Raw genomic sequence first — 127773 nt, forward strand, 5'->3', positions numbered from 1 at the left:
ATGTGCCCCTTTTAATCATTGACCACGTTGCCTCAGCAGTCAGGAGACGTGACTCCAGCACTTTCCCTGCTGCCATGGAGGAGCCACGGTCACCTTCGAGGCTTGGGTGCAGCCACCGTGACCAGGCTCAGTGGTGGTAGGCACAGCTCCCAAGAAATGCAGCAGAGATAGCCTTTGCGGTCTGGCTTGGGGCTGCTGATCCCATGTGCTCAGCCAGGATCCTCCCTGGCCATAGAGACAGCTGGCAGATCCCTGTGCTCCCCACAGCCATCCTCAGCCTCTGCTGAAGAAGTGGGGCCAGGGACACCAATATCCCGAATGCCATACACTGGGGGCAGGAGCCAAAGCATTCCTGTCTCCCAGAAGGCAATGCCAACTGCGTGGGCTGGAGCTGCTGGCCCTGCTGCCAGGTTGCTCACTCCCTCTCCAGGTGCTCCAGCTGGCTAGGGGCAGCTTCAGCTGGATTGTCCCCTCAGCAGCCAGCTAGGCACCTTGGACCTGAGGCACAACTGTGGGCAAAACCACTGGTGCGCACACTGCTCCTGCCAGCTCTCAGCTTTTCCTAGCTTTTCCCCTCATCTCCTTCTATGAGCCTTCCATTTCTGGGCTCCCATCTGCTGTTATCCAGCTGCTCTTGTGCGTCTTGGCTGCTGGCATCCACTCTCACAGCCTCCTAGTGCTGGCTGCTCATTGCCAGCACCAAGGTCACCTCACACTGGGGTCACCCCATGCTGGGGCAGAGTTGTCACAGGGTCAGACCAGGGCGATGATGCTCAAAGAGAGCACCAGTGCCACAGTTAAGTCACAGCGGGACACCAGTGACCCTGGGTGGGCAGTGTGGGACCGGCAGCAGTGCTGCTGCTCAAGAGAAGCTGCTGCTGGGTCCAGGTGGGCTCTGTCCCTGTGCAGCACAGGTAGGGATGGTGCAGGTCCTTCCTCTTCATCCTGGTGGGCAGTGTGCTCACCTCCCAGCTGTTACCACCCCCATCCCACCCTGGCAGATACAGCACTGTGCTCCAGTCCTGGTGCAGGGACCACTGGAAGATGGTTGTTTTCTTTCCTGGCATCCCGATGTTGACCCTGAGCCCAATTTGGGAGCATCCCAGTCATCCCGAGTGTGGCCAGGTCCCAGCAGCTCCTCAGCAGTGCCCATCCTGAAGGGCACAGGGAAAACAGCTGCCTTGATGATCTCCCTGCCAGCCCAGGCCTCTGCCCATGTGTCACTCCCACTGCCGACAGCGGTGACATGAGGTGCGGCAGTGGGGCAGGAGGGTGAGTGCCGGCTCCTGTTCCTGCATAAACACCCGGCAGGGAGGAGACCACAGGCAAAGGCAAACAGTTACTGATTTACTGCCACACCGCCGTATCACATTGTTGACTGTGGGCTTAAATTACCTGGAGACGGACCCCGGCAGAGCAGACACTAGCTCGTGACTCAGGCAGGGATCATGTCACGGCCCCATGTACCTTTGGCCCATGCAAGTTTGCAAGATGCCTAGAGCTGGGGATGCCTCTGCCAGCAGCAAGGGCACATCACCAGGAAAAGGGCAGGTTTCATCCTCCTGCTGGAGGCCATGCAGGAGATGGGCACTGGTAGAGTGGCAAACGCTGATATGAGCAGGGCAGCCATTCCAGGTGGGCAACCTGGGCCCATTCAAACCATCCCCAGCTTGACATTGCCAGGGGCAGTGAAGTGTCCTGACCCACCAGACATGTCATGGGAAGGTTATCTTGGACGTGGCGAAGGGACTGGTGTCATACAGCCCCAGTACCACCATGCCCCGGAGCACTGGGAGTGCATGTCAGTGACTCACTCCCTGACAGCCACTTGCACAAACGGTGCTGTCAGATGGTCCATCCGCATCCCCAGTGCTGTGGGAGGCTGTGGGGATGGCAGGGTCTGTGGGACAGGGCTGCGGTCGGGCAGGAGCTCCCATGGCTGTGGGAAGGCGCAGGGCAGCCCCAGGGCAGGAACATACACAGGGCACAGGCGGCCCTTCATTAGAGAAGCAAGAGCTGGAGGAGAACAGTGGCCGCAACAAGAGCAGGAGCTGGGTGAGCAGCAGTAGAGCTGAGCCACAACCCAGTCTGCATTGCTGGTTCCTCCTGGCCTCGGGCCATCAGCGACCCAGGCCAGGGGCTCCATTCAGGCTCATGACTGTGCAGTGCAGGGTGAGTCGGGGCAGGGACCGGTCCCTGGGGCACTCGTGGCTGCCTCCCTCCCTGCCAGCGGTGCCACTTCATCCCCGCGGCCGATCGCCACGCAGGGCCACGGCGACCCAGCGCCCCGGTGGGCTCAGTGTGGGGCTGTCCGGGGTCCGGCGGGCGGGGGCCGTGGCCAGGGGTGGCTGGCTGCTGTTCCTGCTGGGCGAGTTCTCAGCATGGCCGCCCAGTCTCCTCGAGGCTCCCCCTCCCTGGTCGGCAGCCAGCAGCAGCAGATACCTGATACTCGGGTTGTGCAAGCGCGAAGGGGGAGCCTGGCCCTGCCCGGCCCTTGGGAGCCACCCGGAAGGCCGAACCCGCTGGCCCCACCTGGAGAGGAGCTTAAAGGCCGGCCGGGCGGCCACAGCGCAGCCGGTTCCTGCACCATGCCCACGGCCCGCAGCGTCCTCATCTTGGCGGGGCTCCTGGCTCTCTGGGCAGAGCTGCCGGCAGCATCCGCCCAGAATGACACCAGTGAGTATGAGCGCATGGCCCAGCACGGCTCGTCACGGCACGCCCGGCGAGCGGCCAGCATCCCTCCCTCCCTCCCAGCCCCAGGGCAGCCGGCGTGGGGGCCGGGGCGAGCACCAGCCCGTGCCCGGCTCGGCTGGGCTCGGCAGCATCCCTGGACCCAGCCCTGGGGCCGGGGCAGCATCTCCCGGAAAGGGACGCAGCCCTCGCCCTGCCCGGCGCCGGCCGCCCAGCGCTGCCCACGCCCCCCCCTTTGCCTTGCAGCAAAAGCCGGCGTGTGCCCGAGCCCCGCGACGGACGCGGTGAACTGCACAGTGGGGTGCCAGTCCGATGGCGACTGCGAGAGCACCCTCAAGTGCTGCCCGGCAGCCTGCGGCAAGGCCTGCCAGAAGCCTGACGGTAACACTCCCTCCTGCTCCTGGCCGTGCTGCCCACAGTCGGTGCCAGTGCCACGAGCCAACAGCCCGTCCCAGCCGGCAGTCCTGGTGCTCCAGGGTGCACTGGTGGCCACAGACCTGGGTGCCCGATGTGTGTTCAGCTGCAGCACGGGCATTGGGGGCTGCATGGAAGCCCAGCAGGCTTGGGGTGTGCTCCTGCTGGGCACCCCCTTCCTTCCTCTTCACACCTTCCTCCTCTCAGCAGTGCAGGGACTGAGTGGACCCCCAAATGATGCTAGGGCTTGAGGTGGAGGGTTGGGTCTGCGCCGTTCCTCATTGCAGTCCTTGTTGCCTGCTCAGCCTTGTGGGCAGCTGCCAGTCCAGGATGTGAGCACTGTTCTGTTGCTCACCACAAAAGTCCTTCTGGACAGTGACCCAAGGAGATGGGTGCAAGAGTTGGAATCCACAGCTGCAGACAGATGGATGTCACCTGGAGGCTCCAATGCCTCCGTGGCTGTCTGCGGGACAATCCTGGCTTGGCTGCACCAAATTGGAGGGAGGGCCGCATGGTGCAGTGTCAGAGCTCAATGCCAGTGGCAGGCAGTGGGACAGCAGGGCAGGGTCCCCACTCTGCCAGGCAAAGGCTGACACATGATCCTGGCTGAGGCTTAGGCTGGGCCTCCATGCCATGAACAAACAGCCTGGGCCATCCATGGCAGTTGTGGAGGACAGCAGCGCCAAGGCCTCTATCCTGTCTGCATGTTGCAGCTGTGCATCCTGTGCCAGCCATGTGTCCCTGAGTGAGAACACTGGGCATAGGGACCATTGGGGACCACCCTGCTATGTGGCCTCCCTGATGTGTCCTCATCAGGTCCAGCTAGCAAGGAGTGCCAAAGGGCAGAGCTACGAGATGGGGGAAATGCTGGGTACCATGGTGGTCCCTCCTCCACGGCAGATAGAGGCCCACAGCTTTGGGACCTGCAGGGTGAGCCCTGCCTCCCATGCCAAGGCCAGCAGGTCTCAGCCATGTTCCTTTGCCTTTCAGAGAAGCCTGGCACCTGCCCACCTGTCAACCCAGGCATCCCCATGCTGGGCCTCTGCACCAACCAGTGCAAGACCGACGCCAACTGCTCCGGGATCCAGAAGTGTTGCAGGAATGGCTGCGGCAAGGTCTCCTGTGTGACACCCATCCACTGAGGTCAGTTGGGTGCATTCCAGCCCCAGGGATCCCACAGCACTGCCGCACAGCACCTGTGTACCCATCCTGCTCACAGTCTCTGCTCCTTTGCAGGTGCAGCCACTGCCTGCCAGCCCAGCCACAGGGAAGCTGCTGCCCGATGCCCATCCCACATGCCCTGGCCCTGGTCCTGCACCATCCCCCCGGATTGGAGCCTTCAGCCTCAGTTTTCTCCCTGGGGTTCTCTGCTCAGGGCGAGCCCCCTGCACTCTCACCAATAAAGCAGCTTCTCCCTGTCACGCTGTGAATGCCTCTCCATCCCACACCGTGTCTGTTTCTTTGTTCCGTGCTGTGGCCACCTCTCCATCACGAGCCATGGCTACCTCTCCATCCCATGCCAGGGATGCCTGGAAGGGCTTCACACAAGCAGCAACATCAACTGACTCTGTCATACCTCCAAGCTTGTGCCCTGCCTGGGGCTGTCCCGGGGATCCATGGCCCCAGCTGTCCCTGCGCACTGGCTCCTCCATCTTGGCTCTTCCACCATACTCAGAGCACAGCTGTCAAGGTGCAGCTGTGTCTGTGTCCCATCAGAACAGAGGTGCTCTCTGCTCCCTGCTCTGCAATGGCCAGGGGACAAACAGGCTGCAGTGCGTGCCTGTACATGAGCATCACCCAAACTCCTCCTTACCTCCACCCTCCCAGCCTGGCGGTGGCACCTTGCCCACAGCAGAAGCCTGAAGGAGCTTTCAGCAGTGCAACCCACATGCCCCGGTTCCATGCCCCTGCCACGTCCCTCCCCACCTGCTCAAAGCTGGGCTCCTGTTCCTGTCCTGCTTTCCCCTGACACTTCCTGCTCTCCACAGGTCTCCAGGGCCCATGTTCCTTCTGTACCTGCGTGCTCCTGCTCCCAGTCCCCGGGGATCAGAGCATGTCCTCCTGCCTGAGAGGGGCTGCCACCTCCAGAGCCCCTGCTCTTGGCAGGGGACAGAGCAAAGCCATCCCCTGGGACTGAGTGAGCCCCCTACCTTGCCCAGCACTGCCCAGTGTCTGGAGCTGGTTCCCCCCTCTCTCTCTGTGGTGGAGGTGCAGGCTATGCCAGCATCACAGCTCCACAGCAGCTCTCCCTGCTCCACGTGTGCCAGGAAGGATCCAGTGGACACTGAAGACTGGGAGAGAACACTGCTCCTGTGTCCCATCCATGCTCACAATGGTGTGGCTCTGGGAGTGCTGCTCAGCCCTTGGCCCAGCTGCTCACATGTCACCAGTGACCTGGAAAGGGTACTGCAGATGTGTCAGCCATGGGCCACGAGCCCAGCACTGCCCCAGGAGTCTCCCCCAAGCTGAATTGTTCGTGCTCAGCACTCCCACAGTCCCGAAACTGTGCTGCCATGAGAAGGAGCAGCTTGGCTTGGCCAGCCCCCACTCCAGCAGGGTTTAAATCCCAGCCCACTGCCCAGAACCACATCCATTGCAGAGCGATGCTGGGCCACTGCACCCTTCTCCTGGTGCTCCTGGCACTGCTGGCCCCAGCCCAGCAGCACAGCCCCAGGGACCAGAGCACTGCCCTCACCTTCACTGCATCCCCACACCAAGCCCTGCAGGGACGCTGGATCCCCACTGCCCGGCCTGCTGCCCCCAAAGTGGGTGAGTGCCCAACGGGGGCGAGCAGAGCCCCTTGGCCCCCCAGACTGTACTGCCTCTCTGACCATGGCTGCCCTGGTGCTGAGAAGTGCTGCCAGATCGGGAAGGTCTGGACCTGCCTCCTGCCCACCACAGGTACCGCTGCTCACTCCAAGGGATGCCAGCATGAGCATCAGGAAATGGGGGGGTGTGGGCTGGTGGCTGTCTTGGTGCCCCTGGAGCAAGCCCTGCTTCTTGGGACATAGCTGCATGGAGCATCTCCCTCTGCAGAGAGCCCGGGCTACTGCCCCCGTGCTGGCAGTGCCATCGGGCCAAGCTGTGGGACAAGATGTCACAACGACACCACATGCCACTCGGGAGAGAAGTGCTGTACCCGCGGCTGCTGCACCCGCTGCGTGCTTGCTGAGCCAGGTGAGGTGTGCTGAGATCCCCATGCCAGGCTGAGGATGCCCTGGGACAGCCCCAGGGGTCCACAGCCCCCATCACACTGCAGGGGAGTTGTGGGCAGTAGGGCCAGGCTGGCTGCATGCCGAACCCTGAGCCTTCCCTCCAGCCAAACCTGGGTTCTGCCCTCGGAAGCGTGCCCAGAGGAGAGCTGCTGCCTGCCCCAACAGCTGCACCGATGACCGGGACTGCCCTGGGGAGCACAAGTGCTGCTTCTCTGGCTGTGGGTTGGCCTGCACCCCTCCGGACACAGGTACAGCTCTGCCAGCCCTCTCTAATCCCCACGTCCAGCCCACCACTGCACTGGTGCTAACCCATCTTCCCCCTGGCAGAGCCCAGCGTGTGCCCAGCCGTGCTGCTGGACAAGCCACAGCGGCTGTGCCCGGCCAAGTGTGCAGCTGGTGGCATCCATCCAGGCCCCAGGGAGTGTGTGCCGCTGGCTGCAGCTCCCGGTGCACACGCCTGCCATGGGCACAGCCCCAGCCCTCAGGAGCCCCTTGTCAAGAGCTGGCCCTCAGGGTGCTGTGGGAAGGGATGCCCAGCTCCTCTGTGATAGGTGGGGGATGGCTCTGAGTGCGTGAAAGGCTGAACCCCCTCCTGATTCTCCCTCCTGCAGCCCTCTCTGACTACGTGCTGCTGCAACCAGGGCTGTCCTTCACCACTCCAGCTACCAGCTGGCATCCCATATTGAGCTGTGACTGATCTCACTGGTTGAGACTGGTATGGGTGTGAGGGTGGTGACTGAGGGCATCATGGTGCTCTGGGAAGGAAGATAGAGGTGCAGGACAGGGACAGGATGGAGACCGAGACTGTGCCAGGAGCAGGACTGGGGACAGAATCCCAGCACAGCCACACTCCTCACTGTCACCAGAGAGCCACCGAGCCACAGAGAAGCCCGGCCTGTGCCCCATGGTGATGCGGGGCTCCTTGGGGCCCTGCCTGGAGATGTGTGACACCGACAGTGACTGCACTGGGGATGACAAGTGCTGCACCACCGGCTGTGGGCACATCTGCAAACCACCCAAGGGTAAAACATCCCCTGGTAAACCATCCCTGTGAGGCCAAGACTCCTCTGCCTCCTCCCTACCTGTCACTGTGACCCTCCCAGGGGCAATGGGAAGCTGGGGACTGAGCTGCTGTCCAGTGGGGCATGAGCTCAGTGAGGAGCTCACCCCTGCTGGCAGGGCAACTCCCCCACCCTGGGGGGGTGCCCTAAGCCCCTCACCCCTTTCTCTCTCCACATGTGCCAGCGTGGCCAGGTCTCTGTCCCCCTGCAGCAGAGGGTGATCGGGCAGCCAAGTGCCTCTTCCTGTGCCTGCACGATAAGGATTGTCCCCTTGGCCAGAAGTGCTGCCTGCAGGGCTGCAGCTGGGTCTGCGTCCACCCACTGTAGGGTATGTCCCCTCCAGCCTGCTGCCTCCTGGGTCCAGCCTGGAGAGGACAGAGGGAAGCCCAGAGTGTGCACACCACAGGGCCCCCCGTCCCTCAGAGAAGGAGCACTGAGACATCCTCACTGACCACCTCGCTTGCCTCTTCCAGGTACAGCATAGCCACGGCCCCGAAGGGCTGCACCAGGAGCTGCCATTTCAGAGTCATCCCTCACCCCACTACCATTGCTCCTGCAGACTGAGCAGAGCTGCTGCTGCACCCCACACCTCTCCCTGTGCTGGACCCTGTGCACTGGCAGGATGGCATCAGCATTGACTCCGATGCTTCTGAGTCCCTGACACCCCCAGATGTGCCATTAAGGGCTGCATGCTCCCTGCACTACCGCATGGCCAAGATTCTTAGCGACCCTGCACGAGGCAAAACCCTGCATCCACAATGGCCCCAGCTGCTCCACAGCACTGAGACAGAATAAACCATGCCACAGCACCTCTGCTCTGGGTCACCATCCCTGTTTTGTGCTCTGATTCCCAGAAGTGCTGGCAGCCCAGGCTGCGTGCAGGCAGGGAGGTGCAGGCACACAGGTGCTGCCCCAGGGGAGGGAGAGGGTCCCAGTTCCATGCAGGTGACTTTCAGCCATCATTGTTCTATGGTAACCATCCTTCTGGGCCTGGAGGCTGCATGATGTTCACTCAGCAGTCATGGACTGGAAAACCAGTTCCCTCAGATTCCTTGTGTGTGGAAGGGCTCATTTGCATCCCAGAGTGTGAAAACCTGGTGGAAAAAGCAGTCACGGGTCAAAGAAGGGGGAAGGGAGCATCACCCATGTGCCAGGGGTCACGGCAGGACCTGCTTACTCATGGTGCTGGATCCCGAACAGTCCCATGCACGGAAGCGACACTTGGCTGAGGAGCAGCAGCATGGCAGTAGAGCTCTTAGAACCCCCTCCTGCTGCTTACACTGCCATGCCAGGACCAAGCCATGGGGTCTACCCACAGCCCCTACTCCAGAGAGTAGAGAGGTGACTGGGGCTGGAAGGAAACCCAGAGAGGGAGTGGCAGCCAACCCCAGCAAGGATGGGGCGGTGCAACATGGGGGACAGCAGTGCCTGACCCCATCTGGCCTTCCCAGCCCCACAGGTCACCCTGACCCCAAAGCAGGGTTTGGGCAGAGATAAGCGGGATGGCTGGCAGGGCACCAACGGGTTCTGGGAACTGCCCCTCCTCCTGCCCCTCCTGTCCATAGCACAACCAGCTGCCACAGCAGGCAGCTCAACTTCAGCAGCCCTGGCATTTCAGGCACCCCTGCCACAGACTTTAAACCAAGCCCCAGCTCAGCTCCAGACATGCACAACATCCCTGGCAGCACCATGAGCCCAGGAGTTTTCCTCCTCCTGGGCCTCTTCATCCTCAGGGCAGAGCCGAGCGTAACACCAGAGAAGGATGGTGAGTACCAGGAGTCAAGCCCAGCAGCTGCCAGGCACAGGCAGCCTGGGAGTAGCTCCTTCATCCCGGCCCCGTGTCCCTGCTGTGCCCCCTCTGTCCCTGCCCAGCATATGCTGACAGGCACCATGTCCCAGCTGGCTGCAGCACCTGCACCGCAGCCCTGCCTGCCTGGGGGACCCTGCCCCCACCCTAGGGTGCAGGGGCATGTGTGCACACCCTCATCCCCGTGGGCACCCCCTGCACCCCACGGGCACAGCAACTGTCAGCTCCCAGGGCTACCACCCCTGCACCCTGGGCACAGAGCCTTGTTGCCAGCCCCCCGAGGGACAATGCCTGGGGCTGTGGTGCCCAGCTGCAGCGGGGCTCTGCCCACACCGAGGCCACAGCCGGTGCCTCTTTGTTTGAACCAAGCAGCTGCTGTTTGCAGTCAAACTCCGTCAGCGTCTGTTTGCAGCCCAAACACCCAGCCCTGCCACAGTCCCAGCTGGCACCAGGAGCCGGGAACAAGCACCAGCTGGAGCTCACCTGTACCAGAGGCAGGGCTGTCCCAAGTTTCCCAACGTGGCCAAGAGGAGCAGAGGGTGCCAAAGATCAGAAGCAAGAGGAGGAGACAGCAGCAGTGAGGAGTGTGCTGCTTGCAGTGAGGATCCCCCCGGCAGCTGGACGCTCAGGAATAGATCCTGACCTCCAGCTGGTGCTGTTACCATGCTGGCTTCACTCTGACAGTGCCAGTGACACTCCTCGTGGCACTTGGGAGGGCACACACGGGCCTGTGCCACCGTGACATGTCATGCTACACTGCCACACTGTACTGTACTATGCAGGTCTTGATGTGTCCAGCAGCCCCAAACCATGATGCAGAGAAGTTTCCAGCCCCTGGGCTGCAGTCCCTGCTCCAGTTCTTTGGCCCCTGCTGAGAGACCCACATCCTGCTTCCCCAGGGATGGAGGATGAGGGGCTCTGGCGCTGTCCTGACATGGCCATCCTGACACAGGGGACTCCCAGAAACCGGGGAGGTGTCCACGGGACTTCATGCGCTGCTTGCGCCTGGAGCCCCCACTCTGTGCCAATGACTCCAGCTGCCCCGCTGGGCTCAAGTGCTGCCACTGGGAGTGCCGGCTGCGCTGCATCCCCCCGGCAGAAGGTACGGCACTGCAATCCAGCCGCTGACACCACCTCTGTCCCGGGACAGCTGGCGCCCTTCTCCCTGTCCTATTCTCTGTGCAATCCCCATTGTGCCCTGCTAGCAGCCTCCTTGACCGCCGCTGGGATACGTGGATGGGATGGGACACAGGAAGGGGTGCAGCCAGGGCGAGGCAAAGGGGTCTGGCAGGGGCAGGTTTCCCGGGGCTGTCCTAGGATACTGCAGTGCAGCATCACCTCTCGGCCCTGCAGAGAAGCCCGGTGCCTGCCCGGCAGCAGCCCCCGAGGGGCCCATTGCCCCCTGCTCCTTCCCCTGCCTGGAGGACAAGGACTGCCTGGGAGCGCAGAAGTGCTGCCCGCTGGGCTGCGGCTCTGCCTGCTTGGAGCCGGCACAGGGTAAGGACTCGGCGGGGACGGCTGGGAGCCCTGGCTCACCCCAGGGACCCTATTGTGCCATAGTTGTCTCCCTGACGCCCTGGCCCCTGGGGCAGCACTCGCAGCTTTCCCTGCACCGGCAGCTCCTGACAGCTGTCGGGAAAACCCATCGCTGGGACATGGCCGCAGGCACCAGGAATGTGCGGGTCATGGCAGGAACCAGGGACCTCCGGGGCAGGCAGGGCGGCCAGTGGGGGATGCTGAATCGTCACACCCCTTCTATCCTGTCAGACCAGCCCAAGCCCAGCGAGGGCCCCACGGTGCAGCCAGGACCATCCCGCGAGCGGTGCCGAGGCGATGGCGAGTGCCCTGACGCCCAGAAATGCAGCAACAGCAGCTGTAGCCACCAGCGCCTGTCGGGAGAGCCGGCCGGTGAGGCAGGATGGGACAGGATGGGCAGTGAGGGCGAGGACACGGCTCAGAGACCGGGATTGATGCTTGGGGTAGCAGCCACGATGGCACAGAGCTGTGGCACAATCGGGACCCATGCTTGCCAGGGTGGGCTCTGCTGGGTCTGGGGTGGGGACACACTGCACTGCACAGCCCACAGATGGGCACTGGAGTGGGGAGGGAAGGGGACAGCACAACCACCCTCTGGTGAGGCCACCATCATGCTCTGATCCTGCTCCACGGTGCAGAGGACACCAGCCCTGCCCCAGTCACTCAAAGGCCACTGCAGGACCAGTGGGGATGCCTCAAGGACCAGGACTGTCCCCCACACTACATATGCTGTCACCAGCTGTGCACCAGGCACTGTGTGACAAGCAGCCAAGGTAAGAGGGCTGGCAGCCACCTCAAAGGTTCGACAGCCCCACGTGCCCTGGTACCCACGGCTGTGTCTCCAAGCAGTGGCACTGCAGCCACCCCACCCCATGCCTGCAGGGAAGGACGGATTCTGCCCAGTCCGTGCCGGGCTGTTCCCCAGTTACAACTGCAGAGCCTGGTGCTGGCACGATGGCGAGTGTCCCCACGAAGAGAAGTGCTGTCTCCGTGGCTGCGACTATGTCTGCGTGCCCCCGTCCCGAGGTGCCACATACGGGCAGGGGTGTCCCCTAGCTCCAGGGACTGTGAGACTGGGTGGGGAAGACCAGCTGTTGCTGCTTGCGCTCCCAGCCCCGCTGCCTCCTGTCCCCAGAGAAAGCAGGCATCTGCCCGCTGGCTGAGGAGGCTCCGCTAGCCCCGTGTGGCACCACCTGCACCAAGGACTGGCAGTGCCCGGGGGCTGAGAAGTGCTGCAGCAGCAGCAGATGTGGCTACGTGTGCTCAGCCCCCGAACCAGGTGAGGAGATGGTCGCTAGAACAGTGATTCCCCCGGGAATGCTGTCAAAGCTTCTGGACGCAGGATGCAGGACAGCGCTGCCATAGGGCAGGCACTCACATCCCCGGGTGCAGCCGTCAGGGCACCCCGAGGCTGCAGAAAGGAGGTGCCTGCAATACAGGGGTGACCCCTCCTCCTGCTGTCTCTTCCTGCCCCTCTCAGACAAACCCGGTGAGTGCCCAAAGGTGAGGCCACAGCACACATCGGAGCCGTGCACGGAGACGGACTCCTGCACCCACGACCGGGACTGCTCCCGGCAGGAGAAGTGCTGCTTCTCCGGCTGCGCCATGCACTGCACCCGCCCTGCCCAAGGTGAGCGTGGCAGCCCGGCCACCAGCACAGGGAAGGATGTGAGAGCAGGGCTGGGATCTCCGCCTCACCCGGGTCCCCTCCTCTGGCAGAGCACCCCGGAGAGTGCCCCCGGGCAGAGCCGTGCTGGGACCCGCGGCGCCGGCGGGGGAGCCAGTGCCTGGATGACAGCGTCTGCCAGCGAGAGGAGAAGTGCTGTGACACCGGCTGTGGCTGGGAGTGCGTGGCCGTGCCCAGAGGTAGAGGGCACAGCCTGTTCGGGGGCAGCTGGCCCCAGTCCCCCACGGGCAGCCAGGTGACAGCAAGTTGGTGCCCCTGCAGACAGCGGGGACAAAGCTGATGGCTGGTGCGTGGAGGAGTGCCAGGCTGATTCACAGTGTCCCCGGGGACAGCGGTGCACCAGCATCGGCTGTGGCCACGTCTGCATGGACATCCCTGGAGGTGAGAACCAGCCAGGCCCTCTGGGAGTCATGTGTGGCTGCCCTGGAGTGCCCCGTGGTGAGGTGCCCCAGGCCAGACGTCCCCCAGCTGGGTGATTACTTTGCAGGCAGAGTGGGAGTGTGCCCCATCCCCAGGGAGGGGGGCACGTGCTTGGACCTGTGCAACTTCGACGAGGAATGTCCCTGGGGCCACAAGTGCTGCAGTAACGGCTGTGGCCACGTCTGCACGCCAGCCTCTCTGCAAGGTCAGCCCCTCACACCCGCCCAGCCCAGCAGGGACAGAGCCCAGGTCCCCTTGGCACACACCCCAGGGCCTCCTGGCCCTTCATCCCTAATGGGGACCCCTCACCATGATCACAACGGAACCCTGAGCTGGGTCTGCCAAGGCAGCTGGACCTGCGAGGGTCTCACATCCTCCACGGATATGATCTGCCCCCATCCTTCTTTCCATGCCTCCCCCTCTTTCTGTGCAAGTGATGAGCACACACAGCCTCAGCTCAGCCACCAGGTGACCACCCTCCCCTGCCCACAGAGCGTGACACTGTGGCTGTGCCCCAGCCCAGTGCTGAGCGGTGCTCAGAGGAGTGTGAGGCCGATTCACAGTGTCCCTGGGGACAGAGGTGCACCCGCACCTCCTGCGGCCGTGTCTGCGTGGACACTCCTGGAGGTGAGACACGGGAGACCCAGTGTTGCCCCAGGAGATGTGGGGTGTCTCAGCCAGGTGGTCCACGGCAGGGTGCTCTGCCCTGCAGGCAGAGATGGAGCGTGCCCCATACCTGGGGATGGTGGGACCTGCCTGGATCTGTGCAGCCTTGATGAGGAGTGTCCCTGGGGCCACAAGTGCTGCAGCAACGGCTGTGGCCACGTCTGCACGCGGGTGTCTGGAGGTAAGGAGGCCTATGGCCACCAAAAGGGGGCCAGCACATGGGCTAACACCAGGTCATGCAGGGTGCCAGCTGACCTGCATGAAGGGCACAGCCCTCAGCATGCTCCCAGCTCAGCATCACTGTGAGGCCAGTTCCCACTGCTGCCCCACTGCTCTGCTCCCAGCAGATGCACCTGCAGGGTGAGGGGATCTGCAGTGATGTGGAGTGGGATGGAGCTCTCATGGAGCTGGCCAGCATGGCTCCAATCATGGCCACTGGTCCCTCACTCCTGCAATCTCGTTGCTCCCTGAAAGCACATCCTCCTTTTCAGATGCAGTGTGATGGGAGAGCAGGTCCTCTGCAGCAGGAAGATGCCTTCATTAGGGGACATGGGACAGTCGTGAGCCCCAGCTGGCCTGTCCCCTCCCCACCACCTCCAGCAATAAAATGCGTGCTTGACTGCCCCCAGCTTCCCCATGCGGTCCTGGAGTGGCCTTGAAATCACCTGAGGCTTCCAGGGCCAGGAGATTCAGCTGGAGTTGGTGCCATAGGGCCAGCGAAGCAGTGCAGACACAGACCCGGGCCAGGGCAGGCTGGGGACAGGCACCTCCCCAGGCATCCATCGAGGCAGGAGCTGTTCCTCCTCCATTCAGCAGCTTCAGCTCCCAGTCAGGTCGTGTTGGCAGCTTGAAGGCAGGGTTGGGCTAGGACCCCAGCCGTGGCAATGGGAGTTGCAGGGTGGTGGCTGGGTGAGCCCTGCCGTGCCATGCTGCTGGAGACACCCACCACCCATCCCTATGAGGGAGGAGTGCCCAGAGGGACGGGCACTGTTTGCTCCTGCCAGCACAGGCAGGAAGGACCAGACCCAGACCTGCTCATCCAGAGACCCGTCCTTGTATTGTCACAGTCCAAGGGGAGGGACAGGCTCCTCAGGTCAGGCATCACGCATAGGAGGAGGCATCCATGCTGGCATGGGCACATGTCCCTGTCCTTAGGCCAGTGAGCATCCCAGGCAAACCACAGCCCCCAGCATGGCCACCCTGGCCTACAGCCCTCATTGCTGCCTGTCCCATGGTCTCCCTGTAGGGTCGGGGATGTGGCCACCAGCATCAGCAGCTTCTCCCAGGCAGGGGCTGTGCAGAAGCCCCCACTTCCCAGGCCAGCATTACCAGGCACCTGGAACTGCGAGCTGGGACATCAGGAGAGGGGCCAGGAGCAGCTGCCATGTGTGGCCCGCAGCACATTGCTAGTTACTGACGTGGGAACAGGCCTGGAAGCACTCGCCCTTGGTCTCAAAGTTGTTCCTGTTGCCGCCGCAGCCGCCGTAGATGAACTCCTCACACTGCTGGCTGGAGGCATTGAAGAAGAAGCGGCGGAACAGCGCCTTGCAGTTCCCACAGACTGAGGGCAGGTAGCAGAAGTCTGCATGATCCAAAGGGGACAGGCTGAGCCAAGGCAGGGGGGGACACCACCACACTTCAGCACTGTTAGGCTCTCAGACAGCTCTGCACAGTTCTAGTTCCTTTTTACTGCTATACCCTTTGTGCCAGCACACAGCTCTGCACCCACCTGCCTACAGCCCCACACACCAGTAGCTTCCCCATAGCAAATTCTGGTGACCCCCAGGGTCTGCAAGACCCATCAAGAGCTCAGGCACAGCCCAGGGACTTCCCTTCCCAGTTTGCTACCCCATGGCAGCCAACACTCCTCCTGGCACCCACCCCTGTGAATGCCACACTGCCACTCCAGAGCCCCACCACCACAGCACTGAGTCCTCACCCAACACTGGCTCCTGGCATGTGTAGCCACACTTGCTGGGACAGCACTTGGTGACTCCACGGCAGTCAGCATCGCTGGTGCAGTGTGAACAAGAGGCACCCATGCGGCAGGAGCCACAGTCCTTGTCCAGCAGGTCTTCCACCTCTGGGATGTGGTAGCAGTATCCAGGCTTTGCTGCAGGACACAGTGGCCGCTGGTGAGAGGCACAGATCAGGGGCCACAGCAGCCCCCCAGTGCCCCAGGGTCAGACCCCAGGCAGCATGTGGGGCAGTGGGAAGCACTGGGCAACAGAAGCATTCAGAGCCTCCCCATTCCCAGGCCATGACCTGGCCACACTCACCCATCCCCAACTCCTCTTGTCCAGTTGTGTGTGGGGCAGGGCTGGACCGCTTGGCAAGGGGGAGCAGGGCAGCAAGGAGGAGAAGACAGCCAGGTGGCAGCTCCATGGTGCCTTGGATGACTCGGTCTGGCTCTGGGTGTGGTGGGCTGGGATTTAAGGTGTGGAGGCGGGGCGGAGGGAGCAGGGCTGGTGCATAAACCCAGCTAATTCCTGCCATGCAGGTAATGAGCCACACCCAGGCAGGGCCTGGTCTCCCTGGTGGCATCCTGGCCACAGCCCTCGAGCTGGGGGGACCGGTAGGACGGGAGAGCTGTCCCAGCATTCGGGAAGCCCAGCTGGGTAGCAGCAGCATGCCCAGTCTGGGGTGGGGACAGCCCACAGCCTCCTGGGGACAAGCCTGTGTTGGATATAGACATGGGAAGGTTGGCACTGGCCTCTTCATTGCCGAGGATCATCACAGTGTCATGCCAGGGCATGGAAAGCCACCAGCTCTGGCACAGCCGTCAGCCAGGGAAGGGCTGGGGCATGGCACACTGCAGCACCGTTCTCCCTGTGCTCCCCGTGGTGCAAGTCCTGGGGAAAGGCTGTGCCAGAGTTGTCACGCTTCATTGCTTTCTCCCATGCTCCCTCATGTCTGACAGAGAACATCCCGGGCAGGAGGGCCCATGCACAGGGCTGAGCCTGTGGATCCCATATCGCTGCCTACCATGGTGGCTGTGGAAGGCAGGTCCCGCTGGATGGTGATGCTCCCATCCATTCCCATCCCGTACACACCTCTGTCCCTTTGCCGCCCCTTCCATCACCTTTTCTCGGTTTGGGGCCTTCACCCGCTCCCCTCCCGGGGAACACAGCGTCCTGTGCCCTCCTGGCAGTGGCTGTATCGTGCCTGGGTGGCCCCTGGGGCTGGTTTGTGGCTCGCAGGCGTCTCAGCTCCCAGGCAGAGGGCCGGACCCAGGGCAACGCTGAGCTGGGAGGCACCCGCCGGTACCCGTGGGCGGACGTGGGGTGAAACCTGCCAAAGGAGGGAGAAACAGATTAAGATATTCCCATTCAGCAAGAATAATTGTCTTCCTAATTACTGCCGTAATTACTGTCCCAAGGGGGAAGCGGAGGGCGAGGAAAGCTCCGTGAGGAGGGGCCAGGAAAGTCGGAGTCGGGGTGGGGTCCGGAGGGCGGTGCCACCCCCCGCCCACGACCCACCGCAGCTTTTCCTGCCTCCCCTCCGAAGTCACAGGATGAGGTCCTGGCATGGGACACAGCGACGTGGCCAGTCCTGAGGAGGAGTGGGAGCAAATCCGGAGGGACGTGCAGGAGGCGGTCGGGGGTGCAGAGTCAGGGTGGGCAATGGGAAAGGTACCCTTGCGCGGGGACTGCGCGTCAAAATCCACCGGGGCTGAATTTTTCCTTCTGTCTCCCCGGGGAATCGCAGTGGCCGGGTAATCACTGGATGGACTGATGGCGTCTTCCAGAGCAGCGCTGCTTGTCCCTGCACCGGCAAAAACACCATGACCGGGCTGGGACACCACCACAGTGGATGCAGGGACGGTCCTGGAGATGAGGTGGGGAGCTGCTCCCTGGTAGGTGTTGAGGTTTCACACGACAGAAAACCACTGCCAGAGGAGGATGTGTATCGTACCCCCTTGTGTGCCCTGACACCAGGGACCCGCAATGAGTGCAGCCGTGAGGGCAGAGCCACCAGCCAGACCTCCTCTATGGGAAAGCAGTGACCGGGGTACCCGGGGAACACCCAGGAATGCAGCACCTCCCAGGAATGCGGCACCCAACAGGGACAGGGACAGAGGCGGCGCTGTGCCACTGGGATGACGCTCCTGGCCAGGAGCGGTGCCGAGGGGCAGAGCGGCAGCACAGGGAGCGTGCACTGCACAGGCACACACACGTGTCCACACCTGGCTCCCACGTGCGCACACACACACGCACATGTGCGGAGTGAATGAACCCTCCTGCCTCTCCCAGGGACAGGCACTGCCGGAAGGGACTGGCAGGGAAAGCCCCTGCAGCTCCCGTGCTGTCCTTGCGACACTGCAGTGTCCAGTGCGGCCAATCCCATGGAAGGGGCAGAGGCAGCTTTGAGCACCGTGTGATGGGAATCTGAGCACCAACTCCACCTCCGGCAAGGACACGGGACCCGTTGCTCCAGCCCTGCAGTCCTGTTGTCCACGCAGAGCCCCCATCCCCCTGTCCCCAGCAGCAGGGCTCCATGGCCCTGGACTTTTCCTGCTCTCCACGTGCAGGGCCAGCTGGCCAGCGGCTGGCCAAGAGATGCAGGGCTGAGGGGCAGGTGGCAGCGTGGGGCTGTGGACCGTGTCTGGTCACAGGACGTCCCTCGGGAGCCAGCGATTGTTCCCAGAGGCAGAACAATGCCCGGAGAGCTGCCAGGGCACCACGGGCTGCTCCACAGCTCCCAGCCCAGGGAACCTCCTCCACTGTTTCACCAGGGCAGCCCCAAGCGGGATCCCCCAGCCCTTTGCTGCTGCCTGCCCCATTTCTGTCTCCCGCAGCGGGAAGTTGCACTGGCTGCTTGTGGCTAGTGGCACAGCGTGGCTCTCTTGGGGCTGCACAGAGCCCAGCACCAAGCAGCAGCACCTTCCTGCCTCCCTCAGGGCTTGTCCAGCAGCAGCTGCCCGCTGGAGGGAGGGGACGGGAGGGTTCACGCTCGGATGGAGTGTGTCAGGTGCTGGGGCATGGGCCAGGTCATGGGCACCAACCTTCTGCCCCAGCAGGATTTAAACCCCTGCCTGTGCCCAGAGAGGCAGCCCCCACGCTGCCCATCCATGCCATGCGGCTGCTGTCGCTGCTCCTGCTCCTGGGGCTCTGCTGCCTCTGGGCCCGGCTGGTGTCCCCAGGTGAGTCTGGGTGGGCATGGGTGGGCACAGGTGGATGTGAGAGCCAGTGGAACAGTGCTGCAGGAGGATGTGCAGCCATGGGCACAGAGACCACTGTGACCATGGCTGGGAGTGCAGCATCCCACCTGTGCCCTCCTCTCTACATCTCTGCATGCTGCAGAAATGGCCACCAAACCCCACACAGCTCCCTGGGAGAGCTGTCTGGGCTCTCTGGAGCCCTCACCCCCAGAGTCCTTCTGTGGGGCTGGCAGATGTGCCCAGTCACGCTACAGTGTGAGGGTCTGAGCATGGATTCCTGTCTTTTCCAGAATTCACCTAGCCCCCCACCTGGACCTGGACCAAGGACCCAGTCTTCACAGCCAGTCCACACCAGACAGCCAGACAACAGCTGGACAGCTGGACAGCCTGCTATGGAGGGCTCCATTAGCTGCTGGATAATCGCCCAGCCTCCCGATCTCACCTCAGCACCCTCAACTCTGTACTTATTATAGCGGTCTCTGTGCCCCCCACCCCTCAGTAAACCCAGTCTGTGGTGAACAATGTCTGGCTCCTGCTGCATCTGTCTCCTGGTGAGCCCTCACCAGCTGCTGAGAGACCTTCAGTCCCTGTGGGAGGGATGGGGTACCTGTCCTCATGGCTCCTGATCAAGATTTAGGAGGATACCTGGGGAGCCTCAGGGAGCTGGGGCCACAAACCCTGTGGGGAGGTTCCTCTGGTCCAGAGATGCTCTGTGGGTCCTGGGTGGGTGCGTGCCTGGGGCTGAAATCTTTGGGCAATTATACTCTTGTAGTGTAAACTCCCCATCCCTCACATGGCAGTCCAAATCAGGAGTACTGTGAGACGCTGGGGTCTTCTCACTCCTCATTGCCTCGCTGTTTTGTTACCAAGTGGTTGCCACGTGGTCATTTTCACACCCTCTGACGTCAGTTAAGGTGGGAGTTTCACTCAGTTCTGTGGTCCATGTTACAATATAGTTGTTCTAGCTCATACACCATGATCTATGGGCTGTCCACACCAGATACTAATTTTTAAGTAACATTTAAGCTACAGCTTCATCTATTCTAGTATTAATGTTCAGATTGTCAGCCCTGGGTTTCACTACTCTCTTTTACCTACACAATGTACCCAATATGATAAATATAATAAATATTTCAGATAAAGTTCAACTTGCACCTAACAGGTCCAGCTGCTGATATCAAACACCTACTCAGCTACTTTCAAATAACAGAAAATTTTCAACAGTCACGATCACCATAGCCATCATCACTGGTGTCATCATCATCATCATCATCATCATTGCCGTCATCTGCCTCCCTGTCACCGTGGTCAGATGGAGGATTCTTTCCCTTCTCTGGCTTCCCCCTGATCTCTGGCTTCTCCCCCAGCTCAGGTTCTCCCCAGCTGCCGGCTTTGCACCAGCCTTCTCCCCATCCCTGGCTTTTCCCCCAGAAAAGATCTCAGATCTCACAGATCTCTCCCCAGATGCCAGCTTCCCCCCAGTCTCCAGCTTTGCTACAACCTCTAGCTTTTCCCTAGTCACAGTCTTCCCTCACATTCTAGGGTTTCTTTCTCTTACCTGGGTTTCTTGCCAGGGGAATTACTACAAACATTCAGGAAATGTTTACACCCCAGTAGGAGTTTGTTAAAGGTATATTGTCCCTTCTCAAGAAAAAGCCATTTCTGTGTTCTCCTCTATAAGGGGGCTACAAAGGACACATCTTTCATACCCAGTGCTGCCATCCATGGGTGTGTGGCTGCAGAAATCCCATTCTGTGCTGCAGCAGAAGTTGGGTATTGTAGTATAATGTCAAATCAGGGAGCGCAGGTGCTGCACAGAGCACACAGTGCAGCCTCTTGATTTCAGGGTTAGGGCTGGCATTTGAGCTGAAGGATCATACCCTGCTGAACAGCAGACACCAGGCTTGGCTTTTCAGAACATCAAAACCCAAATGTTTTCATTATGATCTCTAACTGCAAAGCAAGTGGCTGACATACACTTCATGCCAATATGTGCTTCTTGCCCAGGGTCCTTGAATTTACCTGGGTGGTTTGGCATTTGGAACTTGCTCTGTTGACTTTGGTAACTTTAACTCTTTGCTGGACAACATTCTGTTGTGTTAAAATTGAATCTCGTGCTCCCATGTCTATTAAAAATTGAATTAATTTTTTATGAGGTCCAATAGCATCAGAATGTCTGGACCATTATTATGTCTGCATTAATAGGATTTCACTTGCCAGATTTCAGTCTGGCCTGGCTTACAGCCATAGTGCTCCTGCAAATCAGTCATCTAAATCAAATCAAATGGGGCCGGTTTGGAGTATAATTTCCCACTCGATTCCAAGGTCCACTGGTTTCTTCCGTTTCTATAATGAGTCTGGTTTCATATTCAGGGGGATTGGAAGGAAACAAAGAATCATCTTGTCCAGGTTCACTATGGTCAAGGCTACCCCAAATGTTTCCAATTTCATTCTTCAGGGGATAACAGCCAGTTTTCTAATCTATACAATGTCAGGGGACAGGGAGTCCACATAAATATAACTTCAATCTTTTCTTCTTTTATTTTTTTCCTTTTCTTCCTGTAGCTTTTCTTCCTGTTTATGCAGCTTCTCAATTTTAAAAGGCAATAATACAGCTTCTTTTCAACCTTCTATTTCTCTCTCAGATCTTGTTTCTCTCTGCTATGGTTTTTCCTATCCTAACAGGCAGCTTCTATGCAGGTGTCTAATATTTTAAAAAAACTCCTTTGCTCTTTTCATCTTTTATACAGTCCCTGGCCACCTTTAGCTTTTCTTCCACAGTTTTCCAATCATGCCAGTTTTCATCATGTGGAGCACAAATTTGAAAGAAAATCATTGAGCACATTGCTCTGCATCTTCCCCTTGGCATGTTAGTAGCCCACAACACTAAATCTCCTGTAATCTAAGGTCAATGGATATAAGTTAAAACAATTGTTGGCTGCCCAGTACTCACATAAATTGTCCAGATTGGATTGGGGCAGTTGTAGGTAAAGTAGCAGTGAGCATAGAAAGCAAAGCAACAGGAAGAGACACAGACAGTGGAAAATCTTTTTCACTGGGCACACAGGCTCTGGGCTAGAATTTACCTCAGGATATCATGTACCACCCCCACTCCGTGCTGCTTTTCCCAAGCTCAGTTATCCCATACACATCAATAGTCCATCTGCCCTGTCTATCAGTCCTGTAATCTATGTTGAAGGCAAATCAAAACAATCTCTTTGAAACCCCCTGTGTGGGCCACATTTCTGCAGGGGTTTTTTTCCCAGCATGTCAAGTAATAAATGGCCATTCCTCCTGGCATAATATCACTGTGAGCTTTAGAGATTATTTAGTAGTGCCAGCTATCTTCTCCCAGTTCTGCAGTACCTCAGATAAGGGCATCCCCTTCTTTATGCCAGGTACATTGCTCATTTTTCCCAAAACTCACTAAGCTCAAACTTGTAGAAGGAAGGACTTGAACCTCCTTTAGAGATCTGACACTCAGTACTCAGTCCTTCCTTACTCCAGAGCTCCCGGGTGAAACCACCCACTGCTGCAAATTTGGATATCTGGTGCTTGGAAGAAAACAGGCAAGTAACCAAGTGCCCCATTTGGGTTGCCAAGCTGTTAAAGAAATTTGTGACATTAAGCTCTCATGTTCACTAGATACATTTATTGGCACAGATCAATCATGAAATCTGGTAGCCTGAGGTGGGTGCCATAAAAGAGGAACCCAAAAATCTCTGAAAATCCCAGGGTAATAAAACCGTTACAAGCTAAAATCGCCACCCCCCATAATCTGCACCATTTTCATTGCTACTGGAGTGATCATATTCATTGTCATTGGAGTCACCATCTTCACTGCTATTGGAACTGTCACTGTTGATGTCATCATCACCATCTTCATTGCTATTGGAATTTTCATCATTGTTGCCATCATCACCATCTTCATTGCCATCGTCACCATCATCATCACCATAATTGTCATTGTCCTTGCCATCAGAAAGGTCATTTGTATCACCATCATCACTATCTTCATCGGAATTGTCACTGTTGACATCATCATCACCATCATCATCACCATCATCACTGTCATTGTCACCATCATCATGGTCATTGCCATCACAACGCTGATTTTTATTACCATTATCACCACCATAGTCATTGATGTTGCCATCATCACCAGTTTCACTGCTATTGGAGCTGTTGTTGTCATTGTCACCATCACCATCATCATTGTCAGGCACCATGCTGGGCTCTTTCCCAGGCTCAAGGCTCAGGGCGCTTCCCAGATGCCCTGGTGGTGGCCACCCAGCTGGAGCTACTCCATGGAACTCTAGGAGAGTAAAAAGCAGCAGCATCAGCCCCAGCATGCTGCCCTGCCATCCACTGATCCCACCCAGCAGCCCAGTTTACCACGATGCTGTGTTGTTTTCTCCCCTGCAGCTTTTCCTGGTGGGTTTTCAGGGCTCTGCCTGACCCCTGCTGCCCCTAAGACTGAGGCAACTCAGCCCAAGGCCATGCTGGTGCCTCCCATCTCATGGCAGTGTCATGGTGGGGCTGGTGCCTGAGGGGCCCTCCTGGGCACCTCTGCCCTGGAGAGCAGAGACACATGTCCCCAGCTGCACTGGGGAGTCAGGGAGAGATGGCACTGTGCCACAGCTCGCTGTGGCATTGCAGTGATCCTCACATCGCCCAGGCTCACCCCACCCCACTCCCACTGCTTCCCTGGCCCTCACCAGGCAGCAACCTGGCACCTGCAAGCACCTGCAGAACACCTGTGATTCTATGAAAATAAGGAAAAAATACTCTTAAATATTCTTCCCACCCACCAGTACTTGCCTGCAATGGGTGCTGCCTGCAGCTGCACCCACAGAGCGAGGAGCCCCAGCAGGAGGATGCTTTGTGCCATGCTGATGAAGTCTGTGTCCAGGACTGTGCCAACCGGCAATTTAAAGTGCCTCGCAGGCAGCCCGGGTCCAAGGAATGGGAGGAGGCAGTTCAGAGGTGACTTCAGGAACCTCCCACATTTGCCTCTAATTCTGTTTACCGAAGAGCCACTCCAGCTCCACCCACAACCAAGGCAGGAGCAGGATCCAAACTTGGCTGCACTCCAAGGAGGACAGCACAAGGACTGGAGGATGCAAGGGGAAACCAGGGCTGCACAGAGGCAGATTCTTCACTGCTGCTCTCAACAGGAATCCCTACGATGACCTTTATCAACAGCAGTGACCCCAGCGCCGAGCTCTGCCCCAGTGCTGAGCTGTGCTGCAGGCAGGAGCGTGTCCTGGCCCTGCCATCCCGGATGGAACAGGAACAGGGCAAGAGCACCTGGCAGCAGTGCTAGGAGCTCCCTCCTTCCACATGCAAAATGCCCTCCATTCAAGGCTACTGTTTCACACATAAGACTTTTTGCAGATCTTTGCAGGTCAAATATTCAAGGCTTCATTTGAACATCAATAGGATAGGAGAACTGAAGGACTTGTCTGCCCAGGACACATCGGCTCCAAGCACAAATGGGTTGGAATTTCTGGATAATAGACAAAGTTTGTAGAGCGAGTGAAATTAATTGGTTTGAGATTGACATTATTACCACAATTCTAAGCTGGCACTTGACAGGAGCACTGGAAAAATGAAGTCATGCTCAAAGAGCTTTCCATCAACACCACATCAAGATGATGCAGGGACAGTGCAAGGGAAGGAGCACAGCTCTGCACAAATCTCCACAAATCTTTGTGGGAAGAGGGCTGATGGCAAGAAAAATGCTTTAAGTACAGGTTTATCCTTCTCCTCCTGCTATGACTCAAGGTGGATGCAATTCCTTCACGAGCCACCCATGTCCACCAGAGATCTGGTACTCCACACCTTGCAGCTGCCGGGTGGAACCTGGCATTCTGGTGTTTATCACACCTTTCTGTGGCTGTTAATCACCCCTGAGCTGGACACCCCAGAGAGGCAGTGCTGGCCAGCCAGTGTCAGCAGTGCCCACTCCCTTCCACGCACCTGGCAAACCATCTGGAACAACCTGAGGGATCATAGGGCTCCTTCCAGCCTCAGGAGTGGCTCAATGGAGAGCACAGCACTGCGGCTGTCCCCCTGCTTGCCTAGTGGTTCCTCCTTTTGGGAACAACACCACAGTTTTTGGCACATTTCTGTTCTAGCAGACCATATTCCTGGATAATATTTAGGGAACTAATGGAGTAGAATTTCTGACAAGCAAATTGCTCTGATGAAATAAATGCCTGAGGATGCTGAGGGTCAGAGAGACTTGTCCAAAGTCTCCCCAAGAATCAAACAGAAATATGGACAATCGCAGCTGTGAACCAGGTGTTCATGTCTGGCAGACATGCACCTATCACAGAGATCCATGGAAAAATTACCATTAAAAATCATGGCCTGGAGGAGACCCAAATAAGGCATCACATCAGTTAGATTTAGGTGATCCCTGACAGACGTTGTTCCAACACGCTCTTGGGAAACATCATTCTCCCTGCAAAAGTGGCAACTCAGTAATTCAGAATTTGTTCCAAGATTTAAGTCTTCTTGTTAATTGGAAAGCTTTTCCAAAGATCTGATCTCAGCCTCACTTGATTTGAATAAACACAAGGAACAATTTGTCCATCAAGGTGGGTGCAGAGCGTAAGCTGGCTTCACACATTAACAGTATCACTTTCCCCATCTTTCCCTGGGGGTTCCTACAGCCACAGTTGTTCTTCCTCTCCTCTGGGAAATGTCCAGTTTTTGTTGCCAACAACTTGAAGTAAGTAACCAAAATAAGTGCACAAGCAACCCAGTGCTGGTGATAATGACGTTATGTCGATGTTGATGGTGACTTGGTTGGCCCCACATCCACCACTGCGTTTGTCTAACAGCCCAAAGCTTACCCCAGGCTGGTGCAGCCCCAGTCAAAGCAGCAGGGAGGGGACAAAGGCAGGAACTTCTTCCAGCATGTGAGCCCATGAGTCAGTGGCCTCTGCTCCCACAGCCATTCCAGGCTTCCATGAGAGCCCAGTGTGGTCACTGCTGAGCCAACAGCTACAGCCAGAGAGTCACACTGAGGGGACACAGCCACAGGCTGCAGTGACAGGTGCTGAGACACCAGCACAACATCCTCTGGAGACACCAACACAGCCCCCACAGCATTGGTCACAGAACCACAGAACGATTTAGGTTGGAAAAGACCTCTGAGATCATCAAATGCAACCTTTGACTGATCACCACCTTGTCAATTACATCACGGCTCCAAGTGCCACATGCTCTCATCCCTTGAACACAAATGAAACAAGATGGAGCATCTGGCAAAGCTGGAGGGAAGTAGGTGCTGCTTTCCCCCGCAGCATGGCTCAGGGCTGCCCCACTGGCACATACAACAGTGACAGCACTTGGAGACACAGCAAGACCCACCCTGCACTCTGGCAAATCCTCTTTGCTTGGTTTCTGGCACTGAATCATCGTGGAATGAGGAAGAATGTTACCAGCAAAATAGTAAATGGTTTAACAACGCAAATTGTTAACCAGCTGATTCAACAGAAAAGCTTCTCTTTGACCACACAGGGAGAGATTATCTAGAAAACAGAAAGGTTGTTTTGACTATTCTGCACACATTAGACAAGATGAGGAAATGCTGAGGTGTTTGCTCAGAGAAGCAATGAGACTCCAGGAAGAGAAATTATACAAGGAACACAGACATCATGGAAATTTATACACGGAACACAGAGATCATGGAAAGACTAGCATTCCCACTCCAGCTGCAGGTATTCGGGTCTCAGGGCCAGAGGCCATCCGAGACAGATCTTCGTCTGGGTGGGACAAGATGAGATTAAGCCTTAGGGACTCGGGATGCCCTGCTTCGCTCTCCGGGATTGCTCAGCCTCCCGTGAGGGCGGCGGGGACACCCGGGGGCTGCGGCCAGCGCTCCGGGGGCACTTCCAGGGCGGGCACGGTGTGAGCGCAGGGCTCCCCGAGCACACACCGGGTGTTACCCCAGGGCTCCCCGAGCACACACCGGGTGTCCCTCAGCCCTCCCCGCTCCCGCTGCAGGCCCGGCCCGGCCCCGCTCCCCGGTACGCGTCACATCCGTCGGGGCCCGATGATGCAGACGCGGGAGCCCCGCGCATCCGGTGCCTCGCACCGCAGCCGGGAGCGGGGCCATGGGCGCCGCCCGCGATGCGGAGCAGCAGCCGGGGCCGCCGGGGGAGGAGGGCCCGGGCGAGGCCGAGGAGCAGCTGGTGAGCACGGTGAGGAGGGAACCGGGCCGGGCCGGGCGGGCTGCGGGCGGCGGCGGGGCCGCGGCTGACGCGTGTGTGTCCCGCAGAGTCCCTGGAACATCATGATCAAGCACCGGCAGGTGCAGCGGCGCGGGCGGCGCTCCCAGATGACCACCAGGTACGGCGGAACCGGGATGGGTGGGCAGGGCACGTGGTGGATGGAAAGGGAGGGTAGAACAGCGGGACCGGGATGGGCAGCGGATCGGGTTAGACCGGGCCGGGGCAGGGGGTTCCGCGCCCCCCTCCTGACCCCTCCACCCGCAGCTTCACGGACCCGAGCGTGTCCATGGACCTGCTGCGCGCTGTGCTGCAGCCCAGCATCAACGAGGAGATCCAGGGCATCTTCAACAAGTACATGAAGGTGAGCGCTGGGGACAGGTGGGCAGCAGCAGGGACATGGGGACAGCTCGGCTGCCACCGAGGCCGTCGTGCCTCTCTGTGGGAGCTGAGCCCACACTGCACAGGCTGTCACCCTCTCCTGTCTTTTCCTCTTCAGTTTTTCCAGACAGCAGCAATCAACGTGCGTGATAACGTTGGGGAGGAGGTGGACCCAGAGCAGCTCATCCAGGAGACCTGTAGGAGCTGCCTGGAGCAGGTGGGTGCTGGTGAGGTGTTTCTTGGGTGCCCAGCCAAGCAAAACAGCCTGGCTAGAATGTGTCCCTCTTAACAGCTTTGCTATCACCCTGAGGGGACATCTTCTGCCCTTGTGTGACTGCTGTGTTGGGATTCATTCTCATGGGAAGAAGGGAGCAGTTAGGGCTGGGCAGCTCATGCTGCTTCTCACTGCTGCTGTAGGAGCATGGCACGCTGCTGGAGTCCCACAGAAACTGGCCCCCCGTCAGAGGGTCCTGGCAGGGTAGGGCAGGATTTTTTCCTTTCACATCTTGCTTATCTACCAGTGCACCAGAATTTATTGTGCCCAGATTGTGCTTTTGCATCTGGCTGTCTGTGGAAGCATTGCCTGGTAGCACTACAAAATCAAAGGTGTTGCAGGGTTTTTAGGTAGATATGTAGAAGTGGGGGTTGCTTGTGGGGCCCTCTCTGAGCCCAGAATCTATAGAACCCTCTTTGTCTTCCTGCAGGCCAAACTGTTGTTCTCCGATGGCAAAAAGGTGGTTCCCAGGTTGCCTCATGAGCAGGCAGTGCCAAAGGTAATTGTACTGATTGTACACAGAGGTTTAAATGACTTGTGAGAGCTGGGAGAAGAAAAGTTGGGATCACTTTGTTCTCTGGCTCTTCGTGGCTGCCAGTGCAGTACTGCAGGGGCAGAGTGGGGGATGTTTGGCTTGAAGGGAATACAGGGCAAGGAGAGCCCCAGGTGCAGGTGCTGCATGTTGCAGTTCAGTGCTGCTCATGGAGATAGGCTGGGTTCAGTTCACCTGGCCAGGCAGGGACAAGAGCCCTGCTCATCCCATTGCCCTTCCTCTTCCAGCGTGCCCGACAGATGGATGAGGAGCTGAGCCGTCGAGGGAGCCCCATTCCAAAAAAGGTAGGATGGTTTTCCCCCATATGAAATTTTATGTTTTGGGAAGCCTGTCCCTCATTCTTGCCCATTCCCACAGTGTGAGTGCATGGAGGTGCACAGGCAGCTTTTTTGAGGTGGTGGAGGTGCTCACTCTGGTGCTAGGCAGTGTTTTCGCCTGTGACAAAAGAAGCAGCTTCCCTGGGAGAGGGAGGGTTGCAGAGAGGGTTCCCTCAGCCAGTACAGCTGAATCACAGAAGGATTTCTTCCATGCAGAGGAAGGGGCGGCCTCCAGGACAGAGCCTGTCAAATGACCGCGGAGTCTCAGGCATGGCAGCGTGAGTACAAGCCCTGAGCTAGAGCCCCTGTTTTGGGAGCCCACGGGGAATGGGGCTGCCTGTGGGGGGAGCACAGCAACCCCACAGACTCCTCTCCTGCAGAGAGGTGATGGGAATTCTTCTGGGTGTGGACAGAAGCAGGGTTAGGTTGAGGTGTCCCTCTCAGGAGGCAAAGACATTCAAAGAAGGGGTTTTAAGCAGGCCTAAAGGGGTGAAAAGGTCCAGATCCAGAGTGAGTGGTGAGACAGGGGGGATGGTGGGATCTGGGCTGCCAGGAGAGGAGACTGTGCAGCAAAGCTGAGGGTCTGAAGTTGGGCGCTGCTGGGGAATGGAGGGTGTGAAAAAGGGTGGATCTGGAAGGGCTTGGGCTCAGTCCCTGCTGCTGGTGGTGACTAAGCTGATCCCACTGGGACTCATTCTTACTGTGTTTTCCTTCCCCTTAGGTGGAAGCTCAAAGTCTCTGAGTCTGTGAAAAGGGATGGACCAAAGGTATTAGCTGTCCGACACTGCTGGGCTCCCCCTCTCCTCCCCTTTGTTCCCACTAGCAGAGCCCTGCAGCTGCAGGAGCACAGGACAGTGTGGGCTGTGCTCTGCTCTGATGGGGCCCTGGGCAGGGGTGGAACAAGAAGAGGAAGCGAAGTGCCCGGAGGCCTTTGCTGGTCTCCCCAGGCACCGTAGTCTGTAGCCCTGCGGCGTGGTACTGCTGAGGGAGACCTGAGGAGACCAGGAGTAGTCAGGAGAATCCCACAAGTGTTTCCCACGAGGGAAACTCTTAGATCAGCCCAGACAGAATGTAACGCCCCTCCCCTGCGGAAGGCTGGAGGTCTGTGGCCAGCTCACTCCCTCCCAGTCTGGAGGCAGCTCCCAGGTTCCCTGTCAGAGAGCCGAGGCTTGTGGAGCATGGCCAGCAGCAACTTCATTTCTAATGTTGCCCCTTTTCCAATTGCTCTGTAGTGGGATCCATCCCGACTGACTGAAACCACAACCTTTGTGCTGGGATCTCGAGCAAACAAGTAAGGAACGGCCCTGTTGATGGAGGGTGGTGTCCCCAGGCAGGAGCCCGTGACACTCCTCCCGTCACTTCGCTTCTCTGCCTCAAAAGCAGTAGGAAGGGCTTGGGGAGGAGAGGGGTGTCCCTGTGCCACCACAGCTGCCCTCCTCACAACCCTAACATCCCTCATGTTCCTATTGCAGAGCTCTCGGGATGGGAGGAACAAGAGGGCGACTCTACATCAAGCATCCCCACCTCTTTAAGGTCAGGTGCCACAGCCGGATGGTTTCCAATGGGAATTGGGAGCGTGTGTTTCAGCTCCCTTGTTTACTTCCTCCCCCATGCTCCTGTTTGTTATCTTAGAGCACGTTCCCAAGTCTGGCTAGCACACAGAGCACAAGCCAATGGTATTGCGTGCCTGCCGAGGTGGCGGGTTTGCCAGAGCCAGGATTGAGGCTGGAGCAGTGCAGGCAGGGTGGGGCAGAGTCCCACAGGAGGGGGATTTTAGGGAAGGGTCTGTCACCCGTTCTCAGCTCGGTCCTTGCTGCTTTGTTGCAGTACGCGGCCGACCCGCAGGATAAGCACTGGCTGACAGAGCAGCAGCACATGAGAGCCATTGGGGGCAAGATGGTGAGTACGGCCGGGCAGGGCCCGCCACAGGGCCAGGCAGCGGTGGCAGGAGGACAGGCAGAGTGTGGGGACACAGCGCTGCCAAGGCCCATCCTGTGCCCACAGGACTGGGGCATGGGCCAGGAGGCACAGCTGGTTCCCACGGGGTCAGGAGTGGCTGGGGATGTGGCCCTGCCCTGGGTGCCCCTCGCAGGCACCCTGAGGTGACTCCTGCCTTGTGCCACAGGCCTACCTCCTCATTGAAGAGGACATTCGGGATCTGGCTGCCAGTGAGGATTACAGGTGAGGACCAAAGCAGACACTCTGAAGGTGCTGCTGTGCCTGGGGCTGCTTCCCTGGGGGCCCCCACCATGTTCCCCCCTCACTGCTGCATTGCAGGGGCATCCTGTGCTGGAGAGACTCTCTCCATGATGATTGGGGGGCTTGGTTATAGGTGGGATTTGGTACCCAGGGGGCCATGTTGGGCGACTAATGTTTGTACTTGGGGGTTCATGGTAGGTTTGGGCTCAGTGCTGATTGAGATCCCTGGTGGGTTTGGTGGCTCTAGGCTTGGTACTGATGGGTGCCAGGGGACATGGTGGGTTTGGGGTCAGCAGTGGGTGCTGGAGTCCCTCTATCTCATCCTCCTTCTTCCTCAGGGACTCTGTTGATCTGCGGCTGGAAGAGCTGAAGCCCTTCGTCCCCCCAGCCTGGATGACTGAGAAGATGCAGAAGCACATGGAGACGCTTCGCCGCGGGGGGGACGTGCCGCCCCCCGAGGAGCCCCCCGAACCCTGATGTCCCCCAATAAAGCCGCTTTATTCCCACCTCGCCGCCTCCTGGGGCCCGGGGGTGCCTGGCCGTTTAAGGGCGTGCGAGACCCGCAGTTCCGCCCTTCGCGGGGTTCTGACCAATCACAGCGCTGTGCGTCAGTGGCCGGCTGTCAATCAGCAGCCTCTGGCCGTTACCGTGGGAGCTGCATCCTCGGCGGGCGGTGATTGGCCGGCTCGAACGGGGCTGCGTGCTGATTGGTGGAGGGGCCGCACGCGGAAATATTCAAACGGGGCGCCGGACCAGGCGGGGCCGCGCGGGACGAGCGTACCGGAGAGCGTCCGGGATCGGGGCTGCCAGCGAGCCGCTCTTGCACTGGAGAAGGGGTCGGGACCGAGCTGCTCCTGAACCGGAGAGCGTCTGGAACGGGGGTTGAGATCGAGCCGCTGCCGCACGGGAGAGTTCCAAGCGCCGCCGTTCGGCACTGGGGAGCCTCGCTGGGGGAGCCCTGACCAGCGCTTGGCACCGGCAGAGCCGCAGCGGAGCCCGAGTCCTGCCCCGAGCGGGACTGCGGGAGGGAGGGAAGGAGCCAGCGCGGCCCGGTGCGGCGCCGCCTGGGAGTGGGAGCTGCGTCTAGCCGGTGACCTGCCGGCAGTGGCTGCCGGAGGCCGGTGTGCCTGTCCGTGACCCGGGAGCCGCTATGGCCTCGCAGAACGCCGACCCCGCCGCCGTGTCCAGCGCAGCTGCCCGCAAAGCGGCCGAGACCGGGGCCACGGCGGCCCGCGGCGCGGTGGGGAAGAGGTGAGTGGGGCTGGGGCCACGGCTGGGGCTCAGGGCGGGGGCTGCCCCGGTGAGCCGGCCGGTAACGTGCGCTTTCCTTGCAGGCTGCAGCAGGAACTGATGGCGCTGATGGTGAGTGGGGCCCCGGGGCTGAGTAGGGGGTTGGGGGTCCCAAAGGCACCTGGGGCTGAACTGGAGTTGGGGGGTGTCCTGGGCCGCCCTGACGCCCTTCTCCCGCAGATGTCCGGTGACAAAGGCATTTCTGCCTTCCCTGAGTCCGACAATCTCTTCAAGTGGATCGGGACCATTGACGGCGCCGCCGGGACGGTGAGAGGCGAGATCCCGGTCTGGGAATCTCTGACCGGGACCCTGACCCTGCCCCACTTTCCTCTCTTCAGCTGAGTGTGATTGCAGCCCTCCACTGCTCTGTAACTCTTTTTCCCCGAGGCTTTCCCGCACCTCTGGGGCTACGGCTCCCCCTGACTCCTGTCCCCCTCGACTCTCACCCCCAGGCCTACGAGGAGCTGCGGTACAAGCTGTCGCTGGAGTTCCCCAGCGGGTACCCCTACACAGCACCCACCGTGCGGTTCCTCACCCCCTGCTACCACCCCAATGTCGACACCCAGGGCAACATCTGCCTCGACATCCTCAAGGAAAAGTGGTCAGCACTGTATGATGTCCGCACCATCCTGCTCTCTATACAGAGCCTGCTGGCAGGTGGGTCTTGTGGACAAACTGCTGTGGAGCGCTGGCAGAAGGGGTGGTGGTGGTGGGGATCTCCACCAGATCAGGGCTCAAGGGTGTCCAGGTCACTCCCAACCAGCTGACTCAGCCACTGTTTCCAGAGCCGAACATCGAGAGCCCTCTGAACACACATGCCGCTGAGCTCTGGAAAAACCAAGTCGGTGAGTGCCTGAAGCAGAACCCTCCTGCCCCTAGTGGGACGGGCAGCAGCACAGCCCCCAGTGCCTGTCTGGCCCCACCCCTGCCCTGGCCACTGCCTCAGGACCCTTGGTATCATGTTCCCCCCTCTCTCCTCAGCCTACAAGAAGTATGTGCGGGAGACGTACAACAAGCAGACCAAGAGCCAGGAGACCTGACCATCACCACTGCTCCCCAACATACCCACTCCCTCCCGGCCGTCCCCCTGCATTCTGTATCATAGGCTGTTTTTAAATTAATGTCGCAGTCCGAGCCACGGTTAATGTATAAATAAATGCACATTTATAACTTCTGCAGGGGATTCTGTAGCAGCTCTGGCACACCCTCAGTGCCCAGAGGCTCCTCTGCAAGTGTGGGCAGGGAGGTTGGAAGGGACACTGACCCTTGTGGGGTAACAGGAGCTCTATCAATATTTGGGGGCCTGGAGTAGACCCATTCCCTCTGCAGGGTGGGAGCAGCCCCCACCATCGCCTGCAGAGGCAGAGGTTGAGGACTGTAGGGGTACATAGGGCCTCTGTTCGCTGCTCTGTGACCGGGGTGCCACCTCTGTTGCTATTTCCTGTCCCTGCTAGCTCACAGCACCCCACAGCAGTACCCGGCACAGGGGCCTCCCCATGCTGCTCTCTCTGTGGTGCCGCTTGTCTCTGCTGGCTGTGCCGTCTCTGTGGCTTCCACTGTCCATGGTGGAATGTTGGCTCCGCTCTCCATTTCTGCCAGCATGCCCCTCACCTGCTCGATCTCCTCCTCCAAGCACTGGGTGGTCGAGGGCTGTGTGGGACCCCCTCCTCGCCGGCTGGGCAGCCCCCAGCCCCCCAGCCCAGTGAGCAGTGGGGCGACATCACCCCCTTGCATGGAGAAGAGCTGACAGAGGTGCTGGGCTCTGTACAGGTCCTGCAGGAAGAGCTCCAGGGCAGAGAGGAAGAGCACCCACAGCCGCTCCAGCTCCTGCTGCTCCAGAGGGCTCGCCGGGGTCTGCCGCAGCCCCGCTAGCAGCACCCGCCGCAGCCCTGTGGGATAGGCATGTGAGCCCCTCCTTGGCCACAGTGTGGCTATAGAGGTTCCCCGTGGCTGCTGCCGAGTACAGCAGTTCCCTCCTTACCTATGCTGAGCCCACGGGCCTCTGCACTCCTCCTGCGGCGCTCCTCACGCAGCCGAGGGCTGTCACTGCTGCCCCCAAGCTGCAACACCAGCTGCCGGTGTCCAGCCGTGGCCTTGCAGAGGGCAACCTGGGCTGTGGCACACGTTCTCACTGCCCCCCGACCACGGCACACATCCCTTCTGTCTGGTGCCATTACACCCGATGTGAACAGGGCAGGGTGAGGATGCCCTCGGTGGTCGCTGGCTCTCCGGGAGGCTCGGCTTCTCTGTGCCACAGCCCTGTGCTGCGGGTGTGTGATCAGCTCTGAGCTGTGCTTTTTCAAGTGGTCCCACCCACCTTGGCTGGGGACTCTACCCCGCCTCATCCCCCTGCTGTGCTCCTCCCCTGCTGGGCCCCAGGGAGCTGTGATGCCCAGCAGGCTGGCACAGCCCCTTCAGAGAGAGACAAGTGTTGCTTTCCTCTGTAAGGAGGGGGCTGCTCCTGCCCTTCCACCTTATAGCTAGGTCCTCTGGGTGGGAGATGTGGGTCTCAGTGTAGAGCAGGCAGTGGTGGCTCCTTAGAATCCCTGTGGTCCCACAGCCCTGCCCTGGAGCAGGACCCTTGAGGCCAGGGCCATGCTCCCTCACTCTCTGGCATGTGAACGAGCTGCTCTGCACGGAAACTCTGAGCTCAGTACTGGCGCCTGCCCAAGAGTCCGTGGGAACCACAACTCTGGGTTGCCCCTGCAGCACTGCCCTGTGGTGTGAGCCTGCCCACGTTCCCTCCCTGGGGAACAGAGCAGGGACACACTGCCACAGCCCTTTCCCCATGCACCCCCAGTGAAATCCTGCACCAGCAGCTCAAGCCTTTCCTCTTTAATTGAGGCTCGAATCAAAGCCACAGGTGACAGATGGGAGGAAAAGCTCAGCCGCCGGTGGTGAGATGAGACCGGGACCCTGGCACAGAGCAAGGTCCCAGCCACTGCTGAGGGCCAGATGCTGTGGAGCTGCTGCTCCCTGGACAGCAAGGGAGCAGGGCTGGATGCAGCAGCCGGCCCGAGGAATGTCTGGTCCTTTACTGCACACCCTCCATCATCTTCAGGAACTCTGCAAGAAAGCAACAGTCTCAGCCCATGGCCCTGCCTGGGTGTACAACATGGGTGCTTGGCTGGGGCCATTGCTTACCATCAAAGTCAATGCGACCATCATTGTTCTTGTCTGAGTCCTTCATCATGTCCTCTATGTCCTCATCAGTGACAGGCTCTCCAGTGGCTCTCAGGATCTCACCCAGCTCCTCAATGTCAATGAACCCATCCGCATTCCTGCAGAAGGGTGAGGGAGGGATGGCATCTCGCTTGCCCCTGCAGACAAGATGGGCCACTTCGCCCCCCACTCACCGGTCAAAGATGCGGAAGCAGTTGGCCAACTCCTCCTCAGACTTGCCTTTGGCATCCTCTTTCATCTGGCGCACCATCATGACCAAGAACTCCTCGAAGTCGATGGTGCCGCTGCCTGTGGGGAGGAAGCCAAGCATGGGGTAGGCTGCCTGCCCAGGGTCCAGTACCCATCCCTGCCACCAGCCACCAAGGGCTGCTCACCATCCTCGTCCACCTCCTCAATTATGGCGTCCAACTCCTCTTTGGTGGGGTTCTGGCCCAGCATTCTCATCACTGTCCCCAGCTCCTTGGTGCTGATGTCTCCACCGCCATCAGCATCAAACATGTCGAAGGCAGCTTTGAACTCTGTGGAGAGACAGGTCAGCTCTCTGTGCAGTGGGGCAAAGCCAGGCCCTGCACCATGGCCATGTCTGGCCCCTGTCCCTCCCCTGTCCCACGCTCACCAGCAATCATCTCCTCACTGAGGAAGGCACGAGCTTCTGCTTGCTGGTCCGTCTGCAAGGCAAGGGAGAGGGGTCACTGCACCACCCATATCAGGCCAGAGACCCCTCACACAGCATGGCCCAACAATGCCTGGCTGTGGGAAGAGTCTCTGCACTGCTGCAGGATGATCCTGTGCTGGCATGAGCCACAGACACCAGCAACCCCTACAGTTCCAATGCCTTCTAGGCATCCATGCTCATGGTGGGCAGCAGGGAGCTGTCTGCCCGAGTTCCCCACTATCTGGGGGGCTCCATTGTGCAGGGGTCATGGTCCCTGTATACAGCCTTGGCATCCTGGGCATGTAGTGCTATTTTTGGGAACTCCTCAGCTCCCCTTGTAGGGATTGCTGGGGCTACAGCCGTGGCACCTGTCAACCCCGATCGAGTTTCTCCTGGAGGCGAAGGCCAGCCATGGAGCCAGCAGCATGACCCAGCACTCGACTTTCAGCCACCCCCTGCCACCGCTGCCTCTGTACAGCCCTGAGTTCCAAACAGGGCTGAGATGGTGTCCCTGGGCACCTGCACCCCCTCAGCAGCCACACGGTCACCCTCAGATCTGTCCTGAAGGGACCCTGCACCACCCCAACACTTCCCTGCCCTCACCACCATGGTCTGCCCAGCACTGGGGACCATATCCCTGCTGCCCTCGGCAGAGGCACCTCCACAGCCCAGATCTCCCTGGTGCCTCCTGCCCAGTCAGGTCTTGTCCTGGCACACAGCACATAGCACACAGAAGCGCTTACCATCTTGGGAATTTATGGTGCTTCCCACCCCCAGAGAATCACCAGCTCCTGCAGCAGGACCTCCCAGAAGCTTCCTGGTGCCCCTGGCACCCCAATTTGTAGTGTCTCCTCTGTGGGATGTGTCTCCAGCTACTGCCCCCTGGCCCCCTCAGCCTATCAGCACTCTGGCAGCACCCAGCCCCTCTCAGTGGCAACTGATGCCTTTACCTAATTTAGCCAAAGCTTTATTGGCCAAGGGCTGGGATTAACGTGGGGATGAGGCTGGAATGGAAATTCAAGCTCTTCAGGAGGGGGACTGAAGCTGTGGAAGGAGCTCTGCCCACCCCCAACAGCCCCATCCAAGGCAACTCAGCAATGAGTGGGTTAAAAATAGCCCTGGAGCCATCAGCATCACCCGGGTAAGGGGGACAGGGTCCTCCCTGTGCAAGGAGCATGGACTATCACCCACTGGCCCTTGAAAACACAGCCCTTCCTGGGCCAAGCTCCCAATACCAAGCTGGTTTTCCCCAGTGTAGCGTCCCCCCCTGCACCCCCATTTTCTGCTCTAGGGGTCCCAGGCAGGGTAGTGCTGCAGCCCCCTGCCCCAGATAAGGAACAGGTCCCTAGTGGGGCCTGGGGCACAAAGTCCCTGGAGAGATTTGGAGCATGAGCCCCATGATTTGGGGTCCTCAGCACTGTTGGCACCTGGTTCCGGATATGGCTCCATTTTTTCGTGCTTCTGCGGAGTGGGAATTATGCCCGGTGCCTCCTCGAAGGCTCAGTCCTCACACTCACAGCCCGTGCCAGCCACTGCTGCCAGGACCGGCTGGGTCTGGTGGCTCTGGGGACACACTGGCCAAGTGGCCCATGCCCTGTGGTGCTCAGAGCCTCAGGGTTGCAGTGGGGTCAGGGTGACAGATCCCTGTCCCACAAGGTCCCAGTGCAAGGGACATGAGGGGTTTCCTGGCTCCTGGTTTTGCCAGGTTTCACCAGGTGGGAACTGCGAACAAGTCCAGCCCCCAGTGCATCCCACCCTGCCCAGGGAAGCTCTGGGGTCCTATCTGAGCCCGGGTGGGGTGCACAGTGCTGGAACAGGGTGCAGTGAGCAAGCAATGGACAGAGTGATGGCAGCAGCTGGGCTGGTTCCTCGATATTTATAGACATTCCCAAGGAAGTGGTGAGGAGTGAGCAGGCAGGCACTAAAAAAGGTTGGGCAAGTGCTGGAGGTTCAGCCTGGCCATGGGGCGCGTGGCGAGGCCGACTGAGGCCAGGGTGGCAGGGTGCCAAGGTGACCCGAGGGACATCCCAGTGGGCTCGGGAGCCTGAGTCTGGGGTACCAGGACACAGGCGTGTTGGGGAACCTGGCTGTCAGGGCACTGCGGTGCCAGGGTATTGGGGTATTAACATCATGGGACACCCCACCGCCGAGCACCAGAGTGTGGAGCTCCTGTGGCCCCAGGGCAAATACCCGGGCTCGACCCGACCAGGACATCCAGGACAGGACGCAGAGGAGCCGAGACCGGGAAGGGCGGAGTCGGTTCCTAGGCAGGGGCTGCAGGCAGCGCCGGACTGAGCCCTGACCCTGATCCGAGAGTCCCGGGCGGTGCCGCAGGCGCTGATCCCGATCCCGGCCGTGCCGGGCGGTGCCGGCTCCGCCGCCCCGATCCGGGTTCCCGGCGGAGGCGGAGCCGCGCAGGGAGGATCCCGGGACGAGCCGTGGCGGAGCGGCCATCGCTTGGCACCACCCGGCCCGGGGCAGCGCGGACGGACCGGGGCGGGGGCAGCACCGGGAGGGTGTCCCGGGGCCGGGCTGTCCCCGCGCGGGGCCGTGCCGCGGTGGGCAGCCCCCGGCCCGGACCCCCGGCAGCGATGGCCGCCCGCATCCTGCACCGGCTGCGGCACGCGCTGGCGGGCGAGGGCGGCCGGGAGGAGCCGGCGGGCGGCGGCGGCGAGGCCGAGGACTGCCCAGAGAGCTCCGAGCTGGAGGACGACACCGAGGGGCTGTCGACGCGCCTCAGCGGCACCCTGAGCTTCACCAGCCACGAGGAGGAGGAGGAGGAGGAGGGGGACGGAGCTAGCGAAGAGCTGGAGGAGCCGCCGCAGGCGCCGGGGGCGGCAGCAGGCACGGAGGACGGAGGCAGGTGCTGGGGCGGTGAGCTGGGGGGGACTGGGGTGACTCCAGGGACACTGATGCGATGGTGGTGTCCGGCAGCCCGACAGATGTCAGGGCCCTGTCCCCACGGAGGGCACTGACACCCCTCTGCCGGCACAGAGTGGGTCTCTGCGGCTGAGCGTCCCGGCGGCAGCCTGCTGACCCGGCAGCTGCAGGAGCTGTGGCGGAGGTCGCGGGGCAGCCTGGCACCGCAGCGGCTGCTCTTCGAGGTCACCAGCGCCAGCGTGGTCAGCGAGCGCTCTTCCAAGTACGTGGTGAGTGAGCCCGGCGCGGCTGGGCGGGCACGGGATGGGTGCGAGTCCTGCTGCTCTCCCTGGGGCAGGGATCCCACGGGGCTGGCGCTTATTTTTTTCTCTTTCCCCGTGCTGCTTGGATGGTGCTGGCGGCTCAGATGAGCCTCAGGTAAGTATTGCTGATAAGAGCTGCGGAGCAGTCCAGTCCACTCCCTTCTATCTGGGCAAACTCCCCAGCCCCTTTGTGGCCGCACATCCCGCTGTGCCTACAGCAGTGCCTGACACCTGCCTCCCCTGCAGCTCTACACCATCTACCTGATCCGCTCTGGCCAGTTTGACAAGGCCCCTGCCACCATCGCTCGGCGCTACTCAGACTTTGAGCAGCTGAACCGCCGCCTGCGCTGCCGCTTCAGCTGCGACATGGCCAGCGTTGCCTTTCCCAGGAAGAGACTGCGCCGGAACTTCACTGCTGAGACCATTGCCAAGCGGAGCCGAGCCTTCGAACAGTTCCTGTCCCATCTGCACTCCATTGATGAGATCCGCCGCTCTCCTGAGTTCCTTGAGTTCTTCTTCCTGCCGGACCTGCAGGCCGCACAGCGCCTGACCTGCACGGGCATGTACCGCGAGGCTCTGGCCACCTGGGCCAATGCCTACCGGCTGCAGGACCGGCTGGGGGTCTGCAACTCCGGCCGCTTCCTGCTGACACTGGCAGGGCTGGCCGTCTGCCACCAGGAGCTGGACCAGCTCAGTGAGGCCCATGGCTGCTGCGAGCAGGCGCTGCAGCTGTTGGAGGCCCAAGGCAGCCACCCACTCCTGGGACCCTTCCTGCAGGCCCACGTCCACCTGGCCTGGAAGGTGGGCAAGGACAAGCGGCACTCGGAGGCTCGGCTGCAGGACCTGCGGGAAGCTGGGCTGCCCCTGCAGCAGCAGCCCTCCCTGAAGGAATGCCTGATCAAGGAGCCTCTGGAATGAGCCACCTGTGCCCACATGGTCGGGAGGGCAAGGGCTGTGGGAAGCTCATGCCTGTGACAACTGGGAATAGTGAGGGCAATGCCATGGGTAGTAATGGGGCAGGGGAACAGCACCGTAGTCCCACAGGCACCACTCCCATGCCTGGAGTTGTCTCCTGAATGCACTTTTCTGTGGTTAGTCTGTCTTGCGGGGCTGGTGACTCATGGGGGTCCACCACCCATATTGGTGCTTTGAGAAGCTGCTCCCCCTCTGCAGGGGATCCTGGAGTGGCTGAGCCTTTAGCTGGGACGTACTGGCACCTTGCAAGGGAACGGGAAAGCTTCTGGCAGGGTCCAGGGCTCTTGCCGGGAACTTCCCATGAAACTTACACAATAGAAAGGACTTTATTAAATAAAGTATTGGCAGGAAGAAGAGCAAGGCGCCTGCTGTGTCTGTTCAGCCCCACTGCCCCAGGGCACCATCAGTGGGAGGACTCAAGTCTCCACTCAGAGGTGGGAGCTGCTTTATTCCCTTCTCCCAGCTCCCAGCTGGGCCCAAGCCCAGTCCTGGAGAGGAGCCCAAGGGCAAGCAAAAGCAGCAAGTGAGAAGCCAGGGCACAAGCAGTGCAGAAGTGAGAAGAGGAAGCAACGTGTACCAAAGTAGCACCTTCCCTTATTGTGACCCAGCCTGCCGTGGGGGCAGAGCTGATCTACTGTGCTCCTGGCACTGCCTGCCCTCGTGCAAGCACAGTCATGCGTCCAAAGGGACAAACTCCAGGGACCGAGTCCAGCTCTTCACCCAACGGCTTTATTTTAACATAATAAGTGGGTGAAGGATAGCTGATGGCTGCATTCAGTTACATGATGTGCAGCTACCAGCTGGTTGAAGTGATGCTCTGTTGGTCACTGTCTGTCGCAGACACCTCTCTCACCGGGACTTCCTGCTTGATCCCACCTGGTCCTCCTTCCTGTTCCTCTCCAGGTCCTATGTCGATCTCAGGGTCCCTCCCTTGGCATGCCTGAGCCCAGTCTGAGCGGCATCAAGGTCTCCTCAGCTAGAGCTTGCTCTGATTTGGTGTCTGTTCCACCCTGATGACACCTTCCTGTGCGCAGGTGACAGCCAGAACCCCATCCCTGCGCCACAGCCGTCCCTGCACCAAGCCCCGGCACCCACCTGCAGAGAGACACAGTCAGACTGCAGCCCACCGTCCCCAGGACAGGCAGGGCTGGCCTTGGCCATGAAGGTCTCCCAAAAACATACTAAGAACTTACCAGCCCAGGGGCTCTCACATTCGTACAGCATCCAGTGGTCAGCTCTGAAGGGCGCATGGAACCACATGGAATGGTCAAGGGACACCATGAATTTGATGCGGTACTGCCGGTGCGGGAGCAGGGCCGTGCCCAGGAAGGCGTAGTCAGAGATGTAGGCGGCCACACAGCAGTGCACCTTCATGTCAGTCTCCCCTGCAGAGAAACCAGTGCTGTCCATCCTGCAGGGGCCTGCGGGACACACCTAGGGCTCCACTCCCCTGGAGCCAGCTGCCAAGAACAGCTGAGATTTTTCCAGACTTATTCCCTTTGCCATGCCTTGTCCCAGCTTGGCTCACGGCACCACCTCTGCATCCATTCCTGTATTACAGGCTTGAAGTGCCCAGGCTGGGGCACATGCAGCTCCCTAATCCCAGCTTTCCAAGCCCACTCTGTTGCAACAGTGCTCCACAGTGTGAGCTGGTGCCCTTGGACTGAGACGCACCTGGACCCAGCAAGACTTACCTATGTAGCCTCGTGCTCGCACCCAGAAGAGCTGCTTTGCCTCCTGTGGCTCTGAGCTGAATATATCTGGTGGGTTCACGGGTTTAATGTCAATCGGCACATCTTGAGCTTGGATCTTGGTGAGATGCTTCCTGTATCTCTCAGCCACATTAGGATCCCTGCAGCCCAGCACAGAGAAGCGAGATTAATATCAGACAGGCAGGTTGGAACACATCCTACTGGCAGCAGCTCCAGCCCAGGGACCCAGGGGCACAAAGAAAGACGAGAGGCAGAGCTCCTGTCATGTCCTGCTCCCTCCCAAGCATATTTGAGAACTCCTCAGACAGCCCTCTCCAACACTCCCCTATGCCCCAGGCAGCAAAGGGCATCCCCGGCATGTCCCTTCCACCCCACTCACTGCAAGAACTTCTGGATGAGCTCCTCCTGTGTCAGCAGCTCCTCAGGGGGTGGCACGGTCGGCATGGTGAACTGGTGCTGCACTGGGCTTCCTTGGGAGAGCTGGAAGGAAGCCTGGCAGGTGAAGATCGGCTGTCCATGCTGGATGGCCTTTACAGAGCGAACAGAGAAACTCTTCCCTGTACGGGTCCTCTCCACTTCGTACAGCACCGGCACTTTGGGGTCCCCTGGGACAGGAAAGGGACGTTCTGCCGCTGGGCCACGGCGCACCACGCACAGACGAAACCTGCCCTGCAGGGGCCGAGCCCGGCAGTGCCACTCACACCCTCCCTGTTTTGCTGGGACCGGGATGACGGTGCCTCCTCACTCCTACGAACTTCCCCAGAGTCCCAGCCACTACCAGGCCCCTCCCGAACCCCTGCAGCCCGTCCCCGCCGCCCGGTCCCCCGGTTCCTGGGGCGCACCTGTCCGCACGAAGTAGCAGTGCAGCGAGTGCACCTGCTCGTCGCGGCTCACGGCATGGGCTGCCGCCACCAGCGCCTGCCCCACGATCTGCCCGCCGAAGAGGCGCTGCGTGGCGGGCACCCAGTGGTGCCGGCCCCTGCGGGGAGAAGGCGGCCGCGGTGAGATTGGCGGCGGAGGAGGAGGCGGCCTGGTCCCTCTGCCCCGGCGTCCACGCACACCTGAAGAGGTCGACCTCCAGCTGCTCCAGGTTCAGCACGCTGGTGATCAGCACGCTGCGCAGGTCCCCAGACGACGGCGGTTCGGATCCCGACCCCGCTCCAGTCCCGCCGGCTTCTCCTAGAGCCGCCATCACCTCCACGAGCCGGGACCGGCACCGCGACCCGATCAGGAGGGCAGACCAAGAAGCACCGCCCAGTCGCGGGGCAAAGGCCGCCATATGATTGGACAGTAGAGCCGTCAGTCACCCTTGTCTTGTCAGGATGCTCTGGGCTGGTTGGTTCGCCTCCTGTCAATCGGGAGAAGACGGCGCTGATTGGTCAAGATCAGGGTGCGGGCGGTGCCCGGCTGGTTTAACAGGGATGGCGGCGTGGGTTTGGGCTGGTGATGGGGGCGAGGAGCCGACGGCTGGGTGGAGAGCGTCCGGGTGTACCCCGCATCCACCCTTCGCCATGCGACCGCTTCCTCACCTATAGGGACTGCTTCCATGGGCTGCGGAGCTGCTACAACCGGCAGCATGGCACCGCTGTCCGCCAGGTAAGGCCCGCCCGCCGGGTCCGGCTGGAGCTCGCAGCAGCCCGTGCGCCCAGGGTCCCCCGGTGTATCACCGCCAGACCCCGTGGAGCGGCCACTTGGGGCCAGCCCAGCGCTGTCCCGGGGCACAGACCCTGTCCCGTACCTGGCTTTGATAACCGGGCTGATCTCAATAGTGTGATATACCGGTACCAGGACGCCGCCAGCTGTGCCACATACTTGCTGTGTTCGCGGTATAGCTCCTGCCTCTTTCAGCTCAAGACTCCAAGCATCGGCATCTGTAGCATTCTCCAGCTGTCCTTACCTCACTGCAGTGGAAAGGTGATATCAGATTTTCCTCAGGGAGCACTTGATTCCACGGTCTTCACTTCTCCAAGCAGGTGTAGTGACGCTGTTTACTTTCCATCTTAGCTGGTGGATCTGCTTGTGTGCACAAAGGCTGCAAAGTCACTCACTAGTTACGCAACTGCTGCCTTTGCCCTTTTAAAATATAACTTGCTTTCTTAAAATACAATTTAACTTCCTTCCTTAAAGCCTTTCTTATCATGTTCTAGCCTGCTCCTCCAGAGCTGCAGAACCGTGTGGTTTAGGGATAAAGACATAAAACACATGGGTATCAGCTTTCACACCAATGTGATGCAGTGCTTCTTCAGGAAGTTGCTGAGAGTCTTCTCCTACACCGGGCACCGGGCAAGGGAGGACAAATCCTCTACGGCTCCTTGGGGAGAGCAAGGAGTGAGGGCGGAGAGTGGTGCACTTGTTGCTGAAGAGGGAGACATGAGAGTCCAGCCGCTGAGCCTTGAGGTGCTGCAGAGCGATGGGGAGCAGCTGAAAGAGGGAGGAGGGGAAGGTAACCAGGCAGGATCGGAGCCCGCACGCCGCTCTGGGTAGCGGCCACACCGAGGGGCGCTCCCGGCGTCCCCGGCCCGGTGCGATGCGATGCGCGGCGAAGGCTGCGGGCGGCGCCCGAGCGCTCTGGTCTCGCCGGGCGGGCGGTGCCGAGCGAGGTCGCACCGCGCCGGGGAGGCGGCGGCGGAGCGCGGCAGGGAGGACCGGGACGCGCCGCGATGTCCTCGCCGGTACGGGTAGCCCGGAGCGGGCCCGCACTGACAGCCCAAGCCGCGCTGGCCTCCCCGTGTTCTCCGTGTTCCCCCTCTGCAAGTGGCTGCAGCAGCCGTGCCTGGAGCACCGCACCGAGTGCTGGCCGTGATCGCCGCCAGGAAAGCCATGGGTGCAAGAACTGTGAGCCACCGGCAGGAGCTGCTCACCGTCCGGAGAGACCTCATCACGCCGGACTTGCCTCAGCTCCACCTTCAGTGGCTGCTTGAGGATGGGATCTGTGCCACGCACAGAGAACAGCTGGGGGGAGAGCAGTGACTTCTTCACGGAACTGGAGATTGTCATCCAAAGGTTAAGTCAGATTTTCAGTACTGGGCTCTCTGGAGAGCTGCATCACCACCTTGGCCCGGCACTACAAAGAGTGTGTTTCTAAGATTCCTCCTGATGCCGTGACACTCTCTGTTCCCCATCCTGATACTGTGCTGTTTAGTCAGCTCCCCAAAGTCTGCCTTTCCGACTCGCCTCTTGTCCCTCTGGTGTGCCAGGGTAATCCCAGAGCTCTGGCCAGGCTTCCCCTACTGTGGCAGCAGCTCAGCAGAAGCAGCAGCCTGTGTCAGCCTCTTTTGCAGCTGTTGGGAGTTGTGTGGTTGTTCTCCAGAGCCCAGCAGCTCCCTGAGGCCCTTCAGTGTCAGCCTGAAACACCTCATGCTCTTCTCCAGAGCGAACCAGCAAGCTCAGTCTCTGTTAGATCCTGTATCCTGTGGTAAAACTGGAGGCCACAGAAACCTCAGAGGATGACAGTGAAGATTAGGTTACCCAAAGGACTGAAGACGGCATCAGGAAGTCTTTGAGTGGCATTTGCACAGAGGCTGCTGCCAGGCTGTGCCTGAGTGAGCTTGCAGTGGTTTGGAAGTCCATGCAGCTGATTGGAACCAGGTAGGACACGCTCAGTGTACAGATCATGGAAGCATCTTCCTGGAAGGCCCAAGTAGCTACACTTGCCATTTCAACCGGGCATTCCAGCTGCCCTGCTGGCACATCTTGGCCATGCTGAATTCAAACAGGAAGCTCTTGCAGAGGAAGATGCTCAGTACACCATGGAACAGGGGATGTGATGCCCATCAGGCTGGGTGAGACAGTGCTGATGGCCTCTTGGAGGTCCTAAAGAGCTCCTGGAACAAGTCTTTGGATAAATCCCTAGTGGTGTCCTTTCTCCCAGCAGAGATCAGCCAGCTGCCCACCACAGTAGTGAGGACTTTGAGCACAGGACTCTGTGGGAGCTGGCTGACAGCTGGATCAGGCCCTACATTGAGGTGAAGCTCCAGCACCGAGTGGGAGCTGAGCTGGGTGCTTCCACTGTGTCCTGTCTTGCACCTTCATTCCTCTCAGCCTGTCATTTCCTCGGCGTGGAAGGGGCAGTTTGGGTCCTTGATCTGCTGAGTGAGCGTCACTTCTTGCATGGGGCAGCAGAGGAACTGGATTGGGAGCTCCTGATCCTGCAGGAAGGGTGACAGTCACTGACCTGGCTAACAGCTGTGGCTGGGAGCCAGCTCTGGGTGGTGCAATGTGGGAGGTTCTGGTAACATAGAATCTGCTGAGTTGGAAGGGACCCATTGGGATTGTGTCCAACTCCCAGTCCTGTGCAGGACACCACAAAAATCTCACCATGTGCCTGATAGCGTTGTCCAGACACTTTCTGAATGCAGGCAGGCTTGATGCCATGACCACTGCCCATGGGAGCCTGTTCTAGTGCTTAGCCACCCTTTAGGTGCAAAACCTTTTCCTGATATCCTACCTCAATCTCTCCTGACTCAGCTTTATACCATTTCCTCGAGTTCTGTCACTGGTCATGGCAGTGAAGAGATCAGTGCCTGTCCCTCTGCTTCCTCTCATGAGGATGTTAAAGACCACAATGAGGTCTTCCCTCAGTTTTCTCTTCTCCAGGCTGAACAGACCAAGTTACCTCAATTGTTCCTCATAAACTTCACCTCCAGTCCCATCACCATTTTCGTGGCTTCCTTTGAACTCTCTAATAGCTTAATGTCTTTTTTATATTGTGATGCCAAAACTGTGCAGAGCAGGGCAGGACAATCCCCTCCCTTGCTGGTGATGCTGTGCCTGATGCACCCCAGGACACAACTGGCCCTCCTGGCTTCCAGGGCACTGCTGACTCATATTCAACTTGCCATCAACCAGGACCGCCAGGTCACTTTCCACAGTGCTGGTCTCCAGCTTCTTGCTCCCCTGTCTATATATGCAACCAGGCTGCCCTGTACAAGGTGCAGAATGTGTCATTTGCTCTTGTTAAACTTCATGATTTTACTGAGCACTGACGTGAGACTGACAGGCCTGTAGAACCCTTCCCAGGGTTCTCCGTCTTGCTCTTCTTTGAAATCGGGACATCATTCCCCAGCTTCCAGTCATGCAGGACCTCTCCAGATTCCCAAAACTACCCAAAAATCATGGAGAGTCTTTGTGATGACATCAACCGGCTCTTTGTGGTTTCTTAAATTAATCCCATAAGGACCCAGAGACTTTTAGGAATCTAGGTACAATAACATGTTTCAAAACGATTTCATCTGTGGCCAGCACCCGCAGGTCCTTGCAGCATCCAGCTGTGAGGTGTTGTGCAACAGAGCCAATAAATCACCCCCGTGTTGTCTGGGAGCTGAGTCTGTCCCTGTGCCAGCTGCAGCCACCCTTCCCTGCCCAGGGAGCAGAGCATGGGGAATCGGGCAGGGCTTTGGGCAGTGTCTCACCGTGGTGCCTCAGGTGGCAGGAGGTGGCAGCTCCTGAAGGTGACAATCCCACTGTGCTGCAGCTCACTATAGAGCAGGGGTGTTGTTTGTGTGGTTGCAGCAGCTGCTCTCAATTCCTCAAGAAAGAGGAACCCGCCCCCGTGTGCGGGGGTCACTGCCGGGCAGATAACACTGCAGGGAGGTGGGGACCAAAGGCTTCACGCAAGGGTGGGGGAGGGAAAACAGCCTGGAGAGTAAACGCCTTGGTCTGTGGGTGCTGCTCTGGTGTGGGTGAGTTCCCCAGCCCCATCGCAGCCAGATGAGCTCCAGCCCCAGCAGCTCCCAGCCTGTTGTTGGGACATAGCAAGGAATGTCAGAGACCTTGCTCCATTGCTGTGGTTTGGTCCGTGTTTTCCCCATTTAGCAATTCCTTCATTAACACTTTGGTGTAGATGGAGTTGACTGTGGTTGCGGGCTGGGGATTTCCTCTGAGCAAGAGTTTTGTAACATGATCTGATACTATCGAGTCTCTGCCTAAATATAGCATCATGTTTCTTTAAAGCACCTTTTTGTTAGCTTAGAGCTGCTTGTTTCCCTTTTGGTTGTGCTGTGGAAGAGGCCCAGAAGGATTTGCCAGCCCCTTTGCTATCTTTCTGGCTCCCATGGGCACCCTTGTGATTTTAGGAGACCTCTCCCCTGCAGCCTGTTCCTCTGCACAGCTGCCACCCTGCCTCCCCTCCAGCCCGATGTAGGCACTGCAGGATGCCAGGCTGCCATCCCCACCTGCCAGGAGTTGAAGGGTCTGGCTGAGGGCACGGATCCGAGGGCATGGAGCTCCAAGTCAGGATGGCTGTGCCCCACACCAGGTCACTGTGACTGGCTCTGTGGCCACAGACACGTGCCCAAGCAGTGGCTGCTGCCAGCACTGCTGTCTGGGTGCTCCAGCATCTGACTCGTCCCCCTCCAAGCTGAACACACAGGAAATAACTCATCATTCTCTGGGTAAACATCTTTCCCAAGAGTGAAACTGCCCGGCCAGGATGAGCGTCCGGCTGTAATTTACCTCCACGTGAGTGCTGTGCTGTGCCCTCCCACACTCCACCAGCCCCAGTACTCATTCTGATCCACCCAGCTAGTCCCAGTGAAATTCCAGGTCTGGAAACATGTCCTGAACTCCACAGGGCTGTGGCCGGTGCTCCCTTCCTCACTGGTGGGGGAATTGCTCCCACGAGGGGTTCCTGAAGCACAGGGGGGTCCCAGCCTCCCAAGCCTCCTTTGACAGAGTCTTGTCTGGAAGCACTTTATTGCTCTCTCTGACCCACATCAATCCCCCTGCCCATGCTCTGAGCATGCCACACCATCAGTGTGGGGAAAATCCCAACCCCACTTTACCCTGCTCTCATGTCAGCCCTTGAGCAGCACATGCTGGGGTGAGTGGGCAGGGACGGCCACAGAGCCTGCCAGGCAGCCATCACTGGGGGGCTGTTGATGTGGGGGGCAGCCCAGCAGCACCCTGAATACCTCACTCATGTTGGCAGAAGCTCTTGAGTAGTGGGGGCAAGTCCAGGCCATCGATGGCCAGGCGGTGCACGATGTGTTTTTGGATAACCAGCCGGCACAGCGTCTGCAGTGAAGGAACTGGAAGAGAACAGAGAGTGTACCTGAGCTGGGCAAGTCGGCAGTGAGGCTGAGCACACAGGGGTGGAGGAGCTGGAGGAGCTTCTCAGAGGCACTGTGGTTAAAGGCAGCGGTAGGTTAGTTTGTTCTGTGGCATCGTCCTGCCCCGGGATCGAACTGGCTGTGCGGGGGCTGGTGCCAGGCTGCTCCAGCAGGGCTGGAAGCTCAAGGGCCCCAGGCAGCAAAGTTCTTCTCGTTATTAGGAGGAAGGTTGAGAGACAGTTATGTGCCTAAGCTGTGTGTGACTGTGCCTGGTTTGCATTTCTTTCTCCGGCACCTGTCAAGCAACTCTTCAGGGTCTCACATGCTCATGCTGTGCTTCTTTTCCATCCCAGTCCCTTGGTCTGCCTATACTGGCCTCAGCACTAGCCTGCTGGGTGAGTCTCTACAGGCTGGGGCTGCACTGCCTGCAGAGAGTGCCCACCATGCCTTTGGGGCAGACCATCATGAGAAACATCCCCTTGGGCACCTGCACAAAATCTGCATTCTCCTGTGATACCACTTCCTGGAGCCATGGGTGGCTCAGCAGCGTGCGTACTGACACCTGCAGCCAGCACTCTCCTCAGGTGTTACACCAGGGAGAATACCAGGTTCCAGCCTGGGGATAGAAGCAGCTGCTCTTGACACCAGCATGTGAAGCAGTGCCTCCCAGTGCTGGGGACAGCCAGTACTCTGGCTCTAGCTCTTCCTCTGGCTCTGTCTCACCTGATTCATCTCCTCATTTTTCCAGCTAATTAGCATTGATTAGCCTGGTCCCTCCCAGCAAGCCAAGGGATGCAGGATAATGCTCAGGCTCCGATGGCATCACAGTGTGTCTGCCCAGGGAACATCATGTCTGGGGCACGTGGCAGGTGCATAGGCGCAGTGTGCTGACCCGTGGTAGATGTAGGTGGATGTTTTGATGCCAGGGCAGGATCTTGGTTGGCTCTGGCTGCTACATGCTGTAGGCAAGGCTGGGCACAGCAAGGCCTCACAGCTGTGGGACAGCCCCAAACACCCAACCCCATCACTCTGCTTGGGAAGGGCGACCAGGGGGGCTCTGCCTGACTGCTGCTGCTGGGGGTCTCTCCCCTGGCCCCAGCACAGTGCCCATGCTTTCATCAGACACTGCCCAGCAGCAGTACTGTGGATCTCGCCTGTGCTGCACAAGGACCAGAAGCCTTCCTGTGCCCTCTTACCGCGTGTCCCTCTGCCCAGTGGCACACACCAACCTTCCCACTCCTGGCGACTATAGGATGATCCCACCAGAGCTCCCCCACTCCTGGCCCACACAGCACGTGCCACAGGTACCTACAGCCATAATCCACCGGGATGACACGGACACTCTTGGTGGAGGCAAAGACATCAATAACGGCATAGAGCGGGCGGGTGGTGGGCAGGCCCCTGGCGCTCGGCCCCATGTCCTCGCCGTTGATAACGATGTGCATGTCGGCGGTGCCGTCGGGCTGCGGGGCGTACAGCACCCCGATGCGGCTGCGCCGGGCGGTCGCGGGCAGCACATTCATCTTGTACAGGTCATCCAGGATGTGGCTGTAGCGGCTGGGCCGGCTGCGCCCCACCAGCGTGTCACGGGGGATCCGCACCCGCTCGATCAGCAGGAAGGGCTCCCAGGGCCGCCCGTGCGGCGCCACCTCCTCCCCCTCCACCACCACACGGTTGTGGTTCCGCGTGATGGCAAACACCCAGGTGTTCCCCATGTTGACCAGGTCTGGCAGAGAGTATTCAGGCACTACCTCCAGGCTCTGAGGATCATGAGCCGTCAGTCCCACGCGCAGGTGCCCGCACCAGCCCAGCTCCTTCTCCTCAATCTCCACTAGGAAGATCTGCCCAGGTGCCAGAGGCTCCTGGCTGAAGCACAGCCCGTTGGCGAAGCTCTCCACCCGTGTGGCTTGCGTGTGTGAGGCATCCAGACGGATATTGGCGCCGTGGATGTGGTGGAAGCGTGCAGCAAGCCGGCACCGGGCAGCCATTGCTGCCGGAGCTATTTTTAACTGCCCCTGTCACAGCTGCTGTGAAGTGGTGACAGCCCAGCTGGGAGGGACAACCAGAGGGCTCAAGGAGAGTCCTAGTGCCATGGGGGGAGGTTGGGGGGGGCGCGCCCTATGGCTGCTAGGGACAACCGGGCCTAATACCAGACCTACAGACATTCCACACTGGAGTGTCCAGCACTGCCACCTGGCCCGGGGTGCCTGAGCCTGGCTGTGCCCATGCTGTCCAGCAGTGCCTGGCAGTGCCCAGTGCTCTCCAATCGTATCAGCTATAGCCAGCAGTGGCCAGTGGTCATCACACGGTGATGACTAGCAGTGCCTGGTGATGCCCGGCTTTACCCAGCAGTGCTGGGTGGCACGCAGCTCTACTGGCCATACCCAGCAGTGCCCCGTACCCAGCTGTAACCGGTGGTGCCCGGTAGTGCCCACCGGCGCACTGCATCCCCCACCGGCTGCCCCTGTTGGGGTGCGGGGGCTTCATCGGTGCCCCCCCTCCACTGTCCCGGTCCCGCTCCGGGGCCGCTCCCACGTGCGTGGGCGGGGCCGGGGCGGGGCCGGCCGCCCCCGGGGCGCTGATTGGCCGTTGTGGGGCCCCGCCCCGCTCACGTGAGCGCCGCAGGTCATATGGGCGCGTGTCATGTGCCCGCCGTGACCGCCGCCTGCGAGCGCCGCGCCGGGAGCGGCCGCGGTCAGCGGGACTGGGGGGACACCGGGACGGGACCGGGGGGACGGGATGGAGGGACCGGGAGCGGCGCCAAGGGAGCTGACTGGATAGGACTGGACCGGGCCGGGGGCCAGCCCCGAGTGGGGGGCCGGGCCGGGGAAGCCGGGCCGGGGCGCTCGCGGGCGCGCTGCCGCGGCCGTTCCTGGGAGCCGTCCCTGACCGTCCCTTCCGCCCACCACAGATGGGGCCAGTGTTGCTGTCGTCGCTGCTGCTGCTGGGGTTGAGCCAGGCCGCCCCCCCGGACCATGAGGTGACCTACTTGCCCGGGCTGTCAAAGCAGCCCTCCTTCCGCCACTTCTCGGGCTACCTCTGCGCCGGGCCGGGCAAGTACCTGCACTACTGGTACGTGGGACTGCGCCTGGCGATGGGGGGCGGGGGGGCTTCGGCTGGCATCGGGCACTCACAGCTGCACGTCCACAGGTTCGTGGAGGCTCAGAGCAATCCCCAGAGCAGCCCCCTAGTGCTGTGGCTGAACGGGGGCCCTGGCTGCAGCTCCATGGAGGGCTTCCTCAAGGAGCATGGCCCCTTCCTGGTTAGTAGTCACTGCTATCCCATGCCTCAAGGACTGAGGGGATGACCAGCTGTGTGGCACGAGCCATCCCGCTGTGTCCTGCCCTGCTTTGCCCATCAGTCACCACCTTCTTCCTCAGATCCAGCCCGATGGGGTCACACTGAAGTACAATGAGTACGCATGGAATAAGGTACAGGCACTGTTTCCCTTTGTGGCTTTGAGATGGGATGGCCCTGAATCAGTTCTTCCTGCCCTCTCCATGGAGCCGACCCTTCCGCCGCTCCCCTCCCACCCAACACACCCTCCTCTCGAGTGTGCTGTTGAGCAGCACAGGAATGTGGCCACCCCAGCACAGCCCTGGGGCGGGCCACGCTCCTGTGGGTGCTGTCATGGGCGGGGCCAGCAGCCCTTGGCCCCACTGAGCCAGAGGGTCTTCCTTGATTGCTGGCTCCTCTGCTTTCCTCACAGATTGCAAACATCCTCTACGTGGAGTCTCCTGCTGGTGTTGGTTTCTCATACTCCGATGACAAGAACTATGGCACAAATGACACGGAGGCAAGTGACTGGGGTGCAAGGAGAGCCCTGCTTCCTGCCTGCCCCCTCCTGGGCATGGGGTGCAGCCTCCCCACCTGACCATGCCACCTTCTCCCCTGCAGGTTGCTCACAACAACTACCTGGCATTGAAAGACTTCCTCCGGCTCTTCCCTGAGTACTCCAAGAACGATCTCTTCCTGACAGGGGAGAGCTATGGAGGGGTCTACATTCCCACACTGGCAGAGTGGGTGATGCAGGACCCCAGCCTCAACCTGAAGGTGGGCAGCTTGGCTCTGCCCAGCCGGGGAGCAAAGGGCTTGGCACAGCCGGGGTGGGACCAGCTGGGATGTAGGGCATGCCTGGCCCTGCAGCCTTTCATCTCTTCCTGAGGTTCTGGCAGCAGCTGCTGGTGGACGTGTCTGTCCCTGCTGCCGGGGGAGCGTCCTCAGGCACCCCCAACCCTCCCTGTTCCCTCCGCAGAGTAAACAGTTCCACATCTGCTTCCTGCCTGCGGCTGCTGAGCTGTGACTGCCCCGCGGGGAGCTGGAACACAACAGGGTTGTTTTCTTCTTGCCTCGCAGGGAATCGCTGTGGGAAACGGCCTCTCATCTTATGAGATCAATGACAACTCCCTGGTTTACTTTGCCTATTACCACGGGCTGCTGGGGACCGAGTAAGAGCAGAGGGAGTGCTGGATGTGCCACCCCTGTGCAAGCGGGATGGGTGCACAGCTGAAGCTGGGGCTGGTTGGTGGTATTGAGATAAGAGTAGCATTTAACATGCCCTGGGCCAGCAGCTGGGCTGTAGCTCCTTATCCCAGGCAGCTCCCATGGGTGCGCTTGTTTGTGGGGTAAAGAGGGCATGGGGCCAAGCTGTGTGCCTTATGGCCACTGGACGGAGAGCTGCAGGGTAGCTGTCATGTCAGTGTTGCCAGCTGGTCCAAGTGGTCCTGGTCTCTGCCCACAGGATGTGGAAAGACCTGCAGACCTTCTGCTGCTCCCAGGGGAAGTGCAACTTCCATGACAACGCCAACCTGAACTGCACACTCAAGGTGAGGGGAGCCAGAGCCCCTATATGTGTGCCAAGCAGCACACACCTGGCTCTCAGTGGGCCCACAGCTCCAGAGTGGTCCTGCTGAGTCCCAGACTCCTTCTTGTGGTTCCTTGCAGATGGGGGAGATGATTCAGATTGTAGAGGAGTCTGGCCTCAATATCTACAACCTCTATGCCCCGTGCGATGGAGGTGTCCCAGGGAGCATGAGGTGAGAGTGGCCCCAGGGAAAATTGGTTCTATAGGTACCAGCTCACTTTGGTTGTACTGGCACAGAGGGACATAGTGGGCTGGGCAGGGGGCCCCTCTGGGACAGATAGATGATATGTGAGGATTCCCTCCAGGAGACCCCTTAGCCCTTGTTCTCCAGGGTTTTCAGTCTGTCCTCATACTCGCTCTGGCTACAGGTACGAGGGTGATTATCTCATCACACATGACCTAGGCAACTCCTTCATCCGCATGCCACTGAGGCTCTCCTGGCGGCAGGTGAGCCGTGGTGCCCATGCTGCTGGGCTGTGAGCAACCTCTGTTTGGCCAGTTGTGCTGCTGTGGGCAGGAGGGGCAGAAAGCTGCTCCATGGGGCAGGTGCTGCTGTGACAGTGACTCTCCCGACTCTCCCAGAACCTATTCCGGATGCCAGTAGCCCGAAAGAAGGTGCGGATGGACCCGCCCTGCACCAACTCCACAGCCCCCAGCATGTATCTGAACTCCCCCGAGGTGCGGAAGGCTCTGCACATCTCCCCCAAGGCCTCAGAGTGGCAGGTGTGCAGGTGAGCAAGCTGTGGGCAGGGAGGGACTACTTTGAGAAGGAGCAGACATGATACCAATACTTCTTCCACAGCTTTGACGTGAACCGGAACTACAAGCGCGTGTACATGCAGATGAATGAGCAGTACCTCAAGCTGCTCGGAACCACGGTGTGTGCAGGGGAGCCCACAGACCCTGGGAGTATCTCTGCTAGCTCAGCCTCCTACCTGGCTGGGACTGCTGCCCTGCCAACAGCTCACTTTCTGTCTGCTACACAGAAATACCGGATCCTGGTGTACAATGGGGACGTCGACATGGCTTGCAACTTTCTCGGGGATGAGTGGTTTGTGGATTCCCTGTGCCAGAAGGTAAATGGGCAGGGCCCAGTCCAGGCCAGTCACTGGCTCTGGGCTTTGTGCTGTAGCTGGCTGTGGCAGGAGCATGGGCAGGGCCAGCTGCAGGTGTTGAAGGCACTGCTGCTACTCCCAGGTGCAGGTGGCTCGCCGGCCCTGGCTCTACACTGAAAATGGTGAGAACCAGATCGGTGGCTTTGTGAAGGAATTCACCAACATCGCTTTCCTCACTGTCAAGGTAGGGCTGAGGGCTCTGGGGACCAAGGATCTGGCTGTGGGTGGGTGTGCTGGACACCAAGGCTGCAGTCAGGGTAGGGTGGTGTTGGCTGGGCTGTGGCAGCACTGCAGCCACACTGACCACCACTGCCCCTTTCCTACAGGGCGCTGGCCACATGGTGCCCACAGACCGGCCACTTGCTGCCTTCACCATGTTCTGCCGCTTCATTAAGAACCAGCCTTACTAAGAGCTGCAGAGGTAGCTCCCGGCACTGCAGCTGCTCTCACCACCCCACCTGCCCTCACTGCCGGCACCTTGCACAGCCCGTCCTCGCTGCTGCTCGGCTACACCACGGACCTGCCACGCCTGCAGCCTTCCCCCCAGCTGGACAGGGCTGCCTGCCATGGGTAGGGAGCATGGCCTTGGGGGACTCTGTTCTTGTGGGAGAGGCGTTGTGAACCTGCTGCAGGCCCCTCCTCCCTTGTGGCTTCCTGTCTTGCCTCCTCCCTGTCTGCGGCAGCAGCTGCTTCTCTCCCAGGCAGGGAGCAAACCCCAGCACTTCCCCTCAGCCCCCCCAAACACACAGCCTGGGCAGGCTATGAGGAACAGCAGCAGGGGGCGGCTGGGACTTGCTCACCTCTACCTTGGCTCCTACCACCACTGCTCCCACTGAAGGAGACTTACCACCATTACCACAACAATCCTACTGCCAGGGCACGCAGTGCTTCAGGATCTCACAATAAACTCTGACCAAGGTGGTTCTGCTCCTCCTCACACCTTTGTGCCAGCCCTTGCTTCACTTTCCTCTACTCTTTGAGGAGCACCAGTGAGTGCCAACACCTTGTGCCAGGGAGACCTAGGCTCTGTGAACTGTGCCCTCCCTACAGGGGTCCCTGCATCCTGGAAACAAGTGACCCACCTAAGTGGCGGCAGCACAGTCACTCTGAGCCCTCTGGCACTGCACTAAGCTGTGCCTGCTCCCACGGAAGCAAGATGGGCAGCAGCATCAGCTGTCTCTTTTTCATCTCTCCACCATGTGCCCCAGATGGACATGTCCTCCAAGCAACGAGGCCATGTGGTTGGAGTCAGGTGGTTTATTAGTGTAATGAGCAGGGGTGCAGCAGGGGTTCCCAGAGCACTCTCTCCACCTTGCTGCACCCCACTAGGGCTTGGACGCCCTGACAATATGCTGGTGGTACCAAGGAAGCTGCTTCCTACCTACAGTCTACGGGTCCAGCCCGGGATCTGCCTTTGGTCCAGGGAGGAGAGCTAGAGTGAGCTGGGGTCCAGGCTGGGCTCTGCAGGCCGGGAGCTGGAGTAGGCAGTGGCCGTCGGCACTGGGCGGTACTTCTCAATCACCTCCCGCAGCCCCTTGGAGAAGTGGAGATCAGCTCCCACTGTGAGGAATCCCTGCAGAGGGAAAAGGGTCAGTTCAAGGCTGGAGATGACAATGCCCTTCCCAGCAGGACATGGAGGCACAGGCTGTCCCATCCCACCACCTACCGCGTGATTGGTGACCACCTCCCTGGTGAAGTCCATGCCTTCGGGCAGTGGGATCTGCACCCCCTTCTTTGTCCTCTCTGCAGAGAGGGAGAGCTGGGATGAGGCTGAGCCCTCCTATGCCCCTGTCTACACTCCCAGTTATGTGGGAGCAGTGATGCCTACCGTTAATGATGGGCATGATGGTCAGCTGCAGCAGGGTCTTCAGTGGGGCCTGCAGTGAGAACAGCTGCAGGAGAAGACCTGGGGTCAGTGTAGTGACAGAGCTGCCAGCCAGGGCAGGGAGGGCTGTAAGTGGGGATCCTGAATAGACAGCCTCTCCCTAGCCCATCCTATGCTGTGCCTGGGTGTAAAGATTCCCAGGCCATCACCATGCTCTCACCGCAAGTGACTCCAGCGCTGACTGCTTGGAAAAGATGCGAAACCTGGACAGAAGGAAGCAGTTGTGAGTAAGGGATGGAGGGGACTCTCCCCATGCCCCCACAGGACCCCAGCCATACCGTCGTAGGTCCAGCTGCACACGCAGCGCCTTCCCTTGCAGAAACACCTTGGCACTCAGCTTGGTTTCCTGGGGAGGGAGAGGGCTGACTCAAAGCAGGCAGAGGACGACCAGACCAGCACAACCCACAGGTCCCGTGTCCCTCTGCTCAGTGACACCAGGGCCTTACAACAAAGGAGGTGGGACACTGCTCCTGTATACACTGGGGTGACTGTGCAAGGAGCCCCAGCACCCCGCTCACCATGGCCATGCTGGAGAGCTGGACAGGTGGGCGGTCTGGGGGCACCAGTGAGATGTTCAGGAAAGCAGAAACAGAGACTGAGGTCCCCGAGGGTTTGATGATGCAGCGAGGGGGAGCAGAGACCTGTAGCACGAGCCGCAGCGGAGCATCCACAGAAGGGCTCTAGGGAAGACAGGTGAGCTAGAGACTTGGAGCAGAGCAGGGCAGGGCTGTGCTCTGCCCTGGGGCTCTGCCATGCCTTCCACCCTATCTGGGGGCTCCTTACCAGCATGAAGATGGTCCCAAAGAATGTGGCTCTCAGCAAAACCTCCAGGTCCTTGGGTATCTGTGGAGAGCACAAACCACCAGAGGGGAAGGGAGCTGCTGCTGCTGCAGCTCCCAGCAAAGCTGCTCCCTAAATGGCACCTCCTTTGCTCTGTGACACAGCCCACCTCTCCCTCCTGCTTGCACACAGTCCAAGTGTCTGGTGCCCCTTACCTTCTCCCCCTGGAGCTCTATGGTCAGCACTCCTGCCTGGAAGTATGACTGCATGGCTGAATCGAAGAAGTATTCAGAGAAGGCAACATAAACCATGCGTTCAGTCTCCTTGATCACCGGCTCCACCGCGTGGTTCTCCAGCTCCTGGTCCTCTCTTACCCGGGGGAAGAACATACCCTGGACCAAGAGCAGGAAAGGTTCCTACGGCCACGGGACAGCCCACCTCACCTGCTCCATGGAGCCCAACATGCCTGCTGGTACAGCCTATCCCCCGAGGATGGGGAAGGACCAGCAAGGCAGGTCCCAGTGTTCACCTTGAAGTCGAGGTCAAGGGTGTCAGTGGAGATGGATGGATCCCGTAGGAGGGAGTAGTCAATCCCAATATGCTCATCCACGTAGTTCCTCACTGCCAGGGAAGATGTGCTGGTGTCACTTACCCTGGAGCTGCCTGGCAGCCTGATGCCCAGCCCCGTCTTCCCCATAGTGAATGGGATCCAGTTCCTTTCCCAGGGCAACACACACCAGGCACTGTGTCCAGCAAAGAGTTCAGCAGCACCAGACTGGCATGCTCCAGGGATGGGCAGATCTGCAAGGCAAGAAGCCAGGCTGAGGGGAACTGGATGAGGAGCTGCAGAGGCAGGACAAGGCCCAGCAGATGGGCGGGATACAACTCTGCCCTCTCCCACACACAGAGGGCCAAGCCCTAACATCCCACAGCCCCTCTCCTCTATGCTCGGCTGTACCTGCTGGCTGAGGAGGAAGCGCATCCCCGTGACAATGAAGGTGCTCAGGAACTCATAGACCTTCCTGGAGGACACAAGAGTGGCTCTGTACCCATTCCAGCACACAGCTGGGCTGAGGAAGCACTGAGGGTGTGGGAAGAGGGTCAGGGAGCCAGACACAGGTAGAGGAATCAGGTGTACCTAAGTGTTCCAGAGAAGCCAGCATGCATTCTGGCTATGGAGGCGTTGCAGGTCACATTGGAGATCTTGAGGCGCCCAGCCTCGTCCTTGGCCAACTGCAGCACTGTGTAGATGTGGACACCATCCGCAGAGGCATTGATGGACCCAATGTCATAGCTGGAAGCCAGGAAAGCAGATGAGAGGAGCACACAGCTCCTGCCAGCTGCAGGACTGCAAGGCACTTGTGGCACCCAGCAAGCACAGCTATGGGGTGGGCTAGCACCCAGAGCAGCAGGAAGGGGAGGCAGCTCACAAGAACCAGTAGAGCAGCTGCCTGCGGAAGCGTAGGCTAATGGAAGCATTGTTGATGTTGAAGACAAGGTGCTGCTGGGGCTGGAAGTTCAGGTCTGAAAAGGCCAGCTGCAGGTCTGTAACCTTGACCCTGCAGAGGGAACAGGGGTGGTTAGACGGACAGATGGACATGGGAAGCCGTGGGCAGCAGGCAGCACTCACTGGCTGATGTTGTACTGGAACTGCCCCTCATTCCCATGCAGGTCCGATACCGTGATGTTGTGCAGCTCCTGCTCCACAAAGCGCAGCCCCTCCTGCTTCACTGCACAGAAAAACGAGGCTGGGCTGGGACGTGCCCTCCCGGCAGCATCGCCCCTGACAGCCCCCACTCCTCCCCGGCCGCCCCACGGTGGAGCAGTGAAGGCAGAGCCCTACACAAGCACCCAGGAGGGTGCCCAACGTCCCTCTTTCCCAAACTCTGAGATCCTGGCCAGCCCCTTACCCAGGTCCAGCCCCTTGGAAGTAATCCGGATCTTACAGCCAGGAGGGCTGTGCGAGGCTGTGACCAACGAGGGCAGAAGGAGGAGAAGGAGGCAGCTGCCGGCAGCCATCTCACACCTGGGGAGGCAGAGAGCAGGGTCAGCACGGACTGGTCTGGGGACGCGCAAGGGTGTCAGCACAGAGAGGCCCGGGGACACCATCCCGGGAAGGGAAGCAGCTGCTTTCCAACCTGCACAGGGCAGAGGATAGCTCCAAGGAACACTCCACGGCTCCACTGTTCTCCCTGAAATCCCGCAGTGCTGCCCAGGTCTCCTTTGCCCGAAATCTCTGGACCAGCAGCCCATGAGGGACACGGCCCCCACCCAGGGTACTGTGCACAAGCCCCAGCACTGGCCCTGTGGAGCCCGGGGGTCTCACATCTGGGAACACCCACTGCAGCACTCCCCCCGCCCGGAACACACCCCGCTCCCCAAACCGCAGGGACAGGCGCCAGCCCCGTGCGTGCTGCTGCTGCAGCGGGGAGCCCCAGCACTTCGCAGAGGAGCGAACCCTCGCCCGTGGGGCCGTCCCGCAACCCTCACAGCTCCCCCCGGGATGTGCCGCATGCCCCGAGGCTGGTTTGAGACGGGAGCTGGAGCCTGTCCATCCCGCAGCAACAGGCAGAGCTCCGTGCGAGGCTGTGGGATGAGACGGGGCTCCCCCACACCTTCCTTCAGTTCTCTGAAGGGAGAGGATGGAGGACACCCTCCCCGGGACTATGGGATGGGACAGGGCTCCCCCACAGCGTTTTCCTTCACTTCTATGAAGGGAGAGGATGGAGGATCCCCTTCCCCGGGGCCCGGAGGCACCGTCGTGCCCAGAGGCTGGAGGGCTCCCCCACACAATGCCGGCTCAGTTCGGGTACTTACAGCGAGGCTTGTCCTCGGCTCCCAGCGTGGGGAAGCTGAATCACGTGAAGGCAGGAGGGAGGGAGAGCACCACCAGCTCCAAGACTTTCTTTTGAGTTGGCTGAGGTTTCCCTGCCTTTATATAGTCCCCAGCTGCCACTCCTTGCGGGCTCACAGCTGGGAGGAGACAGCGGGACGGATGGACGGGGAGGATGCAGGTCTGTGTCCCGCCGAGCCCGGCTGGCTGCCAGCACCGGCACAGACAGCGGCTCGCCTGGCCACCCCAGCTCCCGGCTGGACACGAAGCCTTCCTCCCCCTGAAAACACCGCTCCCCGCATCCTGCACACACAGCCACGGCCGTGGATCTCTCTGGCACCCGCCGTGCGAGGGGCACACATGTGCAAACGGCGTCCAGGAGAGCCTGGGGTGTTGGGGACGCCAAATCTGTGTTATGAAGCTTCTGCCAGTACTGAGCTATCCCAGATTCAGTGCAGAATTCGCGGTCCCAGGCCGGGGGTGCTGCTGGGGGCTGGTTCATGCCCACCTGTAACATGAACTAAGCAGAGAAGCTGCCGAGGCTGTGACCCCTCATGATTGCCCCCACAGGCTCTGCCCCGATTCTAAGTCAGGCAGCACTGGCGCCGCAGGACGTGCCTCTGGATGGCCTTGCCCCGTGCAGCTGCTTGACTGGCTCCGGCGTTGCAGCACCGAAATGGGCATTGCCGGAGTGTCCCCATGCCGCCATCCTGCTCCCGTCACGGGAAAGATGGGCAGCTCCTCACCCCGGGGCCCCCTCTCGAAAATCCTGCCTGGCTGAGCCATGCCGAGGGTCTGCCCCTGCCCTCACCACCCCCTCGGCCACCTGAGCTGACTCGCTCCAAGGCAGGAGTTTCATTGTCCCTTCTCAGAGTCCCCTCTGCCCTCAGGGGTCGGTCTGAGCCGGCCCTTTGTGCCCCGGGCGGTTATCGGTGCTCTGGGCAGCGGAGCCGGGCTGCTGGAAGCCCAAAACGGGAGCCTCAGTGCTTACACAGCACTTACCCCTCCAGAACTGCTGCGCCAGCGTTAACTCATTAAACTGACCCTGGTGCCCCCGGAGCAGAGGGCAGGACTCCGGGAGATGGGAAACCCCTTGGAAAGCTGGGCAGCGGGGATATCCCAGAAAAAAAGCGCAGGACAGGCCCCGCGGTTTCCCCATCCCGTCTTCACCGGGGCCATGGGCCAGCACCGGCCATCGGCTGCCCAGGGAGGTGGGGCCGAGGCAGGATGAGTGCTCTGCTAGGTGGATGCGGCAGAAGCTCCGCCGGCTGCGAGGGGGTCCTGCGGCCCCCAGGGACCCCCCAGTAACAGCCGTGTCATCCTCCAGCTCACGCCGTGCAGCAGCAGTCACGGGCCGCGGGCAAGGGAGCGACCCCAATGACCACCGGGCTGTGGCCTGCGCTGCACCGCGTCCCTCACTGTCAGCGCCTGCCGCCTGGCACCGGGAACCGAGGGCCAGGGAATAGCCACGGCAATAGCGTGGTGAAGGACGTGTCATAAGCCCGAGAGACCGCCGGGACAGGCAGTGGCTGCCAGGGCCGGCCCGGGCTAAAGCGCAGCAGGAGCAACCGCTGTGCCCGGCGGGCGGCGGAAGCCCCGCGCCCGCACATCAATGCAGCCCCCCCGTCCCGGCCACCACCCCACCCCGGCGCCGCCGCTCTTCAAAGGCCCTTTGGTGGCGACCGCTGCGGCCGCGCCCTGTCAGTGCCGGGAACCGCCCGCGGCGGGTGAGAGGGCGGGGCCGCTCCGCACTAAGCGGCTCCGCGACAGCGCGGGCGGGACCGCGACCGCTCCGCACCCACGGCGGGGCGGTGCCCGCCACAAAGATGGCGCCGGGTGGGTGGGATGACCGCGCAGCCTTTGCGCATGCGCCACGTAATCTCCCAAGCGCGGGCTCTGCCTCGCGCAAGCGCTCCACACCCGCGGCCCCGGCGCAAGATGGCGGCGGCGGGGCGGGTGAGGCGGAGGTGGGGCGGCGGCGGTGGTGGCGGACGCAGCTGTGCCCGGTGCCTGCAGCCCCTGGCCTCACGCCCAGGTAAGCGGCGCAACTGCGTGGCCGCGGGTCGCTGTGCAGGAGGAGGCGGCGGGGGCGGGCAGCGGCGGCGGACGGGCGGCGGAGGGGAGGCGACGCAGGCCCGCGGCCGCCATCTTAGAGCGCGGCCGGCACGGCCGCCGCTCCCGCCGCCGCGCCCCCGCTGTGCCCCCGCCGCGCCTGCGCGTCCCGCGGCCCCTCCCCGCGGCGCCGTAACGGGCTCCTGTCTCCGCAGCCGCCCCCGCGGGCCAGGCGCGGGACGCCCCGCTATGAGGATGCGGCCCCGGCGCGCCAGCGGCGAGCACGGAGCGACGGCCACGCGTCCTGCCAGGCAGCCCGCCACCGTAAGTACCCGCCCGGCCGGCCGCCGCCCCGCTTAGGCCGCGCCCCCGGACCGCTCCCGGCCGGACTGCAGAGTTGTCGCCGCCGTCGCCTTCTCTCCACACCCGCTGGGCGCCTGTGGCCGCCCGACGGCCCCGGCCCGCCGCGCCGAGGAGCTCCGTGCCGTCTTCGCCACCGGCAGGGCAGCCCCAGGAGGTTCCCGGCCGCTTCCCCGCGCAGATACGGTGCCCCGGTCCCCAGTGCCCGCGCTGCCCCGGAACGCTGCGCTGCTCAGCTCCGGGCCCGCTGGCCGGCGCTCGGGAAGGGGATGGGTATCGATGAGGGAGGCGGTGGCATGGCTCCCAGCCCTGGAGCAGCCGTGGTTCTGGGATGAGGGAAAACCGCGGGGCTGTCCCGGGGGGCTGTCGCTGATCTCCTTTGTCTGCATTTGCTGTTGTCTTGTACAAAATTCTGCCTCGGTGAAATGGAAACAAATACCGGTCCTGTTTGCTGTACTTCTTTACTCTGTGTCTCCTTACCCCTCGCTGTGGTCTCTGGTTGTGCTGCTGCTCTAGGTTGTAAGCTCTCTGGGCAGGGACAGCGTTGTACCGTGTTTGTGAAGCACTGTATATGCATTGCCATGGTGTATAAAAAACATGCCGTAATCACCATAAAATGCTTCCTCTGGATCCCTGTCACTGTCTAAGTCCCAGTGTAGTTACATAAAAGTAGAGTGGCTTCTGCCAGGATTCCTGTTAGTTTGGCTGTTTCCTTTTCCCAGACCTTAAGGGTACTTGGATTTAATACTTGTTAACACTGATCAAGTGATAAAGCTTCTTGGCTACTTCCACCATTCCAGTTTATCCATAAATGGAGGAGGCAGAGCCAGTGACCCTATTTGACAGCTCTTTTGAGCAATGGGTGGTGAAAAACACTGGCAGGTCACTGGAGCTGGCACGTGCCATCCAAGCTGGCCAGGGCTCCGTGCCCAGTGCTGTCTGTGAATCCTGACATACATCACTTCGGAAGCTCTGGTTACCCCAGTACACACCAGTTCACTCCAGCGTGTGCTCTGTGTAACGTGCAGGACACAGCAGCAGCTGCATGTGCAAGTGTAGCTTTAGTTTGAAGAGGAGGACTAAACTTCTACAGAGGTTCCCTGCACTCCTGCCTTGCAGGCCTGTGGTCTTTGGGGTCCCTGCACTCACGGGCTGACAGGAGCCTGAGCTGCTGGTGCTGGCCCAGCTCACCTTGGCACTTTTGTGAAGTGACTGTAAGGACGCAGTGGGGTTGGAGTTCAGGAGGGAGTGTGAGATTGCACAACACTCACTGCTGAGGCCGTTAAAGGTCCCCAATTGTGCCCTGCGCTCTGCAGCAGGCATGAGGTGTGACCTGCTTGCTCTGGAGCCGAGACCCAAATTCCAGGTGTACACCATGTCCTACACCTTCCCTTGTGTACCCTGCCTGGAAGGATGGAAACATCTTCCTAGGGGCTGAGGGAGTTTAGTTCCTCAGTGCTGATCTCAGCCAATGCTGTGGGCAGTTGAGCTACTGCCCACTCGCTCTTGACCACTGTTTGCTCCTGCCAGTCTGTTCTGCTGCAATAGCTACTGGCCTTTATGCACAGGAATGGCAGCAAAGGCTTCAAATCCAAGTGACTTAGCCCAAAAAAAGTCCAGAGTTTTTATTGAAGAGCTCCTGTACATGGCTGCTGCTGCCAGGTACTGTGCTACTCAGGTGAGGAGTACACTATGCACAGCATTGTGCTGCTGCTGCTGCTGCCTTGACTGTGCTGGTGTGTGCTGTCGGATGTCTCCAAAGCCTGAATAGAGTTAACTGTCTAAGGTAGCTGGGAATTATGTAAAATGCCTTGTTTCCCCCCAGTTCATTGCCAATGTGTTTCGGGCTGCCAAAGAAGAGAAATCTGTGGCGCTGTTTCAGAAACTTCCCCAGGGGAAGAGTGGTGACTAAGAGAGGAAAAGCCTGGCTGTTTCTCTCCAGCTGGCAACATTAAATTATGATTAAGAGGAGCTTTATTGTTCCAACAGACCTTCTTTTGCATAACTGTTGTTATGCAGATGAAAAAGCAGCAAGGGCCAAAACAGCTGGCTGAGGCCCTGCTTGTGGAACTAGGACTAGGACTAGGACATGTCAGCCTGGGACATGCAGAGGGTAATAATTCGGGAGCTCCTGACTCCCAGCCTGTGGTTTTCTGAACCACAGAAGTTGTTAGTGAACCTTCAGGGCTATTTTATATAGCAGAGGGCTTTTTTTAATTAAAGCCTTTAGTTGAAATGATGTGTAGTTATGTGTGTGTGAGTTGATTTAAACTGTCTCTGAGGATAACAGATCAAACCTGGCTGGTGGTGTTGGTGTGGCAGAAGGTGGCACATAATCACAGAGGAGCGTATGTTATTTTTTACAATCTGATGCTTCACTCTTTGGAGACATCTAGCTGAAAAGGGAATATTTTGAATGCCGGCCTGAAGAACACCCTGGCTAACCTCTTTTAACACTGAGAATTCCTCATAGCTAGTTGTGTCCAGGATAACGGTTGTTTTTCAGGGCTGAAGTGCTGTTTGTGTGTACTGGTTCAATCCCTGTTTTATTATCAGAATGAACTTGTATTGCTACACCTGAGTGTGCCAAGCAGATCTGGGACCTTTCCTGCTGTAACACTGGATATGACTCTGTTTTTTCTAGTGTGGTTGCTGAGAAATGGCCAATGAGAATCACAGAAGCCCTGCGGAGGAAGCGTCTCTCATGAGTCACTCACCTGGCACCTCCAACCAGAACCAGCCCAGCTCCCCCAAACCCATGCGCCTGGTACAGGACCTGCCAGGTACAGCTCTGCCTTTAGGAATTATGCAGGGCCCTGGGAGTGGGGAGGGGGGTGAAGCAAGGCTGCCAGAGGAGGCTGGGAGTGATGTGTGTTTCAGAGTGTGCTGTGACAGTGCTGGGCACCTGCAGGGCAGGTCTGTCGTGCAGGATGCTCCTCTCCTGACTCTCACTGTCCTCTCAGATGAGCTGGTGCAGGCTGGCTGGGAGAAGTGCTGGAGCAAGCGGGAGAACCGCCCGTACTACTTCAACCGCTTCACGAACCAGTCTCTGTGGGAAATGCCTGTGCTGGGACAGCACGATGTCATAGTAAGTGCTCACTCACCTCAGTGGGGGCTGTGCTAGTGCTGGGGTGTTCATGGTCTGTGGACCTCAGATTACAGGTGTGGAAGGGCCTTCAGAACTCCTTGCTCGGTCCATTGGCATGATTCTGGGGAAGTATTCTTCTGTCGGGTGATGTTGTTCCAGGAGTTATGCACTGCTGAAAGAACAGTCAGTGTGGGTGATTTTTAATGAGGTTTTTTATTAAGGTCTTTAAAAAAAAAAAACATACAGACATCTAGAAGAGTGTCTTTCAGCTTTGGGCAGGTATGACTAGTGGTGTCCTTGTTTGCATCCATGTGGGAGCTGGGAGCAGTGCAACGGGATGCTGCAGTGGCAGTGGGTGAGCTTGACGCATGCTGCTGTTTGGACTCTCATAGTCAGACCCTCTGGGACTGAACGCGGCTCCAATGCCACTGGAAGGTGGGGTGGCAGATGCTTCTGTGGAGAACAAGCAGAGAAAGAGGAGGTTCTCGGAGGAGGTTCCACCAAGTGGCAACAGTGTGAAGAAGCCCAAGGTGGGTGTGATGGTCCAAAACAAATGTGCAGCCTGAAACCGGGAGGGGGGGGCTGGAGAGCTCACAAGGTTCTCCCACATGGTATTCTGGTGTGGGACTGTTTGGTTCACTGGGCTGCTTCTCCTTTACCTGTCTCTCTGGTGCAGTAATTCATCTTTCACACACACAGGTGGATGTCCCAGGGAACCCAGCTGCTCAGCCAGTTCCCAGCTCTCCCAGTATTCCAGGAACCTCTGTTTTGAAGGCATGGTGTGTTTCACCTGAAGACAAACAGCAGGCAGCTCTTCTACGACCAACTGAGTGAGTTGTCTCCATTTGTCTTCTGTTCCTTTCTCAGTGAAGTGTTTGAGACACGCAGGTTTCCAGATATCTTCGAGAAACCTGAGGGATAAATCATTGCCAGGAGTCTTGATAGTTTGGTTTCCTGGCTTCTGAAACAGCCCAAGGAAGCGTCTTTAAAAGATACAATATTTGATAATTAGCCAATGATCTGCGTGATGACATTTGTTTCTTGCACAGAGTATACTGGGACCTGGATATTCAGACAAATGCTGTGATTAAGCAGAGGGCACCATCAGAAGTTCTTTCTCCACACCCTGAGGTGGAGCTGCTCCGGTCCCAGCTCATTCTCAAGCTGCGGCAGCATTACCGTGAGCTCTGCCAGCAGCGAGAAGGTGAGTTTCTGTTGGGTTCCTTTGATTTCCTTCTCAGTTCTGCAGTGATTTGCCTTTTGTTTCATGCCTGTCTAGTCCCTGTGTTCTCGTTTTGTGATGATCATACTCTGTGACATTGTTGGTTAATTGATTAGGCAGAACTTTGTGTGATGATCCTTATCAGAGCTACTGGGCATTTCTGTATTGTATTGATTAGACCTTTCTGTGCATCTGTGCATCTCCAGGGATTGACCCCCCACGGGAGTCATTTAATCGCTGGATGTTGGAGAGGAAAGTGGTTGATAAAGGGACAGATCCTCTTTTACCGAGTGACTGCGAGCCAGTAGTGTCTCCTTCCATGTTCAGAGAGATCATGAATGACATTCCCATCAGGTACCGTTCACAGACAGCGCCTTGTTGGGATGGTTCTGGGTTGGTCTGATCTGGTGATTTACCTGCCATGGTTCTACTGCGGTACTTCCCTTTGACTAATAAAGTGTTTGGATGCTGGTGGAGGAAAGCTGGGGAACTGAACCTGGCTTTCATGCCTTTGTGAGACTCATGCATATGAATTTAACTTACCTCAGGTTATCCAGAATTAAGTTCCGGGAGGAAGCCAAGAGGCTGCTCTTCAAGTATGCTGAGGCTGCGAAACGACTGATTGAATCCAGGTGGGAGCTCTTCTTGCAGTGCTGTCACGTTCAGAAAAGGATAGAGGGACTTCTCATCCTGCCTTACCCAGCACTGGTCATAATGTTATTGAGGAAAAGCAAGGTTATGAACATGCAGAAGAAAAACAGTAGTGCTGGAGCCATGTTTTGATAGTGATAGTTACTGTAAAATGTAATCTTGGGGAGCTGAATGTGTGTGGAGACAATGAAGTACTAGGTGTAGAGTGTCTTCTGTTATCCCCGAGATAAAATCGTGAGTGCTTGGGCACTCACTGCTGTTACAGAGCAACAAGCTTAGAGTGGCATTTTGTATACAAGGTATACAAGGGTTTTTCTGACCAGTTCTGCCACAGGAGACAGAACTGAGGAAGATAGTGGGGGAGAACCTTGTGGGGGAAAGGAAAATCTTGTAAACAGGGTGGTTTTCTCAGTCACAAGCTCCTAGCAATACTTGAAAATTAGAGACAATATCAAAATGGACCACTGCCATGACAAATAAAGGCTTTGTGGGCCTCTCCTGTTGCAGAGAGGACAGCAGCCAGCTACACCAAGTTTTGGAGTGAGTATGGCAGTCTGCAGTCATACAAACATCCGGAAGGCCTGTCCAGAGAACTGGAGGGGAGTGACAGGGATGGCCCTTGAGGAAGTGTCAGTGTCCACATTCCCCACTGATAGAAAACTTTGGAGGGGGGTGGAATAACTTGCTGTGCAGCCGTGAGTTAAATTTTGCCTCTGTTTTTGCAGGAGTGCTTCCCCAGACAGCAGGAAGGTGGTGAAGTGGAATGTGGAGGACACCTTCAGCTGGCTGCGACGGGACCATTCTGCCTCCAAGGAGGACTACATGGTCAGTGTACCACTGATGTGTGGCTGGGCACAGGGAGCTGGCCATTGCCTCCCCTCACTCTGTACCACGGGAGAGCAGCCGGGAGACACTGAAGACCCCTGGAGAGCCAGTGTTGGCCATGTGAGAGACTCTGGTTCTCTGTTTCCACAGGACCGCCTGGAGCACTTGCGCAAACAGTGTGGGCCCCATGTGTCTGCTGCAGCCAAGGACTCTGTTGAAGGCATCTGCAGTAAAATTTACTACATATCCCTGGAATACGTCAAGCGCATCCGGGAGAAGCATCTTGCCATACTCAAAGAGAACAATATCTCTGGTATGCAGCCAGCTTTGAAGAGCTGTAGAGCTGCAGCACTGCAGTTAAATGCCCCATGGTCTGGCCTGTTCCTGTTTAGAGAGTGTTACCTGTTCGGAAGGCAGCTCTGTCTCCAAAAGCCAGAAAGTCTGTGTTTCAAAGTAAGAAACAGCCAGCATAGGCCTCAGCTTTCAGTCAGTGTCTGTGCAGTGACAGACCGTCTTCCATCAGGTGCTGTGACCAGCTGTAACATCAGATACTGTAAATACGTGATTTGCCAGGATGAAGTAGTTTGTTAGGAGCAGGTCACACTGAGCAGAGCATTAGTTCCATTTCACTGGACCGTGCTTTCTTGCTCTGCTGCTTCATGAATTCCTGGGGACAGCTGACACCCCCTTAGTAATGCGGCGTGTTCTCCTTTTATTCTCATTTGCCACATTTCTCATGTTCTGAGCACCTTTCTGCACCCTCCCTGCCTCACAGCTTGTCACTGTGCACCCTTTCTTGGCAGAGTTCGTGTTCCTTGATCTTTTCTCTGTTCTTTCTTCCATTCACGTCTGTACATCTGCCTCTGGTCAGCTCTTCCTTTTTCCATGGGGTCTGCTCCTTTCATTACCACTGTCTGCAGTCCTTTTCCCTTTTGGGTCCTGGCTCTCCTCAGGCTCCGTTCAGGTCCCACCTGTCTGCCTTTCGCCATTGTTTTTGATGCTTGTCTTTCAACTCTAAGTCAGAGATTCTTTCCAGCTGATCTGTGAGCTCTCCCTGAATTTGAGGCATTGGATAACCACAAGGTGCTGGGAGATTCCTTTGCCTCCTGCGTTTGACAGCCTGTGAATTTTTATTGTACTTCGGATGAGTTTGGGGCAAACTGCAATAAGAAACAGTAGCAGCAAAACGAGTGTTTTGCGTGTTTGGTACAGGCCTCAGGGTGTTGGGGGGGCTGTATGCTGCCTGCAGTTGTGGTGGGTTAGAGGTAGAGAAGTGCTTTCAAGTGGGCTCTCTCTGTGCTCTGGCAACGGAAGACTGAATTAATTTGAGGAATCGGCTTTGAACCTAGGTAGCTGCTTACGAAATCTGTGAGGGACCACCATGGTGGTTTTTTTGGAGGACCACCCTGCTCTTCAGCTCTATTTGGTTTTCTGTGTCTTTCGAGGTGGACTGAAGATTGGTCCTGAATACCCTTGGCTTCTCACAGGCTGCCTTTCTATTCATTCTGCACAGCTGAGGTAGAAGCTCCTGAGGTCCAGGACAGGCTGGTGTACTGCTACCCCGTGAGACTGGCCATCCCCTCCCCACCACTCCCCAGCGTGGAGATGCACATGGAGAACAACGTGGCGTGTGTGCGGTACAAGGGGGAGATGGTCAAAGTGAGCCGCAACTACTTCAGCAAGCTGGTAAGGGCTGGGTGTCAGCACCTTGGGGGCACTGCTGCCCCTCGGGGCAGGGTCATCTCCTGGGCAGGGCTGGGCAGAGGCTCCCTGCAGGGCTGTCACACACTGCCATGGCCGCGAGGACAGCTGCTCTCACCTTAGCTGGAGTCGGGCTCTGCTGGGAGTATTTCCCAGGTGTTGGTTGTGTGCTTTGAGTAAGTGTTGTGCTGCCAGAACATTGTACTCAAACCAAGGCAATCCTTGCTGAGACACACGTGCTGCTGCGGTGGTTCATTCATTTCTTGTTACTGACAAGCTGGTGGCTCATACGGTGACAGCAGATGTGCTGACAACTCCCTGCAGAGCCCACCTACTCCTCAGCCTCTCTCTCCCTATCACAATGTGCATGTATCACTGTAGCTTGGCTGTTCCTGATGTATTCAATGGCTGGGCTTTCTCTTCCAGTGGCTTCTCTATCGGTACAGCTGCATCGACGACTCGGGCTTTGAAAAGTTCCTGCCTAGGGTTTGGTGCCTTCTCCGTCGATACCAGGTACAGTCTCACCAGAACCATACATCAGAAAGCCTTGGCAGCACTGGGAACTTGTCTTTGCTCTAGGGAGGGGTCACAGCTTTGGGAACCTGGGGCAACACAGGGTTTAAACTGGGTCTGTAGTCTGCTCATGCTATGCTGAGGTAGGACTGTGGACTGGGGCGCAGTTGTGGTTTTGACTTGACACCTTGGTGTGGGTAAAGGTTTTTGTGAAGGAAACCTTCAGTAGCTCTTCACTCAGAGGGGCAACTGAAGGCTCACTTGGGTGCAAGAGAAAACTGATGGTTTTGTGGGGTCAGAGTTGGATAAAATCGCTAAAGAGCATTCTTGGGTACATGCAGGGACCTACACGAATTTGAGAAAGGACGAGGGGGCCCTGCATACCTAGAGGAGTGGGTGCATGGACATATGGCCCTGGGTCCGTGGTCAGTGAAGGGAGCAGCAGGAACAGCGAGTGCAGGCACGGCTCACCAGGGTTTGCTCTCCTCAGATGATGTTCGGTGTGGGGCTGTATGAGGGGACTGGTCTGCAAGGAGCACTTCCCGTGCACATCTTTGAAGCCCTCCACAAGCTCTTTGGAGTGAGTTTTGAATGCTTTGCCTCGCCCCTGAATTGCTATTTTAAACAGTACTGTTCAGCCTTCTTGGACACAGACGGGTATTTTGGATCCAGGGGGTGAGTATAACATTCTCTTGCTCTGTGTGGGTGTGGATGCGTGCCCGTGAGATGACTCAGGATGAGCTGATGGGGATCTTTGCCTCTTTCTCCAGCCCGTGCCTGGATTTCTTCCCTATAAGTGGCTCTTTTGAGGCAAATCCTCCGTTCTGTGAGGAGCTGATGGATGCCATGGTCTCTCACTTTGAGGTATGTTTGCTCACCATTGGGGCTGTTTGGGATGGAGCTGTGCTGTCCGTCCTCTGCTCCCCACAATCCTGCACTCTAAGGGCAGGGACAGAGTGACAGCTGGGCGCTGCTCTTGAAGCAGAAGCATTTCTTTTCTATAGGACTCATTAAACACGTCATTGCCCAGTCAGTGCTGAGATTGTTCCTTTTCTTCTTGCACTAGAAACTGCTGGAGAGCTCCAGCGAGCCGCTCTCCTTCATTGTCTTCATCCCTGAGTGGCGGGACCCCCCCACGCCAGCCTTGACGCGCATGGAGCAGAGCAAGTTCAAGCGACACCAGCTCATCCTTCCAGCCTTCGATCACGAGTACCGCAGCGGGTCCCAGCACGTCTGCAAAAAGTAGGCTTTGTTCTTGGATCCTTTGGGAACACGGCTCTGAAGCTATGTGACAGAAATATCCTCTCCCAAGCTGAAATCAGTGGGAAGCAGGGAGCAGGCAAGGACAAGCACAGCACATCATCACTCTGGGTGTTTAGGATGGGCAGACAGCATGGTGAATTCAACTTCTGTTTAATGACTGCTAACTTGAGCTTGTGAGAGGTGTGTGCCTTGGGCGCAAGTCCAGCTGGAACAGGTCGCACCTGTGGCATTGATTGGTGCCTCTGCCAGCCCTCAGGCCTGGTAGCTGTTTGTGTGGCAGCAGCTGGATGTCCCTGGGGGAGCAGAGGCAAGGGACAGTGGGGACTTGGTTCTCAGTGGGGCGGGCTGGCCTCTGCTGCTGAGGCAACAGATTTGAGCAACAGGTGCCTGAACACTGAAGTTCTTACCTGCTTAGGACTGATGCCTCACTGTGCTGAGTCCCCTCTGGAAGGATAGCAAGGTTCCAGCACATGCATGTACTGGTAGGGAGCAATGGGGCTCTGCAGCATGAGTGCTTCTTCCCTCTGGAAGCTCAGGAGCCTCTGCTGTATTCAGAACTGCCAGAGGCTGCACTGTGCCTCCTTTCTCAGAATAATGAGAGAAAGGAGGGGACAAATACTTGTCCTAGTGAAGGCAGGAAGATGAGGAGCAGGTGTCCAGGGCTTAGGGTGGGGGCCAGGGGAGGTGCTGATGCCTGTGCTCTTCCCTTGCAGGGAGGAGATGTACTACAAGGCTGTGCACAACACAGCCGTCCTCTTCCTGCAGAACAGCGCCGGTTTTGCCAAGTGGGAGCCCACGCCGGAGCGGCTGCAGGAGCTCGTTGCAGCCTACAAGCATTCGGGCCGGACCCTCAGCTCCTCGTCTTCCTCCTCCTCGTCCTCATCCTCCTCCTCCTCCTCTTCCACAGCGGACAAAGAGCGGGAGCTGGGCCGAGAGCAGAGCAGCAGCCGAGAGACTAATCCCAACTAAAGCAGAGGTGGAAGGCAGCAGGAGAGGTGCCGGCGGCCCCGGGGGAGGCTGGCCGGGGAAGCAGAGACTGCTGGCTGCGCAGCACCGGCCCGAGACTCCTGCACAGCAGCTCCACGGCACCTGCTCTCCTCTGCGAACTGCACGCCAGCCCCCAGGAGCCGGGAGCACCCGGCGGCCAGTGGGAGAGAAGGCTCAGCCGCAGCCCTCCCCAGGGGCGAGGGAGCCCAGCGTGGCACGGCAGGAGGAGCCGGCAGCTCCGCGACGCCGGAGCGCCGAGGGAAGGGACAGCCAGAGCTGGGACGCGCGCGCGGGCAGGACGGCGGAACAGATGGAAGGATGATGGCAAGCGCGAGTGCTGGGCGCTGAGCGCCGCGGCCGGAGGGGCCCCGGCAGGAGAGGGACGGGCAGAGCCCGGGGGCTCCTGCGGCCGGACTGGCCCCAGCACGGCTCCATGTCCATAGTGTAAATAGTTCTGTCTGTGGCACCCACGCTTCTTGTGGGGCTGCTCCCATCGCATCTGTGTTTCTTTCTCATGTGTGAGTCCTGTGTTCGCTGACACTGTGTCCCAGAGGGGAGGAGCAGAGGAGAAGAGTTTCTTTGGTGTGTAAAGACGTCTTTGCAGCTGTTTTGTAGTCATTGTGGTTTTTATGCGGAGCCTCCGGGCTTTATTTAACCTCCTTGGGTTTTGTTTTGTAAGGATTAATTTAACACCGCTAACCATTTTATTACTTTTATCAAGAAGAGCAAAGTCTATTTTTGATTTCTGTTTCCTAGTTCTTAGGAACATTAAAACCAGCATACAGCTCTGCTTGTGTCCATGACTTGCCTTCTTTCGTGTCTGGGGTCTGTGCTCACCCTTGTCTAATCTCTGCCTGGGTGGAAGGTAGAAAAACGTTGGGGTTTGGTTTTTCAGAACTATCTGACATCTGCACTGTTCAGGCAGCCCTGCCCTCCTCGTGAGTCTTGTTTCCTAATGACCAATGTGAGCTTGTAAAGCAGCCTGACCACCTGACTGCTCCAGTGAGGTTTTGGTGCTCTCCCACTGGGGAAGTGCACTGCCTGTGGACTCGATGGGGCAGGCAGCACAGCCAGTCTCCCCTGTGGGGTGCCACAGCACTGCTAATGCTGGACCAATGTCAGTGCCACAGCATCGCTGGTGCCAGTGCCAGAGCAGTTCCAGTGCCACCCTGAGGTGGGCAGGAATTGCCCAGCCCCAGCTGCCCACTCCCAGAAGCATCACAGCTCTCCAGAGATGCTTATGATGGTGGCAAGGAGATCATTAATGTCCTTTAAGTGAGGGCAGTTGGTAATGTCAGCTGTAAAAGTGGCAATTTGTAAAGCCTTTTTTCCACCCTTCAATCACTGTTTTTGAGCCAAGATTGCTCACTCCTGAGGCACAGGTGAGCAGAAACGTGCAGATCTGGGAGTGTCCCTAACCCACCCCTTGGTCAGTCAGTGCACTCTGAGCCCTTTGCCTGCTCTCTCAGGTGAGGGACAGTTACCTGGTTAAGTATACAGTGGCTGTGGTCTCACAGGGGATATGTAAGTGGCATCAGTGGCCAGAAGCCTGGTGGCATGGGCTGCTTCTCGAGTCTTCTTTATCCTAACAGAACAAGCGATGATTGACGACGCACATCAGGTTGACACTGGGGGCATTTCAAGGGCAAATAACCAGGACGAGATCAAGCTATGTGAGAGGCTGTGGTGTGAGTTGGAAGCAGTAGGTGGTACAGGCAGGACTGTGGGGAATGAGGCAGACCAGGAGCTGGACCTCTCCCATAAAAGCTGCGACAGGCTGTACTAAACCTGGACGATTTGAGCTAAAAGGCTCACACTACCATTGTCCTTGTGCTGGGCAGTGCTGCCACTCCTGTCTGGAGGAAGGAGGGGATCCCTGGCTGCCTTTGCCTCTCTCCTCTGGGGTTACAGGAAACGCCCAGTAAGGGCAGCAGCAGGAGGTGGATTTGACTGGGCTTGGGAGACACAACCTGCAGTGTGGGATGTGCAGGGAGCTAGGCTGTGCCCAGCCTGAACCTGTCAAGTGCTGTGTCCCCCGAGTGCCCTCGACCTGCCTCCCCGGGGATGCTGAACCCCGAGCACCGCTACCGCAGGCCCCACGCCGGGAAGGAGCATCCTCAGGGCTGACCGTGAGCGGGGAACCCTGGAGTACCGGCAGCCGCACCGACCCCACACCGCCCCTGCATAGACCCCTGCGCCTACCCCTCAGCAGCCGCCGGGGCCCGGTTCTGCAAGAGGAGGCTCCGCAGAGCTCCAGCACGGCCCGTCCGAGCTCCCCCTCCGTTCCCCGTTACCGGGCCAACGCCGCCGCGCTGCCGGCGGCCCCTGCGCCGCGCTCGCCCCCGCAGCGCGGCGGGCAGCGCCCCGCGCCTCCCCCCATGGGGCTGCCGGGCCCTCGCCCGCCGCCGCCGAGCCCATCGGTGCCACCGAGCCCGCCGGCGGCGGGGACCCCCCCGCAGCTGTGTCCCCGCCGGGAGCCGCGGCGCAGAGCGCAGGTACGGGAGAGGATGCGGTGCGGGCCGGGAGCGGGGGCGGGGAGCACAGACCGAGAGCTGCTCGCCCCCGAGCGGGGAGCGGGATGCGGGGACCCCGCCGCCGGCAGAGCCGGTGTTCGGAGCCGTCCCGGCCCTGGGGCCCCAGGGAAGCTGCACGAACCGTGAGGGCCAAAGATGTGTCCGGGAGCTGTCCTTCCGCTGGTGCCGGCTCCTGGGAGCGATTTTTTCCCCTGCAAAGCAGGGGCCGAGATGATGGCGAGTCCCAGCCCCGGTGGCAGCAGGCGGGGGTTGGAATCGGGGCCGGGGAGGGGAGGGGGCTGTCGCCACCATTCTGCTCTCACTGCCCCGCTCTCCCACCGAGCCCCGGGATCTGACCGGGACAATGACCATGGGATGCAGCGGAACTGGGACCCCACGCGTGGGAGGCAGCGGGCCCGGGGCCTGCCCTCAGCCCTGGCTGATAGTGGTACACCCTCCCTGCAGCACGGGCAGCCCCCAGAAGCCCATCAGGAGCATGGCCCAGCCAGAGAGCAAGCTGATGTCCCCGCCGGTGACACCCTCGTCCCCCGAGCTGGAGTGCCAGATCTGCTACAGCCGCTTCGATGCCCGTGCCCGCCGGCCCAAGCTGCTTCGCTGTGGCCATCGCCTCTGTGCCCGTTGCCTGCGCAGGATTGTCCCCCCGGGGGACACTTCAACCCCCCAGCTCCGTTGCCCCTTCTGCCGTCAGCACAGCCCAGTGCCGGGTGGGGACGTGCAGCAGCTGCAGGATGATGGTGAGGCACTGGCACTGCTGACAGGCCGTGAACGGGCCAAGAAACGGGGTCCACCTCTATCTCCTGAGGTACTCCTTTGCCCTAGTGTGCTGGAACCCACATCCAGCCCCGACTGCCTGGTTGTCACCATCCTGGAGGTGCCAGAGGACGTCGCCCCACCAGAGAGCCTGGGCAGGCTGGAGGTGGTGCGGCTGTACCGCCCCACCAGCCTGGGTGCACTGCCCTGTCACGGCCCTGGGCAGAAGTGGCGCTCCTGGGGGTGGCAAGCCATCCCTCGCTTCATCCTGGGCGTCCTCTGCCTCCTCTACTTCAGCTCCCTGCCCTTCGGCATCTACCTCCTGCTCATTGAGCACCACAGCCTGGGCATCATCCTCGTCAGCCTTGTGCCCTCCACCCTCCTTCTCTGCATTGTCTACAGCCTCTGCCAGTGCCTGTGCCTGGAGGTCTTTGGGTTCCCCCACTCCTGACCCTGCACAGCCAACCCCTGTGCCTGAGCCAGGCAGGATTTGGGTTCCTTGGGGCATTGTTCCTTGAGGTACATGTGTCTCCTGACCCACAGCATGCTCTGCCTGGACCATGGGGAGAAGATCAGTGCCTGGTGCCTTCCCATGCAGAACAGAACTTTTCCATGTGGGTGCTCACACTGGCTGGAGTGGCTGCAGGAGCTCATTGCAGCCTACAAGCGTTTGGGCCAGACCCCCAGCTGCTTGTCCTCCTACTCCACAGCAGACAAAGAGCGGGAGCCAGGACACTAATCCCAAATGAAGAAGTGCTGGGCGGTGAACGCCGTGGCCGGAGAGGCCCCGGCAGGAGAGGGACGGGCAGAGCCCGGGGGCTCCTGTGGCCGGACTGGCCCCAGCACGGCTCCATGTCCATAGTGTAAATAGTTCTGTCTGTGGCACCCACGCTCCTTGTGGGGCTGCTCCCATCGCATCTGTGTTTCTTTCTCATGTGTGAGTCCCGTGTTCGCTGACATTGTGTCCCAGAGGGGAGGAGTGGAGGAGTTTCTTTGGTGTGTAAAGACGTCTTTGCAGCTATTTTGTAGTCATTGTGGGTTTTTTTTGCAGAGCCTCCAGTCTCTATTTAACCTCCTTGGGTTTTGTTTTGTAAGGACTAATTTAATACTGCTAACCCTTTTATTACCTTTATCAAAAAGAGCAAAGTCTATTTTTGATCTCTGCCTTAGACCTGCCCTCCTCCACAGGAGCTGCTCACTGCAGAGCTGGCAGTGAAGTTCCCCACATCTCTGCTGGCACCCCTGCATCCCTGCCAGCATCCCCAATGATATGCTGAATCCCTGCCAGCATCCCCATCGCACACAGGCAACAGCAGGAGACCCAAGACAGAGCCACATTTATTACTGTGTTATGTCCCTCCCCACCCACACCTCCCACTCTCCTTGGCCAGGCAGCTGCTGGGTCCCATGGCTGTCTCTCCTGCCATGCCCTTGGTGACAGGACATGACTGTCCCAGTCCTATACCTGCTCCAGCACCACTGGCACCCTTGGGGAACACCCGTTCTTGCTGGAAGGAGATTCCAGCATCTCTGCCACACTCCAGATCTTGGGTTTCTGGGGCTGCTTGCCCTGCCCAGGGCCTGTCGTCACCTCGGGGCTGCCCCCACACCCATCCTGCATGGGGCTGGAACTGGGAATGGGGGCGGCACCCGATGGGACCCCCTCGCCCTCGCTGTCCTCGCCATCGGAGGCGCTGCGTGTGGCCCAGCTCGCCTTGTTCTCCTTCTTGAGGCGCCGGCGGGCATTCGCGAACCAGGTGGAGACCTGGGTGAGGCTCATCCTGCTGACCACAGCCAGCATCACCTTCTCCCCTTTGCTGGGATAGGGGTTCCTGGGGTGTCGTGCCAGCCAAGCCTTCAGTGCCCCGGTGCTCTCCCGCGTCGCCGCTGCCTTTGCCCGCCCTGGCTCTGTGGGCAGCCCCAGCGGCACCTCGTATGCTGCTGAGACCTGGAGGAGCAGAGGGGTGTCAGGGTGGGACAGGTGGGCACGACGGCCAGGGGAGAGGGGCTGTGGGATATCAGGGCTCCGCTCTTTGCCTGTGGGAGAGGGCAGAGATGTATCCTGCCCGTCGTTTTCCTCTCCCATGCGCACCCAAAGTGCAAAGTGCAGGAGGGTATGTGTGTCGTGGCAGGGGAATGCCGGGGAGGGGCAATGGCCTCGGGACAGCAGGTCCCCGGCCCTGATTCTAACCACCCCACACAGTCTCATCCTGGTCCTGGGAAAGCCCCACATCCCGTTCCTCCCCCGGAGCTGCAGCGCGGCACTTACCAGGGGCGTCACGAGGCTGACAGGGGGTGGCAGGAAGCTGTACCCGGCCAGAACGGGATAGGGGCAGGAGTAGGGGTAGGGGCAGGGCAGTAGGGCTTGGGGTGACCCCCGCAGGGGTGCCCAAGCCCCCCCGAAGCCCCCCAGTTCTTGTCCTGGGCTCCTCTCGCCCCGAGGTGCTGCCATACTGCAGGAGAGGAGCCGGGGAGATGTTCCCGAATGTTTTATAGCTGCTGGGGTCTGCAGTGACTGACAGCTGATTAGGGGGTATTAGCACCCACGAGAGCAGCAGCAGGATCTGGGGCACCTGATACCCCCCCTTCCCCAGCTACTGTTGGGCAGGGACTTGCTGGGACCGTCCTCCTCGCCTGCCTGCCACCAGCCAGAGCCCTGGCCCCTCCCAGCCCCCCAACCCTGCACAGCCTACACAACTCCCAGGGATGGGGTACAATGGCACCCCGGGGCTGGTGCATGGGACCCCCGTGAGCCCCACGGACACCCACAGCCACAAGCACACAGCCCAGCTGGGGCTTTACTGCAGTGCTGAGCTCTGTCTCATCATGACCCCAGCCCCGACTCGGGGCTGTGGGTGGCAGAGTCCCCTGTGCTGTGGAAGGGCGGGTTGGAGGGCCAGGGGAGGATGAAAGAACTACAGCCTAGTGGGAGGAGAGCAACCCATGCTGCCCCATCCTGCTCCTCCTCTGGCTTGGCCAGATCCTCACCCAAGCTCCAGCACTGCCATGCCTGTCCCTGGATTCCCGGCAGCAGAGTGGCGAAGGGGAAGGGTCCTGCAGCCCCATGGACAGTGGAGACCCCTGCAAGGCACTCCGGGGGTTCCTGTGGTTGGCACAGCAGGAGCAGTGGGTGGGCAGGGCAGTGGTGGGCAGCTGTGTGAGGGGCCCCGAGAGCCCGCGACCCCCTGAGCCGCCTGCTCCTGCCGCCACGCCTCCCCGCTAAGACTGGGATTATCCCACAGGTTGTATCCGTCATTAAATACCGACTAATAACGCTCTCAGGATATTAAATATGTAACAAACCCGCTTAGCGCTGGCCAGGACAGGAAGGCGAAGGTCACCAGTGCTAATGAGCCCGGCCACATCCCTGGATCCCTGCAGGCCCTGGTGACAGCAGAAGGTCCCACGGCTGAGGTGTCAGCACCCAGAGGTCCCAAGCCCCTGCACTACCCTATGGCCAGAGAGTGAGCAGCACCTGGAGTTCCCAACACAGCAGCCAGAGCTCTGGTCCGATCCATCCCACAGTGGACTGATCTTGTGCTCTGGGCAGCAGCAAGTGTGGAATCCTCAAGCCAGCCAGGACACTGGTGCTGCTGGCTGGGACCAGCCCTGGCCACCACCCTGCAGTGGCCCCATAACCTTGTCCCCACAGGACTTGTCCAGCCCTAATCAGCACGGTGGATCTGCTTGATTAGATAATGGGGCTGTAATCTAGGAAAGCGCCTGCGGATTGCGCGCAGCACCCTGACCCTGCACAGCACAGCTGGGGAGGGAGGGCCACGGCCAGCAGCCGGCACAGCAGGCGGACACAGCTGGACACCGACCGAGCCACAGCTGGGCAGGCACAGCCACACACCAGCACTACCGCGCTGGTGTGAAGGCAGAGGGACAGAGCCACAGCTGGGAGAGCCACATCAGCCGCAGCCACCTCAGCTGAGATGCGGAGCCACCCACACCTCACTGCCCTGGTGGTCAGAGGGGTGTCCCACAGTGGCCCCGGTGCCATCGCCGTACCCTGCATGAGGGCACGGAGAGCCCAGCGGAGATCAGGGGCTCAGGCTTCACAGAGGCTCTCATCGAGCCAGGGTGGTTCCCGGCCCTTTTCCCCTCCGTGGATAATCAGTTTAATGCAGGAGCAGAGAACTAAAACTCTGCGATTAGCTGTTATAATCGCATGTAAATAGGCCCAGACAAGCCGCTCAGGAGGGCGGTGTGTGGCTCGGGACAGAGTTACACGGGATTTAGGCTGTTTACCACTCGATTAATTTCATGACTCCAGCCCCAAGCCCACCGCTGTCCCAGCTGCCCGGCTTGTTTCTCAGGAGTCAAGGTCACTCGGGCGGGAGGCAGCTGATAGCCCAGGGCGTCTGCCAGCAGCGAGCAGCCCAGCACAATGGTGGGCTCGCTCCTGGACACGTGGGCCTCAGCCCCAGGGCCATGCTGAGGCTAGGCTGTTGCCTCCCCGTCCCCATGACCCCCAGGTAGGCACACACACGGCTCTCCATCCCTTTTTATTCATAAGCATAGTCAGAGCTTGAGAATGTCACAGCTGAACCCCTCCAGCCACCACCAACGGACTAATACAAGAGTCCATCCCTCTTCAGAACAAAAATAGAGCATCTTCCCCCTCCTTCTCCTTGGGTTCCTCCAGTCCAGAGCCCTGCTGCTGCCTGCCCGCAGGCTGGAGATACCACAGGAGGGCTGGCTGCTGGCACACTAGGACCACTGGCCCCATGGCTGCGAGGAGCAGTGGCTGTGGCTGCACACACCTCTACTCTGACACTGCACCACAGAGTTGTGCCCAGCCCTATGGCTTCCCTGGGATCCTCATGTGCTGGGCAGATGCTGATCCATGGCTGCCCACACCGACTGTTCAGGAAAAGGGATTTCAGACCATCAAGTGCAAAGAGACTGTCCACACAAAGGCTGCCCCCGTGGCTGCTGAGCAGTCTCTGTGGGAAGGTGCAGGACCCCCACGGTGCAGGGCTGAGTGGCAGCATGTCCCTGGTGTGTCCTTCGCAGCCCTGGCACAATAAGGCAACTGCTGGCTGGGGCGTGCCTGCCCAGCACGGTGCGGCCCTGGCCCGGTGCTAGTCCGACAGCGTGATGACATCGTAGTGGATGCCCGGCTGCAGCTGCTGGATCTGCTCTGCTGCTGCCTCGGCAGTGAAGACGCCCTGTGCCTGGGCCATCGCTGCATCCGCCACTGCTGCAGGGGAGCGGGGATCAGTGCTGCCTCTGACCGAGGGCAGTGGGAGCCGAGGGCTACTCAGGGCTCCCCTCCATGTTCCTCACCTGTCCCCGGGGAAGGGACATTAGGCCACCCTGTCCATGTAGAGCTACAGCAGGGAGCCCAGCTCTGGTTAACCCTGTTCCAGAACTGACAGGCTGGGACCAGCAAATATCTGCCCTTGGACACCATGGCTGATCTTCCCGGTCCTCCCACCAAGGACTGCTGCACAACCTGCTGGCACCCCCAACAACAGGACTGACACCCCAAAACCCTGTGAGGACTGGCCCTTCTGGCACAGGGCCCTGCTACTACCTGAGACAGCCGAGTGTGCCGCTGCTTCCAGCTGTGCCTGGGTGACAAGCTGCTGTTCAGGTGACACAGGCATGTACTGGATCTACAGAAGGGAAAACAGGGAATCCCTGAGGGAAGGGTTCCTCCTGGAACTGCCTCAGCCATGGTTGCTGCACTCAGGCACCAGCCCATGAGCTCCCTCTCGCATATCCCTCTCCAACTGCAGGCTCAGACCGCCCCCCTCCAGCTCCTGCCACCATGCCTGGCTCCTTACCTGTGACTCTGGGAGGAACTGGCCACCCTGCTCGTACTGGATGTGAGTGATCTGACCATCCTGTACCTGGGAACAAACAGGGAAGCTGTGGTAGGGTCTGTGGGTCTCCAGGCCCCCAATAATGCTGTGATCAAGAGTAAGCAAGAGGGAGCAGAAGGGGGCCCAGCCTCACACATAATATCCCATGAGCCCCATGCACCATGTGATGGGAACAGACAGTCTCAAGCTCACCTGGATGTGATGTCCCTCTGGGACAACAACATACTCTTGGGGAAGCAAGTGCGGGACACCTTCTTGGGCAATAATGTACTGAACCTGCAAACATGGGAATTCAGACTCAGAAAAAGGTCACCACTCTCCATCCTTCATAACAACAGCTGGACCTGGTCTGTCTCCTGTGCCTGTTTCCACCACCTCAGTGCCTTCAGCTCTCCCTATGGAGTTCTGCTCTTCCCACTGCTGCCAGCCCTTTCCACTGGGCAGTCTCCTATCTGTGGGCCACATCCCCTCACCTGGTTGTCAGCAGTCACTAAGTGCTGTACTGTCTGTCCATCAGCAGTCGTGATCTCCTGGATGTAGGCTGCCTCCTCCTGCAACATCAGCAAGTGCCCAGTGTGGTCAGAGGGGTTGGGCCTGACCACAGCCCCCCGGGAGGTCTGTGAGGAGTGGCCAAACAGGACATGAGTTGAGACCAAGGGACACAACTCACCTGGCTGGTGACACTTTGCTCCTGAGCAACAAGGATGTGCTCTTGCCCCAGAGCCTGCTGCAGCCGGTCGGGAGCCAGGACAGCTTGGCCAGCCTGCAGAGCAGCTGCAACACAGAAGAGCTGGTGGGGATGCTGCTGGGGACATTGCTGGGCTACCAATGGCCTCGCTCCCCAGTGGCCTCTGCCTGACACCTGCCCCAATGAAAAGTATGGGGCAGTCTCTGAGCTCTACTCACACAAGGTGAGACCTAAACAACTTTGGGCAGAAAACACCCTCCACTCTGCTTCCAACTCTCACTCCTCAACTCTGCTTCCAGTGTGAGCTGCTCCCACATACACTCATCTACCAGGACCTGCCTGGAGGGAACACAGGCCCTCTCATTCCATGCAGTTGCCCTGCTCCTGGGGACATGTCTTACTGTGTAGAGTGGCCAGGGTGTCCTCGTCGCTGTTCAGGATGATGGTCTGCTGGGCAGCAGCCGGCCCTGGCCTTTTGCCCTCTGAGCTGTGCAAACGCTGCGTGTGGAACTTGAGGTGCCCATTACGGTTGAACCTATGGAGAGGCAGAGCGAGGTGGAGTGTGTCACAGGCAGCACAGGATCCTGTTCTCTCTGCAGGCCACAGACTCTGTAAGTACACCCTACAACATGGCCTGTCTCCTCTCCCAGCATGTTCCCATCAGTGCCCAGGGACTGAGTCCTCCTATGCAGAGGTTCCTCGGAGACAAAGTTGGGTCCATCAAGTAGCAGGAACTGTTCCCAAGGGCACTGTCCTCTATAATTGGCTGATCCTGGGGAAAGTTTGGGGCAGACAGCTCCGCCAAGATTCTATCTCCTCCTGAGCCTTGTACAGCTCTGTGGGATCCCCCACAGCAGGATCAGCCCACCTCCATCACTCACCTCTGCCCACAGACCTGGCAGGCGAAGGGCTTCTCATTGGTGTGGGTCAGCATGTGCCTGCGCAGGTCCTTCTTGTTCTTGGAGGCAAAGCTGCAGTGGGGGCACTTGTGTGGCCGGAGGTTGGCATGTTGAACCATGTGGCTCTGGGGCAGGAGGACAAGTGCTGGGTCAAAAACTCCCTTGTTTCTCCAAACCCCTTGTTCCCAGGGCTGCTTTGCACCAGGGAACTTACCCGGACCTCTGGCCACAGTGTGGCAGTGAAGGGACAGTCGGGACACTTGAAGGTGCTGGGCCCAATGTGGGCTCTCTTGTGACTCTCCATCTCCGCTCTCCCTGTGAACATGGCTGTGCAAATCTTGCATGAAAACTTTTTGGCCATGGAAATCTTGCATGAGAGCTTCTTGCCTGTGGAAATCTTGCATGTGAGCTTCTTGGCCATGCCTTGGAGAGCAGGCCACTTGACCTTTGGGGATGAGACTTCTTGCCCCTCAGATGCTGGGGATAAAGACGAGTCCTTCTGGAGCTGCCTGGTGACACACTGCACCAGGGGCCACTTGACGTCAGCGGGCTGTGCCTCCTGGCCCTCCACAGGTGAGGAAAAGGCAGCATCCCCGCTGAGGGGCTGTGAGAGAAACACCAGTCACATCTGCTCACACTGCTGCTCGGGATGGGGAGAAGGCTCAGATCCTTACCTCCATGGTCTGGAACTGGCTCCCTGGGACACTGGATGACATGATGTAGTGATTGCTATGGTCCTTCAGTGCCTCCTCTGTCATAACAGCTCCGCTCACGACAACCGTGTGGGAGGTCTCCACAGGACTCTCCTCCTCACTGCTGGGAAAGCACAGGGTCAGGGAGGATTCACCTCCTCCTCCTCCTCCCTGGAGGCCCGAAGTGCCTCCTCCTCCCCACTCCTCCCACACAGCTGACCTGTACAGCGTGGCAGGAGCCTGGATCTCCTCGCTGATGGGTGCGATGATGCTGTACTCTGCTGTTCCATTGAAAGGGATGGTGATCTGCTGCAGCTCCGAGCCACTCAGGCTCGCTTCCCCATAAGCCTCCTGCACAAGGGTCTGCCCAGGCTCTGCCATGTGCAGCATCACCAACTTTTGCTGCTGCTCCTTAGAGTCCACCTTTGCCTCCTCCTCCTGTGCCTGCAGCTCACAGGGGCCTGGTGTTTCTCCTGGATCATCTGGCTTCACCACTGCCACCTGTGCAATACAGCATCTCAGACAAGGGGACAAGGCTCTGCAAGACACCCCTGCAGCAGAACAGGGCTGGGAAGCCTTGTGCCAGGCCCCAGCAGGCCTGCCCACCTTGACTCTGCTCACCTGCAGTGAGCTGGTGGCTAGCTCCCGCTGGGCACTCATGTTCAGCAGGAGATCCAGAGCAGTCTGCGTGGCCAGCTCTGCTGATCCAGCCACATCTGGGGGGTCAGATAGGAAGGGTCAGGCAGGAGCTCACCTACCTCCTTTCCTCAACCCACCCCATTCCCGAGTGCTCATTTACCTTGTTCATAGATGATGGTGGCCCCTTCCAGGGAACCTTGCGAGAGAACAGAGGGCTCTGCACCTGTGACAGCCTGGACCGTGTGGCAGGTGATGGGGCCAAGGGGTGCCTGCGTGAGATAGAGAGCTGACAGCACAGTGGGCAGCGAGCACTGAGAGGAGCTGGGGCCGGCCAGCCACGGCACTCACCGGTGGGCTGGCCTCTGGCTCAGCCGGTGCCTGCACCTGGCTGTGCTGCTGCTTCAGCTCCTCGATCTGCTGCAGGGTGAAGAAGGGGCGGCGGCGGCAGGGCGGCTCCTCGGGGTGCCTCTGTGCCCACTCCTCGAAGGAGTCGGCGTGGCGGCATTGCACATGCAGGCGCAGGTTCTTCTTGTGCTTGGTGGTGAAGTGACAGAACTCACAAGCAAACGGCTTTCCTCCTGCAGGGTCCAGGAGGGGGAAGTCAGGCAGGAGGTCCCCAGGGGATGGCAGGGAGAGCAGGCAGACTCTGACTGTCTCTGGGAGAAGGGAGGGTGCAGGGCATCGTTCAAACAGCTCCTCCCACCTGTGTGCTTGACTGCCATGTGCGAGACCAGGAAGTCCTCCCGGAAGGTGGAATACTTGCAGACGCTGCACTTGTAGGGCTTGTCGTTCATGTGCGACAGCTGGTGGTTCAGCAGGACCTTCTTGTCCTCACAGACATAGTCACAGAACTCACACTTGAACCTGCCAGTACAAAACCACCTGTCACACCTGCTGAGGGGGAGTGGGACACAGGCTCTGGCCAGGCACACCGGGCTCCTACCTGCGGTTGGCAATGGCCTGGATGTGCGTCAGCAGGTGCATCTTGAAGGTGTAACGCTTCTTAAAGGACTTCCCGCACTGCAGCAAAACAAAGAGAAGCAGTGCTTACCCCCTGCCCTGCCTCACCCACTGCCAGCCCCTTCCCAGGCTGTGTCCAGCTCACCTTGTCACACATGTGTGGTTTCTCTGTACTATGTGTCTTCATGTGCTGTGTAAGCCTCTTCTGCATGGGGTAGACACGGTTGCAGACAGGACATGGGAAGGAGTTCAGCTTTGGTGGCTGGATGGAGAGCATAAAGATGAGATCACCTGGATGAGCTCACCAGTTTCTTTACCCTCTCCCCACTGGAAGACCTGGGTTGTCTTTCCTCAAGAGATCCAAAAACAATGCCCTCAACAAGCCACCGAGTTTTGTGGAAGACCCAGATGTGCCTCTTCCCACATAACAGTGCTGAGATTCAAGTCAACAGAGTATTCAAACTCACCGGATCAGCTCTTTTCTTCCTGAAAAAGAAGTAAGAAAAGCCCCTTGTCAGCCACAGCTCAAGCCCAAGCTACTTTATACCAGAACACCCAGACACTCAATTTTGGAAAGGGTCAGGGGATGGGGCAGTCATTGCCACCCTCCCAAGACAGGAAGAACAGTGTCAGTGCTCTTCAATCCCCAGGATTGTGCTGCCCTCACCTGTCCCGGCTGTGCACTGTGGAGTGCCGAATGACATCTTTCTTGTACACGCTAGTGTAATTGCACTCCTCACACTTGTAGGGCTTGCTGCCCACATGGTTGAACATGTGCTCCTGTAAGAGGCAGAACGGGGCCATGAGACCTGGGGCTGCCAGGAAGCCTGTGGGCTCGGGGCAGGGCAGATGAAGCTCACCTTGAGGGAGGACCAGCGCCGGGAGCGGTAGCTGCACTGAAGACACTTGAAGAGCTGCGGGTCATTGGCCTCGTGTGAGTTGACGTGGAAGCGCAGGTCATCGTGTGTGAGGAACCGCGAGCCACAGATCCGACACAGGTAGGGCCGCATCAGGGGCTTGGGGGACTTGTAGTAGTACCTGCAGAAAGAGAAACAGGGCTCAGAGCTGAGGTGGCAAACAGGCTGGACCGGCCAGAGGGCCCAGCACACCCCTCACCTGCGCCCCATGTACTTGCGGTATTTCTTGCCCAGGAAGCGGCGGGAGGGCCGCCCACGCCGCCGGGGGATGACATCTGCATCCTCAGCACCGCTCTTGGAGGAAGGGTCCTTGTTCTCAGAGTCAGACTGGCTGATACCAGGCTCTGCCAGGTTCTCGCCGGTCCCATTCTCCATGCCAGAGGAACTGGCTGCTTCCAAGTTCTGCAGCTCCTGGCTTGGTGTGCTTTGGGATGTCACCATGGGCTCCACCTCTCCTCCTGTTCCACAGAATACAACACAGCTCCATCAGACTCTCACTGTGGCTCCAGGAGCTTGTGCACCACCCCCTGCTCCACCCCGGACAGGGCTGCTGCCTTCCACCTCCCTCACCTTCTGGCATGTCCTGAGACACATTCTCCAGACGAAGCAGCTTGCGGGGTCTCCCTGGGCGTCGACGTGGCCTCTCCTCGCTGGACGTGGGGACAGTGCGGCCATACCTGGGCAGTCGCCCCCGGGGCTCGTCCTCAGCTGGGTTGTAGTCACTGTCCTCTGCAAGCAAGTGCCCCAAAACATCAGAGACTGGGAAAAGGCTAAGCTACCCAAGATGTGGGGAGGGCGAGTCCTACCTTCAGGATCATCAATAGCACCGGCATCCATAATATCGTCATCTTCTTCTTCTTGGGCCTCCTCATCCTCTGTCTTTGGAGCAGCTCCCACCTTCCGTGGTCGTCCTTTCTTTAGAGCCAGAGCTGAACCCACTGCCACAGAGATGAAAGCTCTTTACCAGGCTGTGCCAGAACAGGCCCTTAAGCTCTAGCTCCTCTGTTGTTTCTTCCTAGGAGAGAGCTGGGTCTGTCTGCAGTGAGATGAATTTCCCTCAGCCCTTGGCACACACCTGGCTGGAAGTGACGCTCTTTCATGTGGTTAATCAGTGTTTTCTTAGAGACACTCTTGTACTGACACATTTTGCACTTGAACTGCTGCACCACCACCACTTCCATCATCTCTTCCAGGGTCTCCAAGTCTGGCTGGTCCAGCTCCTCCCCACCATCTGCCTCTTGGGCTCGGTCTGGCTGTGCAGGCAGCTTCAGCACTTCCAGCTGCCTGGAAGGCTCTGAAGGGCCGGGCTGCTCAAGGCACGTGGAGGTAGGTCCATCAGCAACGGCTTCTATTGCCAAGCTATTGGCTAGAGCAGAAGTGGCTACCTGGGACACCATAGGGGCACCTGAAACACCAAAACCCACTCAGGTAAGGGTTGAGACCCTCACCTGCATCCAAGGCTGCACCCGTACAAGGGGCACAGAGCTGAATACAAGCTCAGGAACAGGCTCCCAACAGGACTGTGGTACAAGCACCGTGGCTGATACAGCTGGGACACCCACTCCAGGCCCTGCTCCAGTGGCTGAGAAGCAGAGCTGGCCACCACGGAGCCCAGGGAGCTCCCTCACCATCATCAGGGCCTTGCAGAATGAGGTACTGCGTGGTCTCTGCCCTTCCATCCTCTGCGCTGGTCACGGCGATGCAGCCTGGCAGGGAGAGGAGAGCAGAGTGGTGACTGCCAGATCCAGGAGCTGTGGAGTCACTGGGGCTCCCTGGGGCTCTACCAGTCCAGACAGAATCCAGAAGGTGTGAGGAGGGTCTGACTCTGGGGATGGAGCCTGCCTTGGGCTAAAGGAGTAGCTGGACAGAAGAAAGGCTGTCCAGCAACACGAGCTCCTCACCAAACCCTCCAGTCATTGCAGCAATGCAAGAAGAGAAAACCCTGCTGACCAGTTGGACCCAATGATCTCAGAGGTTTTTTCCAGCCTTAATGATTCCATGTATCTCTCCCACCTCCTGAAGCCATGTGCAGTGGCAGCTCCCCCCCCAGCCTACCAAGCCATCTTCACATGGGAGCACACACTCACTCTGGATGATGTCAGGCCCGATTGTGGACTCGATGATTTTGTCAATGGCTGAACCTAGGTCTGAGGAAGTGGATGAAGTGGAATCTGACACAACCGTAGCTCCATCGGTGACGACACTGGAGTGGACCAGAACTTGTGGGGACTCTGACACCATGATGGACTGGCTCACAGTGGAGACACTGGAGACCAAGGTGGATTGGGCAATAGAAGATGAGTCTGGCAGGTATATCCTTGGAATGGCATCTGTGCTGGAGCTGCTCTCCGAGACCTCCTCCTGGCAGATAAAAGAGTCCAGAAGAGCTCAGGTGAGGCATCTTTGCCAGCCGAAGCCCTTGGGGCAGCCAGCTTATGCAAATGACCCGGTGTATTACTGCAAAACTTCCAGGAAAGACATCAGAGCAAATCCTTTGGTACTGACAAAAGCCTGGACCTCCAGGGCTGCTCTTGCCATCAAGGGGAGTTTTGCTCCCCACAGACTGACAAGCAGAGGTCAGATCAGAGGTATAACAGTGCTGTGCCAAGGCTGCAAAGCTCAGTCTGACACAAATGTCAACAGAAACTCCTAGGAACCAAAACCAGGACTGCCCTCCCTGCCAACCCATCCTTTCTACCAGCGCCTACCAAGGAGACCCCGCTGCTGTCGGAGCTCTGCCCCACGCAGGAATCATCAGCCCGGGAGAGGAGCCTGGGCCCCGCGGCGGCATCACTGCTGTCCGCCGACACGGCGTCGGAGCTCCCGACGCCCAGCCCGCTCTCTGTAGGCTCCTCCAGCGCCGCCTGCGAGGTCGCGTCGCTGCTGCTCTCCACCGCATTTTCCTCCATGCCCGCCCTGCCGGGGCCTGCTACACTCGATCTGCGGGAGGACCGCCGCCGTCAGGGCCGCCACCCGCTTCCCGCTGTCCCTGTCCACGGCGTGGGTCGAGGCTGAGCGGGCCCAGGGCCCCGGAGCCGCCGTGGGCCCATTCCCGGCGGTCTCGAGCAGCCTCACGGGGGTCCCGGCACCACCTGGCGCCTCCGGTCCCGTCATGCCCCGCGGCCCCGCCCGGCGTTCGGCCGCCATCTTGCCGCGGGGTCCCCCCCGCCGCCTCCGCGCGCGCGCACACGGCGGGGCGGCCCCGGTGCCGCCGGGGCGGGGAAGACACCACCACGCCGAGGCGAGGGGGTCTCGCCGCCGCTGCCCGCCCGCCAACCCGCGTCCTTACCAGGTCCGCCGCGGCCTCGCCGCGCCCCCGTCGGAGCCGGCACCACGGCGGCCGCCATACCCCCCCGCCCTCTTTCCGCGCAGCGATATGACGGCGCTGGCCCCGCGCCGGAACTACTTATCGCCGCCCAGCCCCTGCCCCGCCTGCAGGGCTCGTCGCTGCGAAGATACACTCCTCGCCCCGGCCGCTGCCTCAGGCGCCTCTCGGCGCCGCCCGCTCCCCGCGGACGGGGAGAGCCCTTGACGCCCCGCCGGGGACTACTTTACCCGCGGAAGGGTCGGCAGTGGTGGGGCTCTGCGTCATGGCGTCAGGAAGCAGCGCCCGGGCCCTGAGCGTCGGCGTCGCGCCGGGTTGCGCTGGTCACGTGACGGGAAGGCGGAAGTGGCGGCGAGCCGGGGTCGGGAGTCGGGCTTGGGCGGTCGGTGCGGTCACACCGTTCTCTCACCTCTCTCCATTCCTGCCCCGCCCGATCCGACTCGGTAGCGCGTTTCTCCAGCCGAGGTCCTTACCTCGGGTGAACCATGCAGCCCCGGCGCTCCAGCTCCCTTTCCATACCCTGCGGTGGGTGTGCTGAGACCGGCGTGCCTTGTAGGCTGCGGCCGCCCATCCCCAGAGTAATCCTGGCCGAGCTGGGGGACCTCCGCCCCGCCCTTCCCTGCGAGGCCCGGGGCCTTGCGGCCTTCAACCCCGGCGGCGGCCGAGCCTCAGGCTGCTGAGCACTTTTCCTATCGGTCTCTGGCGGGGAACGGCACCTACTGTCCGTTTGTTCTTTGACGCCAGACTTGTTTCTTTCGATGGCAGCTCTGCATCTGAAGAGCAGCCACCTTCCCATGGGCTCTCGCCTACCAAATTCTGCCCTCCGGGGTGGTTTTCCCCCAGAGCAGATGGCGACGGGCACCCAATTTGGCTGCACTGGATTCCAGATTGGGCTGCGCCCACGTTTGCGGTGCCCAGTCTGGGGGTCTGCTCTGGCCTCACTGGGGGCTCCCAGAGCACTGCCGGCGGTGAGGCATTGCTGGCACCTCCGGATGCCACAGCATTCCCCGCAGGGATGCGCTCAGACCTTGCTCCTATCCTAGCTCCCTTAGAGCTTCCCAGCTTCCTGGGATCAGCACCTGCTCATCGCAGTGCTATTCCAGATCCTCCAGCTGAGCTCAGCTGTGCATGGCCTGGGCTAGGCCTCTGCTCTATGGTGATGGCTTTAACAAACCCTCAAACCCTTGGTCGCACTGATATTTTCTCATCTTGCAGTGCTCTGTTGAGAACGGCTCTATCCCGTTTTTCTTCTGGAAGAAAGGCAGCAGTATTGAGCCTGTGCTCTGTTGGGGCTGGGCCACAGTGGGCTGACCCTGGCTCTGGGTCATTGTTGAAATAACACACAGGGTGAGGGGGGTCAGGGCTCTGCATCCCAGCCGGTTCTGGGACCACTCGGGCCAAGCCAGCCTGCAGTGCAGGTCGGGGAGGGCAATGCCATTATGTCACTGGCCAGGATGGCTGGTCCGGGGCCGGTGCTGACATGGTGCCAGCTGCAGAAGGACAGACAGTGTCTCATCTGGCGCAGTCTGTGAGCATGGACGTAGCCTGCCAGAAATCCGAGCCGATGGGTGCTGGGCTGGATCAGTACTCTGCAGCATTTGGCTGTGGTGCCTCTGCTCTGGGGAGAGGCAGGCAGTGCCTGGATCCAGCCCTCACAGCCCAGGGCTCTTCCTCGGGGCTCTGCAGGTCCCTTGTGTCTTGCCCCAGGTGACAGTTCCAGTAGGCACCATGTGCCCGGCAGAGGCAGTAGAGGAGCTGCACCGCCAGCTGCTGCGTGTGCACCTTCCGGCTCTTTTTCAAGCTAATTAAATGCATCCTTGAAAGGTTTATGCCCTCATCCATCATGGGCAGACAGCAGCGGTGAGAGCCATCCCCGGGCTGGCTGTGTGAGCTCTGCTGCCACAGCGCTGCTGCCAATGCCTCAGGGCTGAGTCCCCACATGGCCCAGCTGCTGCCGTCACGGTCATGTCAGAAACCCAGAAAGACCAAGGGCTTGAGCTTTTTTCTCCTACTACTGCTTTTTAAAGCAGCCCTGTGTAGCTCAGTGGGGGAAGTGCAGTTGGGGAGGATGGGAGGGAGGTGCTCCTGTGCCTGGTGTCCCCTCTCCGTAGCTCTCACTGGTAGAGTCCAGCACTGCCGGTGACTGGCTCTGTCTGGGTTTGGAATGCCCTTGTGCTCCCTGTTGGGGGAGGCTCTGTGTATCTGTTGGGGAGGGGGAGTGGTGTCAGAGGAACTCCTGGCTAAAGCTGCCTGCCAGGTAGAGGAAGTGGGATGGATTTGTGTCAGACCAGCAGGTTTCTTCTTTTTGCTTTCAGTCAGCTGCTGTGTGAGACAAGTGAAGGATTTTCCCAACGGGTGATGGCTACAGGGCAAAACAGCCTGAGCTCCAGGGGCCTCAGGGGCTTATACAAACCCTCCTGGTGCTGGCTCTGCTGATGGAAAGTTGCATCAAGCTTCCCTGTCACCCTGCAGAGGTGCCCCATGTCCTCTGTCTCGGTGAATTGTCCCAAGCAGAGCTTTGCTGTGATGGGTAACCTGCTATTTTTAAAAATGCTGCGTGCCCCCAAGCGGGGTGAGCGGGGGATTTCCAGGGCAGGCAGAGCACGGCTCCCGTCCTCAGTTCCAGAGGCACAGCTCCTTGCTGATAATTCTCTGCTGTTGTGCCTCCGAGCCTGAAACCACTTCAGAGCCAAAGAAAACACAAAGAAATCTCAGCAAGAGGCTTAAAGAGAATCCAAAAATGGCTGCAACACGTGTTGGATGTGTGTCCAAATACCTTAGCGGGGGGGAGCAGCAGGTTAAAGGCCTTTTGGGAACGGGCTGAAGGAGACAACGAAGCGCTTGTGCCTGGAGGACAAAGCTCAGGCTTGGGCGGAGTATGAGACTGGTTTTATCAGGCTGCTTGATGGGCTGCCCTGACAGGCTGTCCCACGCCCGGGGAGGTTTCCCAGGTCCGTGCTCTTCAGCCTGGATGCAGCGCTGGGAAGGAGCTACCATCAGACAAGCTGCCGTTCAGGCAGGCTGAGCAGTGATAGGTGACCCTGGGCAGGAGCCTTTTCTTTCTGGTGCCCCATGGCCACGCCGGGCTGCCCCCTCCCCAGTAGAGTTTACTGAGCTGCCGAGCGGGCTTGTTTCGCTCCCACAATGGCTCTTCCATGAGCTCACGGCCCCGGTTACTGTCCCAAAATAGGAGATGGTTGTGCTGAGCACGGTGCCCAAGGCAGAGCTTCAGCTTTCCCCCCGCCCCCGTGCAACCCGAACCCCGGACTTCCACTGCCGGTGATTTTGTCATCCGTGCTGTTTGTTCCTCCTTGTTTTCTTTTTTCTTTTCAAAGAAAACATTGTTGCGATGTTTGTGTAGCTGCAGGGCACGAATCCACATCAAGACTTGTATTTATATCCCACCTGGGAAGGGCAGTTGCATCAGCACATTTTGCAAAACGTTGAGCAAAGCAGCCCTTGCTGCAGGAAATGGTTTTTCTTTACACCAGATTGCCTCACCGCTCTGTGCCTTCCCAGCAATGCTGGCTCCTGGAGAAGGCTCCTGGGGGATCGCTCCATCCCAGGGTGGCCGTGAGAGCTGGGATAGCTTCTTGCTAGGCACTTCCTCGGCCCCTGTGCCAGGGTGGTACCTCTGTGGCGAGCAGTCTCCCCCAGCTGGCTGTTCCTGCTGGGATCCCCATTTCCCAGAGTGCTGGCGTGAATGGGAGTGCCATAGGATAATGCCTGTGTTCTGTGGTGACCAAAGCTGTGGCTGAACCCATGACCTCAGCCATAATGCCACCCTTGGGCTCAGGCAGGGCACTCCCAGTGGAGAAACCCATGGAAGATGGTGAGACCACTCAAAAACCTCACGTAGTCCCCTTCGCAGGAGGCAGCTCACTGGCCCTGGAGGTGCTGCTGGTGGCTGTGCCTTGGGCATGGTGGGGCTGTCCTGGTGTGTCCTGATGCCTCTTGTGCAATCAGTGACTGCCCTGACCCCAAGACGAGCAACGGTGGCACCGAGCTGTGCGTTCCTTCTCTCATGTGTCTTGTCCCACACGCAGATCAGTGCCATGGCTGCCATTCCTGAAAGTTTTTGGGGCTATCAACAGCCTTTCCAGGATGTGCTTGGAGCTGCTGGATGCAAACAGCTGGCTCCCTCGCGCCTGCCAGAACTGCTGCTGCTACTGCTGAGTGTTTTTTTTCCCCTTCTGGAGGGATCCTGTGGCTTCCTTTCCAGACCCTGAGTCCTTGGAGCCACGGTCCAAGGCCACCAGTTTCCACCCTCTCCCGTGCTGCTGATTCATCACTGCTGGTTAGTTAAAAAATGGTAATCAGCAAATTACTGAAATATAAGTAAAATAAACAAGATGGGCAGAGAACTGTGTATGTAGCAGGGCCCCAAAGTGTGCAGTGTGCTGGGCTCTGTCTGTCCCCTGCACTCGTCCCCTTCACAGAGCCTGTGCCTGGATGAGCACTCCCAGAGCAGGGGGTCAGTACCTGGCGCTGCCATAGGGTTCCCAACCCTGCCAGTCCTGCATCCCTGCCCACGGCTGGACCTGTGGGGCTGCTCTGCTCAGTCCCCCTCGTTCCAGCCCCTCAAATGAAAGATTGCTATACCCCAGGGCAGAGCAGGCAGACTGTGGGGTTGCTCTCCCCTCTATGGGGGCATGGCAGCTCCCACAGGTCTGCTGGCTCTTGCTTGAGTGCTCTCCAGCCCTCCTCGTCCCCGGGATGCACGACAGTTCTGTCCATCCTGGTGTTCCTTCAGCCCAGGGTGTGCCTTCCTCTGCTCACACGATGCCCGGTTTTGAAAGGTCTCAGGTCGTGTGGCCAGGGCAGCTCCCGGCGGACAGCCAGGCTGTGTGCCATTCCTGGGCTGCCTGGGCTTTGTCCATATGCCTGTGTTGACAACTGAGCTGCTCTGAGTTAATTTGGCAGCAAGCGCTGGAACAGTTGTCAAATGTTTTACTGAAATCCGAACGTGTTGCATCTACCGCCCTTCCTTCTGCTTTGCGCAGTTTACAATTAAATACCACCAGTTTTGCCCATATTCCACCTTCCACAAACCCCCGCTCCTTATTCCCAAGCCGCTCCATTGCTGACAGCTATGGATTCCTGGCAGCACATTGTCCCCTTGCACACAGGTTCCCTGTCATTGTCACAACTGCTGCTCTTCCTGTTTTAGCAGGCAGCTGCCGTGCCCATGTCACCGCCGGGAACAAAGTGCTGCCCACCCGTCTTGTGCCATGGTGCTGATGGTTCACTGCAGCAGCTGTGTCCCCCCAGAGCTGGCAGCCACCCAGCTCTGTCCTGCCCTGTTCCCCTCCCAGCTCCTGCCTCACTCCTGTGGTGCACAGGAGATACTTCCGTGGAGCTGAATCAACAGGTCACCCAAGAAGGGATGCTGAGGGGATGATGGCCATGATTTTGCCCATGGGCACCCCTTCCCAAATGCTCCCCAGGTGACCTGGACCCTGTACCCCTCTCACCTGCCTGAACACCCCGTGTTCTTGCTCCCAGCAGGTGGGAAAGTTTGGGAGAAGAAAGATTGGTCAAAGCTGGAGCAGAAGCTGGGGCAGGAGGAGCTTCAAGGGATGGGATGGAGTTTACAGCAAAGAAGTCCTGAAGTACAAGAGCCCTGCTAGATGTTTGGAGCAGGCTGCTGGTGGTGCTGCTGGTGTGAGGTGTGTCACAGTGCCAGCTGTCAGCCCCAGCGCATGGTGAATGGAGCTCTGGGTGGGATTCCTGCAGGATTGCAGTGGGACCCCAACAGATATGAGTGGTTCGCAGGGTGGGCATGGAAGGGGATGTCCCAGCCACGTGGAGGTGACTGTGCCTCCCACCTGGATACCGGGAGCCGGTGTTGCAGGCGGGGGATCCGTCATGTGTGGTTTGCAGCTGGGATGGGTGGTGACACGGCAGCGCTGGTTTCAGCGCCTGCAGGGAGGAGTGAGCCTCCCGGTGACAGCGGCCGCGTCATCCTCACCCAGACAAGAGGTGCGGGAGCAGCAGCATCAGTCTGGGGGCAGTGGGGCCGGGCAGCAGTGGGACAAAGGGGTAAGGGGCTGGGGGGGGCAGGACACCAGGCAAGCAGGGGTGAAGGATTGGCAAAAAGGGGATGCTGAGAGGTGGGGAGTTGCCCAGGTGAGGGAAGGGGCAAGCAAGGAGCTGAACAGGTGTATCCACAGAGCTTGGGGCAGGCAGGAAAGGGATGCAGAGCCAGGGATTGGTGGTGCTGGAGAGCTGCGGGTCTGTGGCATGCAGGGTGGATTGCCAGGAAGGGTCCTGGGCCCAGCTGGAGACTGCAGCCCCAGCCCACGCAGGGCCCAGCGCCGGGACAGCAGATACGGGAAGTGTGTGCAGGAATGTTGTTTCTGTCTGGAGCCCTTGAGCAGGAGTGATGGGGCTCCGAGCCTCTGACGTAGAGCTGCTCCCTGTGCTCTGTCCTGCTCACATGCCAAGTGTCTCCGTGCTCCGGTCACTGCATACCATGGATCGGTGCTGGCTACGGCAGCCAGTGCCAGGGTGTCAGCTCTGCTCCCTAGGCATGGGGTGGTGCAGAGTCCATGGGACAGGAGCAAGGATGGGTTTGGGGCACCGTAGCTCAGGGCAGTGGGGCTAGTGGCTGCCTGGCTCAGCTAGAGGCACACAGTAATGCCCTGTCCACTGTTCAGGTTGTCTGGCTGTGCCATGGTGGCTGCAGCACTGGCTCTCCCTGTGGCTTCTGCCAAGTCCCAGTGCTCCCTTCCCTCTGTACAGGTCATGTTCCCAGTGCGACCAGCACTTGCTCTCCCCAGTCCAGTGCTGTCTCACCCGCACAAGATACTGACTCTCTCCCACCCCACTTCCCCTTGCCACCACACTCCTGCTTGTGCTGGGAGGGCACCTGATGCCATCCACACGCCTGTGCCTCCTTTGCTCCTGCGTACCCCTGTCCCCTGCCTGGGGTTTTTGGGTGTGAAGCAGTGACTGTGGCAGCTGCGTTTTCCCTCACCCCTGCTCCCCAGCAGCTTTGTTGTCCTGGTGCATCCCATGTTTGTGGACCTCTCCCCTGGCTGTCTGGTGCCACACTCCCTCCCTGGCTGGCCCCCACCCTGCCTACCTCTGAACTGGCCGGGGGGGGGAAATCTAGGGGCCCAGGCTCCATACAATCCCCCCAAACCTCACTGCTGACTCAACCAGCACCTCCCAGCAGGAGACCTGCAGCCTCACAGAGGTGCCACTGTGTTCTGTCAGCCTCTGTCCTGGACAGGGATTCAGGCAGGCACCAGACCCCTTTGAAGTTCTGGACCAGTTTCCCACAGAGGATCTGCATGAGGGTGGCCATGAGTAAGGGTGTGTGAAGGGGCTGCGGTGGCTGTTCCTTCCCCTTTCAGCAGCAACGGTGGTGACCGGCAACCTCGTGGCTCGGGCAGTGTCTGGGATGGAGGATGTCTGCCTGGGTTTTTCCATCTCACTCCTTTCAGGGGCTCTGGGAGGGAAAAAGGCCATGGGCAGCCTGGGCTGGGCACAGCTCTTGGGTTCTCTGCCATCCACAGCCCTCTCCTGCCTGTGGCACTGCCCTGTCACCACTGCCCTCCTCTCTTTCCCACAAGCCACAGTGGCTGCCCCAAGCCTCCCTCCACACATGCACCTTCTGAGGAACCTGTGCCTTGACCCAGCTCCCATAGACAAGCTTATTGAGCCTGCCTTGCACGGGGCACATGCCAGAATTCCCTGCCTGGCACAGAGGCTGCCAGCACTGCCAGACATCGGGGTTTCCCTGCTGCCCTGGCCCTGCTCCCTGACGAGCCTCCAGAGAGTCACCAGAAATTCCCCCGGGATGGTTCCAGGAGGAAGCTGGTGAGTGGGGCCATGAGTCAGTGGGAGCGGCCAGGACGGGGGCAGAGCTGCAGCCGGCAACCCCCCACTGGAGCTCCTATTGCCCAGCTCGAGGGCTTGCTGAGACTGGTGCACAGTGTGTGGGGCATTGGCCCTCATCGCCTTCTGCCATCACTTGCTCCGAGGTCCCACTCCCCTCCCAGCTCCGTTTCTGCCAGTGCTACTCTGTGCTGCTGGGCCACAGGCAGCGTGATGCCATGGTGTGCCTGGCATAGTGCCCAGGTTGTTGGAGCTGCAGCTTCTGCATGTGGTGTAAACAAGGGATGGGAATAGCGTGGGGAAGGCCAAAGGATCTGCCACAGTGCCAGGGAGACCAAAGCCGGATCTGACTTTCTGACTATATCCCAGAGCTGGAGTCAGAAGTCTCTTTGTCAGGGCTGCCCCTGCAGATTCATCTTTTCAGGGTTTATTTAGCACCCAGCTCCCACAGCTGCTCTGTGCTATGGGCTGAGGTCCTGGCAGGCTGGAGAGTGGAGGACGTGGAGCAGTACCTGCTCCCCAAATGCTTCAGGAGCCACCAGCTTCAAGGGACTCTCAGGGCACCCTGGCAGAAGCCCTCCTCACCTCTGATGCCAGCCAGGCAGGGAGCACAGAGAGCCACTGCCTCCTGCCTGGCAAGGAGCTAGGCCATCACAGGGACAAGGGGGACAGGCTGGACTCTGTGGGAGGGGGCTGTAGGGTAACCTGTCTGCAGGGTCCCTGGGCTATGTCCCACCATGAGGGAATGCTTGTCACACCGGGTGCAGGATGTGTTTGTCACACCGGGTGCAGGATGGCTGCTGCTTGTGAAGCAATTTCCTGTGCCAGGGAATGGGGGATGCTCTTGCAGGGTTGTGGTGGGGGAGTGAGGCAACCCCCTGATTTCTCACCATTGCTTCCTCCCAGCTTAGCCCACACTGCACTTTCCTGTGAGCCAGCCGTGGCCCTGAGATGCATCCCACCAGCACAGGGCACCTGGCAGGTGATGCTGCCTCAGGGATGAGCCCTCCCTTGGGCATGGGGGTTCCTCTTCAAGGGCACAAGGAGCACAGCCCTGACCTCTCACTGCCCCCAGCTATGCTTGTGCATAGCTGAGTGCTTGTCCTTTGGCTGGGCCAGGAGCTGCTGGCTTGGCTCAGCCAGAGCTGGGGGGATACTGGGAGGGGCAGGTGCTAAACCACAGTCTGGCACTACTGGGAGCTGGGAGGACAGGCACTAACAGTAATGGGGTGAACAGGATAATGAAGCCAGCTGAGGACCCCTTGGGGTCATGGGGTTCGTGAGGGCTGGGGCAGGGGATCTGCTCTGGGACCTCTGTCTCGGGCAGCCTCGCTGGGCTGCACCAGTCCTCCCTCCCCCGCCGCTGACGCTGCGCCTTCTTCTCTGCCATCTGTTTTCCCCTCGCTCCTCATCCCTGTTTGCTTTCCCCTTCACTGCTCTCGTTCCCACAAGCGTCGGCACTTTGGGAGAAGCAGGAAAACACCATCCCATGGCAAGGTCTGTGCTGTGCTGGGTGGGAATCTGAGTCAGCAGCACCCTGCAGAGCAGGGCAGCAAGGATAGGACACCCCTAATGTCCCAGGGCCCCAGGTGGAGCATTCCCTTGCCCAGAGCTGCTCCTGGGCAGGCACTGCTTCATGTACCAGGAAGCTCTGCCATTCAGCTGCTGGCATTTGGGCTTAGAGGTCATGGGGTGAGGAGCCATGGGCATCTCCAGTGCTGGAAACACTCTGACCCACTGGGGTGATGCAGCTGTGGTGAGGAATGATGCAGAGTCCTGGTGAGGGTGCAAACTCCCAAATCCCTAGCAGGTGGGTTCCAGGCGCTGGGGCTCAGGTGGGGGTTCCACTGCTATCTGCCCTCATGCCCACCCACGCCCTTGCGGGTCTGGGTCCAGCACCATCAGCCCTTGGCCAGCCAAACTCAGTGTCAGCCGGTGTGATGACACAGCTACAGGGTCCTGAGCACCTGGCTGGCCTCCAGTGATGCCCTGCTGTCCCCTCAGCTACCATGGTCTTGGGGCCAGCAGGGCAGTGCCTGTGCAGGGCAGCCCCAGGGTGGCCATTTGGTGCTGTGCTGTGGCCCGGTGCAGCTGCCCAGCCACTCTCCTTCTTCCTGTCCTCGCGTGGCTGCGGAACGCAGCGTGTTTAGTAAACAAGGTGATGAAACAGTTAAGGCAGAGATGGAGTGTGCGTTTCGTCAGCGTGGGAAGGCAGAAGGGAGCGTGAGTCGGCGCTGAGGGGTCTGAGGGTGACTCATTGCCCTCCCACCCCATAAATAGGAGCGGGTAGCCCGGCGGCACCCAGAGCAGACAGCAGGGACCAGCACAGCCACATCCCTCCTGTCACCGCCGAGCCATGGCACTCCTGGCCCCGCTTGTCGTCGGGCTGCTGGCCGTGTCCTGCTGTGCGGCCCCACTCCAGGGCAAGCCGCAGGCGGTTGTCACCTTCCCGGGGGACCTGACCAGCACCCTGCCGGATCTGCAGCTGGCAGAGGTGAGGGGAGCATGGCCCCGTGATGCCGTCCCGGCATCAAGGTCCCCAAGGGGCACCCAGGCTGACAGTGAGGGGCTGCAGGCACGGCTTGAGACCTGTCAGTCTCCTGGAGCTCAGGGAGACGCCCAGGCTGGGATGGGTGCCCGGGGCTGCTGGAGCCCCCTCCTGCCTCACTCACCCCTCTGGCTGCCTTTCCTCCACAGCGCTACCTGCAGAGGTTCGGCTACACCACGGAGGCAGAGGCTAAGATTGGTGGCAGCCAGGTGTCCCTGGGCAAGGCACTGCTCAAGATGCAGAAGCAGCTGGGCCTGGAGGAGACAGGAGAGCTGGACGCTGCCACATTGGAGGCCATGCGAGCCCCCCGCTGCGGTGTCCCTGACGTGGGAACCTTCCTTACCTTTGAGGGGGACCTCAAGTGGGACCACATGGACCTAACTTACCGGTGAGTCTGCTCTGGAGATGAATCCTTGTGTCCCCAGGGTGGTGGTCCCAGGAGAATGGAGAGCCTGAGGGATCAGGAGGTTGGCAGCCTCTGCTCAGCCCTTGTCTGGGTTTGGTGCTGCCTGTACAGCTGGGTCTTAGTGCTGCCAGGGCCAAGCTGAGATGGCAGCAGCATCTGCTCCCTGATGCCCAGAAGAGCACCTGAGCCCTGGGGGAGGTCAAGGGTGGTGGTGACTGCTATCACCTCTGGGGCTGGGGGTCTGCTCCTTCCCAGAACAGGGTTACTCCTGCATGAGGAGGGGCAGCACTGACCCTCTGCCTCCCTGGCAGGGTGATAAACTACTCCCCCGACCTGGACCGTGCTGTGATCGATGATGCCTTCAGACGGGCATTCCAAGTGTGGAGCGATGTGACCCCTCTCACCTTCACCCAGATATACAGTGGCGAGGCAGACATCATGATCATGTTTGGCAGCAAAGGTGATGTCCTCTGGGCAGGCAGGGAGGGAGAAGGGGCCGAGTGACACACCCTGCCTGTGGGATCCTCACCCCTTGTCTCCTTGGGCTATGCACGGAGTCCCCCTGCCCCCACAAGTGCAGGAGGTGTGCAGGGATTGGGTGTCTGTGTGCATGCTGGGGATGTGAGGGCTCCTCTGGCAGTCCAGCTGAGGGTGCTTTTCCCTGCAGAGCATGGGGACGGGTACCCCTTCGACGGCAAGGACGGGCTCCTGGCCCACGCCTTTCCCCCAGGCCAGGGCATCCAGGGTGATGCTCACTTTGACGATGATGAGTTCTGGACACTGGGAACTGGCTTAGGTAAGGGCAGGGTCTGGTGGATTGGGGGGGTCTGATGGTGCCAACCCCAGATGCAGCACTGAGCCGCCCCTCTCTGAGCAGTGGTGAAGACCCGCCATGGGAATGCCAATGGAGCTGAATGCCACTTCCCCTTCATCTTCGAGGGCCGCTCCTACTCTCAGTGCACCACAGAGGGGCGCAAGGATGGGCTGCCCTGGTGTGCCACCACCTCCAACTACGACCAGGACAAGAAATATGGCTTCTGCCCCAGCGAACGTGAGTAGTGGTGGCCATAAGACCACAACCCCTGCCCGGCCCTGTGGTGCCTGGGGCCTTCCTCACTCTCCCTCACCCCACAGTCCTCTACACCAATGGTGGGAACAGTGATGGAGCCCCCTGCGTCTTCCCCTTCATCTTTGATGGCACGTCCTACGATACCTGTACCACAGATGGGCGCTCCGATGGCTACCGCTGGTGTGCCACCACCTCCAGCTTTGACCAGGACAAGAAATACGGCTTCTGCCCCAACCGAGGTGCCAGCAGGGAGGAGGGCATGTGGAGGAGGGGGCACACAGGGGGGGCATGTGAGGGATCTCAGTGTTGTCCTGGGTTCTGGCCGGTGCAGCCAGGGGCCAGGGACAGCCTCAGTGACACTTTGCTGCAGACACGGCGGTGATCGGTGGCAACTCCCAGGGGGACCCGTGCGTCTTTCCCTTCACCTTCCTGGGGCAGTCCTACAGTGCCTGCACCAGCCAGGGCCGGCAGGATGGCAAACTCTGGTGTGCCACCACCAGCAACTATGACATCGACAAGAAGTGGGGCTTCTGCCCTGACAGAGGTACTGGCCCCTCTGCCTGTGCTCCCCTTTGTGCCTCCCAGACCCATGCCATATTGTCACACTTCTTGTGGGGACCACAGTCTCTGGATGGTGTGTCCTGCCCTGTTGTGGCCCACCAGGCACTTAAGCCAGCGCTTTCTCCCAGGTTACAGCATCTTCCTGGTGGCTGCCCATGAGTTTGGACACTCACTGGGGCTGGACCACTCCAGTGTGCGTGAGGCCCTGATGTACCCCATGTACAGTTACATCCAGGACTTCCAGCTGCACCCCGATGATGTCCAGGGCATCCAGTACCTCTACGGTGAGCAGCTACACTGCAGCTGGGTGTTTTGTGTGTCCTGCAGCACCAAGCTGGTTCTAGGCTCATGCCCTCCCCTGTATTCACTCAGGTCGTGGCTCTGGCCCTAAGCCCACTGCACCTGCACCTGCTCCTACTGAGGAGCCCCAGCCTGTGCCCACAGAGGAGCCCCAGCCCATGCCCACAGAGGCTGGCAGCACCTCCACCACTGAGGAGGAGGATGAGGAGGAGACAACACCACAGCCCACAGTTGGACCCATTCCTGTGGACCCCAGCCGGGATGCCTGCATGGAAAAGAACTTTGATGCTATCACAGAGATCAATGGGGAGCTGTACTTCTTCAAGGATGGGTGAGTGGCAGCATCTGGCACCTCCTGCCCTGGTGGGGTGGGATGTGGGGGAACACAGGGATGTGGGGGACAGGGACTGTGGCAGGCTGAGGTGATTAGGACAGCTCATCTTCCCCACCAGGAAATACTGGACCTACTCGTCCTTCTGGAAATCGGGCATCCAGGGTGCCTTCTCTGTTGCTGATACCTGGCCTGGCCTCCCAGACACCATCGATGCTGTTTTCCAGGATTTGCTCACCAAGAGGGTCTTCTTCTTTGCTGGTGAGCTCTGCCCCCACTGCCCTCGGCCCAGTCCCACGGGCAGTGGGAGGAGCCTGGTGAAGCCTGGAAGCTCTCAGGACTGTCTGACACCCCCACTATCTCCCACTGCAGGTCGGCAGTTCTGGGTGTTTTCTGGGAAGAGTGTGCTGGGCCCCCGGGGTATTGAGAAGTTGGGTATAGGGAAGGAAGCTGGCCGCCTCTCGGGGGCCCTGCAGCGGGGCCGTGGCAAAGTGCTGCTCTTCAGCGGGGAGAGCTACTGGAGGTGAGCAGGACTGGAGAGCAGCAGCGCCCACCTGAGCCCCTGGCAAGGGACTGGGAGGGGGTTTCCCGGCAGCCCTGAGAACGGTTCTGCTCTCCCACAGGCTGGATGTGAAGGTTCAGAGGGTGGACAAGGGTTACCCCCGTGCCACCGACGACGTTTTCACCGGCGTCCCCCTTGATGCACGCAATGTGTTCCTCTACCAAGGTGAGTGGAACTTGGCGGGTGAGTGCTGTGTGTTGAGGCCCGGGCTACCTGAGCCTCTCAGGGCATTGCTCCAGTTCCTGGCTTGGGATGCTCAGGTGTGTGGGGAATGGCCCCAGGACAGGGCATGTCATCAGGTCCAGTGGGTCCTTGTGGTGGAGCTGGCAGGGTGCCAGCAAGGTGCAGAGTGCCATGTGCCTGTGCTGCTTGGGCAGCCACCGGGATGGGTCTTTGTATGGCCAGACTCCTGCTGACCCTCCATTCCCTCTGTCCCCTCCTTGCCCAGGCAAGTACCACTTCTGCCGGGGCAGCTTCTACTGGAGGATGACACCGCGCTACCAGGTGGACCGGGTGGGCTACCTCAAGTATGACATCCTGCAGTGTCCCCAGCACTGAAGGTCTGACCAGTCACCGGCTCTGCCAGTGCTGCTCCCTGCCCGCTGCTCCCAACCTGCGGGCTCCTGTGTCCTAGGCTGACCCCTGGGAGCCTTGTGGCTGTGGGTAGCCCCAGATGAGGTCACTATCTTCCTGGAAGAAAGGGGCGGGGGGTCCTAGGGTCACCCCCTGGGAGCTGCCCAACCTGGGGAGCCCCAGCTGGGGAGAAGGACTCTTGCCACAGCTGGCATTGTGCCATCCCTTCCAGTGCCAGCTCCACTGCACAGAGGCGTTTGTCTGGTGCAAACTGCACATGGATTCGAGACAAATTTGTCTTTTTCCTGAGCCAGTGATGCCAGGTCAGGCTGAGCCCCACTGGGAGCTGGCACCTGGGGACACACCAGGGTGGGACACAGGGTTTTGCCTACTCCTGCCCATTCTGCCAACCATCCCCTCTACCAATTGCCTGCCGATTTGTAATAAAGACAATTCTTTGGACATAGCTTCGAGTGTTCGATCAGCTATTGGGGCCATGGCTTGGAGATGCCATGGGGCATCATCCTCCCCCAGCACCAGTGGGGCAAGGGGGCACTGGGGGGTGGGGCTGTCACCAAGTCCCCCTTTGCTAAGGACTCTGGATCACTCAAGGACACTGGGTCCAACGGGGAAGGATGTCCCTCGGTCCCGACATTGTCCACTACCAGTCCTACGCCAGGTGCGGCACTCCCCACCCCGACTCCCTTGACCTCCCAAGCCCTGGCCCCGCATAATCCTCCACCCACTGCCCTCCCCTGCGCTCCACCTTTGCACCGAGATGAGGAGCGGGCGGTTGTCACCGCTTGTGGCCGGCACACAGCGTGTGACCGGACTGCCCACTGCAGCTGAGACCCCGCCGCGACCTGGCCCCGTAGATTCTGCTCTGTCCCTGAGCGGCCGCAGAGCGCAGCGGCAGAGCCAGGGCCGGGATCGTGCCCGAGGGTGCCCGAGGGTGCCCGGGTCCGCGGCAGGGTGGGGCAGCCGCAGCTCCGGGGCTGTAATTAGCTGTAATTAGCGGCCGCGGCTCCGGACAGGGCGGGGGCAGAGCGCGGCCCCCTCCCGTCCCGTTGGGGCACGGTCGCAGCACCCCCAGTTTGGCGGCGGTTGTGGTACCGAGCGGGCGTGGCGGAGCGGTCCCGTCCCGTCGAATCGAGCCGGGCCGAACGGGGTCGAACCGAGCCGACCGGAGCGGGGCCAAGCGGATCCAGTCGGACTGGAGCCAGCCCTGCGGCCGCGGGGGCGGCGCGGCGGGCGGTGCCGCGGGCACTAGGACCCCGGTCAGCGCCCGGCGGGGCCGCGCTCAGCCACCGCTGGGGCCGGAGCCACTTGTGGCGACGACGGGGCCATGAGCGGGCGGTTCACCGTCACCGGCGGCGGGGGTGAGCGCCGGGGGCAAGGGGGGCCCGGGGAGGCTCCGGAGGCGGAACATGGTGCGCGACGAGAATCCGCGGGGCAGGACAGGGTCCGCGGGGAGGGTCCGCGAGAAGGGCCGGGACGTCGGGACACCATGGGGGGTGCGGAGCTGCGGTCGGTCTGGCCCCTTGGAGGCAGTGCAGACCCCCGGAGAAGGGATGGCGCGGAGCTGCGGGATCCGGGAGATGGGAGGTGCAGAGCAGGGAGCGGGGCTCAACCTTCCGGACAGGACCCCTCGTCCCAGACTCTTCCCCGCCGCCACCCCCGCTCCTCAGGGGGCTCCCCTGTTCCGGTCCCCATACCGGGGGCTGTTGGAGCGAGGCCCTCTGCTGCCGGACCAGCAGCGGGATGGAGCGGGTTTACGGCTGTGGGTCGGCTGTGGGTGCGAGGTCACATACTGCTCCCCATGGTCGAGGGTGGCTGCTGCCCTGCCAGGTGAGGGTATGGGGAGGGCAAGCTGTGGCCAGACCTCGGATGCAGCAGTGACCACCGAGCTGCCATAGGCACAGACACTGGAGCCGGCAGCCATCACCTCGAGGTGCCCTGGGGACGTGGCGGTAGGGCTTTGCTGTCACCAGAGCTGTATCGATCCCAGAAAACCGGCCGACGGCAGCACCGGAGCTGTGCTGCTGGAGCTGTGACCTTGCACCCTCGGCGAAGGGCGCGGGTGGGAGGCGCGAGCAGCCGGACGGACACCAGGACACCCGGGCTGGGCTGTGTCTCCGTCAGTGGGCTCTGGCCTTTGGGGCCCTGTCTAGGATCACCCTGTCGTGGGTGATGTAGGGCTGCATCCAGAGGCAAGGGGATGCCGGGCCACTTGTCACTCTATGGCAGCCGGGCCAACTGGGCCTGGCCTGTGAGCTGTGTTGGGGTGGAGCGGACTGTGATGAGCCAGGGCTGTGGCTGAATTCTGGGGCCTTCCAGGAACAGCTCCTTGATTTGGCAGCCAGTCTGCTGGTGGGGGGCTGCGGGGAGCTGGGATGGGCATGCCGAGTGGCCGTGGTGGGAGCAAGGAACACATCCTTCTGGCTGAGCTGTGACCTTGTGCCCTCCCAGAGGACAGCCAGTGGCTAGTCCTGCTGGAGGTGCCCTGTCTTGTGGGGTGGTCACAGCGGTGGCAGGGTGGCTACTTAGGGGTTGGCAGCGTTCGGGGGTTCCTCACATCCCACATTTCTCCACAGCGCTGGGACCATGGTTGCTGCCTCTCGGGGGGATGGATGGGAGGGGATGCATGGGGCTGGCGGTTGCAGGACTGGCAGGGGCTGTGGATGGCAGGCGGGAGCTCTGGACAGCAGTGTTCCCGGGAGGGACTCGGCCTTGGGCGAACACTCGGTGTTGCCTGGCCACATGTCAGTGTCGCGTGTGGGGGACACAGTGACGGAGATCCCGGGGACCTCGGGGTGGTGCGGGAGCGAGGGTGGCAGCCGGCCGTGCTGCCAGTGCCAGGGAGGCGCGGGGACCCCCGGGCCAGCTGGAGGGCCCCTGCTCGTCCGTGAGCTGGCGCCGTGCTAGGGGCGCCTTGTGGCTCCCGGGGCCGCCCTTTGGGCAGGTCCTACACGGGAGCGGCCCCAGGCGGGTGGTGCTGAGAAGGGATCTCAGCCCCCGAGCAGGGGCGGCGGAGGCAAGGGTCCTCCCGGTGCCGGGCGGGGGAGGGTATGGACAAAGCCCCGCCGCGGGAGCCTCGGGACCGAGCGGGGATCACCGCTGGAGTACGGCCGGATCCAGGGCTTGGCCCGGGAAATGCAGTCCGTGCGGGGGCGGACCGGGCTGCGCGGGGTCCTGGCGAGGTCTGAGCGGGGTCCGTGCGGGCGGCGGCGGGGGCGGACCGGGCTGCGCGGCGCCGCCAGGGGGCGATAACGGGACGGGACGGCTCCGGTGGGGGTGTGTCCCTCCCGGCCCCGCCCCCGGACTCGCCGGTGCCGCTGCCCCGCGGGGACCCGCTCCCAGCGCGAGCGCAAGGCGGGCCGGACCCCGCGGGACCGGGGATCGATGTGCTCCACCTGGGACCCACCGTGGGTCTGGCCCCCATCTGCGGGGGCGCACATGGGGCTGCTGCCCCCTGCTCGTTGCGCTGCCCGTGGGTCAGCCACCCTGCCCCGACAGGGCACCGGGGCATCCCCACCGCGGAGCCCCTCTGTGTCCCGAGCGGTCAGGCTCCGCGGAAGTAGCCATGGCAACCAACCAGTTAAGGAGCCTCTCTCGTTGCCGTGGAAACCGGTCCCGGTGTCACCCTTGCCATGACTCTCGGTGTTGAGGGGGTTGAGCAGCTCTCTCGCCCCCCACGAGGGCCCGGGGGTCATGGGGCTGTGGGCCATAAGCCATGGACAAGGCTCTGTGGGGCAGGTGTGGGAGGTGAGGCCCTGAGGGGGGCTTGGGTAGAGCAGGGACCCCAGCAGCCCTGGCTGCACCCCCATGCAGGGCCCCTGCCGAGAGGCACTGGAACACAAGAGAGGGGGCAGGACCCCCGCTTGGAGCACCGTGCACAGAGAATACATGTGAGGGACAGGGGCTGCTAAGGAGGCTCCCCCAACCGCCCCATCTCCTCCAGCCCCCTCACAGACACTCAGGTCAGGTTTGTGGCCGACTGGGTGCCCTTGGGCTATCATTAGAAGAGCCAAGGGTCTGCAGCAGATAGAGGCCGATGATATGAGGGGGTAGGATGCTGCCGGGGGTGGGATGCTGCTAGGGGGGTGGGGTGCTGCCAGGGCGCTGGAGCAGCCGAAGCCCCATCTACTGCCTGCAGTAGCTTTCCCAAAGAGTCTCCATGCCACTGAACACAGCACAGGTGCTTCAGTAGGGTGCCGGAGTGGAGGTCCTTGCACAGGCTGTGGGGCTGAGTGAGGCGTGCAGTGTGGAACACAGGACACTCCAGTGCCTCATCAGCTAATCCTGCACCCAAACCCTTCTGGCAACAGCTGGCAAGTGGCCGTGCAGCTGCTCCACGGCCATCACTAGCCCCTCTGGCCCTGGCTCAGCAGTGGCTGCCTGGAATCCCCAGGATACTGCAACTGGCACAGGGCTGCCTGGGGGCTCCTCAGCTGTGTCGCCAGGAGCAGGGCCTGGTGGAAGGAGGCTGCTTCTGCTGCTGATCCCTGTGCCAGGCTGCCCAGCCACTCACTGCTGTGGCCCTGCTGCTGGCAAGACATCTGGGCAAGGGCAGCTGGGGACGCTGCACCAGCTGCGCACTGTGCTGGGCTCGTATGACGCAGGAGCTCACAGCCCTGCCCCATGGCCTCTGCCAGCCCTGCCCCACTGCCGCCCTTCTGCTCTCGGCCTCAGACAGCTGCAGTAGCTCCCGTGGCTCCCCTCCCAGCCCCACAGGACACTGTACCTCTCTCCATGTCCTGTCCTCCTGCTGCAGCTGGTGTAAAGTCCCAGCTGGTGCCTGTGTCAGCTCTGGGCTCTGCTTTTGTCCCGTGCTGGTGGCAGAGCCCTGACCTGTCTGGATGGAGATGAACAAGAGCACTTCGTTCTGCCAAGGTGCTGCAGGATGTGTTGCCCCTGGGCTCGTGGGGCTGTCAGGACTGTGTGATGAGGGCACACTGTGATGCAAACCCCCTGCTACAGCGTTTGGCTGGCATCACTGCCCTGCTGCACCTCCATCATCTTGGGGTCTCTTCTGCCCCAGCTCTTCTTTTCCCTGGGAGCTGCTTGTCCTCAAGCCCTCAGTGCAGGGTATCCCATCCTGGCAGGATGTGGATGGGCAGGCTGTTGACAGTGCCCAGGGATCACAGCAGGCAGTGCAATGTGCTGACCAGCATCTCCACAGCACAGCTGCCCTCACTGCCCGGGTGGCACACTGCCAGGCTGCCCGCTCCCTGCCCTCCGGAGGTTTCCCAGTGACTCCAGCACGTGTCTCACTCCTGGGAGGTTTGACCGCTGCTGGTAATAGGACAAGCAAGGGCTGTGTGGCCCATGGCCAGAATTCCAGCCCTGGGAATGTCTGTGAGAATGGTTCCCCCCACCCAGGTTCTCCGCAGGGGGGTCTGGGACATTCTCAGGAGTCTCTGCAGGGGTACAGGACACTTTGCAGAGATGCTTCTTGGCTTGGCCGCTCTCCGTCGTCATTCCTGGGCAGCCTCTTGCAGTTAAGTGGGGCACTGATGCTCTGCCTGGCCTGGTGCCAGGATCCTGCCTGTTACTTGGACTCAGGGGCCACTTGCAGTTGATCCCCCACTCCATGGCCAGGGAAAAGTGTCTGTCTTCCTCTTTCCCCATGTCCTGTGCTGCCTGCAGCACGACTGCAAGGAATGCAAGGGCATGGATGATGCCCAAACCGTGCCAGACCTCTTTCCTTTCTACACACTGCACCAGATACCCCAGTTATGGGCATTTGGGCCAAGGTTAAGGTCAGTACTCTGCTGGGGATCAAGCCCCTTGGTCTCCTCTGCTTCAGTTTGTTCCATATGCTAGTGGGACCCTGCGCACAGCTAAACCAATGCAGTCTTGATAGCGTAGCCCCCTGTGCTGCCGTCAAATCCCAACCCCTGAAATGGAGCCATAATCCGGGGATTAGGGGATTAGTGGTCTTTCACGTGCTCCCTCCCCCGCATCTGTTTTAGTAGGAAAATCCCTCTTGTGCCGAGCCCACGCACTGTGGTGTCCTGCAAAAAATCACCCTCTGGTGCTTTGCCCTCACCATGACTGGCTGGACCCTGGCCCCCTGCCCTTCTGGCCAGCCACAGCCTCCTTGGGGGGGTTGGGGGTGTTCTCTAACTCCCCAGGCCCACATAGGATGGTGGTTTTGTCCACTACATCCCCTGCAGCCCCTTTCTTCCAGTCCTGACCCTTGGGAGTGGGCCAGCCCCTTGCTCCAGCGCTGGCTCCTGCTCAGGGCTGAGGGATGCTGGTGTGAGGGGTTGGTGCTGCTGAGGCTGGACAGGGGCAGCCCCATGTGGTGACTGCCACACAGAGTCCTGGGTGGGGGATGCCCACCCTGAGCTGCTCATCCTCCCTGCAGCCCTCCTGTGCCACTTGCCATGGAGCTGGGGCTGTGCTGCTGCAGCTCCCCAGAGATGCAAGGTCCTGGTGTCCTGGCTGCAGACACAGGGCAGGGATCAATGCTGCCTGCCGGGCTGGGGTGAGGGGTCTGAGCCTCTCTCCTGGCCGCGAGGTCAAGCTGGGGAGCGTCCGCGCTGCGGAGCAGCTGGCTCCGCACCAGGAGAAAGTAAACAATTAATTACAGCCGTCAAGAAGTAACGGAGGCCAGCGGGCTGTCATGATCTCAGCCTGTGCTGGAGGAGATGCCGGGAGCTGCAGCCAGCTCTGACTGAGGGATCCTCCCGGATTAAGTGCATGAGAGAACAGGGGGCTTCAAGCAGACCTGGAGGGTCCCTCTACAACCCCAGCTCGAGAGTGGCCTGTGCCCCTGGCCCTGGGGGCTGCAAGAGTGGGGCCTCCATAGCCGCCACAGGGTCTGGGGGTTTCAGCCCCATTCCAACCTTTTTCCAGATCTGAGAAGGTTGTTAATGCGTGTGATCTTGGCCCCCTGGTCACCAGGGGAGGTCACATGAAGACTGCTCTCCTCTGCAGGCAGCGTTCCCTGTGCTGCAGGTCAGCTGGGCAGAGCAGGGTCTATCACTTCTGCTGTGTCCCCAGCCCCACTGTGGGGTGGTCTGGATGTACCCCCCTCCCCGGGTGTCCTGGGTACTCCTGCTACTGGGGCAGGGGTCTCCATCCACGGCCGGGCCCTGATGCCTGCAGAGGGGTTCCCTGCATGACGTAGTGCTGTCCACCCTGTAGCTGCCCGTTGGGGGGCAGAGGCCACGCAGGACAGGGGCTGCCTTGATGCCGGGTCTCAGCCGCCTCTGATGCGTCGGTCCCACAGGCACAGGTTCTGCCCCACTGTACACCCGGAGTGTGTTCCAGGTCCCGAGGCTGTGCCGGGGTCCGGTGCGGGAGCTGGTGCGGAGTGCGAGGGCTGGAGGCGGGGTTCGGGGCCGGGGCGGGTGCAGGGTCGGTGCGGTTGCAGGGCCGTCCCGTCCCGTCCCATCCCGTCCCGCCCGCGCCAGCCGGCCCCGCAGCGCTGCCCTAGTTCCCCCCCACGCCTGGCGCAGCCGGGAGGCGGCCCCGCTCTGCTCGTCTTTGTGCCCCCCCGCGCCGCCGCGCCCCCCCCTCCCCGCCGCGGCGGGGGCAATGCCTCCCGCATACGTGATGAAGCGGGCGGCCGGGCTGGGCTCCGCCGGCAGCAGCCGTGAGCCGTGAGCCCGGGCGCCTCCGCACTGCAGCCCCCTCCCACCGGCGCGGGGGGCGGCGCGGGGACGCGGCTGCTGCGGAGCGAGAGCTCCAGCTCCGGCGGCAGCGAGCGGCCGTGGCACCGGCGCCATGCTGAACAACCTGACCGACTGCGAGGACGGCGACGGCGGCGCCAGCCAAGGTGAGGCACCGGCACCGGCACCGACGAGCGGGACAGCGGGGCCGCCCGGAGCGGCCACCCCCGCCGGGACGGGGGCCGGCGCCGGCGCGGGGCAGAAGCGGCGCGGATCCGGGGGCAGCGGGGGCTAGGGTTGCCCTGCCGCCGGGCAAGCGGGACGCACCGGCACCGGCACCGGCTGCGACGGCGGCTCTCGGCCCGCGGCCCCGCGGGGCTGCGGCGGGCAGTGCGGGGATGCTCCTGATCTCGGCGCCTCCGCGCAGCCCCGGCCGCACTCCCGCCGCTGCGGCAGCCTCGGGAAGCGGCGGTGCGGCCGAGCCGTGCGGGGCTCACCGAGGAGCTTTCTTCTGGGCGGTGACTGCTTGCTGAGCTCTGAACGACCCTGTGGGACTCGCCCCGCCGCTTCCCGGACAGTCCCCGCCAGTCGCCGCACCAGTCCCGCTCCCACTCGCCCGGAACCCCGCAAGGGTCTCCGCGCGCAACTGTCGGCCCCCCACCCCTGCCTCCCGCATCTCCGCTGCAGCCCCCCCAGCCCTCCCTGCTGCCGCCCCCCATCTCCGGCTGCCGCCCCCCATCTCTCCATATCGCCTCTCTCACCCCCGCTGCCCTACCCCCATTCCTCTCCTCTGCCGCCCCCCCACCTCCGGCAGCCGCCTCCCCATCCCGGGCAGCCGCCCCCCGCTCCCTTCTCCGCTCCCGCCCCCCGCTCCCTGCCGCCCCCCCTCCGCCCCCCGGGGCCTCCGCCGCTGTCCTCGGTGCTGAAGTGGCCGCCCTGGCCCTGCTCCGGGGCCGCAGGAGCCGTTCGCCCGGGGCCGAGCCCAGCCGAACCGAAGCGAGCTCAGCTGAGCCAAAGCGAGCCCTGTCGTGCCGAGTCGAGCCGGTCCGGTCCCGTCCAGTCCGTCCCGCGCTGTGCCCCGTCCCGCTGCAGCCCTGGCGCAGCCCCGGCGCAGGGCCGCTGTCTGTCGCGGGCGAGGGGCCGCTCGGCCCCGCAGCAGCCCCGTCACTGCTGGCGCTTTGGCCTCAGCCCCTCCCGGCACCCGGCACTACCGAGCTGTGTGAGGGTCCCCGTTCCTCTTGGGGCCATGTCCAGCACCAGGCAGTCAGGCAGCACGGGCCCCCTTCTTGCGTGTGTTCCTGCCGGGCACAGGGATGGGCTGCAGCCAGAGGGATGCAGTGTGTGCCCAGGAGGACTTGCACTGCCCCTCTGACCCTCCCAGACCCCGCCAAGTCTCCTCTCCAGGTCCCCTTGTGGGGTCTGCTAAAGCCCCAGCCGGGAGCGCATGGCTGGCTATGGCAGTGGTTGTGGGGGTCCTGGCTGCCCACAGTGGGGCTCTGTATATTCCTCTCCTCTGCCAACCCCAGTCTGTTTATTTGCTTGTTTATTTGCGGCTGTGCTCAAGGTCAGGGCTGGCAGGAGACTTTTGGGGGCACCTTGCCGGGCTGGGGTTGTCGCACTGGCCCCTGGCAGTGCCCTTCCCTGGGCATTTGCCCTCCCCTTGGCCTCTGCAGCACCAGGCTCTCTCCCACTCACTGATTTTCATCACGGCAGTGCCAGCGGCGTGGCAGCAGGCAGTTCTGCGGTGCTGGGGTCTGGCAGGAGGGTTGGACACTGTGCCACTACAGATGGACCAGGCAGACTGTCCCTGGAGCTGAGCCTGGCGAGATGGTGTCCTGTGGGACAGCAGGTGAAGGCCTGGATGAAGCAGGGACCTGAGGTACCTGGGTGAGCAGGGATTGTCAGTAGGAAGGGGTTCAGCAGAGCTCCCCACACCTGTGACAAGGGTGGTTGTGTTGGAGAGGTGGGTTGTCCCCCCCATGCCAAGGGTCAGCTGAACTCCCATCATGAGGTCTGTCTGCAGGGACCATGGAAAACCATCAGGAAAACACTGCAAAGCTGTTGCGTGCCAGTGGTCACCCCTCCACATGTCCTGGCTGCTCCAGTATTGGCTGTCCAGCAACTTGCCAAGCCCAGCATGACCACTGAAGCCCTGGGTGCCACTTAGGCCTTATTTTTCAGAAAGGTCAGGAGTGTCCTCACTCAGGTCGTGCTCTGGACAGCGCATGCGAGCTGCATGACAAGGGCTGGAAGGGCTCCAGCCCCAGCAGCCCAAAAAGGGCTGGACCAGCACAGACCCTCTGGAGAGATGGTGGGAGCAGGAAGCAGGCAGGGCTGCTGCCTGCAGTGTCTGGGCTGGCACCTTGCACTGCTCTGTTGAGGTGTTGGGATGTCAGCTGCGGCCCCACTGCAGGGTGCCATGCTGACACCCAGCCCAGGGGCACTTGAATACCTAGGGAGCCCAGATTTAGGACCAGGAGCTTTGCTGGAACTTGTGTGTCCACGGCCATTTCCAAGGCAGGGCTTGGACTGTCGGAGAATCTGGGAAGCTGTTTAAATGCAGCCAGCCAAAACGCCTGTGCTGGAAATCCTGCGCTGCAGGGCCGGCTGATCAAAGGGAGGATAATCCCGGGTTTAGGAAGGAAGAGGATAGGTCTGAAGTAGCAGTTGATGCAATTTGGGTCAGGCAGTGAAGGAATCCAGCCCAAAAGGCCACTGGGTGTGCTTGCTGGCTGGAGGGGGAAAGTGCAGCCCTGGGAAGGGGGGAGCATCCCACTCCACCATTCCACTCCTGACCCCCACCCCCGCTCCCCTGCCACGCTGCAGCTGGAGCTGGCTCTGCTGTGACACTGCCAGCACGAGCCAGCACTGCTCTGATCATCAGTGGTCTCTGTCTCAGTGGGGCTGCAAGGGCTGTGTGGCCTCTCCAAGGGTTGCACTCCTCAGAGCAGCTATCAGACACTCCTATGCAGGGTAGAAGGAAGCGGGGTGGGTGCAGAGATGCTGCTGCCATAAGAATACCTTGGCCATCTCCATCTGCTTTAGGCGCTCCAGGCCAACAGCCCAGGGCCAGGCAGTGTGTGTACAGCCAAGTCCCCTTCATAGCTGGAGGTGACAGAACAGCAGCGTGGCCTCCCTGGCCAGCAGCTCCTGCAAAACGGCAGCAGCTGGGGACATCAGCCAGGGCCACGTGCTCACCCATGTGCTCGCTGGCCTGCTGGGGTCACCCTGGGGTGCCCCTTGCTGCAGGCAGAGCCCCGGGAGTCCAGGTGTCTTGTGGTAAAAGTCAAGGTGTCCTGTATACCTTCAGGGGAGCCCCGGGGCATCCCTAGTGCCGTGAGCTGCCATGGCACTGCTGCTGCCCCTGGGGCTGAGGGGACCGGCGCGGAGGTGGCATAGGAGATTCTGGAGCTGTCAGCAGCCCCGTGCAGGAACACAGACGGAGGCGCGGAGGGCTGTGAGGTCAGGGCTATCCCCACCACGGCCCCCCTCACCCGCTGCACCTCCCGGGCAGTGCCGCAGCCCTAGTGCTCGATGTGCCTGGCTGGGGCTCACTGTGCTCTGGATGCTGCGGAGGGGACGGGCCGGCCGTGGTCGGGTAGCAACCTTGGCAGCAGCTCTGATTAATTAGCCCGTGGGGGGTGGCTGCTGGGGCTACCCCAGCCAGTTCTCCGTGCCCTGCGCTGTGTAAAGCGATTAGGGAGGATTTGGGATAAGGGACATGACGCTTCCCAACCCAATTTAGGGCTAAGTAAAAAGCCATTAGAAGATCAAATTGTGGCTGGTGTTTGTGCCTGGGCGCTGCCTTGAGGAGCTCCGAGGATGCTGTGACGGTCCTTTGGCGCTGCCGCCTTTGCTCTGGGCTGCCCCGGGCAGGCAGGTTGATGGAAGCCCTGCCGAGAGTGGGGCTGCGCGGTGCCCACGGCAGGGCTGCGGGTTCCTGCCAGCGATCCCGCCGCCAGCCCTTCCAGCCGCCGCAGCAAATTAAAAGGCCGATTCATGTTGAGTGATCCCTGGGGAGGGGGGCGGCTGAGCGCCGGGATCGAAGCCTGGCACGGCTCGGCTCTGCTCTGCTCACACTGTCTCTCGTGGCTCGGCTGCTGGCCTTGGGGCTGCTAGCCCCGTCTAGCGCTCCGGCCCTGCGCTGCTCTGTCCTGGCTGCTCTGGGGAAGCAGGGCAGGGGCAGCCCTGTGGGCGCTGATGGGACTGGCAGTGTCCCACGTGTCCCCAGGGCCGGGACTCAGCACCCCGTTTGTGCCGCCAGGCAGGGCTGGCGGTGGCAGTGGCAGGGGCAGGTGAGGGATGGGTGTATTGCTCCTGTCTGCCCTGGCTGCTCCTGCCTGCCCTGGCTGCCCCTTACTTCAGACCACGGGTCTGAGGCAGCTACCGGGGAGAGGCTGCACCAGCCTCGCTGCGGCAAAATGGTCTCCGTCAGGAGCAGGAGCAGAAGCGGGAGCGCTTTGTCACCTGGGACCCTGCGCCCTGGTGCTTAACTCCTTCCATTCTGTGCAGCTGGAGCGACGGGGGAGGCTGAGAGACTCCCCGAGCCGTGCTGAATCCTCATGCTCACCAGCCCAGGGCCTCTCCCAGTGCTGGTCCTCATAGCAGCATCACCAGGCGAGGGGCTCCTGCGCCACGGGCCAGCCCCAGCAGCCTGGGTGATGGTCAGCACGGGCCGTGGCCCCGGCGTGAGGAGCGCTGGCCAGAGGTGGGGGTGGAGGGAGTGCGAGCTGTGGGTGCTGTTGTGGTGCCGTGGGATGGAGCATGGGCACCCCGGGGTGCTGCTGGCGCCTGTCGTGTGGAGCCGAGCAGGACCATTCCCGTGGGTCGGGGTGGGCTGGGGCCGGGGGTCCGGCCGCACCATCCATCGGGCTCCGCTGGGCCGGGGCGCGGGTGCCATGTGGGGCCAACGTCCGGCTGCCTGCGCCGTTACATAAGAGCGGGAGCCGAGGCGGCCGTGGCTCGCCGTTGCCATGGAAACCTGCACGGTGATGTCGTCGGCTGGGTACCAGGCGGTGAGGCAAGGCCCCCGCGGGCTCCGTTCTCCCGGAGGGGTCCCAGAGCCTTGCCACGTTTCGAGCACATCTCCCCGCCAAGCCGCCCGTGTCCCCCTGTGCCACCCAGCCCCAAGGGGGAGGTGAGCTCCAGCCAGCCCTGCTCCTGCACCTTGGTACGCCACACTGGGGATGGCCACAGCATCTGCCTGGAGGGTGTCTTGTCAGCATGATGGACATTTCACATCAGTGTGGTCCCCAGGGATGGTGTAGGTGGGCAAGAGCCATGGCAAGTGGGTGGTTGCTAGCCCACGCCATCGCTGTACCTAATGACAGCAGGGTTTGGTGGGGCTTTAGATGAAACACAGAACAAGGAGCACATGAGGTTCGTGATGAGACCTGTTGTGGGAGATACAGGGCAGGCACATGCCAGTGGTGTAACCTGGCGTGCTGGGTGTGTGTCCACGGAGACTTTGGAGTGAAGTCTGTGAGCCAGGGTGTCTCAGTGCCACTGCCGTGGCCATTCCTGCACAGGAGGGGCCTGTAGGCTGTGCCTTGTGTTTGGCTGTGCCCTTAGGGACACTGCTGCCCTGCTATCCCATGCTGGAGGAGCCTAGGGATGGTGGGAGTTGAGGGCCAGCCCGCAGGTCAGTGTCACCTGTAGCACTTGAGGCTTTACCTCCTGGTCAACCAGGAGCACCCTGTCTGCCAGGGAATTGCAGATGGTGAATCACCACTGCACGCAGGCTTCCAGGATCCCAAATATGAGTCAACTGGCAGGAGAATATCGGTCTTCAAAGGACCAGGATGCTCCAAATGGTCACAGGGTCTGTCTTGTGGATGCACCATGAGTGGTTGACTACACTGCTAGGGCACCATCCCTCTGTCCCGGGGCACTTATAGGCTCCATGCCGAAGGATGGTGGAGGGTGCAGTTCTCTCCCTGGCCCCCAAGTGTGGAGCTGGTCTGTGACCCTGCCCATGTGGGCAGCCTGCCCAGCAGTGCGGTGGCCAGTGGCAGTGTGACTGCTCTGGTTTGCAGGGCGGTGGTGGTGGGATGAGTGTGTGGCAGGGAGCATCTCTCCCCCCACTGAGGGCTGGGACTAGCCTGGCTGCCCAGGTTTCCCCGTGCTGTAGGTGTCTCCTCAGCTACTCTGCCTGGGACTGTGTCCTTTGGCTCCTCACCCCCATGTCCTGGTCCCTCCCTACTCTGGGCCTCGGAGCTGTGCTGCTCCAGCAGCACCATCCTCACTGCTGCTCCATTTCCAGCTTGATTTATTTCTGCTGCTCTGCAGCTCAGCTGTTTTCATCGCTATTAAGCCAACTCCAGGTTTTCTGCACTAGGTCATTAATGCAGAGAGTGGCTGTGGCCCCTGTCGTGGTAGTTCTATGTGCCTGGCTCTGCTGTGGGTGGCTCCGCTGCCCCAGGCACCATCTGCCCTCATTGATATCACCTCCGGATGCCTTCCTGCCCTGTGGCCCCCACTCCTGTGGTGCATGTCTGGGAGGAGGACCAGACACCTGGCCAGTCGCCCCAGTCCCAGGCACTGTGCCGGGACCATCCCCTCTGCGCTGATGCTGAGCAGCCGTGCAGATCCTGCCCCTGCAGAGGCAGCGCTGAGGGCAGCCCCAGTGCGCTCACGGCTCACCCGTGCCGTGAGTTATTGCTGCCATGGATCCCGCCGGATCCACTCTGCTTGCCTCACTGCGTGGATGCGCTCCGCCGGGCCCACGTGTCAGCACGGCCGGGCAGGGCAGCGTGTGGCTCCTGGGGATGGCAGCCCCTGCCCGTGTGTGGTGTGGGAGGTGATGCTGGTGGCTGAGATGCCAGCCTGCCATTGCCTGTGCTGGGACTGGGCATGAGCATGGTGCCCACAGCCTTGGCAGCTCTCCTGCAGGAGCCGCGGGCAGCTGTGACCCCTCACAGGTGACACCTGGATGTTCTCCAGGTGTGGGTGGGCCAGGGGATACCTGACTGACTCAGTGGTGTCTCTGCAGGTGATGGCAATCCCAAGGAGAGCAGCCCCTTCATTAACAGCACGGACCTGGAGAAGGGCAAAGAGTATGATGGCAAGAACATGGCCCTCTTCGAGGTAGGACATGCAGGCAGTGGAGTGGGGGAGGGAGCTGAACTAAGCTCTGTCCCGCAGCACCCAACCTGCACCCCAGGTACTGGGACATGCCAGAGCCCCAGGCCAGGGTTGCCACACTGCCAAAGCCATTCCTGCAGGGGCAGGCAGTGGGGTAGCATCTGGTGAAGTCTCCTGGGGTTGGCTGGGGTCTCAGGGGACTGTCCTCATGACTAGGGATCTGCTTTTCGCAGGAGGAGATGGACACGAGCCCTATGGTCTCGTCCCTGTTGAGTGGACTGGCCAATTACACCAACCTGCCACAGGGCAGCCGGGAGCATGAGGAGGCTGAGAACAATGATGGAGGCAAGAAGAAGCCGGTGCAGGTGAGGACTTGGGAGGGAAGTTACCTTCCCTCCCTCTCCAGCCCCTACCTGTGTAGTGCCAGGCCACTTCCCTGGGAACAGGGGTCCCCTTGGCCTTAACCAGGGGCAGTTTCACCCTGGATACCTGGCTGCTTTGTGGGAGGAGTGGGACCTGTTGCTCCTCTGTCAGTCAAGCCCCTGAGCCCTGATAACTGCTGTTCCCTCAACAGGCCCCACGGATGGGCACCTTCATGGGTGTCTACCTGCCCTGTCTCCAGAACATCTTTGGAGTCATCCTCTTTCTGCGTCTCACCTGGGTGGTGGGGATCGCTGGCATCATGGAGTCATTCTGCATGGTCTTCCTCTGCTGCTCCTGCGTGAGTTTTGGAGCCAGATAAGCCTCCACTGGCTTTGCCCATGGCCTGGGGGTCACCAGTCTGGCTGGCTGGACTATAAAGAGGTGCATCAGCTCCAGCCCCCCATACCCTGTTCTGCTCCTGCCCCACTTAGAGCAAAGAGAAGCCTTCAGCTTCCCAGAGGAATCAGCAGTGGAATGGTGCTCAAATGGTGACCCAGATCATAGCTGCTATGTAGGGGGATGTGCGGGGGGTCCCCTGCTCTGGTACCATGCAGAGAGCCACCTCGCCAGGACAGTCACCCCAGGGCAGAGGTTGGGAAGGCCTTGTCCAGTGTCCTGGGCAGCCTGAGCCCCCCCAGCACTGCCAGCCCCTCCAAGGGGGGGCTCTCTCAGCTGTGCAGCCAGCCAACAGCCCTGCCTGCCCACCCACACCCGTTCATCTTCCCTGGGCATCCCTGCCCTGTGGCACATCTCAGCGTGGCCCCAGGGAGCCCCCATGTCCTAGCATGGCCCCAGCTCTCCCTTCCACTCCCCTGTCCCTCTGCCCAGCTGCGCCGGGTACCCACACTGTGTTTCTTCCTGCAGACGATGCTGACGGCCATTTCCATGAGTGCGATCGCCACCAACGGTGTGGTGCCAGGTAGAGCCGAGCTCGGGTCCCTGCGTTGTGCCACGTGTGCGGGCAGCTGGTCCCTGCCGGGTGGGGGGTGCCTGCAGGGGCTTTTCCCAGAGAGCATCCCCCGGGGCTGCCAGCCGCTCCCCAGCCTTCTGCCACCAGCCCGCGCGGGATCCCCAGGGCCCGGGGGAGCGCGGTGCTGGAGCCGCCACCCGTCCCCAAAGCCGCGAGGTGCAGATGGCAGCGAGAGCCGCCAGCCGCGACTCCTCCCTCCGCCAGACTGGCGAGGCCGCGGGGAGCCGGGAGGCACACGGCAGGAGGATGAGAGCAGGGTGTGCTAGGTGCCGGGGCTGGGTGATGGATGGGTGATGGGATGGGCTCTCCCACCGCCGGACACAGGACGCTGCTGTGTGTGGGCTCTGCCCCCCGGGAGGCACCATGGGGTGTGGCTGGTGGATGCCCTGGCTGCCTCCCCCAGAACATGCTAGCCCTGCAGAGCCCTGGGGAGCTATGAGCTGAGCCAGGCTGGGCACAGCTCTGACAGCCCAACACGGGGTGTAATTAAAGCTATTTATCATCCTGCTGCCGCAGCGGGACCATCGATCCTGGCAGCCCAGCTCTAAAGGCTCCTCTGGGAGGATAAAGCAGAGTATGGCCCAGGTCCCTGGGGCTCCAGCTCCTGTCTGGTGTCCAGGGAACACCTGTGCTTATTGGCTGTTGCACCTGGCTGCTGGGCTCTTGGGGAATGACTCTGCCTGTGTGGTCACTCCTGCTGTTCTGCATTTTGCTCAGTGCTATCCTGGTTCCAGTCTGCCCTCTGGGATACCTGCCAGGGCTGAGGGTGTCGCTGGGGTCTGGCTGGGAACCACTTTTGCTTTCTCTGACAGCGGGTGGCTCCTACTACATGATCTCACGCTCCCTGGGACCTGAGTTTGGTGGGGCTGTGGGGCTCTGCTTCTACCTGGGCACCACCTTTGCCGGTGCTATGTACATCCTGGGCACTATCGAAATCCTGCTGGTAGGTACCTGGTCCTTACCTTGTGCAATGCCATGGCCTCAGCTCCTGGCAGGGCAGGGGGCCTGAAGAACCTTCCCTGGGGTCCCCTCTGCAGGCTGTTAGCCAGGTGGTGATGCCATGACTCTTTCCCAGGCCTACATCTTCCCAGCCATGGCCATCTTCAAGGCAGAGGATGCCAGCGGGGAGGCAGCCGCCATGCTCAACAACATGCGTGTGTACGGCACCTGTGTGCTGACCTGCATGGCCACCGTCGTGTTCGTGGGTGTCAAGTATGTCAACAAATTTGCCCTGGTCTTCCTGGGCTGTGTTATCCTCTCCATCCTTGCCATCTATGCTGGTGTCATCAAATCGGCCTTTGACCCACCAAGCTTCCCGTGAGTACGGGGTCCTGCAGGGATGCAGCAGGGCTGGAGCATGCAAATGCTGAGTGCTGAGTGCCCGTGTCCCCCCAGGATCTGCCTCCTGGGCAACAGGACCCTCTCACGCCATGGCTTTGACCTCTGCACCAAGATGGTGGTGGAGGGGAATGAGACAGTTGGCTCCAAGCTCTGGGAGCTTTTCTGCACCTCCCGCTTCCTCAATGCAACCTGTGATGAGTACTTCACCATGAACAATGTCACTGAGATCGAGGGCATCCCCGGCGCTGCCAGCGGCCTCATCCAAGGTGAGCACATGCAGACAGAGGCAGGGGAATGGAAACATGGAGAAGGAAGTGCAAGGGAGCTGTGGTGGGGTTGTGGCTGTGCCTGCTGGGCAGGGCTGGTGGAGGTGTGCTGTGGGAGGCCATCATAAGCATGGCTTCTCAGCCTTGCCAGGGTTGTGGGGGCAAAGAGTGCTGGGTCCAGGTGAGAGGGCATGTGGGTGATCCCTGCTGGGGGCTGCTGTGCTCCTGGGGCACAGTGAGCTGTGCTCGTGCTGTGCCAGGCAGTGGGACAGACTCCTGCACCGAGTGACAGAGCAGGACGCTGCAGCCACCTGCATGCAGTCTGTGTCAGCCAGCAGGGTGGTTCAGAATGATGCCCAAAGGCTGGGGAGGAATAAATCCTCCCTCTGCTTCCTCTTGGACTTTGGAAAGGCTGGTATTGATTTGAGGTTTTGAGAGAAGCAATCATCCCTCGGGGCCACTTAGATGTTGTGGCTACAGCCCTGCTGGGAGAGTGGCCAGGACCGCAGAAAGATGCGTGAATTTGCTGGGAGGAGCCACTTACGACCTGTTTTTCTGGAAATGCTGTTACATCTGCCAGGTGCTCACGCTCAGCAGTGGATGGCAGAAGCTGATGCTCTGTGCCACATTCAGAGGGTGTCTACAGACCCCCATGCTGGAGTGGTTGTTGGGACTCAGGAAAGCAGCAGAGCCACGAGCAGGATCAGCCCTTACTGATGGGTGTGGTGTTGCCCCAGCCATCCTGCCCTGGTGTCTGCATGGACACAGGCATGGGAGCTCAGACTTGGCTAAGCACGTGGTGCTCAGGGCTGCAGCTGTGACCGTGATTAGTGGAGTGCAGTCACAGGGTGTTTGGGAGCCTCTCGATGGTGTCCCACTCTGAGGTCACGCGGGTCAGATAAGGAATGCCCGGCTGCTGGATGGAACCTGCTGCTGTTGACAATGTGCTGCTGGGGAGGGAGTGCAGACCCCCACCACCCAGCTGGCCTCTCTCGGGGCAACAGGCAGCAAACACTCCTGCACTGCGTCGGGACAGAGCCAGGACCCCACTCTGGGGTGGCTGGTGGCAACAGTGACTGGGCCAGCAGCATCTTAAGACGAGTGTCACAGTTTGGCCCTAGCAGAGATGACTGGGGCTTGCTGTGCTCCGGGTGAGGGGTCTCCCTGTAGGGAGAAACACACATTTCTGGGATGATGAGACAGGCGAGGCCAACCGGGGTGGCGAGCCCCATCTGTCACCTGTGAGCAGACATGAAAGGGGCTCAGTGCAAGGTCAGAGGGCTGGTCCCTGCAGGCCCCTTTGCCCCTTTTTGCAGCCCCCTAGCAGTGACATGCCAAGGGCAGTTGCCTCTGCCCGCCTTGCCCAGTGCTGGCTGCTCTCCACTGCTCCAGTTTCTGCCTACGATCTGTGGCCAAAGCAGCACACGGAGGGACACTAAGCCTGTTACATCAGCCCCGCATTCATAATCCCATCAAAAACGTTATCAAGTTACTTTGACACGATCCACTTCCCTTAAACCTGTGTTGATCAGCATTAATTATATTACCCTCTTAATTATTTGCTACTGCAATCCCATGTCAGCTGCTCCAGTATCTTGTGGGGATGCTGCCAGAAGCAGTATGAACCTGCTCTGGTTGCCCACCTGTGCTGCCATCCTTACCCCCTGGATGCCCGTAGCCCTGTCTTCTGGCTGTGCCAGCTGCTCAGTGAGCCCGGGGAAGCGGGGGGAGAACCAGAAGCCCCCAGCTCCATCCCTAGGGCGTGGGGATGCTGTGCTGGGTATCTCATGGGCATCTCATGTCAGCGACACTGCCCAGCCTCCTCCCTCCTCACAGAGAACCTCTGGAGTTCATACCTGACCAAGGGCGTGATCGTGGAGAAGCGAGGGCTGCCCTCAGTGAGCTCCCCAGACACCCCAGTGGACATGGACCAGCCCTACGTCTTCAGCGACATGACGTCCTACTTCACCCTGCTCGTCGGCATCTACTTCCCCTCGGTCACAGGTGGGAGTCGCCGCCGGCCCCGCTCCGTGCCGCGGGCACGTGCCGGCGGGCGTGCTCCGCGGAGCCCCACGTGTGCCACCCCCGCCGTGGGAGCGGCGGTGACAGCGGCGTCGCGGGGGCGGCTTGGTCGCCATCGCCTCCCACGCAGCCGCCCGCGCTCCAGATCTGACGGTGCCGCCCGGTGCGCGCTGACGTCCCGCCGCTTCGGTATTTTTAGCTCTCCGGGGGCAGAGGAGCCCCCCCGCCCCAGTCCCGCTGCGGAGCTGAGCGGGGCTCAGCCTCCGGGGCTCCCCTGCAGCTCCGCCGGGGCCAAGGCCGGCGGGAGCCCCCGGGTTGCCCTGGGCACGGCGAGCGCTGGCGGGTCTGGCTCTGCGGGGTCCCCGGCGGCCGCTCAGCCTCCGTTGCCCTCCCTGCCTCCCTCCCGGTGCCCATTGACCAGCAGGTCCCGGCTTCTGCAGGACCGTGTCCCCCGGTGCCGCGGGTGTGGGGTTCTGCCCCGGCGGCTGCTGCGGCCGGAGCACGGGTCATCCCTCGGGCTACGCTGAACCCGCCTGTGCAGCCGTGTCCCTGCCTGACCTCCTGCCCTCCCGGAGCAGCGTCGGGGCTGGCCCCTGTCCCTGCCCCTGCGGCAGTCACCGTCCCTGCTTGAGCTAATTAAGGGCTAATGAGACAAGGCACTTGAGAGCTTTTGAGCCTAATCCTTGAGTGGCCTCAGACTGCGGTTTGGGGTAGGGGGGGGAAGTGTTGGGGGGGATGAGAAGAGCATGCTTCGTACCCCCAGCCACAGCACTGCCTTCTCCTCTGCCCATCATGTCTGCTTCCCAACCTGGTGTACGCCGAGCCGACCTCTGCTGTGCCCAAGGTTCACACGGTGCCTGGCATGAGGGTATCTGGGACAGGTATCGGGGGTAGGTCTGCTCCCTCTGACACCATTCCCTCTTTTCCCAGGTATCATGGCTGGCTCCAACCGCTCTGGAGACCTGCGGGATGCCCAGAAGTCCATCCCCACGGGCACCATCCTGGCCATTGCCACCACCTCTGCAGTCTGTATCCTTCAGGGTTTGTCTGAGCCTGGGCTGTGGGTGGGTGGGCTCTGCAGTGCAGATCAGCTCAGGTGCTTCACTGGGCTGGGCAGGCAGGACTCTGCATCTTCCTGGTTCTCCTTGACTCCTGGCAGATATCAGCTCTGTTGTCCTCTTTGGAGCATGTATCGAGGGGGTCGTCCTGCGTGACAAGTGAGTGTCCCAAGGCCGTGGGGGGCATGGGGAGAGTCTGGCAGCCCCCTGGAACAGGCTGGGGCAGGGGCAGCCCCAGGAGCAGGCAGAGGTTGCAGGGAAGGCTGCAACCAGGACACACTGAACAGACATGGGGGCATTGGGGGGCTTGTGGGTGTCACCGTGCAAGGGGCTGGAGCTTGTAACAGGCACCAGGGGCTCGTGTGCACCCCAACCATCCATGTTTTGCTGCATTCCTCCCGCTCCGGGGCTGCAGGCAGCCACTTGTTTGTCAACAGGCAGGGCTGCCTGTGCTCCTGCTTATCTGGGGCAGGCCTGCTCACCGCACGTGGCAGGTGACACTTCTGGGTCGGCAGCACCAACACAAACAGGATCCAACTGCATGCACCGTCATTGCCCCCCTGGCACAGGGACAAGGAGTCGTGTCCCACACCTGCCCTTGTCCTTGGCCACACTAACGGGTACAGGGATGAGGACAGACCCCTGGCAACTTCTGAGCCTGCTCCATTGCTCAGCCCTTGAGGGGGTGGGCCCTTGCCCAGTTGTGTCACATCCCCTCAAAGTGGTGTCGTTGTGGGGGGCTGGGTTGTGCCACTGTAGTGCTGGTGCTTTTGGGGCCGGATCATGGGATGGAGCCGCAGGTGATGCTGATGCCCCGCAGGTTCGGTGAGGCCGTCAACGGGAACCTAGTGGTTGGCACCCTGGCGTGGCCGTCCCCGTGGGTCATCGTCATTGGCTCGTTCTTCTCCACCTGTGGGGCTGGGTTGCAGAGTCTCACCGGAGCCCCCCGCCTCCTACAAGCCATCTCCAGGGATGGGATCGTACCCTTCCTTAGGGTAGGTAACCCCCGAGTCCGGTGCTTCCCCACCCTGAGGCCCCCTGTGGCTGCAGATCCCACCAGCACGAGAGACCAGTGGGAACCCAGCCTGCCTCCTCCCGGCCCCACTTCCCTGCCCTTATCTCGCCGGCACCGGCACGGCGGTGGGCGGCCGTGGTGGCTCTGGCTGCGGTGTCGGTGGGAGGAGAGTGTCGGGAAAGGTCAGAATTCCCTCCCCCCCCGCTGCCGTGCCGCTTCATATTTTATCTGCTCTCTGAAGACGCGTTCCCACAACCTCATCTCTCCAAATCCAACCCGACAGCTCCCCCCAGGGAAGAGCGGACTAATTTTATCCTCCCTCCTTCTCCTTGCCAGCCCCAGCCCGAGCTCTCGCTCGCTCCGCCCGCACCCTCTAATGCGTCCGGACACGCGCCCCCGGCCCCTTCCCCGGCCCCCCCGCAGCCGCAGGAGGGGCCACTCTCCCCCACGTCCCAAGCACAGGGTGCCCGACTCTGTGCTGGCCGTGGCCAGGCTGTGAGCTGGGGCTCGTCCCTGGTGGGGGTACGGGCGCGGCTGCGCTGGGCTGGCTGTGGGGAGAGCCACGGGATCTGCAGGGAACGGGACTGTACTGTCAGCAGGAGCCAGCCCTGGGACTGCTGCCCTGGCAGATTCCCACGAGACATGTGCCAACTTACGGCGCCCAGTGTTCCCGGTCCCTGCTCCTGCCAGGGCTGGGTATATGGGAGGGTCCAGTCTCACCAGGCTGCACTGAGTACCCTTGCACAGGGCTACAGGGCACCGCAGAGTCTGACGCGCCCCTCTCCCCCCACTTCCAGGTCTTTGGCCATGGCAAAGCCAACGGGGAGCCGACATGGGCCTTGCTGCTCACAGCCTGCATCTGCGAGATCGGGATCCTGATCGCCTCCCTGGACGAGGTGGCTCCCATCCTCTCCATGTAGGCAGCGTGCTGTCCACCCGTACCTTCACAAGCAGCGGGTGGCGTGTGTGGGTCTCTACTCCTCGGGGCGGGGGGGGGAACACACCTGCTGCCCTGTCCCCTGCCTGGGAAGAGGGGGGGCCCTGCAGGGACCCTGCGGTCCCATCTTGGCCAGCACTGAGGCTTAGTTTCTCTATGCACTGCTTCTCTGTCTATCAGCGGGGTCTGCTCCAGCACTGGCCACCCTGGGGCCAGGAGATGTTGTGGCTTCAGTCCCACACAGTGCACCCACTCAGCCCCCTGCTCTCTCCTGCAGGTTCTTCCTCATGTGCTACATGTTTGTCAACCTGGCGTGTGCAGTGCAAACGCTGCTGCGGACACCCAACTGGCGGCCCCGCTTCCGCTACTACCACTGGTGAGCCGGGTGGGATGGGGCAGGACAGGGCCCCCCGGTTTGGGGACTCCAGGGCATGCTGATAGCTCTCTGCTCTCTGCAGGACCCTGTCCTTCCTGGGCATGAGCCTCTGCTTGGCACTGATGTTCATCTGCTCCTGGTACTATGCGCTGGTGGCCATGCTGATCGCTGGCCTCATCTACAAATACATCGAGTACCGTGGGTAAGGGAGGCCATGGTGCTGCAGGTCCTGGCCAGCCTCCTGTGGCCACATGGCCTCTCAGTGTGGCTGCTCAGCTCCCCTGGGATGCTTGTCTCAGGATGCTCCAGGGTGCCAGTGTGGTGCTGTGTGGCCAGAGCCATGGGCATCCCTTATGTGCTGCTGGTTCCTGCAGGGCGGAGAAGGAGTGGGGTGATGGGATCCGGGGCCTGTCC

The 127773-nt window shown here is 60.4% G+C and overlaps 19 protein-coding genes across 30 annotated transcripts in view; 11 read left to right on the forward strand and 8 right to left on the reverse strand.

Annotated features, from left to right (window-relative positions):
* The first annotated feature begins 2511 nt into the window (after positions 1-2511).
* Positions 2512-4550, forward strand: LOC106861657 (WAP four-disulfide core domain protein 2-like). Its single transcript, XM_088174903.1, has 4 exons — positions 2512-2676; positions 2938-3072; positions 4096-4248; positions 4342-4550. Exons 1-3 carry the CDS (start codon positions 2589-2591, stop codon positions 4245-4247), a joined length of 375 nt encoding a protein of 124 aa, XP_088031029.1. The 5' UTR covers positions 2512-2588; the 3' UTR covers position 4248; positions 4342-4550.
* Positions 4551-9046: 4496 nt separating this feature from the next.
* LOC148221815 (uncharacterized) lies at positions 9047-13970 on the forward strand. The gene is made up of 13 exons (XM_088175220.1): positions 9047-9146; positions 9601-9786; positions 10129-10290; positions 10542-10685; positions 11363-11497; positions 11607-11750; positions 11860-12003; positions 12205-12354; positions 12444-12590; positions 12673-12792; positions 12899-13036; positions 13324-13458; positions 13544-13970. The coding sequence occupies exons 1-13, from the start codon at positions 9047-9049 to the stop codon at positions 13801-13803; spliced, it is 1965 nt and encodes a 654-aa protein (XP_088031346.1). The 3' UTR covers positions 13804-13970.
* Positions 13971-14903: 933 nt separating this feature from the next.
* SPINT4 (serine peptidase inhibitor, Kunitz type 4) lies at positions 14904-16378 on the reverse strand. The gene is made up of 3 exons (XM_088174904.1): positions 15777-16378; positions 15437-15610; positions 14904-15079 (listed from the first exon to the last, which is right to left on the reverse strand). Exons 1-3 carry the CDS (start codon positions 16216-16218, stop codon positions 14904-14906), a joined length of 792 nt encoding a protein of 263 aa, XP_088031030.1. The 5' UTR covers positions 16219-16378.
* A 10365-nt stretch (positions 16379-26743) lies between these two features.
* DNTTIP1 (deoxynucleotidyltransferase terminal interacting protein 1) lies at positions 26744-31131 on the forward strand. Of its 2 annotated transcripts, none has more exons than XM_014890175.2 (13): positions 26744-26874; positions 26952-27022; positions 27169-27265; positions 27401-27499; positions 27987-28055; positions 28337-28393; positions 28643-28704; positions 29148-29193; positions 29659-29717; positions 29899-29959; positions 30254-30325; positions 30552-30607; positions 30964-31131. In XM_014890175.2, the coding sequence occupies exons 1-13, from the start codon at positions 26788-26790 to the stop codon at positions 31100-31102; spliced, it is 975 nt and encodes a 324-aa protein (XP_014745661.2). In that variant the 5' UTR covers positions 26744-26787; the 3' UTR covers positions 31103-31131. The 2 variants fall into 2 exon arrangements, with proteins under 2 accessions (XP_014745661.2, XP_088031031.1); XM_088174905.1 differs by having other exon boundaries at positions 26773-26865.
* Positions 31132-31269: 138 nt separating this feature from the next.
* On the forward strand, positions 31270-33089 carry UBE2C (ubiquitin conjugating enzyme E2 C). Its single transcript, XM_014890083.2, has 6 exons — positions 31270-31876; positions 31960-31987; positions 32096-32182; positions 32368-32572; positions 32701-32760; positions 32897-33089. The coding sequence occupies exons 1-6, from the start codon at positions 31776-31778 to the stop codon at positions 32953-32955; spliced, it is 540 nt and encodes a 179-aa protein (XP_014745569.1). The 5' UTR covers positions 31270-31775; the 3' UTR covers positions 32956-33089.
* On the reverse strand, positions 33057-34192 carry LOC148221817 (regulator of G protein signaling 9-binding protein-like). The gene is made up of 2 exons (XM_088174906.1): positions 33897-34192; positions 33057-33804 (listed from the first exon to the last, which is right to left on the reverse strand). The coding sequence occupies exons 1-2, from the start codon at positions 34087-34089 to the stop codon at positions 33371-33373; spliced, it is 627 nt and encodes a 208-aa protein (XP_088031032.1). The 5' UTR covers positions 34090-34192; the 3' UTR covers positions 33057-33370.
* A 543-nt stretch (positions 34193-34735) lies between these two features.
* On the reverse strand, positions 34736-35796 carry TNNC2 (troponin C2, fast skeletal type). Its single transcript, XM_014890080.2, has 5 exons — positions 35715-35796; positions 35473-35616; positions 35272-35386; positions 35060-35196; positions 34736-34981 (listed from the first exon to the last, which is right to left on the reverse strand). The coding sequence occupies exons 1-5, from the start codon at positions 35722-35724 to the stop codon at positions 34950-34952; spliced, it is 438 nt and encodes a 145-aa protein (XP_014745566.2). The 5' UTR covers positions 35725-35796; the 3' UTR covers positions 34736-34949.
* A 2417-nt stretch (positions 35797-38213) lies between these two features.
* SNX21 (sorting nexin family member 21) lies at positions 38214-39988 on the forward strand. Its single transcript, XM_088174919.1, has 3 exons — positions 38214-38612; positions 38748-38902; positions 39182-39988. Exons 1-3 carry the CDS (start codon positions 38345-38347, stop codon positions 39851-39853), a joined length of 1095 nt encoding a protein of 364 aa, XP_088031045.1. The 5' UTR covers positions 38214-38344; the 3' UTR covers positions 39854-39988.
* A 629-nt stretch (positions 39989-40617) lies between these two features.
* On the reverse strand, positions 40618-43673 carry ACOT8 (acyl-CoA thioesterase 8). The gene is made up of 7 exons (XM_014890129.2): positions 43520-43673; positions 42684-42970; positions 42465-42601; positions 42002-42227; positions 41605-41762; positions 41104-41295; positions 40618-41005 (listed from the first exon to the last, which is right to left on the reverse strand). The coding sequence occupies exons 2-7, from the start codon at positions 42899-42901 to the stop codon at positions 40887-40889; spliced, it is 1050 nt and encodes a 349-aa protein (XP_014745615.1). The 5' UTR covers positions 42902-42970; positions 43520-43673; the 3' UTR covers positions 40618-40886.
* On the forward strand, positions 43037-55587 carry CTSA (cathepsin A). Of its 2 annotated transcripts, none has more exons than XM_088174917.1 (15): positions 43037-43218; positions 51583-51743; positions 51822-51933; positions 52052-52102; positions 52381-52467; positions 52569-52724; positions 53028-53119; positions 53413-53497; positions 53616-53707; positions 53904-53982; positions 54118-54266; positions 54338-54413; positions 54522-54611; positions 54733-54834; positions 54977-55587. In XM_088174917.1, the coding sequence occupies exons 1-15, from the start codon at positions 43069-43071 to the stop codon at positions 55058-55060; spliced, it is 1566 nt and encodes a 521-aa protein (XP_088031043.1). In that variant the 5' UTR covers positions 43037-43068; the 3' UTR covers positions 55061-55587. The 2 variants fall into 2 exon arrangements, with proteins under 2 accessions (XP_088031043.1, XP_088031044.1); XM_088174918.1 differs by lacking the exon at positions 43037-43218 and adding an exon at positions 51263-51365.
* On the forward strand, positions 44317-45932 carry LOC106861631 (zinc finger SWIM domain-containing protein 1). The gene is given in 8 exon segments (XM_014890134.2): positions 44317-44570; positions 44572-44649; positions 44651-44820; positions 44823-44931; positions 44933-45024; positions 45027-45239; positions 45242-45508; positions 45511-45932. Coding segments are annotated over 8 exon segments (1332 nt in total). The 5' UTR covers positions 44317-44442; the 3' UTR covers positions 45786-45932.
* NEURL2 (neuralized E3 ubiquitin protein ligase 2) lies at positions 48396-50659 on the reverse strand. The gene is made up of 2 exons (XM_014888942.2): positions 49984-50659; positions 48396-48650 (listed from the first exon to the last, which is right to left on the reverse strand). The coding sequence occupies exons 1-2, from the start codon at positions 50657-50659 to the stop codon at positions 48535-48537; spliced, it is 792 nt and encodes a 263-aa protein (XP_014744428.1). The 3' UTR covers positions 48396-48534.
* A 305-nt stretch (positions 55588-55892) lies between the features above and the next one.
* PLTP (phospholipid transfer protein) lies at positions 55893-60286 on the reverse strand. Its single transcript, XM_014888979.2, has 16 exons — positions 60133-60286; positions 59226-59341; positions 58946-59045; positions 58746-58874; positions 58454-58609; positions 58274-58337; positions 58053-58116; positions 57845-57936; positions 57531-57707; positions 57319-57378; positions 57054-57215; positions 56814-56881; positions 56696-56738; positions 56479-56542; positions 56317-56393; positions 55893-56223 (listed from the first exon to the last, which is right to left on the reverse strand). Exons 2-16 carry the CDS (start codon positions 59332-59334, stop codon positions 56083-56085), a joined length of 1506 nt encoding a protein of 501 aa, XP_014744465.2. The 5' UTR covers positions 59335-59341; positions 60133-60286; the 3' UTR covers positions 55893-56082.
* A 1766-nt stretch (positions 60287-62052) lies between these two features.
* On the forward strand, positions 62053-73600 carry PCIF1 (phosphorylated CTD interacting factor 1). Of its 3 annotated transcripts, XM_014888976.2 has the most exons (17): positions 62053-62183; positions 62416-62524; positions 65205-65343; positions 65524-65648; positions 66041-66178; positions 66348-66478; positions 66698-66852; positions 67077-67224; positions 67419-67502; positions 68247-68346; positions 68497-68659; positions 69860-70032; positions 70474-70560; positions 71051-71235; positions 71331-71424; positions 71627-71802; positions 72537-73600. In XM_014888976.2, exons 3-17 carry the CDS (start codon positions 65220-65222, stop codon positions 72790-72792), a joined length of 2139 nt encoding a protein of 712 aa, XP_014744462.1. In that variant the 5' UTR covers positions 62053-62183; positions 62416-62524; positions 65205-65219; the 3' UTR covers positions 72793-73600. The 3 variants fall into 3 exon arrangements, with proteins under 3 accessions (XP_014744462.1, XP_088031042.1, XP_014744461.1); XM_088174916.1 differs by lacking the exon at positions 62416-62524 and having other exon boundaries at positions 62105-62183; XM_014888975.2 differs by lacking the exons at positions 62053-62183; positions 62416-62524 and having other exon boundaries at positions 65088-65343.
* A 1574-nt stretch (positions 73601-75174) lies between these two features.
* Positions 75175-77115, forward strand: LOC106860849 (E3 ubiquitin-protein ligase RNF182-like). Its single transcript, XM_014888923.2, has 2 exons — positions 75175-75305; positions 75789-77115. Exon 2 carries the CDS (start codon positions 75820-75822, stop codon positions 76543-76545), a length of 726 nt encoding a protein of 241 aa, XP_014744409.2. The 5' UTR covers positions 75175-75305; positions 75789-75819; the 3' UTR covers positions 76546-77115.
* Positions 77116-77439: 324 nt separating this feature from the next.
* LOC148221818 (uncharacterized) lies at positions 77440-78679 on the reverse strand. The gene is made up of 2 exons (XM_088174924.1): positions 78364-78679; positions 77440-78042 (listed from the first exon to the last, which is right to left on the reverse strand). Exons 1-2 carry the CDS (start codon positions 78544-78546, stop codon positions 77554-77556), a joined length of 672 nt encoding a protein of 223 aa, XP_088031050.1. The 5' UTR covers positions 78547-78679; the 3' UTR covers positions 77440-77553.
* A 1913-nt stretch (positions 78680-80592) lies between these two features.
* ZNF335 (zinc finger protein 335) lies at positions 80593-90102 on the reverse strand. 6 transcript variants are annotated; one of them, XM_088174922.1, is made up of 28 exons: positions 90016-90102; positions 89435-89666; positions 88814-89087; positions 88355-88432; positions 87802-88131; positions 87533-87664; positions 87297-87455; positions 86926-87184; positions 86670-86847; positions 86477-86589; positions 86277-86295; positions 85955-86071; positions 85793-85869; positions 85553-85713; positions 85198-85427; positions 85010-85082; positions 84832-84926; positions 84431-84711; positions 84193-84331; positions 83733-84122; positions 83501-83643; positions 83021-83154; positions 82602-82705; positions 82405-82482; positions 82124-82207; positions 81893-81958; positions 81640-81721; positions 80593-81300 (listed from the first exon to the last, which is right to left on the reverse strand). In XM_088174922.1, exons 2-28 carry the CDS (start codon positions 89633-89635, stop codon positions 81185-81187), a joined length of 4113 nt encoding a protein of 1370 aa, XP_088031048.1. In that variant the 5' UTR covers positions 89636-89666; positions 90016-90102; the 3' UTR covers positions 80593-81184. The 6 variants fall into 6 exon arrangements, with proteins under 6 accessions (XP_088031048.1, XP_088031047.1, XP_088031046.1 ...); XM_088174921.1 differs by having other exon boundaries at positions 80593-81303; XM_088174920.1 differs by having other exon boundaries at positions 85010-85118.
* A 10018-nt stretch (positions 90103-100120) lies between these two features.
* Positions 100121-104712, forward strand: MMP9 (matrix metallopeptidase 9). The gene is made up of 13 exons (XM_014888935.2): positions 100121-100390; positions 100594-100832; positions 101162-101310; positions 101518-101646; positions 101728-101901; positions 101985-102158; positions 102290-102463; positions 102609-102764; positions 102853-103111; positions 103233-103372; positions 103484-103634; positions 103735-103838; positions 104122-104712. Exons 1-13 carry the CDS (start codon positions 100253-100255, stop codon positions 104229-104231), a joined length of 2097 nt encoding a protein of 698 aa, XP_014744421.2. The 5' UTR covers positions 100121-100252; the 3' UTR covers positions 104232-104712.
* Positions 104713-105567: 855 nt separating this feature from the next.
* The window catches only part of SLC12A5 (solute carrier family 12 member 5), a 31250-nt gene continuing 9044 nt past the window's right edge, over positions 105568-127773 (forward strand). For 2 of the 3 annotated variants that reach the window (XM_088174925.1, XM_014888934.2), the window contains exons 1-16: positions 111916-112035; positions 118860-118954; positions 119185-119316; positions 119526-119672; positions 120239-120293; positions 121157-121287; positions 121420-121661; positions 121740-121951; positions 123788-123955; positions 124904-125002; positions 125133-125190; positions 125852-126026; positions 126844-126962; positions 127261-127359; positions 127442-127561; positions 127734-127773. The exon at positions 127734-127773 is cut by the window's right edge and continues 65 nt beyond it. In XM_088174925.1, coding sequence (XP_088031051.1) covers positions 111984-112035; positions 118860-118954; positions 119185-119316; positions 119526-119672; positions 120239-120293; positions 121157-121287; positions 121420-121661; positions 121740-121951; positions 123788-123955; positions 124904-125002; positions 125133-125190; positions 125852-126026; positions 126844-126962; positions 127261-127359; positions 127442-127561; positions 127734-127773 — 1944 coding nt within the window. In that variant the 5' untranslated portion in view covers positions 111916-111983. Of the gene's footprint in view, positions 105626-111915; positions 112036-118859; positions 118955-119184; positions 119317-119525; positions 119673-120238; positions 120294-121156; positions 121288-121419; positions 121662-121739; positions 121952-123787; positions 123956-124903; positions 125003-125132; positions 125191-125851; positions 126027-126843; positions 126963-127260; positions 127360-127441; positions 127562-127733 lie in introns of those variants that run through there. The other variant, XM_088174926.1, reaches the window with a different exon arrangement.

This window comes from Sturnus vulgaris, chromosome 17, assembly GCF_052056855.1.
Source record: "Sturnus vulgaris isolate bStuVul1 chromosome 17, bStuVul1.hap1, whole genome shotgun sequence".
Classification (NCBI taxonomy): Eukaryota; Metazoa; Chordata; class Aves; order Passeriformes; family Sturnidae; genus Sturnus; species Sturnus vulgaris.

Excerpts from the sequence above, each read along its gene's own strand:
- LOC148221817 (XM_088174906.1), bottom strand. The coding sequence starts at position 34,089 with ATGGCACCAGACAGAAGGGATGTGTGCCGTGGTCGGGGGGCAGTGAGA. Across the intron at positions 33,805-33,896 it reads GGCCCGTGGGCTCAGCATAG|GGCTGCGGCGGGTGCTGCTA; the intron begins GTAAGGAGGGAA and ends CCTATCCCACAG.
- SNX21 (XM_088174919.1), top strand. The coding sequence starts at position 38,345 with ATGGCCGCCCGCATCCTGCACCGGCTGCGGCACGCGCTGGCGGGCGAG. Across the intron at positions 38,613-38,747 it reads AGCAGGCACGGAGGACGGAG|AGTGGGTCTCTGCGGCTGAG; the intron begins GCAGGTGCTGGG and ends CTGCCGGCACAG. Across the intron at positions 38,903-39,181 it reads AGCGCTCTTCCAAGTACGTG|CTCTACACCATCTACCTGAT; the intron begins GTGAGTGAGCCC and ends CCTCCCCTGCAG.
- MMP9 (XM_014888935.2), top strand. The coding sequence starts at position 100,253 with ATGGCACTCCTGGCCCCGCTTGTCGTCGGGCTGCTGGCCGTGTCCTGC. Across the intron at positions 101,902-101,984 it reads TGGCTTCTGCCCCAGCGAAC|TCCTCTACACCAATGGTGGG; the intron begins GTGAGTAGTGGT and ends CTCACCCCACAG. Across the intron at positions 102,159-102,289 it reads CGGCTTCTGCCCCAACCGAG|ACACGGCGGTGATCGGTGGC; the intron begins GTGCCAGCAGGG and ends ACTTTGCTGCAG.
- LOC148221815 (XM_088175220.1), top strand. The coding sequence starts at position 9,047 with ATGCACAACATCCCTGGCAGCACCATGAGCCCAGGAGTTTTCCTCCTC. Across the intron at positions 12,355-12,443 it reads CTGCACCCGCCCTGCCCAAG|AGCACCCCGGAGAGTGCCCC; the intron begins GTGAGCGTGGCA and ends CTCCTCTGGCAG. Across the intron at positions 13,459-13,543 it reads CTGCGTGGACACTCCTGGAG|GCAGAGATGGAGCGTGCCCC; the intron begins GTGAGACACGGG and ends TCTGCCCTGCAG.
- ACOT8 (XM_014890129.2), bottom strand. The coding sequence starts at position 42,901 with ATGGCGGCCTTTGCCCCGCGACTGGGCGGTGCTTCTTGGTCTGCCCTC. Across the intron at positions 41,763-42,001 it reads CTCATCCAGAAGTTCTTGCA|GGATCCTAATGTGGCTGAGA; the intron begins GTGAGTGGGGTG and ends GCTGGGCTGCAG. Across the intron at positions 41,006-41,103 it reads ATGTGAGAGCCCCTGGGCTG|GTGGGTGCCGGGGCTTGGTG; the intron begins GTAAGTTCTTAG and ends GTCTCTCTGCAG.
- PCIF1 (XM_014888976.2), top strand. The coding sequence starts at position 65,220 with ATGGCCAATGAGAATCACAGAAGCCCTGCGGAGGAAGCGTCTCTCATG. Across the intron at positions 68,347-68,496 it reads CCTCCAAGGAGGACTACATG|GACCGCCTGGAGCACTTGCG; the intron begins GTCAGTGTACCA and ends CTGTTTCCACAG. Across the intron at positions 71,236-71,330 it reads GGGTATTTTGGATCCAGGGG|CCCGTGCCTGGATTTCTTCC; the intron begins GTGAGTATAACA and ends CTCTTTCTCCAG.
- PLTP (XM_014888979.2), bottom strand. The coding sequence starts at position 59,334 with ATGGCTGCCGGCAGCTGCCTCCTTCTCCTCCTTCTGCCCTCGTTGGTC. Across the intron at positions 57,216-57,318 it reads TTGGGACCATCTTCATGCTG|AGCCCTTCTGTGGATGCTCC; the intron begins GTAAGGAGCCCC and ends TGTCTTCCCTAG. Across the intron at positions 56,394-56,478 it reads CATCATGCCCATCATTAACG|AGAGGACAAAGAAGGGGGTG; the intron begins GTAGGCATCACT and ends CCCTCTCTGCAG.
- TNNC2 (XM_014890080.2), bottom strand. Across the intron at positions 35,387-35,472 it reads TGAGGAGGTGGACGAGGATG|GCAGCGGCACCATCGACTTC; the intron begins GTGAGCAGCCCT and ends TCCTCCCCACAG. Across the intron at positions 34,982-35,059 it reads TGGTCGCATTGACTTTGATG|AGTTCCTGAAGATGATGGAG; the intron begins GTAAGCAATGGC and ends GCTTTCTTGCAG.
- LOC148221818 (XM_088174924.1), bottom strand. The coding sequence starts at position 78,546 with ATGGCAGCACCTCGGGGCGAGAGGAGCCCAGGACAAGAACTGGGGGGC. Across the intron at positions 78,043-78,363 it reads TCAGCCTCGTGACGCCCCTG|GTCTCAGCAGCATACGAGGT; the intron begins GTAAGTGCCGCG and ends CTGCTCCTCCAG.
- SPINT4 (XM_088174904.1), bottom strand. The coding sequence starts at position 16,218 with ATGAAGAGGCCAGTGCCAACCTTCCCATGTCTATATCCAACACAGGCT. Across the intron at positions 15,611-15,776 it reads ACAAGAGGAGTTGGGGATGG|CAAAGCCTGGATACTGCTAC; the intron begins GTGAGTGTGGCC and ends TGTGTCCTGCAG. Across the intron at positions 15,080-15,436 it reads ATGCCAGGAGCCAGTGTTGG|ACTTCTGCTACCTGCCCTCA; the intron begins GTGAGGACTCAG and ends TGGATCATGCAG.
- DNTTIP1 (XM_014890175.2), top strand. The coding sequence starts at position 26,788 with ATGGGCGCCGCCCGCGATGCGGAGCAGCAGCCGGGGCCGCCGGGGGAG. Across the intron at positions 28,705-29,147 it reads GGAGTCTCAGGCATGGCAGC|GTGGAAGCTCAAAGTCTCTG; the intron begins GTGAGTACAAGC and ends CCTTCCCCTTAG. Across the intron at positions 29,960-30,253 it reads AGCATCCCCACCTCTTTAAG|TACGCGGCCGACCCGCAGGA; the intron begins GTCAGGTGCCAC and ends GCTTTGTTGCAG.
- UBE2C (XM_014890083.2), top strand. The coding sequence starts at position 31,776 with ATGGCCTCGCAGAACGCCGACCCCGCCGCCGTGTCCAGCGCAGCTGCC. Across the intron at positions 31,877-31,959 it reads CGCGGCGCGGTGGGGAAGAG|GCTGCAGCAGGAACTGATGG; the intron begins GTGAGTGGGGCT and ends CTTTCCTTGCAG. Across the intron at positions 32,761-32,896 it reads GCTCTGGAAAAACCAAGTCG|CCTACAAGAAGTATGTGCGG; the intron begins GTGAGTGCCTGA and ends CTCTCTCCTCAG.
- LOC106860849 (XM_014888923.2), top strand. The coding sequence starts at position 75,820 with ATGGCCCAGCCAGAGAGCAAGCTGATGTCCCCGCCGGTGACACCCTCG.
- CTSA (XM_088174917.1), top strand. The coding sequence starts at position 43,069 with ATGGGGGCGAGGAGCCGACGGCTGGGTGGAGAGCGTCCGGGTGTACCC. Across the intron at positions 52,468-52,568 it reads ATGGCACAAATGACACGGAG|GTTGCTCACAACAACTACCT; the intron begins GCAAGTGACTGG and ends TCTCCCCTGCAG. Across the intron at positions 53,708-53,903 it reads GGTGTCCCAGGGAGCATGAG|GTACGAGGGTGATTATCTCA; the intron begins GTGAGAGTGGCC and ends CTCTGGCTACAG.
- LOC106861657 (XM_088174903.1), top strand. The coding sequence starts at position 2,589 with ATGCCCACGGCCCGCAGCGTCCTCATCTTGGCGGGGCTCCTGGCTCTC. Across the intron at positions 2,677-2,937 it reads ATCCGCCCAGAATGACACCA|CAAAAGCCGGCGTGTGCCCG; the intron begins GTGAGTATGAGC and ends TTTGCCTTGCAG. Across the intron at positions 3,073-4,095 it reads GGCCTGCCAGAAGCCTGACG|AGAAGCCTGGCACCTGCCCA; the intron begins GTAACACTCCCT and ends TTTGCCTTTCAG.
- NEURL2 (XM_014888942.2), bottom strand. The coding sequence starts at position 50,659 with ATGGCTGCCCGGTGCCGGCTTGCTGCACGCTTCCACCACATCCACGGC. Across the intron at positions 48,651-49,983 it reads CATCCCGGTGGATTATGGCT|TTCCTTCACTGCAGACGCTG; the intron begins GTAGGTACCTGT and ends GTTCTCTTCCAG.
- ZNF335 (XM_014888984.2), bottom strand. The coding sequence starts at position 89,635 with ATGGAGGAAAATGCGGTGGAGAGCAGCAGCGACGCGACCTCGCAGGCG. Across the intron at positions 86,590-86,669 it reads GGCGCTGGTCCTCCCTCAAG|GAGCACATGTTCAACCATGT; the intron begins GTGAGCTTCATC and ends TGCCTCTTACAG. Across the intron at positions 84,123-84,192 it reads GCCAGTTCCAGACCATGGAG|CCCCTCAGCGGGGATGCTGC; the intron begins GTAAGGATCTGA and ends TTTCTCTCACAG.